At 54.3% G+C, this 136,963-nt stretch overlaps 2 protein-coding genes and 1 non-coding gene across 11 annotated transcripts in view; all 3 read right to left on the bottom strand.

Annotated features, from left to right (window-relative positions):
- Window positions 1–13,221, bottom strand: part of CARS (cysteinyl-tRNA synthetase) — a 56,914-nt gene extending 43,693 nt beyond the window's left edge. For 2 of the 5 annotated variants that reach the window (XM_025355854.1, XM_025355853.1), the window contains exons 1-2: window positions 12,954–13,065; window positions 3,812–4,060 (exon numbers count right to left, since the gene is read on the bottom strand). In XM_025355854.1, coding sequence (XP_025211639.1) covers window positions 3,812–4,060; window positions 12,954–12,978 — 274 coding nt within the window. In that variant the 5' untranslated portion in view covers window positions 12,979–13,065. Of the gene's footprint in view, window positions 1–3,811; window positions 4,061–12,953 lie in introns of all 5 variants that reach the window. The other 3 variants (XM_025355857.1, XM_025355855.1, XM_025355856.1) reach the window with 3 other exon arrangements.
- On the bottom strand, window positions 4,426–4,588 carry LOC112607529. Its single transcript, XR_003115858.1, has one exon. It is a non-coding gene; the product is annotated as a U1 spliceosomal RNA (small nuclear RNA).
- A 25,498-nt stretch (window positions 13,222–38,719) lies between the features above and the next one.
- Window positions 38,720–118,804, bottom strand: OSBPL5 (oxysterol binding protein like 5). 5 transcript variants are annotated; one of them, XM_025357004.1, is made up of 22 exons: window positions 118,696–118,804; window positions 81,114–81,270; window positions 78,612–78,694; window positions 74,357–74,437; window positions 74,021–74,122; window positions 72,462–72,665; window positions 71,561–71,645; window positions 59,539–59,713; window positions 59,039–59,231; window positions 55,979–56,163; window positions 54,902–54,983; window positions 53,852–53,950; window positions 53,352–53,448; window positions 51,925–52,023; window positions 46,008–46,105; window positions 45,518–45,607; window positions 45,299–45,435; window positions 44,645–44,830; window positions 44,210–44,336; window positions 42,303–42,441; window positions 41,564–41,666; window positions 38,720–39,959 (listed from the first exon to the last, which is right to left on the bottom strand). In XM_025357004.1, exons 1-22 carry the CDS (start codon window positions 118,744–118,746, stop codon window positions 39,821–39,823), a joined length of 2,712 nt encoding a protein of 903 aa, XP_025212789.1. In that variant the 5' UTR covers window positions 118,747–118,804; the 3' UTR covers window positions 38,720–39,820. The 5 variants fall into 5 exon arrangements, with proteins under 5 accessions (XP_025212789.1, XP_025212791.1, XP_025212792.1 ...); XM_025357006.1 differs by lacking the exon at window positions 118,696–118,804 and adding an exon at window positions 117,282–117,420; XM_025357005.1 differs by lacking the exon at window positions 118,696–118,804 and adding an exon at window positions 117,282–117,420 and having other exon boundaries at window positions 38,724–39,959; window positions 55,979–56,190.
- Window positions 118,805–136,963: the final 18,159 nt, after the last annotated feature.

Below are 136,963 nucleotides of genomic sequence, written 5' to 3' on the forward strand. Positions count from 1 at the left end.
CTGGAGTGCAGTGGCCTGATCTCAGCTCACTGCAAGCTCCGCCTCCCGGGTTCACGCCATTCTCCTGCCTCAGCCTCCTGAGTAGCTGGGACTACAGGCGCCCGCCACCGCGCCCGGCTCATTTTTTGTATTTTTTAATAGAGACGGGGTTTCACCGTGGTCTCGATCTCCTGACTTTGTGATCCGCCCGCCTCAGCCTCCCAAAGTGCTGGGATTACAGGCGTGAGCCACCGCGCCCGGCTAGTTTTTGTATTTTTAGTAGAGATGGGGTTGCACCATATTGGCCAGGCTGCTCTCGGACTCCTGACTTTGTGATCTGCCTGCCTCGGCCTCCTAAAGTGCTGGGATTACAGGCGTGAGCCACCGCACACGGCCTGTGCTTTTGTTTCTTTGGAAAAAATGAACACACATTCATTGATTCCACAGTCCCACCCTGACCTGAGAGATCCAACAACAGAACAACTATGAACCGCTCATGAGAGACATGCCTTCGAAACAGGGATGTGGGAGGCTGAAGATAAAACGATGGAGAGAGAAGCCAGGAAGTGGCAAGCAGTGTCTGCCAACATCACATCAGATGCAGACAGGACCCACGCGAGGGGTTCACGGAGAGAAATCAGGACCAAGCGAGGGGTTCATGGAGAGAAATCAGGATCAAGCAAGGGGTTCACAGAGAGAAGACAGGACCCAAGCAAGGGTTTCACAGAGAGAAGTCAGGACCCAAGCAAGGGGTTCACAGAGAGAAGTCAGGACCCAAGCGAGGGGTTCACGGAGAGAAATCAGGACCAAGCAACGGGGTTCATGGAGAGAAATCAGGACCAAGCAAGGGGCTCACAGACAGAAATCAGAACCCAAGCAAGGGGTTCAGGGAGAGAAATCAAGACCAAGCAAGGGGCTCACGGAGAGAAATCAGGACCCAAGCAAGGGGCTCACAGAGAGAAATCAGGACCCAAGCAAGGGGGTTCATGGAGAGAAATCCTTCATCAGGAAGTCAAGGGTCCTCCATCCGAGGGGTGAGAACAACACCAAACCTTCACGTTCGTAAAACCACGGCCTCGTCTGACAGACCCACACCTTCCTCAGTGAAGGGTGTGCCTGACACTCTTTCCCGGGGGCAGGCAGAGGCCGGCAGGCTGCAAGGGCTGAGCCTCCACTGTGGGCGAGAAGTGCCCAACAAGTTCAACGTCCTGATATCCAGTGGACCTCCGTGCTGGAGGCCGGCAATCCAGGGAACGGATTCCCCTGGAAGGGGTCTGGCTTCACAGGAATAGGGCCCTGGGGGTTAAGCAGAGCCTTTCCTCTTTTTTTCCCCCCCCTGAGATGGAGTCTCGCTCTGTCGCCCAGGCTGGAGTGCAACAGCACGATCTCGGCTCACTGCAAGCTCCGCCTCCCAGGTTCACGCCATTCTCCTGCCTCAGCTTCCCGAGCAGCTGGGACTACAGGCCCCCACCACCACGCCTGGCTAATTTTTTGTATTTGTAATAGCGATGGGGTTTCACCGAGTTAGCGAGCATGGTCTCAATCTCCTGACCTCATGCTCTGCCCGCCTCGGCCTCCCAAAGTGCTGGGATTATAGGCGTGAGCCACCGCGCCTGGCCAAGCACAGCCTTTCCATGTCTGAGAAGATCCCTCGGGCTGCTGAGGCCCATGGTCTCAGAGAAAGGACACAGAAGGCACATGGGAGGGGCTGGTGACAGGCGGGCATGCTGAGGGCCAGACACGGGCACATTTGATGCTGCTGGGATGGCCAGCAGAGGTGGAAGGGCGAGCAGGAGGAGGGGCACGTGGCCTACCATGCCAGGAGGGAAGGTGCATACTTGGGGAGTATGAGCAATGGAAATGGAGGGCGTTCCCACTCAGTGGGGGCAGCGGCTCTGATTCTCACAGCTACATGGAGGGAGATCCACAGCTACCGTCATCCCAGGGACATGAGCGAGGACACTCCACTGGACTCCATGGCGCCTCGGACCCACTCGAGGTCACTGGATGCTCTAGCAGTCCCAGGCTCCAGTTCCCACCTCCCTCTTCAGCCCCTGCTCAGTGTACACCAAGCTTGAGTGAGGGTCGCCTGACATAATGTCCATCATTCCTGGCATAAGCAGTCCCTGGCAGCCTCTTGGGCAGCCTGGGTGATGAGGGGATTTGGAACCTGGGGAGGGCACAACAACTCCATTAGTGCTATCCACGGTCCATTCCGCTACACAACAACATGGCTCTGCTTCCTCTCTGTAGGTTAAAAGGTGTTTGCAGGAGCAAAACCCTTCCTTCATCTCATAGTGTGGATGGAGGCTTGTGTTTGTACCGCTCTTTCAACAAGTCCCTATGAGGGAAAACTGGACAGGCCACTGCTGAGCTAGAGGTACGAGGCCCACTCCACCCCCTAATCCTGCCCCCTCTGGCTGTGTCTTGGAACAGCACATGGCAGGGGGAACAACCTGACACCCGAGCACTTGGAGAGAAGGCACCTCATAGCACAGGTGTCACCTGGGTGACCACACTGGAGGCTCAGGCAGGAATGGCTACATGGGGAAGGAGATGACCTGCACAGCAATGGCCTCCACCCTATGCTGGGGAAGGAGTGTCTGCTGCAGAGTTATCCAGAAAACATGGCCCCTAGGAGATGTGACATCCCCACCTCCACCCTGGTTCAAACAGTGGTCTAGCAGAGGCCTGACCCATGGCAGAGGCGGGGTGGCATGTTCCAAATCCCAGGCCCCAAATGAGTTTAGACAAGCCCCCAGGAGGCCACCAGGTACAGCCAGGACTACCAGGGCACAAAACCTACCCCCACATGAAGGTGGAGGAGTGCCCACAGCCACAGGAGGAGCTGAGCCACCCAAAGGCATACTTCAGTGATGATGACATGGAGCCCCCTCAGATTTGCCACAGACACTGATAAAGCCATGCAGGCACCCCAGGAGTATCTCCCTCAGATAACCACAGCCACGTTTCCCAGACACAACCAGCAGCCACAGGCTGGAGCTATGGGACAGACATCACCTCAAAGAGAAAAAATGACTTATTTCTGATTTTTTAAAAGTTCAATGCCAATTAATACTTTAGGATTAACTGGGCGCGGTGGGTCACAGCTGTAATCCCAGCACTTCAGGAGGCCGAGGCGGGTGGATCTCGAGGTCAGAAGATCCAGATCATCCTGGCTAACATGGGGAAACCCCGTCTCCACTAAAAATACAAAAAAATTAGCTGGGCGTGGTGGCGGGCGCCTGTAGTCCCAGCTACTTGGGAGGCTGAGGCAGGAGAATGGTATGGACCCATGAGGCGGAGGGTGCAGTGAGCCGAGACCACGCCATTGCACTCCAGCCTGGGTGACAGAGCTAGACTCTGCCTCAAAAAAAAAAAAAAAAAAAAAAACTTTAGGATTCAACGATTTTAAAACTGGAGGATAGACACGCTGCAATCTTATGGAAAAAATAAAGAGAAAGAACTGAGTCAACCAGAGCCAGGCATAGCCTTAGCTAAAAATCACAAGGCTAGGGCCCATGGCCTGGGCATGCTACATGGAACCCCAGAGCCACAGCAGCTCTGCACCCCACCACCTCAGGCAATTCTGCCACAACAGTGATGTGAACATCTTGCTCCTGAATACCCAACTCCACAGGGTATGATTTTATCCCAACTTCCACCCAGCGAGCGCTGGATCTGCCCATCCAGGCCACTTGCTCGAGACACACTTGGGCAAGGCTCCCTCTGAGGTATCCACAGGTGCCAGGTAAGCACCAGGGTGATGCAGAAAGCCCTTGACTTTGAGGGGAGAGGTTCTAATGGCCAGGGAACCCACTCTGTTACTCACTTGCTTGGAGCCTGCAGGGCTGGCCTTTGCCACAGGGGCTACCCAGGAGCGCTTCTATGTGCCTGAACCACCGAGCCACGTGGAAGAGCTGGGGGTCAGCAGGCGGGGTCGAGAGCTGCCTGAACGCGTCCACGTCTGCCTGGGACAGTGAGTACCCCTGGACATAGCTACGCGTGCTGAGGTGCTCGTTCAGGGCTTGTGCCCTGGCTGCCTCGTCACTAATGCTCAGAATGGACCTGTAGTCAGGAGCTGCAAAGACAGAGGGCACATGGCGTCAGGCAGCAGGTAGGCAGCCCAGAGGCCGCCAGGCAGAACTCAGAAAGACAGGGACCAGGGGATGGCGCAGAACCAAGGAAAAAGGTGCTCAAGCCCTTCCCTGGACGCCAAACATCCAGAACAGGCAAAGGGACGGGGCAGCGCGTCGACTGGGGTCGGGGGAGTGACTACCTAACAGGTATGGACGGGTTTCCTCTTGAGTGATGAAATGCTTTGGAACTAGACAGAACTGAAGGCTGCATGACAACATGGTGCACCAAATACCACGGAATTGTGCACTTTTCATTTTATGTCATATAAATTACTTAGTTTTTAAGTTTTTAATTTATTTTTTCTATCAGGGAAAGCACAAACACAGTTCCACACTATCACAAATTGTGCAGTTCAGTTTCTGACATTTGTGGAAATCACCGGGGTCAGCCCATCTGGAGTGTAAAGGATAAGCCTCGCCTTGGGAGAGCTGCCTACACCATCGTGGTATCCCTCCTGCCACGTAAGTATGTTACGTGAACTTTACCTCAATGTTTTAAAACTCACAACAAAAATCTCCCAAACCAAACCAACTTCAAGTCTCTTTGCCGCAGTGGCACCCTCTCCCTCTGGGTGCTGGGGGATGAGGGGTAGGGAGAACCCCACATTGACAATGTGTGCCATTTACACCCCTGTACCAAGAGACAGCTGGACTCTAGCGTGCCTTCTGCAGGTCAAGGCCACAGCCTCAGGAGGACTGAGCCCCCTCAAAGGACCAGCCCAAGAAAGCACAGGGCTGCCAGGATAACGTGGCTGCTCCAGCCAGCCTCACCTGGCCCCTGGCCCCTGGCCCCTGGCCCCTGGCTCCAGGCCCCAGCCTCCTTCCTTAGAGCCTTCAAAGTAGTAAGCATGCACCTCCACCACTCAGGTGTGTCACTTAAGGACCCAAGAGCCACTGTTCCACATGTCACCATTGGGAGGATCAGCAGAACCCTAACTTTCACCACTGCCAGCTGTAGACAAAGCTGCCTTGGCACATGCACACTGACCAGCCCCATGGCATTGAGCACTTGAGCCCCTGCTCACCCTCCTTCTCCTCCTTCATTCTCCATTTTTTATTTTTATTTATTTATTTTTATTTTTTAGAGACTGGGTCTGACTCTACTGCCCAGGCTGGAGTGCAGTGGTGTAATCAAGGCTCATCACATCCTCAAAATGCTGGGCTCAAGTGACCTTCCAGCCTAAGCCTCCCGAGCAGCTGGGACTACAGGCACATGCCACCAGGCCCAGCTAATCATTCTCCCTTTAAATTCAAAAGTCACCTCTGCTGAATCGGCAGGGAACGTAGCTCCTTCCCTTACTGCCAGGAATTAGGGAATAAAATCTGTCTAACCATTCTAAGGAATATCTGCCTGCAATTACCTCCGACACGAGAGTTGGGGACCAGGTGCTGTGTCCACAGCCCGCCTCCCTAAAGTGGGGGCAGAGCAGGCAGATGGTACCAGGTTTCCGGCCAGGGGAGGGAGTGGAGTCTGGTCCCTGAGCCCATGAGCACAAGTGCATCCAAACCTTGAACCAGTGACTGTGCTTGCTGAGAGGACTGCGGGAAAAGGCCCAATGCTTGCTCCTTCCACGCAGACACCCTCCCACCCGAGTTCACTCAGGGTGGGAAAGTACATGTCTGGCCACCCCTTCCTGGGCACAAGCTGCCCGACATCACCGCCATGGGGGTGGATGACCTGCACGTCACAGTCCCCCTCTCTGCCCTCTCCCATTTCCTTTTGTCCCCCATCTCTGTGTTTACTCCCTGGCACAGAGCCAGTCACCCCAACCAGACCCATGCAGCTTCTGAAAACGGAGAGCAGAGTGTGTTGTGGGGGTAACTGCACACAAATGCCTTTCCTGCTTTGCCTAGGGTGGGGAAAACCCTTAGTGTCAGGCCAATAACTGGCATTTCCCACAACGCTGTGGTGTCAGCAAAGATGAGTCAGAACGGACTGCATAGCTGCAGCAGCAAGAATGCCCCCCTGGGTCGAGTTCTTCACCCGCCAGGGAGCCCACGGAGCCACGTGATGCCCCAGGACCCGGCCTCCATGGCCGCCGGAGAGGATATCCTGAAGCCACCTGCAGTAAAGGGGTGGGCACTGTGTGGGAAGCCTTCCTGAAGTCTCAACATGGATGCAGGGCTTAAAATGACTTCCTGGGATGACTCTCGCTGGTGGGATGATGAGTGCAGTGTCCCTCTAACTTGCCCTGCTTCCCTCCCCCTGCACGGAGCCACCGTCCCATCTGACCCCAATAAGATGGCCACCCACTCCAAGCAGCCAGAGGCACCCAGAAGCAGAGCTCTGGGCACGCCCTCTAGCCAAAACTGGAATCACACCCCTTTATGAGTTATCCTTATGAGCACCTATAGCCAACCCATGGGAGGATCCAGGGCCACTAACTCAAGAGGCTTTGGACTTGAGAGCCAGCCTTTGTCACCTGGATTCCTGCAAGCCAGACACCGCCACCTGGAGAGCATGGCTCTCCCCTCACAGCCACAGGGCTCCTGCAGCTTTGCTGAAAAGAGAAAGTTCACATTGCTGTCCCCTAACACCCACCTCGCCAGCAGCACAAGCCCGTCCTCATGCTGGCCATGGGCCCCCACCTGGCTCTCCATACCCTGGTCACGGGGCCCTTCCACCTGCTGCTCCTTTTTTAGGGGGAATGCTCCCCAGACACCAGTAGGTCCCTTAATCCTTCACAGCTCTGCTGGGTGCTGGCTTCCCCACCAGGTCTTCAAGGACTCCTGGTCCATATGGTGCCCGCCTCTAGACCCCGAATCTGGCTGCTGTTTCTCTCCGCAGCACCCCCGTCTAACATATGCACGCATTTCTTTCCTTCACCATCTGCCCCACTGCTCCATCTACCTTAGTCACTGCTCGATCTTCAGCATCTACAACTGAGCGTGTGACATTCCAGATACCAGCGAAAGTTGCTGAGGGAACAGATGAGTGGACAGCAGAATGGCACCACAGAGTGCCTGCCAGCGGTGGTGGGCTGGCGTTCCCCTATGGCACTGGGCCTCACGCACCCTTCTCAGAAGGACACTTGCACAAGGACCAGTGCTGGGAACCGGCCACAGCCTCTGCTGCTTTGAGCCCCCAAGGGCTTGCTTAGCAGGAGCTCTGCTGCCCAAAGATACCAGAGACACAAGAACAAGTCACTTTTCACTTCAGCTCTTCCAACAGTCCAAGGAAAGAGAAACACAGGGGCGGACTCTGGCCCTGCTGAAGATGCCAGGGGGGTGCTGGGAGCCCTTGAGGGCCTGTGAGCTCACCTGCCCCATCCCCACAGTTACAGGCCCGGTGTCAGCACTGGCACCGCCGGGGCTTCCCTCTGAGAAAGGAAGGAGGCTGCTCACACGGAAATGGGCTCTCCTCCCAGCTGGAGATGAGATCAGGGAGGACGGAGGCGGAGGCAGACCCACCATGGCAGCTCCAAGCACCCCAAAGCGAGGTCCTGGAAAACTAACTCTAAATAAATATCAGACTCCTACAAACTCTTTTGCAGAGCAACTTCCAACCGGGAGACTTCTAGTTTAGCTGGACATTTCCCTCCAACAGCTCTGCAGCCGCCAGCAGTGGTCCCATTTCATGATAAAGAAAATGAAGTTCACTAAAGATTAGAGAACCTGCCAGAGGGATGGACAGAGCCGGAAGGTGAGCCTCGTCCCCTCACAGGTCAGGCCACAGTTCGAAAGCTGTTCCCCGATGCTGACCCTCCACACTCCTCTCCTGTCCCCTCGCTGAGCCTTGGTCTTCTGCAACTGCTCATGCCTGGGTTGGGCTAGACAACAGCAGCACCCTGAGAAACAGTGACACAGCGTCGGCTTCCAGCTCAGACAGCGAGCTGACAGGCATGCGCCTCTCACACTCAGAATCGATTCTGATGAAGAGACCACCAGCAACGGCCTGAACACTGACAGTGACGGTGGTTGATGAGAGGGGATTACAGGTGATTTTAATTCCCCCTTTTTCCTCATTGCTCACATTTTCTGCGGTAAGCATCTGCTATTTTTAAAATGAGAAAAACATAAAATGTCCTAACGGCTGCAGTGGCTTTTGAGTGCTGAGGAAGCAGTCTGGGAACTGAAGCTGCTGCAGATCCGCTCTCTGGAGACCCGAGGGGCGGCCCTGACGCCCTCCAGGGCTGAGTGCCTACACTCACACCCACGGCGGCATTTCCTCATGGTAAAACACGCTCAGAACGTCCGCCTTGTAAAGCTGCAGGCCATTAAGTCAAATTACACTTGTAAAATGTTTAAAAGCTGCCTGGCACAGAGTCAGGGGCCCCATTTGCCATCATTATTATCATAATCGCTCTGGTATTATTAGAGTCATGGTAACAGCCGCATGCTACACATAGAGAATTTCCTGGAGTTTTCCTGGGGATCATGCGCTCATTTTTATTTAATTAATTTTATTATTTTAAAAGTTTATTACCAAATCTGCCTTGATCTTGGATCACATCATTCTTAAATGTACCGTCTAGAGCAGCCTAGACTACTCATCAAAAGGGAACCAAGTCCACGCTTGAGAAGGATCCTCTCAGAGCAGAAAGGTGCTGGTGCCCAGGGAAGCAGAGGAGAACAACAGGCTTCCACGAGATGGACGCAGTCAGTCATTTGGGTAATTGTGGTAGCTGCATTTAAGTGTGTCTCGAGGAAACAAATAAAAATAGATTAGCTATCAAGTGGTCATGGGTTTGAGCCAGGCTGTGGTCTATCAGTTTGATGCTGAGATCAGATGAGAACACTTCTGAGCAGATGGAAACCCTCCCAGGGACCTGTTCCTCGACACTGGCCCTCACTGTAGAGCCTGCACACTCCGTGCTGAAACCCCTGCTCTGCCCCCATGGGAAGGAATGTCCACTACCGGGTGACCTTGCAGTTCAGTTCATCAACACATTGAAGGACATGGCAATGTCCCAAAGGGGGAGGGTGGTTATCACTGGCTACAAAGATGGAGTCTCTACAGAACATTTATTGAAATAAAGTGCAAGTACCAAGCAATCACTCAGCACAGATACCAAAACAAATCTACACCAAATGAACCACATCCCAGACACGTCGAACAACCGTGCCAGTACGACCTCCCCCTCTCTCTGGCTCTTTCCTATCAGCATTTATTTATTTATTTTATTTTATTTTATTTTATTTTATTTTATTTTGAGACGGAGTCTTGCTCTTGCCACCCAGGCTGGAGTGCAGTGGCATGATCTCGGCTGACCACAACCTCTGTCTCCTGGGTTCAAGCGATTCTCCTGCCTCAGCCTCCCCAGTAGCTGGGATTACAGGCGCCTGCCACCACACCTAGCTAATTTTTGTATCTTTAGTAGAGACGGGGTTTCACCATATTAGCCAGGCTGGTCTCGAACTCCTGACCTCAGGTGATCCACCCACCTTGGCCTCCCAAAGTGCTGGGATTACAGGTGTGAGCCACCGCGCCTGGCCTCCTATTGGCATTTAAACCTCTCCCGGCTGCCCTGTTTCTCTTCCTGCCTTCCCTTGAGGTTCTCCCAGCTCCACTCCAGGCATGGTCCTGGTCTGCCATCAGTAGCAGAATCTGGGGGCTCCATAGAAGTCACATTCTTGCACCCACCAGAGACCTGCCAAATCAGAATCTCTGGGGTGGGCCCAGCAAGTAAGGTTTAAACTACCTTCCCTATGGGTGGGCAGCTCGCTAAAACGCAGACCCTTTTACAGCAGGTCTAAGCTCCTAAGAAGTGCCTCGGTTTGGTGGGGGTCTGCACCCCACACTCACCCTGACCCTTTGCCCTCTGAATCTGCTACTTCTAAGGTCCCACCAGGGTCCTCATCTTGTGGGTGTCCAGGCAACACCTCACCCTGCAGGTTACTCCCTTTCTGCAAATGTTTCCCTGGTCCCACCCCGCCCCCCACCCTCTACAGTGGCTCCTCTTGGGTCCTTCCCAGTGACCCACTCCCTACCCAAGAAGTGCTCAGAAAGAGGACTGGAAAAAGCCCCAGACATGAATCGTGGGGAGGAGAGAGGGGCATGCACCCCTGCTCTCACCAACTAGGAGCCAACACCACCCACTCCCAGAGACCAGAGCCTCCTCCCACAGGTGAGGGCTCACTCACCTGCCCTGCCTCCATCTCTCCTGATCACCAGCCCCAGAGGTCCAGCTGTCACTCGTTCACAAAGCTGGCCCCCAGGCACCCTCTCTCACCCCCAAGAACGGCACCTCCATCTTCCTCCTTACTGGCAGGAGGTTATTCATTATTAGGGAAATCCAACATCCCTCACAGTGAGCCTGTGGGGCGATCAGACAGCCATGTTGCCATCCAGAGCACCCACACTGGAAATGGCTTGATCTCTATCCCAAGGGTACTGCCTAAGACTCTTCGAATATCTGGAAATATGGTACCTGAGTTCATAGAGGAGCAAACATTTCACGTGGCTCTGGGGAACACATCGAAGGGCATCAGCTTCATTCTCATCTGCCTTAACTCGGTTGAGTTACTCTGAGTCTGAAGAGAATCATCAAAGGCAGCACAGCACAGTAGTTCAGGTCCCTATTGAGTCAGGCTGCCCAGGCTGGGAGCCTGGCTGTGCCTCTGGCTAGTCATGATGGTGGACAGATTGCTTGACTTCTCTGAACCTCAGGGTTCTCATCTGTACAAGATGCCGGCGGGATCTTCCTCAAAGGGGTTCCTCCAAGGGTGGCAGGAGATAACAGATGTAAAGCATTTAGAGCAGTGCCTGGCACAGACTCACGCTGAAAAAATGCTGGCTGTGTTATTATGAAGACCCTTGAATTAAACTGTATAAAAATTAAACTATAAGTCTGACCTAATGAGCAGCCACCCAAGTGGTATCCCAAGTCTGTATGGAAAGGCCCTGAGGTAGGCTCCGTCTACCCCAGAAATCTCAGAAATGAAACTCATCCTTCTGAAATAATCGGGCCCTTGGACAGGCACCAAGCCTATGCACCTTCAAGACTACAAAGAATGAGATCATGAAGAAGAAACAAGACGTTCTGAGTCAACTTAGGGAAGATGGTACAAAAATGAGGGCCTCTTTGAAAAATCTAGGAAGATGATCACTGAAAGCATTTACGATTGGATTTTATTTCCTGTTCTCATCTTTGAGAGTGTGTGTATGATGGGAGGAGCTGATAGTAAAGGGCAGGTGGGCCATGCCCTGGGGCAGAAGAACACCGCCTGGAGATGTTGTGAGCAGGCTGAGGACTGGGCAATCTGCCTGCTGCCCTGAGAGCCGGGAATGGGCAATTCCAAGCTACCTGGCAAGCTCCAAAAAGAAGGCAATTCTTACAAGGCTCTGAAAACCTAAAATTCTGAAGCCATTTTTAAAAACAAGATATAAAACACTACTAATACGTCGTTTATGTTCACAAATGAACAAAAACACATTTTTACTTTGAAAACAAAAAAGCTCTAGTTTTCAGCATGGACACAGCACTTACCGAGTGCCAGGCACTGTTCTAAGTCCTTCCCATCTATTAACTCACTTACGCTCCACGCTCCAAGGTAGGAGCCATTACCCATGGTTTGCTGTGAGGGGGGCGCAGAGCTGAGACCCTGGCCCTGTCAACGTGGTTCCAGAGTTGGTGCTGTTAACCATGATGCTGTTTTACAGGAATCTGGGTGACTTCTGAGGACTGCCTGGCTCTGGGACGGGTGGAGATGGTGCTGGAATCCAGGCACACAGGTAGGGTGGTAGGTGGCGTGCCTGGAAGGTGACTACCTCCTGCCACTAGGCACAAGAGTGTAGCCCTGTCATCTGGGTGTCCCCACGCTGCCAGATTACCCAGGTTGTCAGAACTACCTATCTATAACCCCATAAACCCTCAGGGGCAAAGGGCACCACCGGATGCCAAGGAAATCCTGGTGCGATCTAAACTGACGATGGGGCCTGGAGGTGTCTTAGAAGAACTTGCATCTAATTTTTGCAGCCAAGAGAATTAAAAACTAGACACTGAGAATGTTTCCTTTGGAAAGCCTGCTCCAGATTGTTAGGAATCTGGGCTTTCTGATTCAGTCTCTTGCCTTTCCAGCACCTAAAATTTTGCTGGAGGGACAGTGAGAGAAGACCCACTGGTCTCTCGAGGTCTACCCGCTGGTGACATGAGTGACTGGGGGACCTGACACAGCTGTGTCCCTGGGGAACCTCCCAGGTTGGCAATAAAGTGGGTCAGTAATGCTCTCACAATCAGCTTGCAGTGGACTGCCTGCGGAACTGGAGATGAAAGCCTTCGTAAAGCCCCAAGCCCTTTTACTGTGTGTACGCGTACCCCTGGCGTCCTCTGCCCCATTTCCCTAAGTACCAACCTCAGGTGCCCTCCGCCCACCTCCCGGAAGCTGCCAGGTCTGGGCAGAAAACCAAAACAACCCTTGGGCCTTTGTCTCCCCCCCAAAGTCCAGCTGGGGCAAGAGGGGGCGAGGGCCCGCCCAGGCACCGGCTGGGGAGAGGCTGTTTGATGTAGGGCCACCTCCCGGGGTGAGGATGCAAGGGGACCTCTGCAGGAACCAAGTGAGGAAACTGAGGCTGGGTGGTCTGGGCAGCTCCCCGGCCGGGCTCGGGTCACCGCGGGTCTGTGCTCCAGCCACGGGTCGGGCAGACCCTCACGCAGGGGTCCCAGTGGCCGTCCCTCGGAGCCGGGCACCCGCTGTCATTCGGATCCTAGGATGTGCCACCCCTCGAACCTCAGGACCCGCCGCCCCTCGGACCCGACGACTTGCTGTCCCTCAGACCCCGGGCACTGCCGCCCCTCAGACCCCAGGCACCCAGGCCCCTCAGACATAAGGACTCGCCGCCCTTCGAGCCGAGCACCCCAGCCGCCCTCAGCCCGGCCCGGCCGCGCCGCTCACCCTGCTGCCCGGAGGAACCTGCCATGGCTGGGAATCCCGGACCCACAGCTGCGGCTACAGACACTTCCCAGAATCTGATGCAATCACCGCCCCGGAAGTCCCGCCCCGCGCCGGGCCCGTCTTCCGGGACACGCCCGGTCGCTAGGCAACCACCAGGGCTCAGGATGTCGCTGGCCCGGAGCATGCTGGGAGCTGTAGTTCAACCCCCGGCAACCCGCTCTCTGGAGCATCGCGCGGCAAAGCGTTCGGTGTCCGTGCTGGAAGTAGTTAGCCCAGCCGCGGGGAGACAGGCACTAAAGACTGAGTGTCCTGTAATAGGTGTTTAAGTCACCATTGCACTAAGCGCCGTGAGGACCAGGCCCAGCCTGGAGGTCAGGGGCGGCCTCGGGGCTGGGTGTGAGATGGGATGGTTCCCAGGAGGCTGACCTGGAGCAGGGCCTGGGGATGGACGGGAAGCGTGCTCCAGGCCTAGGGACCGTCCTGCCAGTGACCCTGCGGAAAGCAAGCCATTATGAAGTGTTCCGTGAACAGGCTTCTCCATCTCCTTCTCAGACCCCATTCTGGAGCCATCTCCAACCCCGTTAGGGCTCCTCAGTGTGCATGATGTCATCTCCCAAGGATATCCCACCCAAGGTTCGTGCACCCACCCAAAATGAGAGGAAATGCTATTTGAGAAACAGAATTTTAGTATGTCAAGAAAAATTATTAGCCAGGAGTAGTGGCTCATGCCTGTAATCCCAGCACTTTGGAAGGCCAAAGCAGGAGGATCATTGAGTCCAGGATTTTGAAGCTGCAGTGAGCTATGATTGCCACTGCATTCCAGCCTAGGCGACAGAGTGAGACCCTTTCTCGAAAAATAAAAAAATCAAAAATCTTCTAGTTACTTTTTGGAACCTCATGTCTAATTTCATAATAAATTCTAAGGCCGGGCGCTGTGGCTCACACCTGTAATCCCAGCACTTTGGGAGGCCAAGGTGGGCGGATCACGAGGTCAAGAGATCGAGACCATCCTGGCCAACATGGTGAAACCCCGTCTCTACTAAAAATGCAAAAATTAGCTGGGCATGGTGGCGCTTGCCTGTAGTCCCAGCCACTCAGGAGGCTGAGGCAGGAGAGTCGCTTGAACCCGGGAGGCGGAGGTTGCAGTGAGCCGAGACTGCGCCATTGCACTCCAGCCTGGCAACAGAGCAAGACTCTGTCTCAAAAAAATTAAAAAATAAAAAATAAATAAATAATAAATTAATTCTAAATTCTATTGGTGGCAAAAAACAAACAAACAAACAAAAAAAAAACAAGAGGGAAGAGTTTGTTTACATTTCTGCGAAGCCCCTGTAGCATGTGCCATAACTGTTGCCCAGGATGTGGGAGGCTCTGTGAGATCCCAACTGATCCCAAAGAAGGGGCCAGGTCCAGGACTTAGGGGATGAAGGTCTGGCCAGGTCCTACCATGACTCTCATGGTGCCTGTTGCTCACTCATCACTCTAGGACCATGAATCACCCAACCCCAGCTCGGCCACATGCCTTCCTTGGAGAAGGAACCAGAGGCGCCCAGGAGAGTCAGAAGCCTCTTGGAGGTAAACAGTCGGCTAAGGTTTGCCCCACCCTTCCTTTCTCGCACTGAGAAGGCCTCCTGACATCAGGTCAGGCAAACCAGAGTTTGGCTGTGAGACCTGGGGTGAGTTTAACTTCTCTGAGCTTCCAGATGTCTTGTTTTTAAATCTGCAAAGTGGGGACGGGTGCGGTGGCTCATGCCTGTAATCCCAACACTTTGGGAGACCGAGGCGGCCAGATCATTTGAGGTCAGGAGTGCGAAACCAGCCTGGTCAACATAGTGAAACCCCATCTCTACTGGAAAAAAAAAAAAAAAAAAGGTCTGCAGAGCAGAACTGGAAAATGATCACCTGCTCAGGTGGCCAAGCTGTGTCTAAGAGTGCTGCAGTGTCCAGCAGCAGTGGGTCCCGCCTCCTCGGTCCTGCTGCATCCCAGCCCTACCACCAGGGCGAGGACACTCTGAACCTCAGCATCCCTCTGGTGTCGTAGTTCGTTGGGGCAGCACATTGGGTCACAGGTTCTTATGGGTTGAATTGTGTCTCTCTCAAAAGATGTGGAAGTCCTATAACCACGAGGACCTGTGGATGTGACCTTATATGGAAATAGGGTCTTTGCAGATGATAAAGTCGTAAGATGAGGTCATTAGGGTGGACCTTAATCCAGTATAACTGATACCCTTGTAAAAAGGGAAAATTGGCCGGGCGCGGTGGCTCATGCTTGTAATCCCAGCACTTTGGGAGGCCGAGGTGGGCGGATCACGAGGTCAGGAGATCAAGACCATCCTGGCTAACACGATGAAACCCCGTCTCTACTGAAAACACAAAAAAATTAGCCAGGCGTGGTGGCGGGCGCCTGTAGTCCCAGCTTCTCAGGAGGCTGAGGCAGGAGAATGGCGTGAACCCGGGAGGTGGCGGAGCTTGCAGTGAGCCGAGATCGCGCCACTGCACTCCAGCCTGGGCGACAGACCGAGACTGTCTCTCAAAAAAAAAAAAAAAAAAAAACAGAAAATTTCAGCTGGGCATGGTGGCTCACGCCTGTAATCCCAGCACTCTGGGAGGCTGAAGAGGGAGGATGGCTTGAACCCCGGAGTTTCAAGTTGCAGTGAGCTACGATTGTGCCACTGCACTCCAGCCTGGGTGCAGAGCGAGACCCTGTCTCTAAAATAAATAAATAAATAAATAAATACACATATATAAATTAATTTAAAAAATTTTTTTTGAGATGGAGTTTCACTCTTGTTGCCCAGGCTAGAGTGCAGTGGCACAATCTTGGCTCACCGCCTCCCGGATTCAAGAGATTCTCCCGCCTCAGCCTCCCGAATAGCTGGGATTACAGGCATGTGCCACCACACCCAGCTAATTTTGTGTTTTTAGTAGAGACGGGTTTCTCCTTGTTGGTCAGGCTGGTCTCGAACTCCCAACCTCAGGTGATCTGCCCGCCTCGGCCTCCCAAAGTGCTGGGATTATAAGCGTGAGCCACTGTGCCCGGCCAATTAATTAAAATTTTTAAGTGGAGGAAATTTGGACACTGACAAGCAGGGAGGGTGCCATGTTAAGATAAAGGCAGAAATCAGGGCGATGCTTCTACAAGCCAAAGGGCACCAAGCATTGTCAGCAACTCACCAGAAGTCAGGGGAGAACCTGGGACAGATTCTCCGTCACAGCCCCAGAAGGAGCCCACCCTGCTGATGCCCTGACCTGAGACTTCCAGCCTCCAGAACTATGAGATAATAAATCCTTATTGAAGCCCCCAAGCGTGGCAGCCCCAGCAAACTGATAATGAGGATTTCACAAGAGCACATAGGGTAAGGACGTAACACAGAACCCTGCCTACTAAATATTCCGCAAGTTCAGACCCATCCTGAAGCTTCATTGGCCTGTTCTGAATGGCTGAGGGGCTGATGCCTTGGTCTGACCCTGGGCCACGGGCAGTGGGTGAGTGAACAGCACCTTCCCTGGGCAGCTGGGCTTTTCTCGGCCACCAGTGGCCACCATGCAGGGCTCTCCCTTGAGTCTCCTAAGGGCCAAGGCCAAGTTCTTCTCCAAGAACACTGCTCTTTCCATGCCAGAGGATGGATGGTCCCCCTCAGTGTCTATGGGCAGGAGGATGTCGCTGGGCCCACCGCTTTGAGGTGACTAAAGCAGAGTCATTTCTTTGCTGGCACAGCCAGCAGCTCAGGTCCTACCCAAACCACTTTTAGGGAAAGAAATGCCACATGGCCTGCAAGCCGGGGCAGCACAGGGTTAGAGATGAACACACATGGGTGAGCTCCCAGCTCTGCTACCAACTCCTGAGGGGTCCCAAGACAAGCCTGTTGTGGGTTGAGCTGTGTTCCCCCCAAAATGATTATGCCCATGTTCTAGCCCCTGGTACCTGTGACTGTGACTTGCTTTTTACTTATTTTTATTTATTTATTTATTTATTTATTTATTTATTTATTTATTTATTGAAGCAGGATCTCACTCTGTCACCCTGGCTGGAGTGCAGTGGTGCAATCACAGCTCACTGCTGCCTCAACCTCCCGGGCTCAGGTGATCTTCCCACCTCAGCCTCCTGAGTAGCTGGGACTGCAGATGTGCACCATCATACCTGGCTAATTTTTTATATTTCTTGTAGAGATGGGGTTTCATTATGTTGCTCAGGCTGGTCTTGAACTCCAGGGCTCAAGCGATCCTCCCGCCTTGCCCTCCCAAAGTGAGAGGACTGCAGGCATGAGCCCCTGTACCTGGCTGGCTTTATTTGAAACAGGGGTCCTTGCAGATATAATCAAGTTAAAATGAGGTCATCTGGATTAGAATGAGCCCTAAGCCAATGCCTGGTGTCTTTATGAGAAGAGAGATTCAGAGATACAGAGATAGATGTGAAGGGGGAAGCAGTTGGAGTGATGGAGCCACGAGCCAAGGATGGCCAGTGGCCACCAGAAGCCAGGAGAGAGGCAAGGAAGGACCTCCTGGAGAGGCCCTGAAGGAACCCACCCGCGGACGCCTTGATTTGGAACTTCTGGCCTCTACAGCTGTGAAATAATCAATCCCTGTTGTTTCTGTTTTTGTTTTTACTGTTTAATTGTTGTGGGTATGTGGTAGGCAGGCATGTAAATCCCTATTGGTTTTTTGCTTTTTTTTTTTTTTTTTTTTTTGAGACGGAGTCTCGCTCTGTCACCCAGGCTGGAGTGCAGTGGCCGGATCTCAGCTCACTGCAAGCTCCGCCTCCCGGGTTCACGCCATTCTCCTGCCTCAGCCTCCCAAGTAGCTGGGACTACAGGCTCCCGCTATTATGCCCGGCTAATTTTTTTGTATTTTTAGTAGAGACAGGGTTTCACTGTGTTAGCCAGGATGGTCTCGATCTCCTGACCTTGTGATCCACCCGCCTTGGCCTTCCAAAGTGCTGGGATTACAGGCATGAGCCACCGCACCCGGTCCCCTATTGGTTTTTTAAAATTATTATGATTATTTTTGAGACAGAGTCTCGCTCCCTCACCCAGGCTGGAGTGCAGTGGTGCAATCTCAGCTCACTGCAACCTCTGCCTCCCGGGTGTAAGTGATCCTCCTGCCTCAGCCTCCTGAGTAGCTGGGACTACAGGCGTGCACCACCACACCCAGCCATGTAATAATTTTTATATTTTTAGTAGAGATGGGGTTTCACCATGTTGGCCAGGCTAGTTTTGAACTCCTCACATCAGGTAAATTGCCTGCCTCAGCCTCCCAAAGTGCTGGAATTAGAGGCGTGAGCCACTGCGCCCAGCCAGTTTTTATATTTAATGTTTAATTGTTGTGGGTGCTTGGTGGTTGTGTAAATCCCGATTGTTTCTGTTTTTAGTTTTAATATTTAATTGTTGTGGGGATCTACATGGTTGATGTGTGAATTCCTATTGTTCCTGTTTTTAATGTTTAATTGTTGTGGGTGCATGGTGGGTGTGTAAATCCTGATTGTTTGAACACCCCAGTTTGTTGTCATTTATTACTGCAGCTCTGGGACGCTTGGATGAAGCCCTTTTCCTCTCTGTGGCTCAGTTTCCACTCAGTGGTCTAAACAACCAGAATTTCAGTCTTCCAGCACAGACACCTGGGGCTACAGTAAGGTGAATGCAAACACCATGACACAGGCTAAAACTGGGGGTGCAGGCGGGAAGGCCTGGGGCTGCCCCACACCCACTCCTGGAAGTTTTGGGGACTTTGCTTTGCCCGTGTGAAGGCCTAAACACCCAGCTCTGTGCTGGGGCTCTGAGACACCGTCAGTCATTTCCAGGAGGATGTGCCCAAACACCAGCACGGTCCTTCCAGGGCTGCCGGGCTCATTTGCCTCTTCTGAAAGCAAAAAGAGGAGACGTGAAATGAATTTCTATTAACTGGGACCATGACTTCTGTGAAGGAATGAAAATGCTTTTAATTCATAACCAAGAAATCTACTTATATTTGAAAAACCTGTCAACCCATTGCTGAACATCTGGCAGAACATGGAGTGGATGGGCTTTGTCAGTGCCCAGCCCGGAAGCCCCCAGCTCCCCCGAGGACCTCCCTGGCTCAAGTAGCACCAGTCTCTCCTGGCTTGATACCAAGAACTTGACCATGCACAGCTCACATCCCACGTCAGCCTTCGTCTTCTGTCTATAATTACACCACCCTCTTGAACAGCCCTGGAGCAGACGTGTCAAACAGCACATGCCCATGAGCTGACATCAAGGGGGTCATGCTGTGCATACCGTCCTGTGGCATGCCCTCACCTCTGTGGGACCCCTCATGGTGTGCAGGGACCCCCAGTCCTCTCTCACAGCTATGCAGTGTGCCGCTGTGGAACTCACAGCTGTTCACAGCCCTTTCTCTGTCGTGGACATCTGCTTGGGAGCCTGAGGCAGGAGGATCGCTTGAGCCCAGCAGTCAAGGCTGCAGTGAGTGGAAACACTCAACACCAGCCTGTGAAAGCAGCCAGGAGGGAGGTTGTACCCTGAAAAGCCACAGGGCCAGAGCTGCCCAAGACCATGCGAACCTACCTTTTTCGTCTATGTGACCTGGAGTCAAAAGAGATCATTTTGGAGCTTTGAAATTCCACTCCCCCTCTGGATTTTGGACCTGCATGGACCCTGTAACCCCTTTGTTTTGACCAGTTTCTCCCATTTGAAACAGCTGTATTTACCCAATGCCCATACCCCCGTTGTTTCTGGGAAGTAACTAGCTTGCTTTTGATTTTACAGGCTCACAGGCAGAAGGGACTTGCCTTGTCTCAGATGAGACTTTGGACTGTGGCCTTTTGGGTTAATGCTGAAATTAGCTAAGACTTTGGGAGACTGTAGGAAAGGCATGATTGATTTTGAAATGCGAGGACTTGAGATTTGGAGGGGTCAGGAGTGGAATGATATGGTTTGGCCGTGTCCCCACCCAGATCTCATCTTGAATTGTGCTCTTATAATTCCCACGTGTTGTGGGGGAGACCTGGTGGGAGATAATTTGAATCATGGGGGTGTTTTCCCCCATACGGTTCTTGTGGTAGCGAATAAGTCTCACAAGATCTGATGGTTTTATCAGGGGTTTCCGCTTTTGCATCTTCCTCATTTTCTCTTGCTGCCACCATGTAAGAAGTGCCCCTTTCAGCCATGGCTGGAGCAGCTGGGACGAAGAGCACCAAGTCCCTAGGCTGCACACATTGCAGGACCCTGGGCCCAGCCCACAAAACCATTTTCTCCCAGGCCTCCAGGCCTGTGAAGACCTCTGACATGCCCTGGAGACATTTACCTCATTGTCTTGGGGATTAATATTCAGCTCTCCTCGTTACTCATGCAAATTTCTGCAGCTGGCTTGAATTTCTCCTCAGAAAATGGGTTTTTCTTTTCTATCACATTGTCAGACTGCAAATTTTCCAAACTTTTACGCTCTGCTTCCCTTATAAAACTGAATGTCTTTAACAGTACCCAAGTCACCTCTTCAATGTTTTGCTGCTTAGAAATTTCTTCTGCCAGATACCCTCAATCATCTCTCTCAAATTCAAACTTCCACAAATCTCTAGGACAGGGGCAAAATGCTGCCAGTCTCTTTGCTAAAATATAGCAAGAATCACCTTTGCTCCAGTTCCCAACAAGTTCCTCATCTCCCTCTGAGACCACCTCAGAGGACCTTATTGTCCCATATCGCTATCAGGCTTTTGGTCAAAGCCATTCAACAAGTCTCTAGGAGGTTCCAAACTTTCCCACATTTTCCTGTCTCCTTCTGAGCCCTCCAGACTGTTTCAATCTCTGCCTGTTACCCAGTTCCAAAGCCACTTCCACATTTTCAGGTATCTTTTTAGCAATACCTCACCCTACTGGTACCAATTTCTGTATCAGTCTGTTTCCATGGTGCTGATAAAGACATACCCAAGACTGGGAAGGAAAGGAGGTTTAATTGAACTTACAGTTCCACATGGCTGGGGAAGTCTCAGAAACATGGCGGGAAACAAAAGGCACTTTTTTTTTTGAGATGGAGTTTCACTCTTGCTGCCCAGGCTGGAGTGCAGTGGCTCGATCTCCACTCACTACAACCTCCCAAAAGGCACTTCTTACATGGCGGCGGCAAGAGAAAGTGACGAGAGATGTAAAAGCAGAAACCCCTGATAAAACCATCAGCTCTTGTGAGACTTATTCCTACCACAAGAACAGTATGGGGGAAACTACCCCCATGATTGAAATTATCTCCCACTGGGTCCCTCTCACAACATGTGGGAATTATGAGAGTACAATTCAAGATGATATTTGGGTGGGGACACAGCCAGATCATATCAGATGTTGAGCATTTTTTCATGTTTGTTGGCTGCTTGTGTGTCTTCTTTTGAAAAATGTTTGTTCACGTATTTTGCCCATTTTTTTTTTTTTGAGCCGGAGTCTTGCTGTGTCACCAGGCTGGAGTGCAGTGGCGTGATCTCGGCTCACTGCAACCTCCACCTCCGAGGTTCAAGCAATTCTCCTGCCTCGGCCTCCTGAGTAGCTGGGACTGCAGACACATACCACCATGCCTGGCTAATTTTATATTTTCAGTAGAGATGGGGTTTCACCATGTTGGCCAGGATGGTCTCAATCTCTTGACCTCGTGATCCACCCACCTTGGCCTCTCAAAGTGCTAGGATTAGAGGTGTGAATCACCACACCCAGCCTTTGGACCACTTTTTAGTGGGATTATTTGTTTGTTGCTTGTTGAATTGTTTAAGTTCCTTATGGAGTCTGGATATTAGACCTTTGTCAGACAGATAGTTTGCAAATACTTTTTCCCATTCTGTAGATTTTCTATATACTCTGCTTCTAGTTTCTTTTTCTGTGCAGAAGTTCTTTAGTCTAAGTAGGTCCCACTTGTCAATTTTTGTTTTTGTTGCAATTGCTTTTGAGGACTTAGTCATAAATTCCTTCCCAAGGCTAATGTCCAAAATGGTGTTTCCTAGGATTCTTATAGTTTGAGGTCTTCCATTTAACTCTTTAATCCATCTTGAGTTAATTTTTGTATATGGTGAAAGACAAGGGTCCAGTTTCATTCTTCTGCATATGACTAGCCAGCTATCCCAGTACCATTTATTGACTAGGGAGTCTTTTTCCCACTGCTTATTTTTGTTGACTTTGTCAAGATCAGATGGCTATAGGTGTGTGGCTTTATTTCTGTTTGTTGGTCTATGTGTCTATTTTTGTACCAGTACCATGATGTTTTGGTTACTGTAGCCTTAGAGTATAGTTTGAAGTCAGGTAATGTGATGCCTCTGGCTTTGTTCTTTTTGCTTAGGATTACTTTGGCAATTTGGGCTCTTTTTTGATTACATATGAATTTTAGAATAGTTTTACTCATTCTGTGAAAAATGATATTGGTAATTTGTTTTCTTTATTGTTGTGCTTTTTTTTTTTTTTTAACAGGGTCTGACTCTGTCACCTAGGCTTGAGTGCAGTAGCATGATCACAGCTCACTGCAGCCTTGATCTCCCAGGATCCAGTGATCCTCCCACCTCAGCCTCTTGAGTAGTTGGGATTACAGGTGCATGCCACCACACTGGGCTAATTTTTGTCTTTTTGGGAGAGATGGGGGTTTTGCCATATTGCCCAGGCTGGTCTCAAACTCCTGGGCTCAAGCAATCCACAGGCCTCGGCCTCCCAAAGTATTGGAATTACAGGCGTGAGCCATCATACCTGGGCTCTTTCTCCTTGTTAAACCGTGACAGCAATGTTTCACTTGTTCACTATTACACCTACAAAAGGAGATTACAAAAAAAGCCTTCACAAAACCATGTTGAATGTTCAGCTCTTCCCACCAATACATCAAGTCTTAGGTTTTATTTATTTATTTTTTTAAGATGGAGTCTCGCTCTGTTGCCCAGGCTGGAGTGTAGTGGCCTGATCTCAGTTCACTGCAACCTCTGCCTCCTGGGTTCAAGCAATTCTTCTGCCTGAGACTCCCAAGTAGCTGGGATTACAGGAGTGTGCCACCACACCTGGCTAATTTTTATTTATTTTATTTTATTTATTTTGAGATGGAGTTTTGCTCTTGTTGCCCAGGCTGGAGTGCAAAGGTGCGATCTCGGCTCACTGCAACCTCCACCTCCCAGGTTCAGGCAATTCTCCTGCCTCAGTCTCCCCAATAGCTGGGACTGCAGGCGCCTGCCACCAAGCCTGGCCAATTTTGTATTTTTAGTAGAGTCAAGGTTTCTCCATGTTGGTCAGGCTGGTCTCGAACACTTGACCTTAGTTGATCCGCCTGCCTCAGCCTCCCAAAGTGCTGAGATTACAGGTGTGAGTCACCGCACTCAGCCCTAATTTTTATATTTTTAGTAGAGATGGGGTGTTGCTATGTTGGCCAGGCTGGTCTGGAACTCCTGACCTCAGGTGATCTGCCTTCCTCACCCTCCCAAAGGGCTGATATTACAGGTGTTAGCCACCATGCCTGGCCAACTCTTAGGTTTTAGATAGGACCTGGGACTACTTCAGCAGTCTTAGAATAGAAAATTCTATGGCTACAAAAAATAAAAAATAAATGAGGTCGATAAAGCTTTCCCACTCTGGACTTGCCTGATCTAACTTTGTTGCCTTCATGAACTATTCCGTAAGAAAAGCAAAAATTCTTCATAATTGCTTGGCATAAGTAGCACCAAGGAAATTCAACAACAAAAAAATTAGTATGTTGGCTGGGTGCAGTGGATCTCGCCTGTCATCCCAGCACTATGGGAGGATGAGGCGGGTGGATCACCTGAGGTCAGGAGTTGGAGACCAGCCTGGCCAACATAGTGATACCCCATCTCTACTAAAAACACACACACACACACACACAAATTAGCCAGGCGTGGTGGTGTGTGCCTGTAATCCCAGCTACTAGGGAGGCTGAGGCAGGAGAGTTGCTTGAACCGGGAGGTAGAGGTTGCAGTGAGCCAAGATCCTGCCACTGCACTCCAGTCTGGGCAACAGAGCACTAAACAACAACAACAAAATTAGTATGTGAACCTTGATAGGAAACACGCCCTTCCATGAGTTTCTTCTCAAGAATGAAAACCCAGTTCTTCAATAGAGTAGGCCCTGGCAAACTCAATTAAGTCACCTGAGATTCCCCACTCAGGTGCCCACCTCTTCTAGGGTTCGGGAGGAGGAAGGCGTCTAAGAAGCCTGGGGAGGACATTGCATCTCGGGCTCCAACTAAACTGTATTTAAGTAAGCAGCAGCACACATGTTGACTCCCTAAGGACTAACATAAGTCAATTCGAGGGCATCCTACTTAAGGTTCTGAGGCTGAAGCAATTTTATAATTCTACAACCTTAGTTTTGTTTTGTTTTGTTTTGTTTTATTTATTTATTTATTTTTTGTACATTCAAATAAATAAATAAATAAATAAGGCTGGGCTGCAGTGGCTCACGCCTGTAATCCCAGCACTTTGGGAGGCCAAGCAGGTGGATCACGAGGTCAGGAGTTCAAGACCAGTCTGGACAAGATGGTGAAACCCCGTCTCTACTAAAAGTACAAAAATTAGCCGGGCACAGTGGCAGGCACCTGTAATACCAGCTACTTCGGAGGCTGAGGCACGAGAATCGCTTGAACCCGATGGGCGGAGGTTGCAGTGAGGTGAGATCGCACCATTGCACTCCAGCCTGGGTGACAGAGTGAGACTCCATCTCAAAACAAACAAACAAACAATAAGATGGGGACAGGGTTGGGCATGCAAAACAGGTCCCTAAAGAGATGACAGATATTGGCCCTTTTCCCATGTCCAGTTACCATGGAAGTGGACAGTACCCCTCTCTCCTTAATTAGGCTAAGTAGTTGTGTTTTCCACTGTGATTCAATAAGTTCCTCCGGTTCTACCTTGAAAGCGGTAATCCAGCAAGTACACATTCAGAAGCAAGCAGCCCGGAGAGCTGAGCACACTTCTCAGGAGCTGTTGTGCATGAATGCACTTGAAGTAAAAACACATGAAGGCCAGGAATTTCACACACACACAAACAGATGTTGATACAATACCCATTGTTTAAAAGGACTAAAACAGGAAAGGCACTATTATCAAGAGAGAAAAATATCCATCCTGTGGAAAGTTTGACTCAAAAAAACTCAGCAATGCAGGAGGGGTGGAAAGTCTGAGCCTCTCTGGGAGCACTTACAAGTTGAAAGGACAGAAGTCTGTGCAACAGGTCCCTGGGTGTGAACAATCCTTCTTTGTTTATTTTTCTTTGAGATGGAATTTTGATGTTATCGCCCAGGCTGGAGTGCAATGGCACGATCTTGGTTCACTGCAACCTCTGCCTCCTGGGTTCAAGTGATTCTCCTGCCTCAGCCTCCTGAGTAACTGGGATTACAGATGCCCACCACTACACCCAGCTAATCTTTGTATTTTTAGTAGAGGTGGGGTTTCACCATGTTGGTCAGGCTGGTCTCAAACTCCTGACCTCAGGTGATCCACTCCCGCGTCGGCCTCCCATAGTGCTGGGATTACAGGTGTGAGCCACCATGCCTGGCCGGCGATCCTTCTTTTACACTTTCTTGATTTGAGTTTACCGAGGAGTCAGTCATATAGTAGTCATATTCTCTACTTGCTGCTTTTGGAAACATCCATCATTCATTATGACAATGTAATTTTGAAGAATAATGACCCTTGAAAAAAGACAGGGTGCAGTGGCTCACTCCTATAATTCCAGCACTTTAGGAGGCCGATGCAGGAGGACGGCTTGAGCCCTGGAGTTTGAGACCATCCTGGGCAATAGAGTGAGAGCCCATCTCTACAAAAATTACAAAAAGTGCTGGGCATGGTGGCTCATGCCTGTAATTCCAGCACTTTGGGAGGCCGAATCAGACAGATCACCTGAAGTCAGGAGTTTAAGACCAGCCTGGCCAACATGGTGAAACCCCGTCTCTACTAAACATACAAAAATCAGCCAGGCGTGGTAGCGGGCGCCTGTAAGCCCAGCTACTCGGGAGGCTGAGGCAGGAGAATTGCTTGAACCTGGGAGGTGGAGATTGCAGTGAGTCGAGATTGTGCCACTGCACTCCAGCCTGGGCAACAAGAGTGAAACTCCATCTGAAAAAAAAAAAAAATTACAAAAATTAGGCAGCCATGGTGGTGCATGCCTGTAGTCCCAATTACTCAGAAGACTGAGGTGGGAGGATCCCTTGAACTTGGGAGGTGGGGAGGTTGCAGTGATCTGAGATTGTGCCACTGCACTCCAGCCTGGGCCACAGAGCCTGACCCTGTCTCTCTCAAGAAAACAAAGGTAGTGGGGAGATCTTGAGATGAGAGCATTCTGGATTTAGGGTAGGCCCTAAATGCAGTGACAAGGTGTCCTTATAAGAAGAGTGACACAGGAAGATTGGACACAGAAGGGAGAAGGTCATGTGAAGATGGAGGTAGAGACTGAGTGATGTGGCCCAAGCCACAGAAGGCCACTGAAGCCAGAGTCAGGAAGGATTCTCCCCTAGAACCTTCAGAGTTAGGAGAGAATAGATTCCTGAGGTTTTAAGCCATGTATTTATGGTCTTTTGTTCCAGCAGCCTCAGGGAGTGAAGGTACCAGCCATCCCGGCTTGCCCAGGACACTGCACTTTCAGTGCTAAAACAGAGAAAGTAATGGGTGAAGCCAGACAAGTGGGTCCCTGGTGGGTGCCTGGCCTTAGACTTGCCATTGGCATCCGGTAGGTGAAGAAGCAGACACTGAGGGTCTCTCTGTAGCTGGCTGCCTGTGCCACCAGTGGTGATGTTGGCATTGGTGACAGAGCCCACATAGGGGGTGCAGCCTTTAGGGCCTGGTGTGTGGGTAGCAGGGCTCTGCAGGCATGCCATCCACACCTAACCTGGGCTGTGAACTTGAGCTTTGCCATCCCTGGGAATCACTACACCTGCACCCCCGTCAGCCCGGCCCACTGCCCAGCGGCTCTCTGGTGAGCACCTTCCTGCCTAAGCTGTTTGTGGAAGCTGCTTCTCTAGCAGCCAGACTGAATCGGAGGCCTCTCCCATGGCAGCAGGAGACCATGACCTCAGGGCACAGCCTCAATGGGGTGCCAGGTGCGGGTCTCGGGCAGTGGGAACAGTGCCAGGTCCATCATTGTGTATCTTAACTCACATCAGCCGTGCCTGCCAGGTGGGACTTTTACAGAAGAAACTGGGCTCTGGAGGTGATCATCCCGCCTGAAAGCACAGCTGGCGGGGGCAGGGCGGAGGGGCACTGGAGTGGGTAAGCAGGGTCTCCTTGACCAAAGCTCTCTCCTCAAGCCTAGAAGATACTGTGGTCGTCCAGGATTTCTGAGAAGGAGGAGCTAGAGATTTCTGAATCCTCCTTGTCTGCTCTCCTGGTAGAGAAGGGAGGAGGACAGAAAGTAATCCACCTACTTTTGTAGGGTAACTGTAAACTGATGCAAACAGAATGAGGCCAGTAGCATTTTATTACTGGTCTCATTCTGTTGGCATCAGTTGCATGGCAGCACAAAACCAGAAAATAAATAAAAACAGAGCTTCCAAAGAGGAGGCAAACTCGCTCTTTATAGACCACCTCACTGTCTACCAGGTGCCTATGCACATGAACTGTTAGGACTGAGGCCTAAAGTCTGATTTTTTAAATCTTGCCCAAATTCTTGTCTAAGGAGTCTGGGGAGTCATGCCCTACAAAGCATAAACTGTCATCAGGCTGGGCGCGGTAGCTCACGCCTGTAAGCCCAGCCCTTTGGGAGGCTGAGGCGGGTGGATCACCTGAGGTCAGGAATTCAAGACCAGCCTGGTCAACATGACGAAACCCCGTCTCTACTAAAAATACAAAATTAGCTGGGCATGGTGGTACATGCCTGTAGTCCCAGCTACTCGGGAGGCTGAGGCAGGAGAATCGCTTGAACTCGGGAGGTAGAGGTTGTGGTGAGCCGAGATCACGCCACTGTACTCCAGCCTGGGCGACAAGGGCCAAACTCAGCCTCAAAACCAAAAAAAAAAAACGTTGCTTTGAAATTTGGATCAGAATGTAAGTGTAATTCTTGTTACTTTGTCCCATTCTGAAAATACATTGGAAACAATTTTTTTTTTTCTTTTTTTGGTGACAGAGTTTCAGTCTTGTTGCCCAGGCTGGAGTGCAATGGCACGATCTTGGCTCGCCGCAACCTCCACCTCCCGGGTTCAAGCGATTCTCCTGCCTCAGCCTCCCAAGTAGCTGGGGTTACAGGCATGTGCCACGATGCCCAGCTAATTTTTTTTGTATTTTTAGTGGAGATGGGGTCTTTCCATATTGTTCAGGCTGGTCTTGAACTCCTGACCTCAGGCAATCTGACCGCCTCAGCCTCCCAAAGTGCTGGGATTACAGGCATGAGCCACCGTGCCTGGCTGGGAACAATTTTTTATGCCAATAAAAATCCTGCAGCCACATCTTCCCAGCAACTGCTGAGCGCCAAAACTGTCCTGGCTGATTCCTCTATCCAAATGCTGGATCAATGGCCATTTGCTGGATACCGTTCCTCTCTCCAAATGTTTGATCAATGGGTATTTGGCTTTCTCCTAAGTTTTTTTTTTTTCTTTTTTGTGTGACAGAGTCTTGCTCTGTCCCCCAGTCTGGAGTGCAATGCTGCCATCTTGGCTCACTGCTGCCATCTTGGCTCACTGCAACCTCCACCTCCCAGGTTCAAGTGATTCTCATGCCTCAGCTTCCCAAGTAATTGGGATTACAGGCGTGTGCCACCACGCCTGGCTAATTTTTATATTTTTAGTAGAAATTGGGTTTCTCCATGTTGGCCAAGCTGGTCTTGAACTCCTAACCTCAGGTGATCTGCCCGCCTCAGCCTCCCAAAGTGCTGGGATTATAGGCGTGAGCCACCACGCCTGGCCTCTCCTAAATTTTCATAGCTAAACAGCAAACATGCTCATGACTAAATATTAGGTTCAGTCTTATTGACTTCTTTAGGGCACATTCCCAGCCTGGCCACTGCTGGACCGAGAGGCTGCAGGTTTTGAGGTCACAGAGGATGCCTCCCATGCACCCACCCTCACAGCAGGTGGAACATGGTGGCAGGAGTCCAGACCACTGGGGAAGGCTGGAAGTGTCACCTGGTCACACTTCATACACTTTCCTTGGGCGTGGGGGTTCCCACAGGGTTCACCAACACACTCACCTGGGCAAAAGGTTGGGCAGAGGTCAGATCCTGCACCAGGGCACTCTGGCATCCTGGGCTGTGCTGTCTGCCCATCCAGGCCCAGGAGGCTCACACCTGGAATGAGAAAATATAAATACTTATGTCTTGGAGTTCAGGATCAAAATAATCTCTGGGTTGTCACAATTTCCTATAAATGATTGACAGACTGCTTTGGTGGCCTCCCAGGGCTCTGGTTATCTGTGTTGGGTTGCTTCTCCCAACAGCTGTGCTGTGAGCCATGATAGGAACCCCAGGCTCCCTCCGACCTCAGAATCTGAGGCTACTGAGGGTGAGCTAGTGGTCAGCAGGAGGACGGCTCTTCCGCCTCCCCGGACAGAGCTCACCGCCCAACTGCCCGTGTTGCAAATGAGAGCAGGTGAGGGCTCCATGGGGTCAGAGGCTCTGCTGCGTCCGTATGAATCATTATGCTGGTTTCCACCGAAGGACCTGAGACCTGGCAGAAAAGGAGGCATGCTCCGTTTGACATCCTGTTAAATCAAGTTTAGCCTAAAGCTGCCTCCTTCCATGTTTTAAGTTCAGCCTAAAGGTTTCTCTGTACATCATGAACTAAAACCTAAATGAAGTTGTAAACAGACTGTAGTCGACTCTTGTGGCAGTCACTGAGTTTTGGCCAATCAGAGGTGGCCAGCTGTTCAAACCGTGTTCAAATAAGGCAAACGCTGAGCTGCAGCCAATCCAGCCGTCTCTGTACCTCACTTCCATTTTCCGTACATCACCTTCCTTTCTTTTTCTGTCCATAGATCTGCTTCCGCCACGTGGCTGTGCTGGAATCTCTGAACTTACTCTGGCTTGGGAGGCTGCCCCATTCCTAATTATTCTTTGTTCAATTAAACTCTTAAATTTAGGCCAGGCGTGGTGGCTCATGCCTGTTATCCCAGCGCTTTGGGAGGCTGAGGTAGGCGGGTCACCTGCGGTCAGGAGTTTGAGACCACACTGGCCAACATGGTGAAACCCCGTCTTGACTAAAAAATTACAAAAAATTAGCCAGGCGTGGTGGCAGGTGCCTGTAATCCCAGCTACTCGGGAGGCTGAGGCAGGAGAATCGCTTGAACCTGGGAGGTGGAGGTTGCAGTGAGCCACGGCACTCCAGCCTGGGTGACAAGAGCAAGACTCTGTATGAAAAATAAAATAAAAATAAATAAATTTAATTTGGCTAAGGTTTTTCTTTTAGCAATCTCATTAACATTTCACTTGGACAGTGCGGGCCCCCTTAGGTATATTTCCTAAGGGCAAGCCAGTTCTTTATTCTAGAAGGTTTTCACTAGTTCTCACCTCGGCAGCCCTCCACCAGCCTGCCTGGTATGAGGCTTTCTGCTGCGATGTTAGAAGAGTGGACCTGGCTCTAGGAACTTCCTTTCTTTTCTTTCTTTCTTTTTTTTTTTTTTTTGTTTTTGAGATGGAGTCTTGCTCTGTTGCCCAGGCTGGAGTGCAATGGTATGATCTAGGCTCACTGCAACCTCCGCCTCCTGGGTTCAAGTGATTCTCCTGCCTCAGCCTCCTGAGTAGCTGGGATTATAGGTGCCTGCCAACACACCTGGCTCATTTTTGTAGTTTTAGTAGAGACAGGGTTTCTCCACATTGGTCAGGCTGGTCTCCAACTCCTGATATCAAGTGATCCACCCGCCTCGGCCTCCCAAAGTGCTGGGATTACAGACGTGAGCCACTGCACCCGGCCAAGTCTACCAAACATTCAAAGAAGAACTAACACCAGCCAGGTGCGGTGGCTAATACATGTAATCCCAGCACTTTGGGAGGCCGAGGCAGGAGGATCACTTGAACCCAGGAGTTCAAGACCAGCCTGGGGAACATAGGGAGACCCTGTTTCTACACAAAATAAAAAATAATCAACTGGGTGTTGTGACGTGCACCTGTGGTCCCAGCTACTTGGGAGGCTGAGGGAGGATTGCTTGAGCTAGAGATTGAGGCTGCAGTAAGCTGTGATCATGCCACTGCACCCCAGTCTGGGCAACCGAGTGGGACCCTGTCTAAAAAAAAAAAAGTCAAAGGACTTGAACAGACATTTCTTCAAAGAAGATATAGGAATGGCTAAAAAGCAGATGAAAAGATGCTTGGCTGAACGCAATGGATCATGCCTGTAATCCCAGCACTTTAGGAGGCTGAGACTGGAGGATCACTTGAGCCCAGTAGTTCAAGACCAGCTTGGGCAATATGGAGAGACTCCGTGTCCATTAAAAAAGAGAGAAAAAAAAGAAAAGAAAAGAAAACATGCTCAACATTACTAATCGTTAGGAAAATGCAAATCAAACCCACAATGATATACCATTCCAGATCCAGTAGGAGGACTATTATCAAAAAACAAAACAAAGCAAAACAACAGAAAAGAGAGTGTTAATGAAGAAATTAGAACCCTTGTGTACTGCTCCTGGGGATGCAAAGTGATGTCACTGTTGTGGAAACCAGTTCCTTGAAAAATTAAAAATAAGTCAACAAAAGCAGAAATAGACAAATGTGATTACATCAAGCCAAAAAGCTTCTGCATAGCAAATGCAACAGTCAACCGAGTGAACAGACAGCCTGCAGAATGGGAGAAAATATTTGCAAACCGTACAACTGATAAGGGGTTTATATCCAGAATATATAGCAACTCAATAGCAAGAAATCAGCCTAATTAAAACATAAGCAAAGGACTAAATAAACATATCTCAAAAGAAGATATGCAAGTGGCTAACAGGTATATGAAAAAATGCTCAATATCTTGATCATCAGGGAAATGCAAATTAGTACCACAGTGCGATACCACCTCGCACCTATCAGAATGGGTATTATCAAAAAGACCAAAGATAACAACTGTTGGTGAGGCTGTGGATAAAAGGGAACCCTTGCTCATTCTTGGTGGGAGTGCAAATTATTGCAGCCATTATGGAAAACAGTACAGAGGTTCCTAAAACAAAATTTTAAATAGTACTACTATATAATCCAGCAATCCCATTGCTAGGTAGATGCTCCAAACAAGTGAAGTCAGTATATCAAAGAAATATCTGCACTTCCTGGTTGATTGAAGCACTAGTCACAACAGCCAAGATAGAGAATCAACCTGTGTCCATAGACAGATAAATGGATAAAGAAAATGTGCTATGTATATACAACGAAATACTATACAGCAAGAAAAAAGAAGGAAATCCTGTCATTTGTAACAACATAGATAAGTCTGGAGGACATTACGTTAGGTGAAATGAGCTAGCCCAAAGGCCAAATGCTGCATGATCCCACTCACATGCAAAGTCTAAAAAAGTTGAACCCACAGAAGTGAAAAGTAAAATGGTGGTTACCAGGAGCTGGAGAGGTGAGGAGGTGGCTGGGGAAATGTTGGTCAAAGGTTCCAAAACTTCTGGTAGACAGGAGGAGTAACTTCCATGTATAACATGGTGACTACCATTAACAACGATATATTGACCGGCCTGGTGGTTTACGCCTGTAATCCCAGCATTTGGGGAGGCCGAGGTGGGTGGATCACCTGAGGTCAGGAGTTCAAGACCAGCCTGGCCAACGTGGTGAAACCCTGTCTCGACTAGAGAGACAAAATTAGTTGGGCATGGTGGCATGCGCCTGTAATCCCAGCTACTCAGGAGGCTGAGGCAGAAGAATTGCTTGAACCCAGGAGGCAGAGGCCGCAGTGAGCCGAGATCACACCGCTGCACTCCAGCCTGGGCGACAGAGCCATACTCCCTCTCAAACAAACAAAAAAACCCATGAAAAACCAACAATATATTATATTCTTGAAAAATGCTGACAGAGTAGATTTTAAGTCTTCTTATCACAAGAACAACTATGTGAGGTGTGCTTATGTCACTTAGCTTGATTTAGCCATTCCACAATTTATACATATTGTAGAAGATCATGGTGTACATTGTAATATATTCAACTTTATCTGTCACTTTTTTTTTCTTTTTCTTTCCTTTTTTTTTTTTTTGAGACGGAGTTTCACTCTTGTTGCCCAGCTGGAATGCAATGGCACAATCTCGGCTCACGGCAACCTCCGCCTCCTGGGTTCAAGTGATTCTCCTGAGCCACTGTGCCTGGCCCTGTCACTTTTGAAGAACAAAGTAAAATAAGTAAAAATAGAATTACTGCATGATTCAGAGATTCTACTTTTGGGTATATGTCCATTAGACTGGAGGAGTAACTGCCATGTATAACATGGTGGCTACCGTTAACAACAATATATTGACCAGGCATGGTGGCTCATGCCTGTAATCCCAGCACTTTGAGAGGCCGAGACGAGTGGATCACCTGAGGTCAGGAGTTCAAGACCAGCCTGGCCAACATGGTGAAACCCCGTCTCCACTAAAACGACAAAATTAGCCAGGTGTGGTGGCGGGCGAGAAGAGAAAAGGGGGCTCTTCGCTGGCCTGCCCTTCCCGAGCCCCTCCAAGGCAAGCACCACTTCTAGCCTTGTTCTCCCCACAAGATGTCTTGGGGGGTCCCTTCCAGCTCTGATGCCCAACCAGCATCCCCCGCATCTGTCCCTCCTCGTTTTGGATATTATATACCCCAAAACAAGTGCTCAAACAGATACGTGTATACCCATGTCCATAGCAGCATTATTTATTTATTTATTATTCATTGTTTTCATTGCCGTTGTTCTTTTTTTTAATCTTTTTTTTTTTTTTGCAACAGAGTCTTGCTCTGTCGCCCAGGCTGGAGTGCAGTGGCTGCATCTCAGCTCACTGCAAGCTCTGCCTCCCGGGTTTACGCCATTCTCCTGCCTCAGCCTCCCGAGTAGCTGGGACTACAGGCGCCCTGCTAGTTTTTTTTTTTTTTTTTTTTTTTTTTAGTGGAGACAGGGTTTCACCGTGTTAGCCAGGATGGTCTCGATCTCCTGACCTCGTGATCCGCCCGTCTCGGCCTCCCAAAGTGCTGGGATTACAGGCTTGAGCCACTGCGCCCGGCTCTTTTTTTTTAACTTTCCTGTTAGGTTTGGGGATACAGGTGCAGGTTTGTTATGTAGGTAAACTCGTGTCATGGGGTTTGTTGTACAGGTTATTTTGTCACCTAGTACCCAAGAGTTATTTTTTCTGATCCTCTCTCTCCTCCCACTCTCTACTCTCAAGTAGGCCCTATTGTGTGTTGTTCCCCTCTCTGTGTCCATGTGTTCTCATTATTTAGCTCCCACTTGTGAGAACATGTGGCATTTGTTTTTCTGTTCCTACATTAGTTTGCTAAGAATAATGGACTCCAGCTCCATGATCTCCTTCTTTTTTTATGGCTGCATAGTATTCCATGGTGTATATGTACCACATTTTCTTTATCTGGTCTACCATTGATGGGCATTTATTGATTCCACGTCTTTGCTATTGTGAACAGTGAGCAACATTACTTATTTCTTTATTTTTTTATTTTTTGAGATGGAGTTTTGCTCTGTCACCCAGGCTGGAGTGCAATGGCCTAATCTCGGCTCACTGCAACCTCCGCCCCCTGGGTTCATTCGATTCTCGTGCCTCACCCTCCCGAGTAGCTGGGATTTCAGGCACCCAACACCATGCCCGGCTAATTTTTGTATTTTTAGTACAGACGGGGTTTCACCACGTTGGCCAGGCTGGTCTCAAACTCCTGACCTCAGGTGATCCGCCCATCTCGGCCTCTCAAAGTGCTGGGATGACAGGCATGAGCCACCGCACCCGGCCGCAGCATTACTTATAATAGCCAAAAGGTAGAAGGAAAAAAACTGAGGATCCATGAACAGATGAATGGTTTAACAAAATGTGGTCTATTCATACAAGAAAATACTAATTCAGCCAAAAACAGGAAGGACATTCTGGCACATGTAACAATGTGAATATACCTTGAAGACATCTGAAGTGTTGACTCTTTGTAGTTTTGATTTGTATTTCCTTACAATTTGTCAAAGACCGAAATATAAGAGCTAAAACTGTAAAGCCACTGATTGGGCTTCAGAATTCGGCATCCACCAGGACAGGCCCTCCCCATCCCTTCCCCAGTACCCCCGTCCCCCGGCCCAGCCCAAGAGGTTCTCCTTGCTGCCTGGTCACTTCCTAGGGAGGGGAAGAGGTATCTTGACTTTCACCCCCGACCATGCACTCCAAGAGGGTCCAGGCTCCACCAGCCCTGCTCAGCGGAAGAGAAAAGGGGGCTCCTCATTGGCCTCCCCTTCCCCAGCCCCTCCAGAGCAAGCACCACCTCTAGCCTTGTTCTCCCCACAAGATGTCTTGGGGGTCCCTTCCAGCTCTGGTACCCAGTCAGCAGCCCCCCGTGTCTGTCCCTCCTCCTTCCCTCATTCCCACAATATTTTCTGAGCAGAGTTGGGGGCAGGGGCAGGTTGCAGAAAGGCTGCAGTTGCTCCTGCACTTTCCTGTCCAGTCCGGGATGTGGAACAGAAGCCCAGGTGGTCTAGCCAGGCATAGCCCCTCAAATGGTGTGGCTCAGGGCAGGGGAGGGCCGGGGACTGAGACCAGGTGCTCTGCTGCAGTGGGGCTGGAGGCACAGCTCTGGACACCGCCATCGTCAGCAAATATCACCACCCACCGTTTCATCTCCAGCATCCGCATACAAAACTCACCTGGGCCATCCTTCACTGCTGGATCCAAAAACCATGTTCGGGGTTTTATTATTTTATTTATTTGTTTTCATAGATTAATTTTATTCTACAGTTGTCTTTAAACCAAAATGACACTATTTTCTTCGTGCCAATCCCTGTACTTTCTGGAGAACGAGTGTACAGGCCCCTTGAGGGAGAGGCCTCCATGGTACGGTTTTGGTGAGGCTGCTTGGAAAAAACTCACGTCTGGACTGATTCCTAAAGCGCACCGACCCACCGCGCCGCAGCTTTTGGCTCTAAGTATCGATCATTGTCATCACTGCCTGCTCCTCACTCTGTGTGTTTGGTGATGCACATATATCCTGGTTTCTCAGGATGTTCCCCAGGTCACCAGTCTTCTCTGCAGGTGCATCGGCAGGTGCAGTGCGCCGTGCTTTCCTCTGTGACCTTTCTCCAGGACATTCCAGGAACGGAGACACAGCATCATCATCACAGATGCTAAGCCCCATATCTTTGCCAGCAATTGCAGCAGAAACATTTGGTGTAAAGTCCTGCCTTTCAGAAATGTCTCTCTTAAGGCATGCAGACCACTTGAAGCAGCTCACTCGAATCATACTCCATAAACGCACACAAGTCTCTCCACATAAATAATAGCGGACTGACAATGGGCTTTAGTGGACATAGCTCTGCAGTCAAAATCCCAGATGGACAGATTTGGAAAATATGGGAGGCTTGGCCGGGGGTGGTGGCTCATGCCTGTAATCCCAGCACTTTAGAAGGCCGAGGCTGGTGAATCACTTGAATTCAGGAGTTTAAGACCAGCCAGGCCAACATGGTGAACACCCGTGTCTACTAAAAATACAAAAATTAGCTGGGCGTGGTGGCGTGTGCCAGTAATCCTGGCTACTGGGGAGGCTGAGGCGTGAGAACTGCTTGAATCTGGGAGGTGGAAGTTGCAGGGAGCTGAGATTGTGCCACTGCACTCTAGCTTGGGTGACAGCAAGACTGTCTCAAAAAAAAAAAAAAAAAAAAAGAAAAGAAAATATGGAGGCCGCTGTCATCACAACCAGCAATAAGCACCATAAAGTGTCTGGCCAGCCTGTTGTGCTGGTTTCTGTCTTGCTTCCAATTAGAGATACAACGGGACACACAGGAAGAGTGTCAAACACGCATCTGGAATCAAACGCTCCTGGCGCACGAAATCCGTCACAGTCTGGCATCCGCAGTAAGCCCTGCAACTGAGACACCAGCACGGTTGGAGGCATGGAGGATTTTCTTCTGATGAGCTGGAAGCTCTCACTGCGCCCTCTTCAATACAATCAGTGCAGCCTGGGCTTTCGATTTCAGACCAGTTGATTTCCCCTGAACCTTGACAGCCTCTATGGCATATTCATTTGACGAATCCTGCCCCAAGAGCTGCAGAGTGACAACTGGAGCTCTCCAAATACTGACACTGGCTACAATGAACTTTGCTGAACATTTGAAATGCTGGTCAGGTGCCCTCCCTTCCACCTCCTGCAAAGTTCCAAACCAAGGCCAGGTGATTACTGTTCTAAAGTGCTCCCTGAACACCTGTGTAGGCACCTCTTTGGGCATCTATTCCCTTAGGATTTTGGGCAATTATTCCCTTAGGATTATGCTCACCCTGGACACGTTGGGGTCTGGACTCTGTTTTTTTCCTCCTGGGATAGTTGCTTTCTCTTCCTTGTTGATTTAAAACAGTTCTTAGCAAGAGGCTGGGAGCCATGGCTCACACCTGTAATCCCAGCACTTTGAGAGGCCAAGGCAGGAGGACTGCTTCAGGCCAGGAGTTTCAGATGAGCCTGGGAAACATAGTGAGACCTCCTGTCTCTAAAAAAAAAAATGAGCTAGACATGGTAGTGTGTGTCTGTAGTCCCAGCTATTCTGGAGGCTGAGGCAGGAGGATCACTTGAGCCTGGGAGGTCGAGGCTGCAGTGAGCTTCGATCAGACTACTGCACTCCAGCCTGGGTGGCAGAGTGAGATCTTGTCTCAAAAACACATTAAAAAATAAACAGCTCTTAGTAAGATAGAGGGAGAATTCTGGAGGGGATTCCAGTCTTGCCCCTGGGTGTGTGAAGCTGCTGAGGTGTGGGGGGAGGGCCTGCCCTGTGGTGAGCTGGAGCTGGTGGGAGGAGGACCCCTGGGTAGGCTGCCTCTGGGAAGGGCCATCTGGCTGAGCATGTTTGCTCTGCATGGGCCCGGGGTGCAGGAGGCAAGATAGGGGTCCCAGGTGGGGTGTCTGGAACAGCCTGCCCCAGCATCAAGATGCAGAAGGCCGTCACCCCCAGGGTTCACACTCTGAGCTCGTTTGCTTCATGGCGTGTGGCCTCCACACAGGGGTGCTGGAGCCGGGCAGGGACCCTGCCCCTCCTCCAGGTGGTCTGGGGGGTCTTGGGAGTCCTGGCTGTCTGAGGTGAACATGAGGCTCCCCAGAGGAGCTGGGGGCAGGACCCCCTGCCTCTCCCTCCACCCCAGCCACAGCCCCTCCTCTCCTGGGGCCTTGGGGGTCGAGGCAGGGAGGTGCCGAGGGAGGTGGTGACCCGAGGCCCTTTGCGTTCTCCTCTCCTGGGCACTGCCTGGCTGCCCTCATCTTCTGGTTGCTGTGAGGGGTGGGCTGCAGTCTCCCTTTGCTGTCACATGGGGCCTGTGGTCAGGTGCCCCCACCCCTCCTTCAGGGGCACCCTGGGCAGGCCCACTCACTGGCCTTGGTGTCTGAGTAGCAGGGGCGGTGGCCACAGTGGAACTGAAACAAGGGGCAGCAGGTCAGGTGGTCCAGCCTGGGGGTCCCCTTCAGTGACTGGCAGCATTGGCCTCAGGGACTGTGCCAATGCCCCCCAGCAGCCTCTGAGGTGCCTGGAGCGCCTGTGGGAAGTGTCGCTCCGTGTCCCCCGCTGGCTCATTGGGCGGTGATGGGACCCCAGCCTCCCAGCATTTGCTCCACAGGGCGGGCCAGCTGCCCATGGCTCCCTGCGAACTCTGCACCCTCCTCCCTCCCAGGTCCCTCCAGCCAGCCCCACACAGCTCCACGCTGGCCTTGAGTCTTCCTGGGAAGCCCCCATCTCGTTTCCAGAAGTCCCGCAAGAGAACACACATGTGTCTGTTTACTTCAAGGTGTGGAGCACAGACACATCCCCAGATGGGGGAGGAAGGGAGACAAGGACATGGGTACAAAAACTGGAAACAAAACCATCCGCTACAGCTCAGACGGCACCGCCACGATGTAGTTTAAGGCTCTGTATGTATATACATATGTGTAGAGGCTCACACACACGCACACACACACGCACACGCAGAGCGGCACTGACACGGGGACTGAGGCCAGACGCGGAGGCTGACTGCGGCTCGCAGCCTGCCTAAAATATTGCAATTATGTTTATTAAAAAAGTGTAAAATGGGAAGACTGTGCATCGGTCTGAGTAAAGTGGCAAACTTGAGCCTCTCCGGCCCAGGTGCGGGGCCAGCTAGGCCACACCCCTGTGCCCCCCACACCCCTGCACCCACAACCACCTCCACCTGTGCGTGCCCCCACCAGAGCGAGCGTCTAGGTGTAGGGGTGGGTGGTTCCAGGACCTGCCTCTGTGGGGCTCCCATCCAAACTGCACATGGTAGAATAAAAAACCAAAATGCCCTCCCCAGTGTGGCCCTAACCTGTCCCTGGCACCCACCAGTGGCCCCACCAGGGTGGCCCCGGCAACGTGGACAGGGTCTCAGGAAGGCAGGCCTATGCGTCCATGTGTGTGGGGGGACTCCTGGGCCACTCGGGGCTCCCTGGCTGCTCCTCCAAACCTGCCCACTCACTGCTGCTGGGGTGTGACTGTCCAGGGCCCTGGCAGGCCCTCCCACCCTAAATCCATCCATCCCCCATGGCAAGTGGAGGCTGGACAGGGGGTGACACAGCAAGATGGCCGGGAGTGTGTTGCACAGCAGAAGCTGCATTTGGCTTTAGCATTAAGGCCGGCGCTGGGCAGAAGGCCCTGCAGAGAGGCCAGTGTCCCCCGACAGGGGCCTAGCACACCTGGGCCCGCAGCGCCCTTGTGGCCCCGGGTCCCTCCTGCGCCTGGACTCCCCGTCACAGTGGCTGTGCTTGCCAGGCCTCTCTGCCTCCACGGAGCAGGCTTAAAGTGCTGGGTGCCTGGGAGGGAGGGCTTGGGGCTGGCCAGGAGCTCTGCCCTCAGGGCTCCTATTTGAGGATGTGGTTAATGAACAGCTGACATGCCAGGAACACACAGAGCAGGAACCAGGATCGGGGGCTCTGCAGGAGGCCTGGGGTCGGTGCCTGTGCCGCCCGTGCCGTGGAGCTCAGCATGGTGGAAAGGTGCCTGCAAGGACAGGGGACAGGTCATGGGGACTGTGACAATGCCAGCAAGTCCCCCTCCCACAGGCCAGGATGGTGCCCTGGGTGCTTGACCAGGTGCTGGACCCAGGGCCGAGGTGGAGACAGGATGGCCCTCCAGGGGCATCGGAGCAGGTGGGGGTGGTAAGCGTGTTAGTGGGAGGGCCCCAGGGCACCATGGCTACACTCGGATTCCCTGGGCACATCCAGGGCAGAGGAGGGTCAGGGATCAGGGAGCCAGCCTTTTACATCCTCCCTCCCACCTCTGCGATTATGGCTGAGTCATGCCTCTGCCACCTTCATATGTTGGAGTCCTAACCCCTTCCACCTCAGATAAGACTGTATTTGGAGATGGGGTCCTTAAAGAGGTATTTATTTAAATGGAGACCATTAGGGTGGGCCCTGGTCCCATAGGATTGGCATCCTTATACGACGAGGAGATGAAGACACAGACACAGTGAGAAGGTGGCGTCTGCCAGGCAGGAGAGAGGTCTCGGGATAAACCAGCCCTGCGGCACCGAGATCTCGGACTCCAGCCTCCAGGACCATGAGGGAGCAGACGCTGCTGTCCGAGCCTCTTGCTGGCAGTACTCTGCCGTGGAGACCCTGGCCCCCGAGCTGGAGTACTCTGCCGTGGAGTTCCTGACCCCTGAGCTGAAGTACTTTGCCATGGGGACCCTGGCCCCCAAGCTGGAGTACTCTGCCGTGGAGACCCTGGCCCCCGAGCTGGAGTACTTTGCTGTGGAGGACCTGGCCTCTGACATGGTATCTGGTTTGCTGCAGAAGCTTCTGGCTGAGCCCTGGCCACCTGCCTGACAGCTGACCTGCTTCTGGGGAGCCAGGCCTCCCTGTTTCTTTGCCCACACAGCCTCACCAGGGAGCACCTTCTGGAAATGCTCACACAGGGACAGTGACAGCTCTCGAAGGCTCTTGAGCCTCCCAGAGCCCAGGCCTGTGCCCTGGCTGCATTTCACCCTGGGATATCAAGCCCACTTTACAGAGGGGAGGCTGAGGTATGACAGCCAAGGTCCCACAGCCAGTGAGAGCCTCAGCCTGGCTCAGAGGCAGGAGCTTTGGACCCGAGATGGACCCTGTGCTCTGCTCCCCATCGGTGGCATCTGCTGACAGGAAGGGGCCATGTGGCCCTGGTGGCCTGCAACCGCCGGCTCTCGGCCACTCCCATTTGCTCCTTCCCCAGCCATTCCTGAGAAGCCACCGTGTGCAGGTGCGGGGCCACCGCAGTGAGCCCAGGCTGCGACCTCGCTCCACACACCTCAGGGTCTCTCCTGGGGCTACCCCAGGCCATGCTGGGCTGGCACCTTCCTCTGGGCTCCAGGACATCTCCGGCTCAGTATCTGCCAGGCATGGCCAACTTGGCTGGTTGGTCACACCGCACCGCCTGCCACTCCCACACCCTCTCCTGCCCTCGGCGGTTTTCCTCCTTTCATCACCCTGCAGGTCTTTTGCTTTCCAGCTCCAATGACAAGCCCGGCCCCGGCCTCCTGGCCTCCCCGCCTCCTGCCCTAGCTCTACCAGGTCTCCCGCACTCTCTGACCCAGAGCCTGGATGCACACAATGAGTGTGGCCCACCTGTGCAGCTCCTGCTGGGCCTCTCGGATGGAGAGGATGGCCTCGTGCAGGGCCTGCAGCCGCCGCGCCTCCTTCCTGCACCGAGGGCATGGGCTCTCACCGCCTGGGATGGCCCCGAGGGAGACACAGGAGGGGAAGGGAGAAGCGAGGATGAGTTGGAGGTCCAGGGGCGCTGGCATGTGGGTCCTGGGGTCACATCCAGCTCGGGCCTCCGCCCCACCTCATGGGAAATCTGCAGGGTCAAGCTGGAGACACGGAGATGAGGGAGGGGCGCTAAGGATGTTTCTGGAGGGAACTCCCTGGCTGGACCAGCCTCTAACAGGCCTGGGAGGCAGAAGTGGCCAAGGCAAGGCCCATCCATTACAGAGGCAGGGGCAAAGTCGGGGAGACACAGCTCCTGGTGACAGGAAAGGAGCAGAGGGCAGGGGCAGAGGGCACTAGACCTGCCCCTTATGCCACCCTCGCCGCTGGGGAGCCCCTGGCCTGGGCCCGCTCCTTTTCTTCCCTGCCCCCACCATGCCCCACTTCGGCCCTTGGGCTGCCTCCCAGACTCTGAGAGGGCAGAGCCTGCTGGGGGCCCCTCAGGGCAGCAGAGGAGCTTTTGCTGGGAGGCTGCCCTACATCTACATCTAGATGCCCTACATCTGGGCAGGTGCTTCTCTGGCTTCCCCACCAGCCAGGTCAGCATCTGAGGCGCGAACCAGACAGAGGCCTTGGGGCTGGGCCCAAGGGGGCTCACCAGGGATAAAGCCACCATCCTGCTCCTCGTCCGAGAGCTCTGGGCAGGACTCAGGCGTGGATCCGCTGCTCTCCGTGGCCTGGCTATGGCCAGAGGGCTGGTCGCTGGCCTTCCGAAGCCGCTGCTCTGGGCCAGACCTCTGCGGAGAAACAGAGCTGCTGCAGCTGAGAGCCACCCACGCCCCCTGCCCAGGCCCCAGGGACATGGTGGCATGCTTATGCCAGGACAGTATTAGAGGCGGCTGGCAGGGAGGGCAGCTGCTGGACTGTGGAGCTGGCTGGAGGGGTCTGTCTCAGCCCCGGCATGGCCTGGAGTAGCCACGGCCCCTTTGGGCCTGTTTCCTCATGGGTGAGACAGAGCTGCTGACCCCTCACAGTGAGCAAGGGCCTGCAAGGTGGTGCAGATGCACCTGCCCTGGGCCCACCATGGGGTGGCATCCAATAAATGCAGAGATGAAGGCATGGGGGGCCGAGGGTGGTTCTGACCCCTGAACCACGAGGACAGATGAAAGCCAAGGCCACTGTGGGAGCTGGCGGGTCCATAGGAACCCCAGATGGCTAGGGTTCCCCATGTCAAGGGGCATCTCCGGGGGGAACCCCCAGACTCAGCTGGTTGCTCACAACCCCAGGAGTGCAGGCAGGGCTCATCCATTCAGCCCTTACTTGAGCTCACAAGGAACCCAGGACAGGAACCGATGCTCAGGGGTGGGGAAAGAGCAGAACCTGGCTGTGGAACCACCACGTAACAAGCCTTTTGGGCCAGAGAGGTGCCAGGGATGCTCTGCATTGGGTGTGGTCAGCGATGGTGCAGTTGGGTCAGAGCCAGGACAGGTGGGGTCAGAGGTGGGGCAGGTGGGTTTGGCCACAAGGTACTCCATGGGACGGTTTTTGAGGCATGGCGGAGCCCAGGCTGACTGCAGAGGCTGAGGGGTGGGAGGCTGCAGAGGGCATTGGGGATGGACATCTGCTGGAGATCGGTGGGGAGGGGCTGAGGAGTGGGACTGGGAGGGGCTGGGGCCAAGGGAAGGCGGGAGCTAGCTGTCTGGCCTGAGCTCGGGGGGATGGAAACTGTACTGCAGACAGGGGGTGCAGGGGTGCATCTGTCTGCCTTCCTGAGGCTTCTTCCCTGGTCCCTTGGCAGGCAGAGCATGGGATATGAGGCCAAGAAGATACCGTGGTCCCCAGCTTTCTCGGGAAGTTAGGACCATCAGGCAAGCATGGCCTCTCATCTGAGTCTGGCCCAGACGGCATCAGCTGGGGAACATGCCCCATCCTGCCTGCCGCGGGTGAGCACTGGCCGTACTCTGCATGCTCTGCATGCAGTAGGTGCACGGCTGGTGTGGCTCAGCACACCTGGAACGGGGGCGTGTGGGTTTGGCACCACCTGGTGGCCGCCCAAGGCATGGCACCAATACACACCCAAGGCAGCTTCCTCGGGTTCCTCTGTGGAGCCTCCCTGCTGTCCTGCTTCCCCTTTCCAGACCCAAGATCTGTGCAAGTGCTGGCTCCTCCTCCTCCTACCTGGGCAGGGCCCTGGGCTGCCCTGACCTTCTGTTTCCTCATCAGTGGAATGGGATAATGTGGCTGCTAACTTGGCAGAGGGAGACTTTGGGGGCAGTGGACTGAGAGACAGTAGACACAGGGTCCCACACGCCAAGGTGCCCCTAGAACTAAGCATCCTGCAAATTCTGGTTTCCTGAGTCCCATGCTGGGCAGAGAGGGAAAGGGGACGAGGGGGCTGGGGGATAAGGATGTGAGGGCCTACGCTTGTGTCCCAGGTCCACTGGGAGACAAGGGCTAAGACTTAACAGAGCGAGGGGAAGGGAGGAGCGAGGTGAGGAGCGAAGGGTGGAGGTGGCCACACGTGCAGCTAAGAGCAGCCCTGGGTGGGGCCTCTGGGGTGCTGACCTCATGCCTGGGCCCTGGGCTGCCCAGGAAGGTGGTCTGGCGGGCCACAGCCTCCTGCTGCAGGGTCCGCAGGATCCCGTCTTGCTCAAACTGGGCGATGTCCTTCAGGGGGTCCCAGGGGCTGTGGCTGGAGGGTCCAGAGGGTGTCCGTCAGCACAGGCAGTGGCCTTCAGGTGAGGGGGCGGTCCTGGCCCAGCCTTCAGCCCCCCAACAGTGGCCAGAGACCTCCAGGAGAATGACCACTGCCCATACCCCATGGGCAGGGCCTGCAGTAAGGACTGGCGGTGGGGGGTGTCACTATCTGACCCTCCTCCACTGGCTCCTCCAGGGGACAGGCTGAAGGTCAGAGGGAAGCTGGGAGCCCCTGGGCCCTTCTCAGCCCATCTGCTAGGCCCAGCCCCACCCTGTGGCCCCCAGGGCTTTGCCGGCACTCACTCCTCATATTGGTAGTGCCACTCCTGGGTGGTGGGGTCCAGGTGGAACAGCTGCGGCTTCCAGGGCGTGAGGCTCTCCTGGCGCTCTCGGGCCCGCCGCCGCTGTGCCTCCTCCAGTGCAAACTTCTCCTGTGTGGCTCTGTGCTGGTCACCCTTGCCGATGGCCCTGGTGACGTGCTGCCAGAGCCTGCGGGCCAGGGACCCGCCCGGAGTCAGTGGCCCGGGAAGCCTGACTCCTAAGCAGCTGGGAATCAGGGCCCCTTGGCACCAGAAGGAAGGCACAGAGCAACCTCTGCCTGATTACCTCCAGTGACAGGGAGCTCACTACTTTGAAGGGAGCTTTTCTTTTGTCCATGAGATGGGTTTTTCCAAAACTAAGCTCCCACCTCCTGCCCTGCAGGGACCTCCCCTGTTGGTCACCCACCGGCAGTGAGGCAGTGAGAGGTCAGGGGGAGCCAGCTCCACTCCAGGCCACACCCCCTCCCTCCATCTGTCCTTTCCAGGACACGTGATCTGCCACCAGGGATGCACCAGGCCTGCCCTCCCTGCCAGGGACATCCTGGGGCCATGCTCACGCACTGTAGCCCTGCTGACCTGCCTGACCGGCCATGCCAGGCTGTGGTCAGCAGGGTCCCTGGGCGCCGAAGGGCCTCACCTCTCGGACTCCAGCTCCGTCTGCTCCTCCAGCGGCACCGTGTGCTGCCTCAGCCTCTGTCTGCGGACCTCCTCGCTTGGGGTCCAGAAAAGCGCAGTGCTTCCACTCCCTTCCTCCTTGATAAACACGTCCCTGTCCTGCCCCAGATGGCCAGTGGCGTCAGAGGCTGGCCTGGCGATGACCGCCCGGCCGTGCCTGCCCTGAGGGACGGCCCCTTACCCAGTGGCCACTGAGGCTCGCCAGGACTTCCTCTCCCGACGTGATCTTTCCCGAGATCTGGTTGATGCTGGTGCTACCCCCGAAGAAGGGCTGCAGGGCCACACCCAGAACACAGCCCCGTGAGAGGGGGCCGGGGCCTTCAGAGTCACATCCTCATGGGGGCACGGAACATTTATTCTCTTGGGGTACCTGGGAGCCCAGGAGGACGGACCCAACACTAGCCAACAAGGCCTTGGGGACCCTCACGCCTCTGCCCAAGGATGCAGGGTCCCTGCCACAGAGACAGGGCCTGGGCTGGCTCCGCTGTGTGGCTGCAGGCAGCAGCCTCCTCTCTCTGGGCCCTGTCTGTGTTCTGGGATGTCAAGAGCTGTTCCCTTCAAGTGCACTGCCTTGGGGAACCTTCCTTGGGGCCTGGAGAGGGTGTGAGGGGCATCGCCAAGGCCTCGTTCTTTCCCTGGCCTCGTCTCCCCCAGGCTGCAGCCAGCGCTACCTTGAGTTTGAATTCCAGCTCGGCCTGGAAGTTGCTCTTCGCACACTCAATGGTGACCTTCCCACCCAGCTCCATGGTCATCGTGCCATACAGGATTCCTGAAATGCAGCCAGTGTCAGGGGCCAGGCAGCCCCAGCCCTGCTGAGCCCCAGGCCCTGCTGAGTCCCAACCCAGCAGCACCAACCCCTGGGAGGGTGAGAAGGACAGGAGGCACCGGGAGCAGAGCCCACAGGGAGAGGCTGGTGAGGGTGTGGAGCCTGGGAGGCGTGGAGCCTGGGAGGCACGCCTGGTCCCTCAGGGGCCGTCTCCCCGACTAAGGGGGCTCTATCCTCGCCAGGGCCTTTGCTCATGCCATGTGTCGCCTCCTGTTCCAGGCTTCCGGGAGGCCACCAGCGCCGTGAGGCATGCATCGTGCTTCACTTCACTCCCCAGTTCCCGCTCCGACGTCAGGCTCCTGAGAGCAGGCATCTTCTCACTCACTGCTGCGTCCCAGAATGGCACCCGGAACACAGTGGGCACCAGCACCCACGAAGGCATCCCGTATGTTTAAAAAAATTAATACTTTTTTTTTTTTCAATTAATGAAGGAAAGGACAACTCTTCCATTTCCGGCATATGGAGGAGTTAATCTAATTAAAGAAGCACCGCCGCCGCCATCAAAACCCAAACATTCGCACTCTGAAAACCACTTAGAAATGTGCGGCAAAATATGTCTCTTAAAAAGGAAGAAAAGAAACAACAAGCTACTTGTCGCAACAAAGGCTTGAAATACCGCCAAATCCCTCCAGAGGGCGCTGTGTGAGTGCACCCTGGTCCATGCACACGATGGAAAGCTATGCGGCCTAGAAAGGCAAAGGGGCATCTCTGTGCAGCTCTGGCGGGGGGTCTCCAGGCTCCAAGGAGAGGAAGAAGGCCCAGGAGGCGGAGGTTGCAGTGAGCCGAGATCACACCACTGCACTCCAGCCTGGGCAACAGAGTGAGATTCTGTCTCAAAAAAAAAAAAAAAAAAAGAAAAAAATAAAACAGATTTGACCTCCAGATTGTGATCACTAAATATTATTTCCTACTGAAAGGAACCTGGAGCTTCCTGGAGAAATGGTCGATTAGAGGTCTAGTGTAGGAAATGTCCTGGGTCCACACGTGGTCAGGGCAGAAGGAAGGATGCCAGCCAAGCTACTGGGGTGTGCAGGGGGCCCCAGAGCCAACTATGGCCCCCACTGGCCAAAGATGGGGCAATATCAGTATCAATAAAGTTAACAACTGAAAGGTTCTGAAATCACCAAATATGTTCCTATCAAATAATACATGGCAATAATGACCTTTGCCAATCACCTTTGGAAGACAGCAGGGGAAAAAAGTCATTATTTTGAAAAGATAAAAAACCTGGGATTTATCCTAAAACAAACCAATCCTGTTGGGCAACCGCGTAGTAGACAAGGGGGTTTCTCTTTCTTTTTTTTTTTTTTTGAGACGGAGTCTGGCTCTGTCGCCCAGGCTGGAGTGCAGTGGCCGGATCTCAGCTCACTGCAAGCTCCGCCTCCCAGGTTCACGCCATTCTCCTGCCTCAGCCTCCCAAGTAGCTGGGACTACAGGCGCCCGCCACGTCGCCCGGCTAGTTTTTTGTATTTTTTTTAGTAGAGACGGGGTTTCACCGTGTTAGCCAGGATGGTCTCGATCTCCTGACCTCGTGATCCGCCCGTCTCAGCCTCCCAAAGTGCTGGGATTACAGGCTTGAGCCACCGCGCCCGGCCGGGGGTTTCTCTTTCAAGAAGCCTTCCGGTGATTTAGTGAAAGAGGATGGAACGTCACCATCTAGCAATGCCTGATACATGAACGGATCCAGACGTTGCGAATCAATGTTCGCTAATGTCACAAAGAACAACAGGCCCTGTGCACTCTGCTGTGGAAAGACACGAAACCCCCAATTAAGCGTCGTGTTGAAAAAATTGTGCTGAACGTGATCAGGCGACTAGAGATCAAATCAATTGGTGGTTTTTATAGGAAATCCCCAGGGCAGAGGAATGCAGCCAGGAAAATCCATGCTGGAGGGGACTAGGAGGAAATGACTAATATACTGCAAGGGAAAAACAGGAGGGAGGGACACGAAGGAGATGTAAACACAGGGCAGTCATGCACAGAGCATGATGCAGAGACTTAGCCAAACGGCCAGCTGTCATGTGTGTGGGGGATCAAGACACAGGCACATGGCAGCTGGGGATCTGAACCTAGACTGCAGATTTGATGATAACAAAGAGTTTGTTTGTTTGTTTGTTTTTGGTCGGATGACAGTACTGTGGCTATGGTTAAGGGAAATCCTGGCCTGGCGTGGGGGCTCAAGCCCATACTCCCAGCACTTTGGGAGGCTGAGGCAGGCTGATCACTTGAGGTCAGGAGTTTGTGACAAGCCTGGCCAACATAGTGAAACCCTATCTCTACTGAAATACAAAAATTAGCTGGGTGTGGTGGCACATGCCTGTAATCCCAGCTACACGAGAGGCTGCGGTAGGAGAATCGCTTGAACCCGGGAGGTGGAGGTTGCAGTGAGCTGAGATCACACCACTGCACTCCATCCTGGGTGACACAGCAAGACTCTGTCAAAAAAAAAAAAAAAAAAAGAAAGAAAGAAGGGAAATCCTTATCTTTAGTGATATAAAATAAAATACACAAATGACATGATATGACATCTGGGATTTACTTCCAATTAACTCGGGGGGAGAGCATGAAGGTGGGCGGCTTGCTGTGCTGAGGGTACGTGGGGTGAACTGTGCTTCTATATATGTTTGAACTTTGCCATAATAAAAAGTTGAAAAAAATCTATGAAGTACGGAGGCGTCAATGAGCAAGCAAGAAAATATGGGAACTCCCCTACAAGAAAAAATAAAGAGGGAGAAGACGGGAGGAGGAGAGGAGGAGAAGAGGAAAGACGGGGAAGAGAAGGAGCGGCATTTGTTGATCTGAGATCTTGGTTTCCGAGGTTCCCGTGGGAAGCGGTAGACAGGTCCTTGGGTCAGAGTAACCAAGAGAGATTTTTTCCAAGACATTTCCACAGAGCAGGCGCTCGCACATGGCTACACACTCAACAAAAGGAACAGCCGCAGAAAGCCCGTTCATCCCAGAAGGAGAGTCAAGGAAACATTCGTTTTGGGCCTGTGCTCTAGAGGTTAAAAAGAAACCCCAGAACTCTCCACGAATGTGTAGGGTGAGTTTGGGATTCAAATCTCTACTTCCTCTGTGCCCCATAAACAACCTACTAAGAAAATGTGAGAGCCAACAAAACAAGTTGAGCCAACAAAACGAAAACAAAGAAAAAACTAGCAAATTAGAATCCCGAGGTTTTACGAAATACAGCCATTCTTCGAATAATTATTGAGCACCTTCGAGGGTATCACTATGGACAGTGAGGATACAGCAGCAAACAAATTATAATATCAGAATGACCAGCTAGAGATGACAAAACACTATGTTTATTACAATGCTCAAAGATTTATCAGAAAGGATTGCAAACATGACCGAGGAACAACGTACGAGTATAAAAGAACAGGCAAGGCCGAGCGCAGTGGTTCACGCCTGTAATCCCAGCACTTTGGGAGGCCGAGGCGGGCAGATCACCTGAGGTCAGGAGTTTGAGACCAACCTGGCCAACATGGAGAAACCCCGTCTCTATTAAAAATACAAAAAATTAGCCAGGTGTGGTGGCGCATGCCTGTAGTCCCAGCTACTCAGGAGGCTGAGGCAGGAGAATTGCTTGAACCCAGGAGGCGGAGGTTGCAGTGAGCTGAGATGGCACCATTGCGCTCCAGCCTGGGCAACAAGAATGAAACTCCAACTTCGTCTCAAAACAAAACAAAACAAAACCCCAAAAACAAACAAACAAAAAAACCAGGCAGGTTTGATATGAAACCAAGTAGAACTTCTTGGGAAACAATATATCAAAATGGAAAACTCAGTGGATGAGTTATACATCAAGTTAATTAAAGATACATCTAAATAAATAATCTAGGATGCAAAGAGATAAGAGATATGATGGAAACATTAAGAGAGACAAAGCAAAATGGTTTAAATTCTGTCTCATTGGAGTTCTAGGAAAAATGGGGAAATCAGGAGTGAGGCACTTAAAAAAAAATGGCTAAAAATTTCCGGACTTCATCAAAGCCACGAAACCTCAGTTTCAAAGAGTTCAAACAAACAAAAATCCTCAATCAGCAAAAATTAAAAAGAAATCCAGAGCTATCAAGCCATAAAAAGACATGAAGGATTTTTTTTTTTTTTTTTGAAATGGAGTTTCTCTCTTGTTGCCCAGGCTGGAGTACAATGACATGATCTCAGTTCACCGTATCCTTCACCTCCCGGGTTCAAGCGATTCTCCTGCTTCAGCCTCCCAAGTAGCTGGGATTACAGGCATGCGCCACCACACCTGGCTAGTTTTGTATATTTAGTAGAGATGGGGTTTCTTCATGTTGGTCAGGCTGGTCTTAAACTCCCGACCTTAGGTGATCCACCCGCCTCGACCTCCCAAAGTGCTGGGATTACAGGTGTGAGCCACTGCACCAGGCAAGGATTTTTTTTTTTTTTTTTTGAGATGGGGTCTCACTCTGCTGCCCAGGCTGGAGTGCACTGGTACCATGATGGCTCCCAGGATAACCTGGGCTCAGGTTGTCCTCCCACTTCAACCTCCCAAGGCTGGGACCACAGGTGCACCACCATGCCTGGTTAATTTTTTGGTACTTTTTGTAGAGACAGGGTTTTGCCATGTTGCCCAGGCTGGTCTTGAACTCTTGGGCTCAAGTGATCCCCCCACCTCTACCTCCCAAAGCACGGGGATTTATAGGCATGAGCCACCACGCCTAGTAGAGGAATCTTTAAGGGCATATTGCTGAGTGAAAGAAGCCAATCTGAAAAGGCTCCACACCATACGATTCCAACTACACGACATTCTGGAAAAGGCAAAACTATTATTTTGCCAGGGCCTGGGGGGACTGAGGAATATGTGGATCCATCTATTCATGTCTAATCATAAGAGATTTTTAGGGTGGTGCAACTATTCTGTGAGATATGGTAATGGCAGATACATGTCCTTCTGTATTTATCAAAACCCACAGAATGAGCAACACAAGGAGTGAAAGGGAAGAACTGTGTACTCAGTTAGTAACAGTGTATCAGTATTGGCTCATCGATGGTACCAAATGTAGCACCTCAGTGTGAGATGTTAGTAACAGGGGAAACTGTGTAGGGGATACACAGGAACTCTCTGTACTTCCTGCTCAATTTTTCTGTAAACACAACACTACTGTAAAAAGGAAAGTCTATTAATGAAAAAACAAAAAAGAAATCCGAACATTGAAGCACTATAGCAAGACTACAGGGTACCAAGGCAAGGAGAGTATCTTCAAAGCAGCTACAGGGAAAAGCAGATTATGTAACAAATAAGCTGACAGCTAATCATCCCCCACAGCAGTGGAAGCCACAAGGCAAAAAAGCACAACGCACATATTCAAAGGGCAGTAAAACAGCCTCCACCTGGAATTACCCACCTTCAAAAGTCATGGGCAAGGCTGGGCACAGTGGCTCATGCCTGTAATCCCAGCACTTTGGGAGGCCGAGGCGGGCGGATCACCTGAGGTCGTGAGTTCGAGACCAGCCCGACCAACATGGTGAAACCCTACTAAAATACAAAATTAGCTAGGCGTGGTGGTGCATGCCTGTCATCCCAGCTACTTGGAGCCGAGATTGTGCCATTGCGCTCCAGCCTGGGCAACAAGAGTGAAACTCCTTCTCAAAAAAAAGAAAAAAAAGTCACGGGTGAGTGAAGGTGAAGTAAAGATTTCTTCAAGCAACAACCAAAGGGTTTTAGCACCTAGCCGCTCTCACTGAGGGAGGAGCCTCGCTGTGCCCTCGGGGTGGGTGGCTGAGCCTCTCACCTTTGCAGTGGGCGTAGGGCATGGTGAGGGTGTAATCCTCAGCTCGGTTCAGGAAGGTGAGCGTGGCTTTGCCGTCCAGCAGTGCCGACAGCGAGTTCCCTGCAGAGACAAGAGGCAGCAGGACCAGTGAGTGGGGACAGCCCCTTCGCACCTGAGGCCACCCCTAAATCACAGGGTCTGAGCCCCTTCCAACAGGTGAACACGCTCCTGGCACCTCCAGTGGTGTGCGTGAGTCACTTAACCTCTCTGGGCCTCAGATTCTGTAAAATCCCTGTCCAGTGTGCACAGGACATCTGTGCTGAGAAGTTATTTCACCTTTGACGTGTTAGTGGTTTATTGCAGTCACAAAACTGAAGATTCGCAGGGTGGAGTCTGCAAACTTTTTCAAACCCGCCTGAGCCCTGCTCAGATTTTAAACGTCCATGTGGAGGGAGCGTGCCCTGCTCGGGGCCAAGAGTCACAGGCACTGCTGGTGAGGAGAGGACAGAGGTGGAAAAGGTGGGCTGAACCTGAGGGTCGCACCTGGGACCCTCTCCCAGACTTCCACACACCCAGCAGAGAGCCGGGCACACAGAGGCAACAGGCGCACACCTGCCCATGGATGAAACTGATGAAAAAGGTACAACGGATGGGATGAAATGCAAATGGACACTTTCTGAGCACCGGAGGCTGCCAGGCCCCAGAGCAGCGCAGTCCAGTGGGGCTGTCTGTGAAGGCCAGAGCTTCCCTCCTGCCTGTCCCACTCCAGGCCCAACACTGAGCCTGTGTGATGTGGCAACAGAGGGACTGTGGTTTCATTTCTTTTTTTTTTTTGAGACAGAGTCTCACCCTGTCACCCAGGCTGGAGTACAGTAGCACCATCTTGGCTCACTGCAACCCTCACCTCCCGGGTTCAAGCGATTCCCCTGCCTCAGCCTCCCAAGTAGCTGGGATTATAGGCGCGTGCCACCACGCCCGGCTAATTTTTGTATTTTTAGTAGAGACGGGGTTTCACCATGTTGGCCAGGCTGGTCTCAAACTCCTGACCTCAGGTGATCCACCCATCTCAGCCTCCCAAAGTGCTGGGATTACAGGCGTGAGCGACCGTGCCCGACCTTAACTTTCATTTCATTTTAGCCAATTCAAATAGTCATGCAGTGCTGTGGGGCTGCTCAGCCCCAGTCCGCACCTTTCCATGTAGGTGCCCTCTCTCAGTCCTCACCACGTCCCTACAAAAGGTGCCCACTCTCAGCTCAGGGGAGCTACGGGCCAGCTCTGCCTGATGCCTGGGTCTGAGCACTTGACCACCACATGGTCTCTGACTACGAGGGGTTGGGAGGGACAGGCACATGGCCCCCACCTGAGATCTTGGTCCACTGGCTCCTGGAGCCCCCATGACCATCGCATTTCCCTGAGGCCCCAGGCGGCGCCCGGGGTGACCCCCTCACCATAGAACCTGGACTTGGCTGTGATGCTGCCACTGATGCAGAAGCCGTCCTTCCGGTTGCTGACGTGGAAGGCAGACACGGGAGGGTGGTGGGACACCTGTAGGCAGGGAGGCGGCTCTGTAAACGGCCTCAGAAACAGGTAATCCCAGCTTCCCCCCCAAAAACCCCTCCCTGTCCCTGACGTCACATCCCCTCCCCTGGTCCCAGGATTCGGGTAGAGGCCTTCCTGGCTCTCTCTCACGACGCCCAGAGCAGGTAGGCCTCAGCTGCGGGGCTTGGGAGCCCTGAGTTGCCCTAGAAGGCCTCCTTGGGAGATGGGACACAACGTCCTCCCTCTAGGGGGGACACTGTCTGCTGTCACAGCCATGGTGGGGTCTGCACCTTCTGCAAGAATCCCTATTGGCAGCGGCTGGGTCCACAGCCCTTCTGCTGCGTAGGACGTGGGGCCCCGCCCCCACAGAGCCCCGCGCCCTGGCCGGGTGCAGCGGAGGTGCTCTCACCTGCTCTGCTATGTAGAATGTACGGCTGTCAGTGTGGGGGTGGAACCAGCAGCAGCGGAAGGTCTCCCCCAGGATGGGGTTGTACGGCTTCTTGATTCCCTGCAGACAACAGAGACTCGTGTGAGGAACCAGGTGGGAAGAGGCCCGCTGTGCAGAGCAGGTGAGGGATGTGCACTGAGGGGCAGCGTGGGTGGGCTCCCCGCTGTCTGCTGGCCTGGTTTGCTGCTGGCATCTGGGAACACCACCTCACCGCTGCTTTGGTGGGACGATGCTTTGCCTGTGGTTTACATTCTTGGGGGACAGCCTCAGGAGAGCCCTGTCTACTTCTTAGTTCGGAGAGGGGACACAAGACCCTGACCTTGTCACACTCTCCCTGGACCTTGGGTGTAACCTGCACACAGCCTGCTGAAAGCCACGAAGGCACCAGGCCGTCAGGAGTCCTGCCTCCACCCCAAACCTGCTGTGCAACTCGGGCCATCCTTTCTCCTCTCTGAGCCTCAGTTTCCCCATCTGCACAACGAAGACGTGGAACTAGGGTCGTGGTTTTCAAACTTGCTTCCCATGGAACCCCAGGGCTCCGTGGTGGGTCAGGGGAGCTGCAGGCCTTCTCCCTCACTACAACCAGAGCAGCCCTGCTGTCACTGGAGTCCTGGGTTTGGGGTTCTAAAAGGGGGTTCCATAGCTAAAAATTTGTGAAAACCACAGATCCCAAAGGTACCTTGAGGTTTAGGGTTGAAAGCCCCTTTCTTTTGGCACCATCTCTAGCACGGCCTGAGGCCTGAGGCTGTTTTCTTGCAGGGTGGGGAAGGGGTCCAGCTTGGGGCCTTGAGGGATCAGACTACACTTGGGGGCCTGGCCTGAGCCATCCAGGGCCCCCACCCTGTCCCCTGTCATCAAGGACCAGGGCCCTCTGTGGCGGTGACCAGGATCCTTCAAGGCCATGTGGGGTAGGGGGTGGCCTGGGGACTCGGGAAAGTGCCAAAGGGACGAGGGCTGAGCAGACAGACCCCTGGGCCGCAGCCCCGCCCTCCCTGGCTGGCAGGGGCTCACCTTGGGCTTCTTGTAGAAGCCAGACAGGTACCACCGCAGCACCAGCTTCATGCGGCTGTAGGCATCCTCCTCCACCGCAGCCCTGCCATGGGCGGAAGAACGCTGACCCCAGCTCCGGGGCTGTGGCCACCTCCCTTTCCTGACCCTCCCTCCTACCATCCCAACCTCCACCCACTCAGCTGGAAACAGGCCGCTTGGCCCAGGCGCTCTGGTCACCCCCAAGCAGGAGAATTTTCTCCGGGGAAGTGGGTTCTTCTAATCAGAAAGTGCCAGGGCTGCTCCCACGCTGGGGCAGAGAGGACACTGCTGACCTGGGCTGCCAGGGTGCCCCTGTCTCCAGGAAGCCTCCCTGCCCATGCTCTTGTTCCCACCCTGCTCCCTCTGCCTGGCTCCCGAGCCTGCAGCCCCCTTCCTGCCTCTGTTGCCCCCTTCCAGTCTCTGCAGTCCCCTTCCAGCCTGTGCATCCCCTTCCTGCCTCTGCAGCCCCCTTCCAGCCTCTGCAGCCCCCTTCCTGCCTCTGTTGCCCCCTTCCAGTCTCTGCAGCCCCCTTCCAGCCTCTGCAGCCCCCTTCCAGCCTCTGCTGCCCCTTTCCAGCCTCTGCAGCCCCCCTTCCAGCCTCTGCTGGCCCTTTCCAGCCTCTGCAGCCCCTTTCCTACCTCTGCAGCCCCCCTTCCAGCCTCTGCTGCCCCCTTCCTGCCTCTGCAGCCCCCCCTCCAGCCTCTGCTGCCCCTTTCCAGCCTCTGCAGCCCCTTTCCAGCCTCTGCAGCCCCCCTTCCAGCCTCTGCTACCCCTTTCCAGCCTCTGCAGCCCATCCCATCCAGCTCGAGGGTGCAGGGCTCAGGGTGCATGGCAAGTGCTGGTGACTGACCCCCCTCTCACCACGGATGACCCTGGCTCCTCCCAGGCCCATCTTGGAGACAGGGCCCCCAGGAGGCTAGAGCTGCAGGAACAGTGGGCTGGGATCAGCCAGGGGATTCTCTGGAAGCCCCAACAGGGCAGGCAGGTGCCCAGGGGGCTGTGGGGTCTCATGCAGATGCAGGACGAGGTGTGGGGTGCCCCTCCCGGCGTGGCGCCCACCTGGAGAGCAGGTCTGCGTGGTAGTAGTAGTCGGAGAGCTTGTTCAGGAAGGAGCGCGGCTCCAGTACGAACGTGGGCAGCACCACGCGGGACAGGTCCATGCCTGGCCGCAACTGCTTCAGCAGGGTCCACATCAGACTCTTGTTCTCCTCTGACACCGTCTCCACCTGGGACGCCTCGCCCAGCTGCGGCAGACAGGCTGCAGTCAGGCCCTGCCCAGAAGAGCCGGGAGGAAGGGGTGGCAGGACAGTGGCAGCTCTGGCTGGAGGAGGCTGTACCTGCCACCCCTTTGGGTGTAAACCCCTGGCTCGGCTCCCATAGCCTCATGAGGCTGACTCAGCCCCATCAGATGTGAACTCTTCCCAATGCGTCTCCACCCCGCCCCGGGGCACCTGCAGCCCGGGTCCAGGCCCGCTCCTGTCTCTGCACCTGGTGCAGGGACCCCATGCCCTGCCCCTTCAAAGTCCAGGCTGCAGCCTCCCAGCACCTGCAGTTGAAACCCGTCTGTGCATCGTGGGACCCTGGGCTCAGGGAACAGAGAGGCTGCAGCCCACCCTGTCTTCACGGCTGCCTGGGGAGGCAGGGATTTGGCCTGCTCTTCCATTTTTTAAAAAAGGTTATTGTAACATTTCTTTTTCTGTTTTTGAACCACTTTTTTGAGGTATGACTGGTATACAGAAGCCTTCAGATATTGAATGGGGACAAATGGGTGAGTTTGGAGGTGAGCCTACACCGCGAAACCGACACGGGCACCGTGAACTCACCCCTCACTTCCGAAGCCTGTGTGCCACTCACGAAGGCCCCCTCATCTCCTCCTTTTCTGAGACACCTAACCCTCACCACAGCTCCCGAATAAGTGACTTCACTCCAGATTTGTACCTCACCGCAGCCCCAGGGTACCGGGACACTGGTCCTCCCCCTCCACAGAGGGGACAAGTGACTTGCCCAAGGTCACACAGCTGCTATGTGGCAGAGGTGAGATCTGAACTCTGCGCTCTCTGCATTTTTAGCCCGACAGCAGCTGCCCCAGGGAGGGGGCAAGATGGAGCGTGGCCTGTTGAGTCCTGCTCAGGATCTCATCCCCGCTGCTGGGACTCAGGCAAACGGCTTCACCTCTCTGCGCATGCAGGGCCACGGACAGATCCTCATGGCACTGGCCTAGTGGATAGTGTGTGTGGGCACCCAGGAGCCATGTCTGACCCCATGAGGGGTCACGGGGAGCCCAGTGCTATAGCTTTGATTTCCAAGCCAGCTCTGGGGCTTGGACATCATGGGTAGCTTTGGTGTCAGGAATCTTCCTGCTCTGTCCACGTGCTCCCGTCCTCCTTAACCCTCTCCACCAGGCTTCTGCCTTCTTCTCTACTGAGACTGTCTTGCTGTAAGTTCCCATCGCCTCTCACTGCTCCAGCAGCCATCCCTGCTTCTCATCCTGCCCCACCTCTCGGCCCAGCTGGCTCTGAGACACCTGGGCTCCTGGCTCCTGCCACCTCCCTGCCCTACCTCTGTGAAGCCTTATCTGTGCTCGGCCTCTGAAGGTTGGGTGCCCGGTCCCCTGGGCTGCCCGCTCCATGCCCTCTGCCCGGAGCCCCAGGCTCGCACCCGCAGCAGCCCGCCCTGCCTGGCTCACAGCAGCGTTGCTCATCACCATCTGGCTGAGATCTGCCCAAACCACCTTCTGAAATACCCTAAGTCTGCCCACTTCTGTCTTCTCCATCACAGCTGGGTCCAGGGCGCCCTCAGCTTTCTCCTAACAATGGCTCTTCCCTACGAGTGGCCCGGTGTCCACCCCCGCCCCTCGGCTATCCCGAGGCCCTTGCCTAACCCGCTGGTGGCTTCCCCAATACTCTCAGCCCAAGGCCCCCGGGGCCCTCGGTCCACTCCCCACAGGCCCATCCTAACCTTCCCATCGGTGCACGGAAGTCTGAGCTCTGTGGGAACGGCAGCCCACCGGGAGGCCATGGTGTTCCACTGAACACAAGGATTTCACAGACCACGGAGGAGCCCGCTCTGGGCCTGTGCAGAGCCAGATGTGAACACGATGCTGTCCAAACAGCAGCAAGGACCTAATTCCCCTTTCCTGCAGAAACCAGGACTGCCCCTTGCCCTCAGTGACAGCCACGGACTGCCCCTTGCCCTCAGTGACAGCCACGGCCTTGCTCTTGTCTCGCCTCCCGGATGAGAATGACAAGATCCCAGACCACAGAATCCTCTGTTCCTGACAGCATCCACCCCAGAGGCCGGCTTCCTCAGCCTGCACCCAAGTTGCCCAGTGGAAGCTTAGATCCTGTGATTCCTTCCGGACTCCCCTTCCTGAGGCGCCCACGGTGCCCAGGGCCACACGAGTTCTCTCCAGCTGCGGGGAGTCAGCCGCCCTGGCTGTTCAGCCTCAGGCATGCTCTGGGGACACTGCCGCCTGCCCCCTGCCTTGGGCTCGTGCACCGGCTGTCCCTCTTTTTGGAACGCCATCCTCCCTCCCGTCACTCACATCTTCAGAAAGAGCCCATGGCCCGGCTTGCCTCCCTCACCCACTCCCCAGCCTCGTCTTGTGTTTGTGGGTTTATCGTCTGTGTTTCCTGCTGCCCATACACTGGAGGCCCAGGCCCAGGGCCCAGGTCTGTCTCGTTCACGGCTCTCCCAGGGCCCCAGGGGAGCACCAGCTGTGCAGGGGCCTGTGAGCATAGGACTCAGGTCTTGTATGCCTTCCTCTGTGCTCCCCCAGGAAGTGGGGCCACCCACCAGATGGGGTCAAGGGCCCCTCCTGAGCCTCCTGTTCTCCCATCAGCGCATTCCAGCCCGAGGAGGGAGTTGCCTGTTTGCAGGAACCCCTGCCCCATCCCCGCATCTGCACCCCAGCAGCCAGCAGGGCAGCCTCTTTGGAAGAGGGGAGGAGCCTATTCACCTAAAAGACAGCTCCTGAGCTCACTGCCAAGTGATGGGGACAAAAGCCGCCTCCTGGGCTCTGCGTGCTTCCCTGAGGATGAGGCATGGCTACCTCTGCTTCCAGAATGAGGGGCCGAGGCCGGGGAGATGCGTGGGGCTCCTGGCTGGGGGGACTCTCACCTCCCCCAGCTCCTCCTGGACCTGCTCCACATACGTGGTCCCTCTCCGCGCCGGGACCCCAGGGGTCTCTGACTGGTCGCTGCCACTCTCCGTCTTCCGGCTACGTTCCTGGGTCTCGGTATCTGACTCCTCAGGGTTCTCTCTCTCCGACTTGTCTGAGAACGCGTCGTTCTCCAGGGAAGACCCGTTCAGCCTGGAAGGTGGATGGTGCCAGTGGGTCCGTCACAGGTGAGACCCCAGCACACGCCTCCGGGCCGCCCACCCCTCGCTGCTTGGTGCTTCACATACGTTCCTGCCTGTCATCACCTCCACAACCCACATTTGACACGATTAGCCCCATTTTATAGAGGAAGAAACCGAGGCTCCCAGGGCACACGGCAGTGAACACGTCCCTGCCTGCAGCCCGTCAGAGCAGAGGCTGGGGCCGTCCTCTCCCCCTCTTCCTTGCCTACAGGGAGATCCCATGAGTCAGCACGACCTCGTGCCCTCGCCGCACTCACGGGAACAGGTCTTGGTCTGGGTGGACGGTGGCCGAGGTTGGCAGCCCGCAGAGCGATGAGGGTGATGCGTCTGGCGAGGTCCCTGGCTCCCCGTCTCGGCCCGGCTTGCAGGTGCCCAGTCTCAGCAGGCTAGAGCAGCGCAGGGCCAGCTCCAAGGCATCCAGCCAGCAGCGACCTGTGGGGGACACGGGGTGAGCAGGCCCCACCCCCACCTCTCTATATCCCCCATCCCCCAAGGAGCCACCAGGAGGTTCCCCTCACTCTGACTCTTCAGGGACCCACCCCCTCCATCCCAGACCCACCCCTGCCCCTGCCCCAGCAGGGACACGCCCTCTCTTCCCGCCCCGACATCCAGCTGCAGATTGTGTGGGGACAGACATCGGGAACCCCTGAAGATTGAGGACTTCCCAAGCAGGCAAGCCCGGCCTGGGGACAGGTGTGCCAGGGGAGGCAGCCCTACAGAGGTGCCTGGGGATGCTCACAGCACGTCCCCACCCATCTCCACCACCCACATTGCTGACAAGAGGTCGGCGTAAGTGACCCCTCCAGGTCACAAACCCAGGGTAGGAGCCAGCCTCCTACCCTGACAGCCACCCACAGGTTTCTGCAGGTGGAGTCAGGAACGAGGGTCCTCCCTCACTGGGAAGCACTGGTGGGGGTCCCACCTGGAGTCCAGGGAGGAGGGTGGGGAAGTCTGAGGAGGGGTTTGCACACCAGGGAGGAGCCCTGCTGGAGGCCACCCAGAGGCTCTGTGGGTAGTGGCGGAGCAGAGGCTGGTCAACAGCTGGGCACCTCCAAGCCCTGCTCTGGGCCCTGTGCCCTGCTGTCTTCCTAAGCAGGGTGACAGCACCACCTGAGGCTCCTCCTGTGGGGCATGTGTCCATCTGGGTGACACCGGTGTCCCGGTGTGATTACTAACAGCGGCCCTTGCACTCAGAAGAGCATCTTGTGGTGGCCTATGACAGGTCACACTATTAATAAGTTTTTTTTTTTTTTTGGTTTGTTTTTTTGAGATGGGGTTTCACTCTTGTTGTCCAGGTTGGAGTACAATGGCACGATCTCTGCTCACCGCAACCTCTGCCTCCTGGGTTCAAGCAATTCTCCTGACTCAGTCTCCTGAGTAGCTGGGATTACAGGGGTGCGCCACCACACCCAGCTAATTTTGTATTTTTAGTAGAGATGGGGTTTCTCCATGTTGGTCAGGCTGGTCTCAAACTCCAGACCTCAGGTGATCTGCCTGCCTCAGCCTCCCAAAGTGCTGGGATTACAGGCGTGAGCCACTGCGCTGGGTCAGTAAGTGTGTTTTTTGTTTTTGTTGTGGTTTTGAGATGGGTGTCGCTCTGTCACCCAGGCTGGAGTGCAGTGGGGTGATCTCAGCTCGCTGCAACCTCTGGCTCCAGGGTTCAAGTGATTCTCCTGCCTCAGTCTCCCAAGTATCTGGGATTACAGGTGCCTGCCTGTAATTTTTTTTTGTTTTTAGTAGAGATGGGGTTTCACCATGTTGGCCAGGTTGGTCTCAACCTCCGGGCCTCAAGTGACCTGCCCACCTCGGCCTCCCAAAGTGCTGGGATTACAGGCGTGAGTCACCGTGCCTGGGCTATTAATTAATGTTATTCAAAGAAAGGCTTCTGGGGTCACACCAGGTGGGAAGATGGGGCTGAAGAGCATTGAAGGCGGTTCTGTGCCTCTCTGAGCCTCTGCCTTTTGGAGCTCCTGGAGACAGTGAGTTTCTCTCCCTCACTTTCAGATCCACGAAATCCTGCTCTTGTGGAGCATCCCAGGGTCCAGGGTAGGGAGGGGTCTGCCTAGACAGTGGCTCCTGGGTCTCTAGAGCTGCCCTTCTCATTGGGTTGGAGGGATAGCTAAGATCGTGCTGGTTCCATTGCAGGCTTGGTTGGTGCCAGAGCAGCCAAGCCTGGGCTGAACACCAGGGTTGGGGGAGGGATGGCAGTGGCTGGTGGTGGGGAGCTGGAGGGGTCACAACTGCCGAGTTGGCCCCAGGGCCTGAACATCTGTGCTTTGTAGCTGCCACAAAGGACTAGACATCCTGAATATTACGCATCCTTTGAAGCTCATTCCGAGACCTCTTCCTCCTCTTCCTGGAAGCCCACCCTGATACCCACAGGGGCTGGGGACATCCCTCATCCCGGATGGTGGCCCCCACCCTATCAGGGGCTCAGCTCATGCCTCAGCCCAACCTGCCTTATCAGATGGTTGGTTATCTACCTCACCCAGGAGCACAGAGGCTGTGGGCTACCCTGTCCATCCCAGGGCCTGCATGGGACCTGGCACAGAGTCGGGGACTCAGGATGGCCCAGGAGGAAGCACGGATCTGGCACCTGACCACCAGGGGTGATGTGGCACCAAGACTCCAACCTGACAGGCACCAGAGCCCTGTGGTCAAGGCCAGGCTGCTTTAGGTCTGCACCACTGGTGGGATGGGAGCCCCTCACCCTGCTGCTCTGGGAGGCACCAGCTGGGGTTAGAGGAGGTGGAGCAACCACATTTACCCAGAGCAGCCACTGGAGGGTGCGGTGGGGCAAGGCCCCAACCTCAGGTTAGAGGGAGGCACTGCCAAGAGGGAATCCCTCCAGGTGCAGGATCACCACAGTCACAGCTGCCTGAGCGGCCACTCAGGGCACACCAACAGCGTGCAATGCACTTGGCAGTCAGGGAAATTCACATTCATGTCCAGGCTCTAGCACTTTCTTGCTGGCAGTTTGCCTGTGCCTCAGTTTCCTGATCTGTCTAATGTGGATGATAACAGTAGAACCTGTTGGTTCAATGGTGCCTGGTGTGAAAGAAAAATCTTGGGCCCCTCAAATCCCTAAGCTAAAGGGAAAAACTCAAGCTGGGAACTGCTTAGGGCCAACTTGCCTCCCATTCTATTGGAAGTCACCCCTCTGCTCACTGAGATAAATGCATATCTGATTGTCTCCTTTGGAGAAGCTCATCGGAAACTCAAAGAAATGCAATCATCTGTCTCTTATCTACCTATGACCCGGGAGCCCCCTCCCTGCTTGAAGTTGTCCTGCCTTTCCAGACCCAACCAATGTTCATCTTACATATGTTGGTTAATGTCTCATGTCTCCCTAAAACCAAACTGTGCTCTGACCACCGTGGGCACGTCATCGGGACCTCCTGAGGCTGTGTCATGGGTGGGCGTCCTCAACCTTGGCAAAATAAACTTTCTAAATTAACCGAGACCTGTCTCAGATTTTCGGGGTTCACGTTTTGGTATCCACTGAGGGATTCTGAGTGGAGATGCCCCTGACTTTTCACAAGTCTCCTACTGGTGCTTGGTACTAGCTTGAGCTAACTTTATGGCTCAAACCAGTAAGACAATTTGCTGAGTCCCGGAAGCACCCACCCCAGAGAATCCCTGATCTCTCAAAATGTGGCCGAGATCCAAAGTTTACTTTGCTGTACAACTTCTCTTTTTGGAGTTTTACTTGCTTCCAACACAACGAAGGCAAGTTTTTCCTGCTTCTATGACAACGGAAGGCAGGTAACTCCTTTATGGAGTTTGAGCTCGCTTCCAATAGGGAAGATGAGATTTGTTTGTTTTGTTTTCCTGCTTCTAGGACAGTGGAGAGCAGTTTTCAGCCTGAGACCCATCCCTAGGTAAGTAACTGAATTGTGGTTTGTCTTGGCTAAAGTTAAGATTAACAACCAGCTGGTCTTAACTTCTCCTCACTATTAGAGCGCTCAGTAATCACAGAAGTTGTGCGATGGTTTGTTTCGCTTAACTGTTTTTTTGTTGTTGATTGTTTCTGTTTTTGTTGTTTTGATCTTTATCCCATTGAACTCTATCTGGCTTGATCAAATCCCAAGGAAGTTCCAAATTATGGGGAACAAGGCCTCTGAAGTGGCTAAATTACCCTCCCCGCCACACACACAATGGTGGTGTGATGGGGGGAGAAAAATGGCCAGCAAAAGGAAAAAAAAAAAGAGGAAAGATTTTGATTTTTGACTACTAAGGGGCTTTATTGATATAATAATGCCACATTTTCACTAGCCAGGCCAAACTGAAAGAGTAATGACTGTACTTCTGTGTCCTCATTAAAATTGGTCAGTTGAAATATGGAATGAGATTTAAGCCGGGTGCGGTGGCTCAAGCCTGTAATCCCAGCACTTTGGGAGGCTGAGACGGGCGGATCACAAGGTCAGGAGATCGAGACCATCCTGGCTAACACGGTGAAACCCTGTCTCTACTAAAAAATACAAAAAAGAACTAGCCGGGCGAGGTGGCGGGCACCTGTGGTCCCAGCTACTCGGGAGGCTGAGGCAGGAGAATGGCGTAAACCCGGGAGGCGGAGCTTGCAGTGAGCTGAGATCCGGCCACTGCACTCCAGCCTGGGCGACAGAGCCAGACTCAGTCTCAAAAAAAAAAAAAAAAAGAGATTTAAAAAGATTTTTTTAAAGAAGCTCAATGGTTAAAAGTCAGTTTAATGAAAAGCTAACATCCAAGATGTGTGTGTGTGCATGTGTGTGTGTTTGTGTGCAGGTGTGTGTGTGCGTGTTTGTGTGCGTGTGTGCATATGTGTGTGTTTGTGTGCAGGTGTGTGTGTGCGTGTGTGTGTGCAGGTGTGTGCGTGCATGCGTGTGTGTGTGCATATGTGTGTGTTTGTGTGCAGGTGTGTGCGTGTTTGTGTGCAGGTGTGTGTGTGCTTGCGTGTGTGTGTGTGCATTTGTGTGTGTTTGTATTTAAGAGATCTTCATGTTTTTGTTTTTGTTTTTCTCCTAGGACCTTGTCTTTTTTTAGGCAAAAGGTTTTTTTCTTCTCAGTTGACTGAATTCTGTTTTCTTGATTTACTTCTGCTGTCTCTCCTTTCTCTTGCACCCTCTGCTGCGTGGGGGACCTAAAATAGTTTACAGTAGCCTGGGGTTCCTTAAAGAAAATGGAGAAGGCGCCAGACTCCCTCTGGGGGAGAAACTTGCTTTTTCTTATGAAACCCCAAGAATGTAAACAGACAAGTTTGTCTCAGCTCTTAAACTGCTTACTTTTGTATTGTGTAAGCTCTTTTGTGTTTTCTTTTTGACTAAAATAGTTATTGCAACAGAGGCTACTCTTGGGTTTTTAAGGAAGAGTGTGGTTTAGACACTTAGAAATGTCTTTGTTTAAAAACTTTTTTTTAAGTGCACTATAAAAGCATTACGTAGTCTAACCTCATAATAATTCTCCCTTTTTGGAGACCCAGGATTCAGTGTGGGCTCTTCCCAGAGCTCAGAGATCCAGTTAAATGATAGGTAGTCCCTACTAAATAAAATTGGTCTCCTAATGCAATACTATGATAGACTTCTATAATTTTGTTTGATTTGGCATCCATCTTTAGTCTCACTCTAGCACCACCAGACTTTTTCTCTCTGTACCTTATGATGCAAATTTTGCTATTTGACTTTCACCTGAGTTGTTTCCTTTAATATGCAAATTAAGGCTATTTAGCTGACAATTGCCTAGGGTTGTGAAACAGGTTCTCAAGAATCTGAAAGTCTAAGATAGGAAAAAAAAGTTTTTATAAACCTATAAAATGTACTTCTATTGGCATGCCTAATATGTCTATGTATTTCTGTGTTGTGTACACAATGTTTCACTACTGAAAATATATAAAAGGGCTCTAATTGGCTTAAGAAAATAAATGCACTTGAATCAAATACTTGATCAGGAAAAAAGAAAAGATGAGTCCAGTGCTTTTTCAAGTTTATGTAGCTTAAGTAAAATCTTTAATGAGTAAGCTAGCTTTAAAATTATTGGTAAAGTAATATTAGAAATGTCTTAAGAATTGCCAGCATACATTTTTGTTTGCATTTATTAATCAAGCAATTTCATACTTATCCCTGCCAAACACCATAGGTGTCAAAATTTGGCATAAGAGTTATGAAACTACAAACCCAGCCCAAGACAGAATGATCTTTGCTTGTGTAATCTTTAATAAATAAGACATTGGTGGCTGGGCACGGTGGCTCATGCCTGTAACCTCAGCACTTTGGGAGGCTGAGGTGGGTGGATCACGAAGTCAGGAGCTCAAGACCAGCCTGGCCAATATAGTGAAACCCCGTCTCTACTAAAAATACAAAAATCAGCCAGGCATGGTGGCAGGCACCTGTAATCCCAGCTACTCGCGAGGCTGAGGCAGGAGAATCGCTTGACCTGGGAGGCAGAGGTAACAGTGAGCCGAGATGGCGCCACTGCACTCTGGCCTGGGAGACAGAGCAAGACTCTGTCTCAAAAAAAAAAAAAAAAACAACAAACATTGATATTGGTTTAATAAAAATAGCTACATCTTAAATTTAGTAAGATTACCATAACTTCTAATCTGGTGGCTTTAGGTAGTCTAGTCCACAGGCAGTAAGGTTTATTTTGAGAAAGACTGTTATAGTCTTTGTTTCAGCTAAACTATAAACTAAGTTCCTCCCAAAGTTAGTTCAACCGATGCCCAGGAATGAACAAGGACAGCTTGGAGGTTAGAAGCAAGATGGAGTCAGCTAGGTCAAATCTCTTTCACTGTCTCAGTTATAATTTTGCAATGGTGGTTCCATAATTTAAATAATGACAATTGCAGTTTTTATAAATAATCTAGGTAAATGATTAAAATAATTAGATGAGGCCAGGCGCGGTGGCTCACGCCTGTGATCCCAGCACTTTAGGAGGCCGAGGCTGGTGGATCACAAGGTCAGGAGATCGAGACCATGGTGAAACCCCGTCTCTACTAAAAATACAAAAAGTTAGCCTGGCGCGGTGGCGGGCACCTGTAGTCCCAGCTACTCAGGAGGCTGAGGCAGGAGAATGGCGTGAACCCAGGAGGCAGAGCTTGCAGTGAGCCGAGATCGCGCCACTACACTCCAGCCTAGGGGACAGAGCAAGACTCCGTCTCAAAAAAATAATAATAATAATAATAATTAGATGAATGTAATAAGACAAATACTTGCAGACAAACTCATCATAATTTAGAATTTAAAGTTAGATTAAATAATAGATAATTCACTATTTGGATATTTTCCAATAAAAATATATTTGTAGGAAAACATACTTTCTAAGAAAAAGTGTGTCCTTTTTAAAACGATGAACAATTTTTGCCTAATTCAAAGCTTATTTAAAGGTCACGTATAAAACAAAGTAAAAGGAACCAGGAAATAAAATAGTAAAAGAGATGTAAAGAAAGTTACAAAGAAGTTTTTTTGGTGGGGGGTAAGAAAGTTTAAACAGAAATAATTTCATATGAGAAAGAATCTTGTGTGGTAAATTTAGTCCTAGAGTAAAATGACTGGTTGTTTAAGAAAGAGGGATGTTCAGGACAAACAAGAAAGTCCAAGTATGTCATGAATGATCTATGTAAGTCACAATAAGAGGATCTATTAAAAAAACAAAACCTTTTATACGATCAAGTTGTCTATGACTAAAGGGAAATTATAATGGTCTTCCTAGATATTGGGTTTGATGTAAAAAAACAGTTATAGACTAAATAATTGGTTAGAACAATGACATTTTCTTAAGGGGTTGATTTACTCTTAATCAATTACAAGAAATTTTAATTTTTAAATTTTAATCCAAAGTTCAACTTTTATTGTATCTTGCCAGTTTCAGTTTTCTCTTCCCTTTTAAAAGGTACAAAATAGTAACCCTTCCCTTCAACTCATTTTCAGCTCATATAAGTTTTGTTTTCCTCCTCAGGTTCTGGTTTTTTTTTTGTGTATGTGGCCTGATGCTAACAATGTTTTCTTAAAGAAAATGTTTTCTTCTAACATAATATTCTATACACTGTAGAAGGTATTTTCTTCTGCCTTTTGGTAAGTGGCCTAACAGATTTTATGTTTTATCAAAATAATTCCTATGCCATTATTATTAAGTTTGGTTTGCTTAGGAAAACCTGAGATTAAAAAATTTGTTTTAATCAAGGTTATTACATCCTTGTATCTTCTTGTATGTGCTTTTAAAATCCCTGTGACATCAAGTTACAGGGATTTGACTCGTGGGTCTAAAAAGAACACCAAGTCCTCCTAAGTTTTAAACACTGACAGCAATTAAAGCTTCATCTTCAGGCCTGGTAGAAGATGCCAATCAAAATAAACCACATTCCTGAGACACGGAAATTAAAACTCTTCAACTCCTCAAGACCCAGAGACTACCCCAGAAGAGGTAGGCATGTGAGACTGTAAGGGCTGACTTTGAGAGATAAAATAAGTTCAGTTTCTTGGCCGGGTGCGGTGGCTCACGCCTGTAATCTGTGGATGGCATGAACCCAGGAGGTGGAGCTTGCAGTGAGCTGAGATTGTGCCACTGCACTCCAGCCTGGGTGACAGAGCGAGACTCCATCTTAAAGAAAAAAATAATAAGTTCAGTTTCTCTATAAATTAATCATTAATGTCAAAGACACACTGATGCAAGACTGGCATATGGGCCCCTGTGTCAGATAAACAAAGTTTTCATGAAACAATAACTGACTCCTTAATAAAGGTTATAAAGGCTTATGGAAGTTATATCTTATGATCAAGATGAAAGTTTTATAGACTGTAATTTTGGAAAATAATTTAATTGGCTTCATGATGTTATTAGGGCTTATTGTTTGGAAAACTAAGTCTCCTGTCTCAAAGAATGAAGGTTTTTGCCTTTCTAAAAAAATCCTTGAGTTATCACTTTGTTCAAATGAATGATTCTACAATGACTTGTAATCCTATTTTGTAATATCAAGTGTTTTAAACTTTTAATATTTGACAAACTTTCCAAAATCAAATTATAAATTATATCTTTTTCTAACCTAATCCTTTAAGATATTATTAATAGGTTCCCTAAAGTCCAAAAATGACATGTTTGGCTTTTATTTGGTATAAAAATTATACACGAAGCATTGTCAAAAATAAAATGGTGTTTGGTTTTCTTTGGGCTGTATTTATATAAATATGTTATTGGTATGTGTTCCAAAATTATGGGAAACTCCTATAATTCTGATATGACCTAATGTACATTATCAGTGATAATTATAATTGTTACGTTAAATTACCTTGTGCCACAGAGGTAACAAATTTCCTTGTCAATTATGTCTTTGACTATGGCTGCCCTAAAACTTTTTGTCATCCACAGACAATCGTTGTCTTGTTTTGGTCCTCTTTAGAAGGTGGTTTTATAATGGTTTTATAATCAGCTATAAAACTTCAGCTAACATGGTGAAAGCCCATCTCTACTAAAAATACAAAAATTAAATGGGCATTGTGGCGGATGCCTGTAACCCCAACTACTCGGGAGGCTGAGGCAGGAGAATCGCTTGAACCTGGGAGGAGGAGGTTGCAGTGAGCCAAGATGGTGCCACTGTACTCCAGCCTGGGGAACAGAGCGAGACTTCATCACAACAACAATAAAGAAGTGTGAAGTAATCTTTTTGACTTTTTGCTTAAAACATTGCTGATCCTTTGTTTTGTTTTTCAGAGTCAAGAAAACTTGAAGCTATTTATGGCTTTTAACAATTGAGTAAAGTATACTCCTATGAACAAAATTTGGAGCATATTTGTTTCTCTCTACCTGATTTTTACAGAATTTGGAAACTATCTGTGAGTATTCGTAACTTATGACAATGTAATTATTTGCATAAGTGCAATAAGAATCTGTTTTCATTTGTAACAGGACACAATTGGAGAAATGGGTTCTTTTACCAAGGCTTTGCCTGGAATGATGTGCTTTCCTTTAAGGACTCAAACTTGACTTATGGAGCCAATGAAAGCCCCTTGGAAAAACTGGCCTCTTACCTCGTCCACACAGTCCCTGACCTGTGGTAAGTAAAGAATGTCACTTTCTGACAGGCCCAGGAGCTCCAAATTTATCTTGGAACCTCAAGAAGATGATAATTCACCCAACTTATAGGCATTTCATGGCACAAATCCATGACTGGGCTCAGTTTTTAAAAAGTCTTATCTGAGATTCCTTCTATGGAACAGAGTTCTATCAAAGACAATTTAAAAGCCTATGGAAAAAATAATTACTCTTGCTGCAATGTATAGAAATAATTAGTCCAAGTATAATAAAGCAAACCAGTCCTACCATGATTCGTCCTTAGTTAAAATGGGAAACTGGAGAGAAAAAAATGTGTTTCAAAATCTATAGTACAGCTGTTGTTAGATTCTATTCTTTCCTAATGTTTTTCAATTTTTGTTATTTTCTACAGTTTGGACGAAATTCTAACTTTTCTTGGCTACAAGTCTTCAAAATAATGTTTTCAAATTTTTTCCTTCTTTTTTTTCCCCATTTTTCCAAATTTGGAGTCACTGAAGACTAAGCTGCGCTTTCTTAAAGCCCTGCAAACTGAAGCTAGGCAACTTAAACTTCAGAAGAAAATAACAGCAACCTATTACATACATAAGCCACTTTCATACCTGCCTCCTGATGTATGGACTTCAGAGTAACGTGGCCTATACCAATTTCCCAGGATTGTTCTTTTGTTTGTTGTTGTTTTTCTCCCTTCCTCCCCCTATTTTCTCTTCATAGGACACAAGACTTCACAACCTTCTAAAAATGAGCTTTCCTAATAACTTGGGACCTCCGTGTGTAAGAATAAACCATCTTAGCCATGAGAGATCAGGTGGAACCTGAGACCAGAGACTCGTTTTCTTCTAAAATGCTTTCTCCAAAAGATTTTTAAAAAGAAAAAGGGGGGAAATGTGAAATGAAAATATCCTGGGCTCCCAAAATCACGAAGCTAAAGGGAAAAGTCAAACTGGGCACTGTTTGGGGCCAACCTGCCTCCCATTCTACTCAGTCACCCCTCTGCTCACTGAGATAAATGCATATCTGATGGCCTCCTTTGGAGAAGCTCATCAGAAACTCAAAGGAATGCAACCATTTGTCTCTAATCTACCTATGACCTGGAAGCCCCTCCCTGCTTTGATTGTCCTGCCTTTCCAGACCGAACCAATGTTCATCTTGCATGTGCCGATTGATGTCTCATGTCTCCCTAAAATGTATAAAACCAAACTGTGCTCTGACCACCTTGGGCACATCGTCAGGACTTCCTGAGGCTGTGTCACAGGCGTGGCCTCAACCTTGGTAAAATAAACTTTTTTTTTTTTTTTTTTGAGATGGAATCTCCCTCTGTTGCCCAGGCTGGAGTGCAGTGGCCTGATCTTGGCTCACTGCAACCTCCACCTCCCGGGTTCAAGCAATTCTCCTGCCTCAGCCTCCCGAGTAGTTGGGATCACAGGCACCCACCACCATGCCCAGCTAATTTTGTATTTTTAATAGAGACAGGGTTTCGCCATGTTGATCAGGCTGATCAAACTCCTGACCTCAGGTGATCCACCTGCCTCGGCCTCCCAAAGTGCTGGGATTACAGGTGTGAGCCACTGCATCCAGCCTGGCAAAATAAACTTTCTAAATTATCTGAGACCTGTCTCAGATGTTTGGGGTTCACACTGGCATGTGGTTGCAGCTCAGTAATTGTTATATGAGTGCTTTTATAACGTCACTGGGTTCTCATACCATTGAGGCAACAGGTGTTTTTATTTATTTATTTGTTTTAAGATGGACTTGCATTCTTGTTGCCCAGGCTGGAGTGCAATGGCATGATCTTGGATCGCTGCAACTTCCACCTCCCGGGTTCAAGCAATTCTCCTGTCTCAGCCTCCTGAGTAGCTGGGATTACAGTCGTCTGCCACCATGCCTGGCTAAGTTTTGTATTTTTCAGTAGAGTTGGGGTTTCACCATGTTGGCCAGGCTGGTCCTGAACTCCTGACCTCAAGTGATCTACCTGCCTCGGCCTCCCAAAGTGCTGGGATTACAGGTGTGAGCCACCATGCCTGGCCTTTGACAGGTGGTATTTTAATGTCATGTTTTACTCATGGGGAACTGAGGCTAGGAATGGGGGCTCTGCGAGTGCAGGCCTGGCTCTGAGCCAGACTCATCCTGGCCAGACTTCAGGCTGCCCCCAGGCAGTGGAAGGGACTGAACTGGGGCCACCTGTACCTGGGCTACAACCTCAAAAGGGGGCCCACTTCAGGTGGGGGCATTGGAGAGAGGCGCAAGCTGTCAGGCACTTACCATCTGACTCGGAGGCGGCCCTGAAGATCAGGTAGCTGCTGGGCAGGGGCTGTGTGATGGAGCCCACGCTCTCGCCTTTGGGGCCCTGGAGAGAGAGGATCTGGGTGTCACCCAAGGCAACACCCAGGGCCAGCTACACAGACAGGTCAGGCAGAACCATGCGGACCCACACCTGGGACCACCTGGATACCCCCAGGGCCATAGGGCCACCAGATGGGACCAGGCACCTGGCCAGGTAGACACATGGCTGCAGAGAGACGGGTAGGTGAGGGAGCTCTGTCCCTTTTCTTAGCTGGCAGCTCTGCCCTCAGCTTTCCAGCTCTAAGCCTCCCAACTCGGGGTGGCCAGAATCAGCAAATGCACATCCAGGATGCCCAGTGATGTCTGAATCCCAGAAAAACCATGAGTAGCTTTTTGGTCTAAGTATTTCCCATGCACGACTGGGGTCAGACTTGTATGAAAGAACCCTGATGTTTCGCTGAAATCCAAATGTAACCAGGTGTTCTGGGTTTCTCTGGTTTCCTACCCATTAGACCTGGCAGGGCAGCCCCGGGTTAGGAGGGGTGAGGGCCGGGAGCTGTTCCTCAGCCACCCCTGGGAAGTGGCTACTATTCTCCCTCCTGGACAGCAGCTGGGTGAGAGGCTGGGGTGACCTTGCTGCCAGCCAGCCACCTCCTTGCAGCCTACTGTTTGCTTCACTTGGAGGACCAGTGACCACATCTGATCATCATCCCCCCCCACCCCACCCCCCACCGCATGTGGGGCTCAGAGAAGGTGAGAGACCTGCCCAACGCCCCCAGGGGGCCATTTAGCTGGCTGGCTCCACCCTCCACTGAGGCCCCAGGAATGAGCCCCTTGGCCCTACGGGGCCTCTATCTTCAACCCCGTCCCTCTGCAGCACCTTCACGGCCCAGACGGACTGATCCAGCGGGTGGAAGAGCTTGAAGCAGAAGCCGTCCTTCTTGGAGGGCCGCTCGATGAGCTCGCAGCAGTGCAGCAGCACCGTGCCCACCCACTGGCCCACCTTGGGCGTCTTGTAGATGAGCAGTACCCCCGGCTTCAGCACACACCACAGCTTGGTCCAGCTCTTCAGGGTGCCACGGATCTGCAGGGAGGGTGCCGGCGTCAATGCCCACCCTCCGGGGCCACCACCCCGGGGGGCATCTTGAGGGCTTGGCGGGGAGCCGGGCACAGACCAGAGTGGGCTGCTGAGGTGTGCTTCTCTTCCCTCACTCCCCCACACCAGCTCAGAACTCACCCTTTCCTTGCCCCCACTCCCTGGGGTGGTGTCCTGTGTCTGTCGCATGCCCGAGCAGGGGCCAGGCCACGGTGAGCAGGGCCCCAGGACTCAGAGTGGAACTCGGGGCAGGGTCCTCATTTAGTTTTTAAAAGGAACCCATGTGTTATGGTGAATGCAAAGAAATATGTGGCAGCAAGGACAAATTTACTTGTGAAGGTCATGTTCAAGGTCAAGGCCCTTAGGGAGGAACCAGCAATGAGTGGCGTGACTATTGTAACTGGCAGTTTTGTAAACTCTTTTTTTTTGAGACAGTCTCTGTTGCCCAGGCCAGAGTGCAGTGGCACAATCTCGGCTCACTGCAACCTCCGCTTCCCAGGTTCAAGCGATTCTCCTGCCTCAGTCACCCGAGTAGCTGGGATTACAGGCACCCACCACCATGCCGGGCTAATTTTTGTATTTTTAGTAGAGATGGGGTTTCACCATTTTAGACAGACTGGTCTCAAACTCCTGACCTTAGGTGATCCACCCACCTTGGCCTCCCAAAGTGTTGGGATTACAGGCAGGAGCCACCGCGCCTGGCCTGGCAGCTCTGTAAATTCTGAAAGTAGTTGTCACTTCTTTTCTCATTCTGAATACTCACTTTTGCACCTAACTTTTGATTCATAATTTTGGTATGTGGGTAGAAGGAGCCCACATGGGCCAGGGCTCTGCAGACACCAGGGCCGGGCACAGTTATCTGGTATGCGCTGCCCAGCAGCCTTCGAGTTGGGTAGTTTTACCTCCACTGTGCGCAAGGGGAAATGGAGGCTCAGAGGCTGAGTGAATGGCCATGGTCTCCGTGAGGTCTGAGCACAGGACACCCCGCCCCGATGTGGGGTCCTCCCCCGGAAGCCGCAGCAATGCCTCCCTCCCCAGTGCCCTCCACCCACTGGCCAGGCCCTACCGTATTCAGAAATGGGGCCTTTGCAGACATAATCAGGTGAAGATGGGGCTACCCTGGAGTAAGGTGGTCCTAATTCCTACCACCGGTGTCCTTATAGAAAGGGGGAGACAGGTGGATAAGGAAAGGCCGCATGAGGATGGAGCAGAGGCTGCAGTGATGCGGCTGGATGCAGGGAAGTGAATTTCCATGGTTTCAGGCCACCCCACTTGTGGTCCTTTGCTATGGCAGCAGCATGCTGACCCGTGTCCTGGGTGGCCAGAGGCCGGGTGTCACCTACCTTCAGGCTGTCGGCCATGATGACCACGCTGGGGTCTGTCAGAGCGCTGAGCAGCTGCCGTGTGGCACGCTTCTTCTCCTGCCGGTAGTTCTCCTTCTGCGCCTGGGCCCAGGGCACCCGCGGTGGGTCATGGGAGAAGGCACCGAGCTGCCCCAGGTCCTCCCACCGTCCGGCCCAGTGGGGGATCCAGGGGCAGGGGAGGAAGCGGGGGGCGTGGAGGCGACCAGGTGTGGTTTGTCCCCCTCCTTTTGACAGGTGGGGAGGGTGATTTCCCTGGCTCAGGTGGCCATCGGTCTGACAATGACACGGCTGCACCCTCCCCGGGCCTGGACTCACCTTGAGAGTCTCCTTCTTGGTGACCCTGGCAGTGGGGGACACACATTCCTTGTCTGACCCGTTGCACAGCCTGTACTCGGCCTACAAGAGAGAGGTGGGTATGGCGGACCGGGCACAGGGGCCGGCCCAGGGCTAGGAGCCCAGGTTGGCCTGATGCCAAGGATATGAGGGGCAGAGGTCAGAGAAGGGTGCTCTGCTCCCCTCCCACCTGGCACCCTCTGTCCCCCCGACCAGAACTTCCAGGGCTGCCATGGGGGATGGAAGAACAAGGGTGGCTGACAAGAGCCCCTCCATGGGCGCATACCAGTGACCGGGGGAGACCCATCTTCCTCGGGGCACATGCTGGGATGCGGCAGGGCGGTCAGGAAGGAGGGACATGTGGGGACATCAGGGTCCAGGGCTGACTTTCCATGGGTCTGACTGAGCCCTGAGGGACGGTCCTCTTTGAGGGGACACCTGGGAGGCCTCTGAGGAAGGCAGTCAGGGAGCCAGAGGGTGGAGTTGGCAGAAGGGGAGCTCGGCGGTAGCCACGAGATGGTGGTAACAAGCACTCAGGCTGGGTCTCTGGGGACCAGCCTTGCATCCACCGAAAAGAACAGCTTCCCTGCCTTGTCTTCCCTGCACGGTACCCAGCATGGCTGCTCCTTGGCCACTGCATGTGCCCAGCTCTGGGCAGGGCCAATGTGCTGGGGGGGGTGTGTAGTGTAGGTGCCCACCCCATCCCTTGGGAGCCAAGGCGTCACTGTCCAGGCCCGAACCTGAGTCCAACACGTGGCTGACTGCACGGGCCCAGGGCAGCAGTCCCAAGATCTTGGAGGCAGAAGGGGCCATGGTTCTTCTATAGATGGGGAACCTGAGGCCAGGTAGGGGGGTAGTTGGGACACAGAACCAGGTCTAAAGGCTGTAGGCTGGGGACAACAAGCTACGACCTGAATCCTGCCTGCTGCTTCCTTCCATGTGGTCTGCAAGCTAAGAACAGCTTCCACAGTTTTAATCAGTTGAAAAAAAAATCACAAGAATATTTTGTGAGATGTGAAAATTATATGAAATTCAAATGAGGAGTCCATAAATAAGGTTTTCTTGGCACACCGCCAGGCGATCTGGCACGCATTGTCTGTAGCTGTTCTCGCGCTTGGATGGCTGCACCGAGAACCTGGAACGGAGCCTGCGCCATGGCAGGGCCTAAATGCTGTCTGGCCTTTTCCAGAGAAAGCGTGCCCGCCCTGCCCTGCTCTGGCTGGGCATCTGTGGGTGCTCAGCACTTTCCAGGGGAGCCTCCAGTGCAAGGAAAGCCTCCCTCAGGCCTCCTCGTGGCTGGAAGCCCAGGACGCTGGGGACTGCCCACCACCCCAATCATGATGGTGCTAAGTACAGAGCTAAAGCCTTGTCTGCTGGGGCACCAGGTCCTGTTCGGGTGCTGCCTGTATTCATCCCCTTCATTCTGCAGCCAAGCATGAGGTGGGGCCGGTTATGGTCCCTATTTTATTTCTGTGCCTGGGAAATCAAGGCACAGAGAAGTGAAGAGCTAGCAAGGGGCAGGGCATGGAACCATTCCAAGGACTGGCAGTCCTGGCAGCACTGGGAGCCAGGCTTGGCCTTAGGCACTGAGGTTAGAAAGTAAAGATGCCAGTGTCCTGCTCTTTCAGGGAGAGACAGACCAGCCACCAGCACGCAGAGGCGGGAGGAGCCAGGGGTCAGGTGAGTGCTGCGGTTCTGCAGTCCTGTGCGTGGATGTAAGCACATTAGATCCCACAGCTCAGATCATCATTGTTACTATCAGCATTGTGCAGAGGAAGAGCCTACACACAGAGAGGTTCAGAAACCTGCCCAAGGACACACAGCTAATAAGGAGCTGAGCTGGGACTGAACCCAGGCAGTGTCACTCCAGTGTGGCACTTTCTTAACCAAGTCAGAGCATTCAGGATCACAAGAAAAGGGCACAAGACGGGGCGCCTGGAGGGCTCTGACTTGGAAGCAGTCTTTGGGCTGATGATGAGTAATAAGGAGGAGGCAGATCTGAGTGACGAGGCATGTGCCAGACCCTGGCCAGGTGACAGGTCTCCAGGGACCCAGGCTGGCAGAGAAGGTGTCCTAAGTTGCCCTCCTGGGAGTCCCCTGAGCTACAGTCTTGTTCACGATGCCCTTAGTTACCTTGGCACATGCTGTTCCCAGCCTGGAATGCTTTTCCCTGTGGCTGGGTAGCCCCTGCTCCTTTCTTTCTCCCTGAGCTGCTTCCCCAGAAGTAGGACAGCTCATATCCCTGCTGGCACAGGTCCTGGTGACACATACCACCCTTGGCCCGCCCAGGACTTTTGCAATACAGTCACACAGCCGTTTCTGTGGTGAACTGATGATTGTGTATGGCTCCTACCAGTGGAGGGTTCTACCCTACTGCCCATTCACACTGGCAGCTGGGGGCTTAGCAAGCATCTCGAATGAATGGATGGATGGATGGATGCATGGATGCACGAACCTGCTGCCAATTCCCCTCTGCCCAGTCTCCCACTAGATGCAGCTGAATGGAGCTGTGCTTGTTTGAGGTAACAGGGGAAAATAGAGGCAAGACTGTGGGGCATGGGATGGAGCACTTGCAACCCCTGCTCCCCAAATGGGCAGGACCCTTGGGGTCTGGTCACTGCAGCCCCTGCAGCCCCAGCATTGCAGAGAGTGCCTGCCCACTCCTCCTTCCTGCAGACCAGGTGGGTACCAGGCACGCCAGGTCCTCTGCTCACTCCTCAGTGCTACTGTGCATCAGTGCACGGTGCCACAAGGAGGCACCTGAGAGATGAGAAGTGCTGCTCAGAACCGTGAACTTCAGTCTGACCAGAACTTTGCAACCTATGAAAATTCCTTAAAAATATAATTTAGAGGCCAGGCGTGGTGGCTCACACCTGTAATCCCAGCACTTTGGGAGGCCGAGGCGGGCGGATCACGAGGTCAGGAGATCGAGACCATCCTGGCTAACACGGTGAAACCCCGTCTCTACTAAAAATACAAAAAACTAGCCGGGCGTGGTGGCGGGCGCCTGTAGTCCCAGCTACTCAGGAGGCTGAGGCAGGAGAATGGCGTGAACCCGGGAAGCAGAGCTTGCAGTGAGCTGAGATCATGCCACTGCACTCCAGCCTGGGCAACAGAGTGAGACTCCGTCTCAAAAAAAAAAAAAAAAGAAAAAAAAAAAATATATATATATATATATATATATAATTTAGAACAACCTACAAAATGGGAGGAAGTAGTCGCAAACCATGTATCAGATAAGGACCTCGTATCCAGAGCGTGTAAAGAACTCTTGCAGCTCAGCAACGAAAAGGCAAACATCCCATTCCCAAAACGGACAAAGAACTGGAATAGACATTTCTCCAAACAGGACATACAAATGGCCGACAGGTGCATGAAGATGTTCAATGTTACCAGTCATTAGAGATGCCAACTGAAGCCGCAGTGAGATGCCACTTCATACCCACTGGGAGAGCTATACAAATAATGCCAAAAAGAACAAACCACGCCTGTAATCCCAGCACTTTGGGAGGCTGAGGTGAGTGGATCATGAGGTCAGGAGATCGAGACCATCCTGGCTAATATGGTGAAACCCGTCTCTACTAAAAATACAAAACATTGGCCGGGCGTGGTGGCGAGCCCCTATAGCCCCAGCTACTCGGGAGGCTTAGGCAGGAGAATGGTGTGAACCCGGGAGGCGGAGCTTGAAGTGAGCCAAGATCGTGCCACTGCACTCCAGCCTGGGTGACAGAGGGCGACTCCGCCTCAAAAAAAAAAAAAAAAAGAAAAGAACAAATCAGAAAATAGCAAGTGTTGGTGAGGATGTGAGGAACTGGAGCCCTTGTGCACTGTGTGGGTGGCCATGTAAGATGGTGCAGCCGCTGGGAAAGGAGTTTGGCAGTTCCTCCCAAAGTTAAACCAGAGAATTTTGAGAATTCTATATTATCACGGAATTACCATGTGACCTAGCAATTCCACTCTAGGTTTATACCCGAGAGAACTGAAAACTGATACTCAAATACACGTGCACACATGTTCACAGAAGCATTTTTCATGACAGCTATACGGTGAAAACAGCCCAAATATCCATCAGCAGCCCTCCCGGAGCAGCACAGTCTGGGATTGCGAGCTGTTTCCCCAGAACAGGCTGGAATGGTAGGCTCAGCTGGACGCCCTGCTGTCCTTTTTCCCCAGCCATTTCTTGCTGTTCCCAGGGCCAGGCTCTGGCTCATGGATCCCCCCATACCCAGGCTCTTACCGGTGGCACCTTCGTGGCAGAGCTTGGGGTCGGTGGCCCTTCATCCCTGGGCAGCGGCGGGCCATTGGGCTCCATGTCCTTCCCTGCAAGAGAGCAGTGGGAGTGAGGACCCAGGCATGGTGGGCGGGCCGGGCTTCTCAGGCTGGTTGCCTGGTGTGCTGCAGGCGAGGGGTGGGTGTGGACGGCCTGGGAGGGGCAGGAAGCCAGCCGGAGGTGGTAGCAGGAACAGGACACTGCCTGAGAGGTGTAATAAACGCCAGCAAGCGTCACTGTGGGAGGGACCCAGGAGATCTGGCAGGGCCTCCAGGACCTACAGGGAGGAAGCTGGGACAGAAGCTGGTAGGAACCGGTGCCCTGGGCCTGCTGTGGTGTGCAATTTGCGTTCTGTTAAGGCCAGAGTCCCCAGTTTTCAGACAAAGAACGTGACATCCAGTCTCAAAGGCACACGGCAGGTTTGGGGCCCCTGGACTGTGCATCCCTCTGGCCGGGGCTCTTGCTGGGAGCTCTTGCTGGCAGGTGGTCAGTCCTATCTGTCATCCCACCCTGGCAGGCTGGGTAAGGAGGGAGAGGCGAGGGAGGGAGACCTGAGGTGTCTGCGTTTGCTCCTGGGGGAAATGGCCTCCCCTTTCCTGGCTCTGTTTGCTTTAGCGCCAGGTTCCCAAGGTACGATTTATGGACAGGAGGAAGGAGGGCATGGCTGCAGGAGAGGCCTGAGGCCTGAGGCCTGCCCAGTAGGGCCACTTCCGCTGCTTTCTGTGGCTGGTGGGTGAGGGTTGACTGCCCCGGTCCCTGGCACTGAGACTTGGAGGGGCTGAGGGCTGCAGTGAGCCCCATCCTGCCTAGGCCACAGGCGACAGGCCAGCAATAGGCTGGGTGTACGGACAGACGCCACAGACCAGCTGGAAGGCCTGGGGTCTACAGCCGTCCTTCCCTGACAGCCCTGGGCAGGGACTGGGTGGGGACGAAGAACGGAAAAGCCAGAACAGTGACCTGAGGAAGTGGTTCTGTCCAAAGGTCCTGGACTGTGGCCACTCACAGTCACAGGACATCGCTGCCCCTGGCTGGCGGTGGCTGCTCCCCCACCCGGGGCAGCCTCTGCTTCCCCATCTGCAGGGTGCCACGCGCCTGACCCGGAGTGCTGGAGGGAGGCCAGCAGGGGCACTGTTTCCTCTGGTGCTTTCTCATAGGGTTCTGGGGCCTTGGCCTGTGGCCGCTAGCAAACTACTTCCCATGTGGATGCTGCCTCCTGGCCGGGAGGACTCAAAGACGGGGGCCCTAGGAGCATTCAAAGGGACAGGGTGCAGGTGCCCTGGGCAGGGGGAGGCCAGCACTGGTCCTTCTCTTCGCAGCCTGTCCACACCCACCCCACTCCCCTGGCCCGGGACCTGCTGCCTCTGTTCCTCGGAGAAGGCCCTTCCCAGCCCACGTTCTGCACCGCCTGGGCCAGCTGCTCTGCAGTCCGAGTCCCTCGGAAACTGACCAGCAGCTGGGACCGGGCCCTTCCTCCCCACCCCCGACTCTGCAAGTGCTTCTAAGGCTCCGGCCAGGGTGAACGTGACAGCAGAGAATAAAAGGTGTGGGATTTACCTCGTCGGGTGTCGAGTGCCCCTGCCTGCCACAGGACCTTCAGCAAGGCCACCTCTACGCTGGGACTCGGTTTTTCCATCTATTGGATGGGACTTTGGCTGTGACCATCCACACGCCCCTTGAGCCTGGATGGTGGGTCTGCCCAATGCTCTCCCACTCCCCCCAGGGCAGAACAGATGACCATGGCCAGGCAGGGCTGGGGCTCCCACTTCCTCCGCCCCAAAGCAGGCAGTGGGAGGAGCAAGGGCGGAGCTGGGGAGAGGACCTCCAGGGAGGTGCCAGCCCCTACCTCCTACTCTCAGGGGAACAGGGGAGGAAGGGCTGGGTTTTCTGGGGGACAGCAGTCACAGCCCAAGGGGCAGGGGTTGTGAATAGTTAGGTGCCAGGGAGGGGCCTGGAGCGTGGCAGCATTGGCGGGCAGAGGTTCTGAGTCTGTGTGCTGGGTGCTTTATCCACAATTGCATGAAGGCAGACCTGGTTCCAATGGTTCCCTCCCAGAACCCAGGACCCGTGTGTAGCTGGGAGTCGGTACTAATATTGTCCCGTTTTACAGATCAGTCAACTGAGGCCGAGAGAGGTCAAGTTGCTGGCCTGGGGTTACCCTGCCAGGACTGGGGCTCAGGCCACCTGTCCCTGGAGCCTGTTTTGGGATGACTGCACTACATAATTCCCAAAGCCTGGGCTGTGGGAGTCCCCTCCTCAACCAGATGGGCTTCACCTGGCCCCACAGGTCAAGCCAAGAAGCCGTATTACCTGGCCCTCTACCAAGCTATCAACCCTTTGATCATGAAACCTGCACAGTCCCCAGCATGGAGGCTGTGGACCTCGAGGGGCACGGAGGGGTTGGGCCACCTGGGGTCACCCCACCGGGCCCAAGCTGGGGGCCAGGATGCCCTGCCCGCGGCCGGCACTGACCTGGGCTGAGTGGGTAGAGCTCATTGTCTCCGCAGAGGAGCAGGTTCCGGGTGAGCTTCCGGGGGTCGACTTTCTGAGGGGTGGAGGAAGGCGGACACAGGGAGAAGCGGCGCCGGAGGAAGGCCTCCTCCTTCATGCTGTGGGCACTCGGGGGCTTCTGGAAGGAAGCAAGGAGGGGCAGCAGGAGGTCACCGCCTGGGAAGGGGCTTCAGAGCCACGTGGTGGGGGTGCCCCTGGCTGAGAAGTCCCGGTCTCAGGGGACTTCTGAGGCAGGGTGAGGAAGGCCTGGGCCCTGGGAGCCTGGTCGTGGGTGGTCGGCCAGGGCAGCCCAGCTCAGGAGAATGGCTTTGGCTGGTGCCAGCGCTTTCCAGGCCTGGCAGGAGGGCTGGACGGAGCCCTGGTCAGAGAGGCTCATCAGCACCCTCAGAAGACGTCCTTCTCAGAACCCCCACCCCAGGTTCTGTGAGACCCTGGCCGCAGCCAAGCAGACCCACCTGGGGACACAGGTTTTTCCTCCCGCATTTCCCTCCCACGTGACAGCGCTCTGTGGTGGGGAGGGGTCTAGAGCTTGTCTGCCCATGGAGAAGACGCAGCGGGGTGAGACCAGGTGGCCCCTGAGCACCAGGGAGTGGCTGGCATGGCGCTGGGCAGTCCGGGAGCCTGGCCTGTCGTCCACCTAAGGGTCCCAGGAGTGCCTCTGGTCAAGCCCGCCTGATGCTTGGGTACCCCAATGGTTTCAGTTGCACCCACATGCACCCCAGCAAGAGAGGGAGCTCTGGGCGCTCACAGCCAGGCACATCTGCGTCCACGCCCAGCCCAAGACGTTGCATTCCCAGTGGGAGCTTCCTCCCTGCTTCACAAAAGAGGGAGGCCCCACAGCCGGACCCTGACACCCACCTGCCTCACTCTCCCAGCCCCATCCACTGGCAGACCTGCCTTTCCCCTGTGGGTTCAGAAGCGGGTTTCTCGTCTCCTCCCCTGGAAGGAGGTTGGTTGTGGACAACAGGCGGTCCCCTCTGTCCTGCTCCCCCACACTTCTACCCCTAGCAGTGCTGGGCCAAGCAGAGGATAACTGATTGCAGTCATGCCTTTGCAGGCACTTGAAGTTGACGGCGCCAAATCCACCGAGGTCTCAGCCCATTTTACAGATGAGAAAATCATGGCTCAGGGAATGGAAGACCCCACCCTGTAATCGTGACCTGATAGGGGTTGGCAGAGCATCCTCTCCAGCTCCTAATCTTGTGTCCACTTCCTAAGGACGAGCTCCTTAAAAACTACTGGTCGATTTTCCTCCTTTCCCAATTTTCTGGGGCTGCTTCCTGCCGCCTCTGGGCAGGCCAGTAGCATCCTGCCAAGCCCGGGACAAAGGCCTCGATTTCTCTCATGGCCCTGGGCTTTGCTGGGCGGGGTCTCAGACACACAGAGCCTTTCCTGCTGTGCCTTCAGGAGTGGGCTGGGTGGTTCAGGGTGTCTGTAGTCCTGGGGGCTTCTGTCCACCACCCCAGAGCCCCCTCTTTGCCCCCAGTCCCGAAGTCAGAGGTGGGAGGGGCTCCAAGGCTGCAGCCAGGCTGGGCCAGCCCCTCCCTCACCCGACACCTGGCTCGGCTCGTGACCTTGGCCATCTTACACACAAGGAAGCTGGTTTCAGAGAGGCTGGAGTTTTGGCCCAGGTCACAGAGCTAACCCGTCCTTGAGCCAGGTGCAACCGATCCTAAAACCCGGCTGCTGAGCATCTGCCCACTCAGTGTCTCAGCTCGGCTCAGCGAACCTGCGAACCTGCCGCAGGGAAGTGGGCGGGTGAGAAGTCCTGCCCCTACTTGTCAATCACAACAAACATGTCCTACCTGCCCAGGTGCGGCTCAGGCTGGGAACCAGCAGCTGAGCGGAGGCCGGGCTTACTCACTCAGCCAGCTGAGATTTTCCGAGCACCCAGGCTGGGCTGGGCACTGGGCAGCCAATGTGTCAGCAGCGATTCTGCTCTCAGGACCCACAGAGAGCCCCGGGATGTCCCAGGCAGTGTGGTGACAGTGATGCCCAGGTAGGTCTCCCTCACTCAGAACCTCCTGAGGCAGGGAGAGGGGCTCACAACCTAGCCTCAGCTGCCCTGTCTGGCTGGCTGCTCCAGCTCCACCTGGGCCAAGGTGCAGAGGGCATAGGGATCTTGGTGCCTTTCTGCTCAGACACCCCACATGCCTTCTCCCAGCACCAGTGACAGCCGGTGGGACTTCTTAGTCTGTGAGCACCATCATCCACTCATCTACACACCACACTCTCCCACTCCCTTGTATCCCTCCATCTATACACACATGTCTTCCCTTCCAGGCATCCATCCATCCATCCATCCATCCACCCACCCACACATCCATCCACCCACTCATCCATTCATCCTCCCAGGCATCCATCCATCCATCCACCATCTTCCCATCCATCCATCCATCCATCCACCCATTCATCCATCCATCCGTCCATCCACCCACCCACTCATCCATCCATCCTCCCATCCATCCACCCACCAAACCATCCATCCATCCATCCATCCTCCCAGGCATCCATCCTCCCATCCATCCACCCACCCACATACCCTCCCTCCCTTTCAGGCATCCATCCATCCTCCTGTCCAACTGTCTGTCCATCCATCCATCCACCCACCCACCTGCCACCCCTTTCTCCCTCCACGAAGCTTTCCAGCCAGTCAGTTGACCAGCCTGATTCCGCCTTCCTTTCCATTTACCTCACACTCAGACACATCTGAGGTGGTATTCAAATAATGACTGAAACACTGATACGGAGCACTCACCAATCCAGACGTACCAGGGACTATCACTCTGTGTGCCAACAACCCCAGACCAGTGTCCAGTGCCCTGTGCTCTGCAGACCACCTCTGACCCACTCAGACAGGGTGGGCAGCAGCTCGTATCACAAGGCATCCTGGTCTGTGGAGCCCTTCTGGAGTCCCCCATTCATTGGACCTCCTGATGCCCTACAGCTGAGAGGTGCCAGCTCAGTGCCCCCATATGGTCACCTGATGGGGAGGTGTTTTGTTCATGTTAAAGGCCACATCTCCCCAGTGGCTTCACATGGCATTTAGAACAAATCCAGTCTCATCTCCTCCCTGTTCCCCAAGCCCTCCCTGCCACCCTATTCCCCAGCCCACTCTGGCGCCCACTCTGCTCCAGCCACACTGGCCCCTTTATGCTCCCGTTCCTGCTGAATGTGCCCGCCCACCGTCTCCACACGGCCAGGTCCTCCTCAAATTCCACTCTCAGCTTCCATGTCACTTCCCAGAGGCTTGGCCACTCTGGGAGTCAATTCGGATTCTCCACGTAACACTGGGAGTCCTTGGAGGGCTCCACATTGCACTTCTTTGTTCTTTGCACACTCTCTTCTCCCAACAGATGCAGCGCAGGTGAGGGGTGGCAGGGTCTGATCATGGCTCTGTCCCAGCAGCCAGGGCAGGGATATGCGGCAGGTGCTTCCCGTGTTTGGATTCACACAGGCTGCCTGTCACGTGTCACACGGCTCCGGGGTGGAGACCCTGGGTGGTGTGTGGCAGGCCCTCCCCAGTGGAGGTGCCTGGGGCGCCCGTCTGCCTCCCCACTGTTCCTGACATCTCCAGATCAGGGCAGAGTCCTCAGAGAGGTGAGCAGGGTTAGTTTCAGGGCTGATTTCCACTGGAACCCTAGTGAGGTTCCCATCCCCCTGCCACCTGCCACACCAGGTGTTGCCTAAGGAATAACGGACAGTTGGCATCTGCAGGGTGTGAGCTGCTGAGGCCCTCTCGGCGCTGGCAGGACTTTCATCCACGGCAGTGAAAGCTGAAGGCTGGGAGCCCCAGGGAGCACAGCCCCCCATGGGAACCCCCCGTGAAGGGAGGGAGAGAGGGAAAGGATGGGTGGACAAGGAAACAGACATGCTGGCTGAGGCAGCAGCAACCTGGGATCCCACTCAAGCTGGGAAACACAAAACGCCTGCAATCGCCACTGGCCTGCACTGCCTGCGGGGAAGCCCCGGGCCAGGCTCCAGCGACCAAGGACTCCAGGTGGACCCTCTGGGCCCAGCCCTCAGGATTCTGCCTGCCTGAGGCCACCCAGGGTTGATGTGGGGGTCTCTCTCAGCGGCCTCCATTCCCTGGGGGGCTGGCCCGTCCCTGATGCCAGCAGCACCTTCACCCCTAGAGCCCCCAGTGACTATCTGCTCATCTGTACACAGCTGGGCCTCAGCCTGCAGTTGTCAAACCCTTTTCCACCACTGTGCACGGTGCTGTGTCCACCTCCAGCTGTGGTCTCACCCTGCCCCCACAGTCCTGAAGTCCAAGTGCAGGAGGGACGCTGTGAGTCCTGGGAGGAAGGAGCCCAGGAGTGCCCCTCCCACGGCGAGACTGTCCCTGGGGCCAGAGAAGAAGTGTGGGCAATTCCAGTCTGAAAGGTCATGTTTCTGCCTGGTGGGGTCCCAGCCCCAAGACCCCAAGGTCCACTAAGGAGGCTTACTCTGGAGGCCAGGCCAGGAGGCCAGGGAACAGGGAGTGGCTGGGGAAGAAGGCAGGGCTTGGTGGGTGGGGGGGTCACTAAATGTATGTGGTCCCCAGTGCCCAGCTCTGGCCAAGCCTGGGAGGATGGAAGGGTGCAGGCCTGGAGCTCAGCAGGAAACAGGCAGGTGACAGGTGGGCCTGGAAGCCACCACCTGACCCCAAGTCCACATCAGCCACGACCCTCCTCTGCAGCTTCCATTCCTGGGGGGCCTGAGGAAATTTCCTCTTCCAACGTCATGTCAGGTGCTGAGTCGCCTTGTGGGCCTCCTGCTGGTCACCAGACAGGACAGGAAGGGCCTCCTTCTCTCCTCCAGGGGCCCTGTGTTTGCCACTGTAGCCATCCGCTGGCCACCCAGCAGGCACGACTCCCAGCGTGGGGGGTCGCGTGTGCCCCCAGGAAGCAATTCTCCAAGTGCCCCTTGCCTGGGGCAGTGCCAGGTTTTGTTCAGCTGTTGGGCAGACCTAGTGACCAGGGTGGGGGCCACTCTTCCTAGTCCAGAGTGAGCCAGGCCCACTCCCCAGCCTGTGAAGTCTCACGGTGAGGCAGGGCTGGCCTCCCAGCCCCTCCTCCTGCTGGCCCCTGGCCCATCCCAGGTGGCTGCCCTGCCCAGCCGCTCTTCTCAGTCACAACTTTGTGCCACTTTGTGCCTCTTTGGGCCTTTTGGAAAGGAGGGAGGGGGGCACCAAAAGGGAACACTTTGGATTTGGGTTGGGCTGGAGACCCGCTGTCCACTGAAAGAACGGGCTCTGAGCAGAGCCTCCTCTGCCATATAGCGGGATGGGCTGGGGAGCCCACAGGGGCTGCCTGAGTGGGTCTCCTCAGAGGTCTGCTGGGACTTGGGGGTGGGGTAAGGGTGATCCTGTGACCCAGAGAGGGGCTGAGGCTGAGGGTCGGGGAGGGGTGAGTGTGGGTGCCAGATGCAGGTCAGTGGGCAGAGCCAACCACCAGCCTCCCGCTCATGGTCCCACTAGGCTGGAGAGGGAACGCGGGAGAAGGTTGGCCCACAGAAGGCCCCCCTTTCTCTGCACCCCAGCCCCCGAGCTGGGCTTTTGCTTCTGCCTGGCCCTCTGCAGGGGACTCCTCCTTCTTCCTTGGAGACCCAGCCCCTTTGTCCAGGAACCTTTCCCCTGCTGTCGGTCCTCAGGAGCAGCAGACTGCCCCCGCCCATCTCTTTGGACCTGAAGTGCACCGTGGCAGTGCTTCCCTTTGGCCCAGGTGGGTTCCCCTTAGCTGAGCCTGGCTGGGCTGGGCAGGGCTGTGCTTCCGCTGAGGGGACACAGGCCCAGCTCTGGACTCAGTCGGGTGGGGTACACACAGGGGCCAATGCTGCATCTCTAGAATGAATTCGCTCATAGCTGGAAGGGGGCTTGAGAGACGTTGGAGCTGCTAAGGGCCAGGGAACGTTCTGGAGGGCCAGGGAGTAAGTGGGACAGAGAGCCAGAACCGTGGCAGCCAGGCAGAGGCCACTCCTGAGGCCCTCCTCAGGGCCTCCTCAGGGTAGGCAGGGATGGGTGGCCCTTCCAGGTCCTCTCCTGAGACCCCAGCATCCTCCTCCAGGCCAGCCCCAGACTCCCACCCCTGCCTGTGCCCAGGGCTGCAGAATGCCCAGGCCAGGCGGACATGTGGGGCTCTTGGGGACTGCAGGTGGCCGTGATGGTGTTGTGCAGCTGCTGCACTCCTGAGACCACAGCGAAGACACCACCTCGTGGTGGCAGCGCCTGGGGGCCGCCCTGCCCGCGGCAGGGTCCCACCCATGCCCAGAGCCACTGCTTGACCGCCCTTCCTGTTAACCACAGGCACCTTCTGGTCCCCTCCTCATGGCTCCCACTTCCTCCTGCCCTGCTGAGTTTCCTGGGCCACCTAGGAGTTGCGGAGGGGACAGAGGCGAGGGCACAGGAAGGAAGTGAGCTCTGACACTGGGCTGACCACCCCTCCACAACCCCCACTGCGTAGGCTGCAGCACGCTCTTCCTTCCGTTTCTCATGCGGGGCACGAAAGACCCCTCCCATCACTGGGGGACAAGAGGTCCCATGTGGTGCCAGCCCAGAGCAGGTGGGGAGGGACAGGTCAGGTTGCCTCCACCTGGCCAGCCCTGTGTCCCAGAGGATGCTCGCCTCCGGACACCCGGGGAGGGGCCATGCTCTCTGACCCCACGCCACGGCCAGCTGTTTGGCAGCATGGGGCCCAGGCCCCTCGGGGTCCCCACCCAGAGCCAGTGCACATGGCCCCCCTGCCTCCCCTAGCTGCCTTCCCAGCAGTTATCTGGCCTCCAAAGTGCTCCCCACCCCCTGCCTCCCAGACGCTCGCCTTCAGGCTGGGATAAAGGGATTTTTGTAAAGAAAGGTCACTGGCGCCTTGTCGGGCCACACAGAGCCGTCAGCTGGGACCACACTCAGCTGAACCTCGGCCGGGGCAGACACTGCCTCTGCTCTGGGAAAGGCTGAAGCTCTGAGAAGGAATCCAACTGAGTCCTGGACTCACTCTGCATCCTCCGTGTGCCCAATTCCTCCCCTGTCCTCCTGCAGAGGCCCAGGGACCAAAGAGCTGGGGAAAAGGGCTCAGCCCTGCCTCCAATGGCTGTGTGGCCTCAGCTGGCCACATTCATCTCTCGGGCCCTGTTTGTAAATCAGGGCCTGCTCTGAGTCAGGGAGATGATGTCCCAAGCCCACAGGAGGCCCTGGGGAAGGCGCCTGCAGAGGTGAGTGTGAGCCCAGACCCAGCCCCCTCCATGCCTGCGTGGCCTCCTCACCCACGGCCCAGAGTGACAGGGCTGGGCTGAGCTGCACGGGGGCAGAGAGGAGGCTCAGCCGCTGGGGTGCTCCATCAGTTGGCAGGGGCCAGAAAAGCAGGAGCTCGCAGTCAGCCTTCAGCAGCAGCATCTGGCACAGATACTTCTGCCTAAACCAGATAGATTCTCATTCAAGACTGCGGGGGGTGGAAATGCTCTGAAATCACAAGGATAAAGGAATGTAAGCCCACATGCTTGGTTCTTCACACATGGGATGGAGAGGTCAGTGGGTCCCAAGGAAGGATAGCAGCCATCAGTTAAAGGACAGCAGCCATCATGTCAACACCACACAGTTGCATTCCAGAAACTTACTAAGGTCCCAGTGCAAGTGACCATGAAGATCCTGCTGTGAGCAAACCACCCAGGCCTCCTGAGTCACCCCATGGAGACCACCACAGCAGCAGATGCCCTCCCTGAGAGCAGACAGCAGCACAAGGGACCAGGCTGCTGTGTCTGGGTGGACCGAATGCCTAGTGCTAATGTGGGCAGCCTGCCCACCCCTGCAGGAGCAGCAGCCTCTTCGGAGAGCCGTGGCATGCACTTCAGCTGTGGCAGCTGGGCCCTGGGGGGCTTGGGACAGGGGCTTTCCCAGTACATCTGCTGCACTGATGGACCTTAAAGCCCCCAGGCCCTCCTGGATGTTCTATCCCATCTGATATGATTCTCAGAACGCTCGCAAGGTACGGGGAGCAGGGGTCATCATCACATTTTAAAGACGCAGTGGGCCGGGTGTGGTGGCTCACACCTGTAATTCCAACACTTTGGGAGGCTGAGGCGGGGAGATCGCTTGAGCCCAGAAGATCGAGATCGCCTGGGCAACATAGCGAGATCCTGTCTCTACAAAAATAAAAAAATTAGCTGGTTGTGGTGGCACATGCCTGTGGTCCCAGCTACTAGAGAGGCTGAGGTGGGAGGATGGGTGGAGCCTGGGAGGTCGAGGCTGCTGTGAGCTGTGGTCAAGTCACTGCACTCAGCCTGGGTTTCAAAGTGAGACCCCCATCACACACACACACATATGAAGAAGAAACTGGGGCCCCAAGAGGAGAAACGGCCCATCCAAGGTCTCGTGGGCCACACCGTGCCTGGGATCCCCTCAAAGGAGCACAGCTCAAGCCCCAAATGCACTTTGGAGATAGCAGAGGAGGTGACGGGGGAGGGCAGGCCTCCTTCTGGGAAACATTTCTCAGAGGCAGCCATGGAGTGGTTGGACCTCAAGAGGGGCGTATGAAGTGGCCTGCCCTGCTGAGGATGCTGCTTCGAGCCATGCCTGCGTGTTCTCCGGGCTGCCTCAGCCAAGTCCTGTGCCTGTGGGCCCGGCCAGGCCAGCCCGTCCCCGGCCCTGTCCACCTGTCCTCCTGATTGACACCAGGCCACTGAAGGCTCAGAGCAGCTACCGGGTCAGCTGGTGTTAGTACCCCGACCCCACACCCCCGTAGCCGATCACTCCACCAGCCCTAGGAAGCCCTGGCCATGGGGGCCGGGCTGGGCGTGGTCCCTGAGGCAGGCCTGGCCCCACCAGGTCCCAGCCAGACCCAGCACCCCTGTCCCAACTGAAAAGAGACTGATTTTCAGTTGCAAGCTGCAGCCAGGTGGCAGCAGGGGTCCGCCGGGGAGCGGGTAAGGGGGTGGGGGCCGTCACTTGGAGGCAGTGCAGCTGGAGGCAGGGGCCTGCTGGGGTTGTGGACACAATCTCAAACCCGCCATGCTGAGCCTCAGCATTTACACTGGAAATAGGACATGAACCTGGGCCCCCAGGGGAGCCTAGATACCCACTTCCAGAAGAGACGCTTGCCCGCTGTGCTGTGGGGCTGGCCTCTGTCCTGAGTGCCCTCAGGCATACCTGGGGCCTCTTCTGGGTGGTGCCAGTGCCCCCTCGCCTGGCCCTCCTGGTGAGGCTCCTGGGCTCGGTGTGCCACCCCTGGTGGACTGCCTTGCCGGCCACTGACTACCCAGGTTGGGGGACAGAGGGAGAAGCGGCTGGGCTGTGGCCACCTAGGGACACGCAGCTGAGAAGCTGGCATATGGCTGTGTCTCCTCATCTGGCCCCAGCCTGCTCATCGTCCTAATTCCAGCGCAGCCTGGATCCAGGCGTGTGGGTAAAAACTCCAACAAGAAGACCAGAGCGAAACAAAGAGGATGCGGCTGCTGTGGGCTAAGACTGAGGTCTCTCTCCTCCCTCCAGGGGCACCTGAGCTCCAAAGGCAGGGACTGGGTGACAGGTCATCGCTGACACCGAGTGGGGAGCCTGGGGTGCAAGCAGGCCCACACTCTCCCCCAAAACCCTCCAGCCTCAGTCTCCCCCACTGCCCACCCACACGCCACCTCCATGGGGACCTTCCGCGGCTGTTCCTGTTCAGGGGACCCTGGGGTGACCATGAGGCAGCGGGCCTGAGAGCCAGACAGGAGGAAGCCTCCAGCCCTGGAGGAGCACGTGGCCACCGGCCAGCTGAGTGAGCAGAGACCAGGAGGCCGTGCAGGAGGGGCGGCCCCAGGGTTCGGGGCCATGGCCAAGCCTGCTGGTCTGCCAGGGGCATCAGCTCTGAAGGTGCCGGCTGTGCTACTGCCAGCATTCTGTGGGGCCACGTGCAACCTGCCGGGGTGATGGGGGAAGGAGGAGCCACCAGGCTGGGGCAGAGGTGGAGACAGACCCCAGTGATGCAGTTGAGCCCATTCTGGGACAGGCAGGGAGGAGTGGCCTCCAGTGAGCTGGGGAAAGCCAGTGAGCAGGGGGCTTTAATCACCAGCCCAGGCACCCAGCCCTGCCCGCAGGTGTTTGGCGGCAGGATGGAGGTAGCAGCCCTTCCCCGGCCTCCGGACAAGCCCCCGCCCCAGGGAGGCCTTGCTGTCTTGCTCCGTGGTGAGGAGCCACTTCCAGAGGCCTCCTGAGGGCATATCCAGCCTCCCCTCCTCTCTCTCTGTCCCTCGGCTCCCCTCTCTGGGCTCCTGGACCCTGGATCCAAGCACTGCTTCCCCCCGGCCTCTCTTCCTTCAGGCAGCCAGCCTTCCCTGCTGGAGGCCCCGTGGCCCAGCCACGCACCCGAAGGAACACAAGCTCCTAGGGTGCGTTCACTTGCAGAGGCGGAAGGTGGTGGCGGGGGTGGGGCGCTCACGGCCTGGCCTGTGGTTGGTCCTTCTGTCCTTGTGGCCAAGGACACCAACAGGAGCTCTTCCCTGCAGCTCCTGGCAGGACTGCAGAGGTGGCCCCCCTGCTCTGAGGAGCCAGACTCGCACGAACATTCATCACAAGCCCCAGGCCCACCGCTTGTCAGTGCAGCATGAGAGTGGGGTCTGCAGCGGTCTGCCAAGGAGCTCCCTCTGCAGAGGAGAACCTGGCCAAGGTCTCCCAAATTGCAGCCACCATCTCGGGCTGTATTAACAGAGATTGAGTCCTCAGAAGGAGGGAGGGGATAATTGCAGTGGAATCTCCCTGGCCAGGCTGCTGGGTTCAGCTCTGGGTGCCTCAGGAAGGGGCAGCCCACAGCAGTGCTCTCTGTGAAGGGCCAGCGTGGTGCCACCCAGGTGTGACACACACAGCCAAGCTCTCCCCTGTATCCCTCAGGTGCTGGACAGGCAGGGTGGGGCTCACAGCCGAGCCAGGACACCCTTCCCAGGGCCAAGGCAGCCCAGGAGAGGCCAGCACAGCATGTCTTCCTGAGAGGCCTATGAGGACACTCAGGGGTCCCAGTCTGAGGGGGAACACAAGGCCCTGACCTGGTAGCCCACTTTCAACACTCTGTGAGTGCGCAGGGCCTCCCCCAGCAGAGAGGGGCACCGAGGGAAGTCAGGACCCCGGGCAGTGCCCTCTGCCCACCAGGTACATGGTACCCCGCCAGTACCATCGTCATCCCGGACAGGCATCGTCATCCCGGCTCCCCTCTGTCCCCCGGCTCACATTACCCAGGACTGGCTGTAGGAGCCTTTTTTCCAAGACTAGAGAGGTCATAAGGTCACCTGCTGCCCACACGTCCCACCCTAGCTCTCCTTGGGGTATGCAGGTACCTGGGGCGGCCCCTCATGTCCAGGAGCTGAGGCTGCCCCTGGGTGTATCAAGGTGAGGTGGCTACCCCACTCCCACCCGCCAATGCAGGGCTGCAGTTGGTGCTCTGGTCAGCCCATGGGTGTGACAGCCCAGGGGGCCCCAGGGCCAGGTGGCCACCTCAGAGCCACTCCTTCCCCGATGCCATCTGTCAAGGGTCAGGGGTCACACACTGCAGATAAAACACAAAGCCTGGCAGGTAGGACCCTGGGGGCACCAACTTGGGTGGGGGAGGTCAGCCCAATGTCTTGTACGGAGAGACCCCCAAAACAGGAATAAAAATCACCTAACAACAGAAACAACAAAGTCAACCCGTAAAGCCTCATTGCAGGCTGTTTCGAGCGCTTCGATTCTGTTAGCCACCCAATCCTCCCCCTGCCCAGCAGACAGTATTGTCATCATGCGTGACGCAGGGAGGGCACAGGGGATGCCAGCAGGTCGTGACCGCTCCTGGACATGTGTGTGTCCCTTGACGAAGCACCTCCTGCTCACCTGGGAACAGACCCTCGGGTCCACCTTCCTCCCTGTGACTCTGCACAGTGGGGAGGACACAGACTCTAGAAACCCCTCCTGCCCCAGCAGGCAGGTCCAGCCCCGAGGCCTCCTTGGTTCCCCTCAGAACAGAGCTTCCAGAAGGGCCCCCAATCTGTCTCACAGAGGAAATGGGGGGGTCTCCAACAGAAGGACCCCCAATCTGTCTTCCGCTGTGGTGGAGGGCTTGCCAAGGTGTTCAGGAAAAGGGATTAATGGGGTCCATTATGGCCCGAGTTGCACAGAGAGGACAGGGAGGGGCTGGATTTTGCTGACCTCCAAGGGGAACCCTTCTATGAACGGAAAGCTTGCGCCTTGCTCAATGCGTTGCCAAGTTGCGATTCCCATGCGTCCCAGTGCTTTGCCAAGGTGTCCACGCAACCTTTGCATGTGCATCCTCCCCTGGGCACAGGATGCTAAATGGGGTGGCAGTAGGAACACCCACCTCCCACCCAGTGCAGGGACTGGGAGGTTTCTACGCCCTGGAAGGAGAAAAACCCCAAGAGAGCAAAGGCGCCATTTCCCCACTTTCTCTCCATGTTACAGCTGCAGTTTCTTTTCTTTCTTTCTTTTTTTTTTTGTTTTGAGACGGAGTCTCACTCTGTTGCCTAGACTGGAGTGCAATGGCACGATCTTGGATCACTGCAACCTCTGCCTCCTGGGTTCAAGCGATTATCCTGTCTCAGCCTCCCGTGTCGCCGGGACTACAGGCACTTGCCACCAAGACTGGCTAAATTTTTTTGTATTTTTTTCAGTAGAGATGGGGTTTCACCATGTTGGCCAGGCTGGTCTCGAACTCCCAACCTCAAGTGATCCACCCATCTTGGCCTCCCAAAGTGCTGGGATTACAGGCGTGAGCCACCGCGCGTTGCCGACAGCTGCAGTTTCTGAGGCCAAGAGAAGAAGCTGACTCACCCAGGGCCACACAGCAGGTTGGTGCCGGAGGTGCTGGGCCCTGGCGTGACCCCAAAGTCCACGGGGCTGCCCACAGCTGGGGGAGTGCAATGCTCAGATGATCCAAGAGAACACTTTCTGGGCTGCTGGTCTGTACAACTGGGAAGCCCCTGCCTCTCCACCATGACCCCTCCACGCCCTGCTGCCACAGGGCCCAGGATTCCTCCCCACTCACCGTTCCGTGTCCCAGGAGGTCAGATTTCACCCGGATGTTTAGCTCCCCTCCAATTTTACAGATGAGGAAACTGAGACCCAGAGAAATGAAATGAATGACTCCATCCTACAGGCCTGAGAGTTACTGTCTCGCGGGCGGAGAGCCTGGGTGGTGCGTTTATCAACAGGGCTGCTGGTTTCATGTCTCTGCCTCTCCACATAGACCCACTCAGGTGGAGACCTGTCCCTCTGTCTCCATGTCCATGGGGCCTGGCAGGAAGTCGTGTGCAGGGGTGGAGGCTGGAAGACCAGCAGGTCTCCCTTCACCTGGGGATCCCTGATCCCCATGCAGCCTTGAGGGTAGAAGAGCAGTGACTGCCCATCCCCTGCACACACAGAAACAGTGAGGCCAGAGGAAAAGGACAAAACCGGTCACCCAAGACAGCAGACAGCACGCGGGGTGGGGGTGTGTGAGCAGAGACCCTAGGGACCCCGCATCTAGGTGTGGACGGTACTGGTGCCTGCAGAGCAGGGCAGAGGAGGCAGGTACAGCCCAGTGCATGGACCAGTGACTGACTCCAGGGGCCCACGGGGGGCTGCACTGTGGGTAAAAACGCACGGACGCAACACACCCAAGAGAAACAAGCACACGCACCCAAGAGAAATGAGCATACGCCCAAGAGAAAGGAGCACACACACCCAAGAGAAACGAGCACACGCCCAAGAGAAACCAGTGCACGCCCCCAGGTGGTACGCGCACGCACGCTCCCAGCAGCATGGCTCAGGCCCATCAGAAAGTGGACACGGCCAGACGTCCACACGGGTGAACGGATAAACATGGGTCACATCTGCGCGACGGACGTAAGAACATTTGACCTTCAAGAGGAAGGAAGCACAGCACTCACACATGCGACAACAAGTGACAACATGCGACGACACAGATGAGCCCCAGAGATGAGCCAAGTAAAAGAAGCCAGATACCAAAGGCCACACATCTTGTCTGCTTCCACGCCCACGCAGTATCCAGGACAGGCAGGTCCAGACACGGAATGCAAACCGGTGCTTGCCAGGGCCCGGCCCAGTTCTTTCCCGGTTTCCTAGGGCTCTTTGGGAAAAGAACACGGGCTTTGGAGTTCACTATGACTGGAGGGTGACCAGATGATTCTGGAGCCCTGAGCCCTTGGTTTGCTTTACCGCAGCCCGGGGGGTCCTCCTAGCTCCTGGCTGTGGTCAGAGCTGGGCAGGGCCCGAGGAAGGCACCCGGGCTGCGGTGCACAGCAGATGCTGTGAAATCGGCAACTCTTTTTTTGTTTTGTTTTTTGAGACAGAGTCATGCACTGTTGCCCAGGCTGGAGTGCAGTGGCGCGATCTCGGCTCATTGCAAGCTCCGCCTCCTGGGTTTATGCCATTCTCCTGCCGCAGCCTCCTGAGTAGCTGGGACTACAGGTGCCCGCCACCTTGCCTGGCTATTTATTTATTTATTTATTTTTTGTACTTTTAGTAGAGACGGGGTTTCACCATGTTAGCCAGGATGGTCTCGATCTCCTGACCTCATGATCCGCCCGCCTCGGCTTCCCAAAGTGCTGGGATTACAGGCATGAGCCACCGTGTCTGGCTGGAATCAGCAGTTCTTGGGATCATCCTGTACCATGGGAGCTCTGGGGTGGGCACTGGGTTTGGGCAGCAGGACGGAGGGTCGATGGCCTCAAGCCACACTGAGTCAGGCCTGGCGGGGGGCAGCTGCTCCAACACCCACTGAGCCTGGCAAGCCTCGATGGCTCCGCCATCCTCAGGGCGTCCCACAGCCCTGGGACCAAACACGGGTTTATTGTTTGGGAGGTGGTTCAAGCAGGCTGCATCAAGACAGAAATACACAAAAAACCCATCGCGGGTAGAAGTGACAGGCAGGTGGGGACAGAAAGTGCCCCCTCGTCTGCAGCTCACACCCTGGGGGATACAATGAAACCACTGACAATGACAGCCCCAGGGAAGTTGGGTGCCACGGTGCCGAGGAACAGGGTGAGGTGCCCTCGACATGGTAAAGCCCCCGTGATGGGGAGCTGGAGTGTGCAGAAACGCTGGCGGCGGCGGACTTTGGGTGACCGATGCTGTTTCTTTAAAAAACAAAGTGGAATTTCCACAGCTCTTCACATTCCCGTCAATGCATTGATCGTGATCACAGCCAGCAGCGAACCTGCCAGGCTCCGTGGCCGGGACCAGCTGACCTCTGCAGGGGAGCGCGGGCTGGGCCCGGCCTGACCCCGTTCCACCGACATTGAGACAGCAGATGCCGGCCCCAAATTAAACCACCTGCATCTGGCCAAGCAGCCACACACGTGTGGGTCCTCTGACTTTGGGGATACCCCATGTTATGTTGCCTCTTGGGGATCATTTTATAATGGGAAAAACACACCCCCCTTACAAATCTTGCAAGTCCGGAGTCTGCTAGAGCCAACCCCCAGTGCCCCAAGGGCGTCCCCACGCTCCGGCAGCCACCCTGGCGGGAGGTCGGGCCTGGGGCCAGGCTGTAGCCCATTCCCCAGGCCCTGTGAGAATCACCCCCCTGACACCCGGATCCTCCAGGAGGGTCTCATATCAAGATCTTCAGTTACATCTGCAGAGACCCGGATTCCAAGCAAGGCCACGTCCACAAGTACCTGGGGTTAGGACCTGGACACACTTTTGGGGGACACTGTTCACCCCATTACAGGCAGCTTCAGTAGCATCTAGCCCAGTGGAGGCCTCTGGGGGGCAGCCTGGCTCTTTGCAACTCCCCACGGAAGGGGCATTGTGCGCCCCTCAGCCACAGAAGCCCATCCCTCCCTGCTCTGCCTGGCCCTCACATTCTCCGCGTGCAGCTGTGCCGGCCCCGTGCCCACCTGGATTAGGCAAAGCCTAATCAACTTGCCCCACTGCCTCTCATCGCCTGTGGCAGAGCCACCTTTTCAACCCTATCTGCCCCTTGATGAACCTCCCCCAGGGCTCCAGCCTCCAGATGAAGCCTCAGGCCCTGCTCCTCCCTCCACCACCGGCTGTGCCAGCTCAGTGCTCACCGCAGCAGGGCCCACAATTCTGTCACACTGGCAGCCCCTGCAACCAGTCCCACAGGCCAGGCCGCTTCACCAGCCCCAATCCCTTGGTCACATCCCCTCCTCCCGGGCCAGCAGTGTCTCCCACTACCCCACAGCCTCCACTGAACCTTCTGGAAGCCAACCCTGCCCAGCGAGTTGGCACTCTCTTGCCTGCTGTCCTGGCCATGATGTTCTTGGGGTGGGAGTTTGGCCTCCTGAGGGCTGGGAACATCGGCCGTGGCTGCAGTCCCCGCGCAGGCTGAGACCCACACACCACGGGAATGGGGGTCTGTGCTGGGGGCTACTTCCTGGGGGACACTCACAGACTCGCACCCTCAGACCCCAGACCGGCAGGGCCAACGTGGCATTTAGAGCCCCTGTGCAGTCTACAGATGAGAAGGGAGGCCCTGGTGGGAAGCGGGGCCTGGCCGACCAAGACCGGACCAGAACCCCAGCCTGTCGACCTCAGTGGTTGGCAACGGGCACCTGGTAGCCCATCCTGCATTCACTTAACTTGGTTACGTGGAGGAAGGTCACGACTCCACGACACTCCCAGATGACTCTGGGTGGGCTGAGAGTTACAGGGACGCTGGTAAATGCTCCCGGGGTCACAGTCGGCAAACGTGCTCTGAACACCACCCTCAGCTGCTGTTCCCCCTGCGGAAGGGAGGATTCACCTGGGGCCCCTCCGCCCTGCCGGGACCACGCCAGACCCAGTGGCCTTGGCCCCAGGAGCCCACGGAGGCCGCACGTTATTTCTAGTCCAGGCCCTTCCATCTCACCAGATGCTAGGGGTACACAGAAAAATAAGCCAGGTCCAGCGGCCCCGCCGGAGCTCTCAGACCAGGGCGGGCAGACCAGCGAGACTGACACACTGCCCTTAGGAGCCGCGCCCCCGGCACAGCCACCTCTGGGGAAGACTGTTCTTTCCTGCAGGAAACTCCCAGGGCATGTGGGACTCTGAGGAGCCAGAGCTCACTCTGGCGGAGTGTGGGGGGAGATGAGGGCAGATGAGGAGGGGAACTCACGGGAAGGTAGGAAAGGGGTCTCTTTTGTGGATTCCTCTACAGGATTTGGTGGGAACTCTGAGAGTTGGGGACAGAGAGAATGCAGGTGGAGATTCTGGCCTGAGGAGAGGCTGGGTGGGACATGGTGGTCAGAAGCCCCCCGCCCGTGGGCACGGTTGTTGGACCCTGTCACAGCATGGCTGGGACAAGGGACCTGGTGTATTTCTGGCACCCGGTTTCCATCGCACCCGGTTTCGGGCACTCCATCGCTTGCCTTCTGCAGAGCTGCTAAGCCACTGGGCACATAGCTGCGCCTGAGTGCCTGGGGAGAGGCCAGCTCCAGGCTGCAGGCTTCTCTCTGGGGAGGGGGACAATCCTGGGGCCCCTCTGGGGTTTGGGAGATGACTGAGTTGGCCTTTGTACAGCCTGTTCTGAAACGGTCTGGCATAGGGCAGCACAGGGCAGCAAAGACTGTGGGGTCCCTGGCAGCCAGGAGCCCCTTCGCTGTGGCTGGAGCTGGCATTTCTATTTATGATTCGCCTCTCATGCCCCTTCCCAGCACACCCACCTCTGGTCTTGACAAGGGGCTGGGATTTTCGAGGTGGCTCAGCTGAGGGCACAGGGGTCTTGGCAGCTGTCACAACTCTCCTGGGCTAAATGCACAGCCTGTACCTTGTTACCTCTGGGCGGGCTGAGGCTCCAGCTCTGTCCTGGGCTTCAGTTTTCCCCAAGGCAGAACCACAGCCGTGTGACTCACCCTGTCTCAAGCGGGCCGCGTGGGTGGGAGGCTGCAAGGCCTCTATGAGGCCTGAGCGCTGGACTTAGGACTCTTGCTCCAGAGTCAGGGGCTAGGGCTGGGCCGGGCCCACCCAGGAGGATGCTGGCAGAGGCCCTGGGAGGAGGGGGAGCAGGGGCCGGCTCCAGTACTGGATGTGTCTGACACTCTGTGTCCCATAGGGCTGGGCACGGCTCCTGCCTCTGCAGGTCAACCTGGCTTGACCTCAAGCTGCCTGGGCCGGGACAGCCGCAGCCGAGGCCAGCCCACGGTGACAAGGTCTGCTTCCAGCCTCTCCCTCGTGTCCCAGGCTGTGGGTCAGCCCAGTCAGCCCTGCTATGGGCACACAGCCCCATGCAGGCCCAGCTGGGACGGCAGCGATGCAGGCAGAGCTGCACTGACCTCTCCAGAGGACCGTTTGTGAACTCGAATCAAGGCGCCAAGTGCTCATGTGTCCTTTAAGCCGGGGATGGACTTGCAGAAATTTACCCTTGGGACTAAAACGCTCTGTAATCAATATCTGCCTGAAGAGAGACGGATGGCTGGCAGTGGCTTTTATGGGAGTGAGCGTGTCCAGGGACACGCAGGTGCGTTGGGGCCGGGTGCGGCCCTAGACGGGGCACAGGGGCGTGCAAGGTGCGGGGAGGAACGGGACCAGCCTCAGTGAGTGGGAGTTGATGCGCACGACCCAGGCCCTTCCATCTTGTCTGGGTCTCCACCACCAGGAGCCTGTTCTTGCGACTCAACGCCCACCATGGCCCCGGCCTCACCGAGCTGCCCTTGCTTCCCAGGACCTCTGGGGCCACTAGCTGGGCTCCTGCCTGGTCACTCTCCTGTTCTTCATCCTCCCCACGCCCCCGGCACCCAGCACTTGGCACACTCACTGCAGAGGCTCCCATTCCACGGAGCAGACAGCTCTCCCTGCACCCCCAGTGCCTGAGCATGGAGTAGGTGCCAATGAATGCCTTCTGGGTGAGTCTGACCATGATGTGTATACAGTACAGCGGGGACTCCCTGGGGAGCAGGTCGGAAACCGCACCTGCTGACTTCCTTAGGTGTCTTTTGGGAGGCTGGGCTGGACTCCACCACATACTCCCCAAGGTCATGAGGGGCATCGGGGTGGGACCTTCCAGAACCTTCCCCATTCCTTCTGCTATCCGATGCTGACATGTGGGCCCCCACCCCTGACCTGGGGAGGCAAGGGCTGAGGGGCCAGGGAGGGTGGAGAGGAAGTGCCCCTCCCATGACATGTGCTTTGCCCCCTACACCTTCCTGCTGGCTGCCCTGAAGGTGGGTAACAAGATGGAAGAACAGAGGTCACAGAAGAGAGAGGACCGGAGGTGCGCACGGAGTCTCTTTCCAGTGGCTGTCCGGGTGGAGGAGACGGGGCGCTGTCGGGGACCCACTTCCATGACGGCGGGGCGGGGGCACTGCCCTCTGCACTTTTGTACGTCTTTGACGTTTTCTATCATACGAAGCCAAATAGGAGAAGCCATAGATTTCTCTTGAAGGCACAACGTGAAGGGAAATCCACTACCCGGATGGGGTTTTAAGAGGAGAATTTTGGAAGAGCCTCAAAGCAGGAGAGGACACTGGGTGTAATAGCAGAATCCCATCCCCCGAGGGAGGCTAAGGGTTTTTAAGAAGGCAAAGGTGACAACCAGCTAGATATGAGGCTTCAAACAGGTGAAAAATCAAGTAACTGGCACAAGATAAAAGAGGTTATTAAGATAAAGGGATTAAGACTCAGGATGAGCTGGAGAATTAGCAGAGAAGGAGCTGAGTAGCCTCTGCTGTGGGTTGGCAGGGACCGGCCAGGTCTCCTCCGTGGGCTACAGCCTCCAGAGAGCCTGGACCCCCACAGGCTCAGAACCTGCCCCAGCCCTGACCTCCCCGCTGGGCCCACCGCAGAGCCACCTTTATATATCAGCTGCCAAAGCCACCTCCTGGGCCCCCCAGCCCTGTGTCTTAGCAACCGCCCTTTCCAGAGGCTTCCGGCCTTATCAGAATGGCTCTCCCACTGTCCAGGGAGTATCAGACTTGAAACAGGCCCCCTGAGCATCCACACCACCGTGCTGGAAGCCCCCAAGTCCAGAATGCAGCAGAGGCCCCAAGTCAGGCCCCCCAGAGCAGTCTTCTGTTCCCACAGGCGTGGGCTGGTGGCGGGGCAGTCGCCCTTTGGGAGACCTCCCAGCCCCCCTACCCTATCTGGTGGCCGGGAAAGCGGCAAGATCTTGCGGTGTGCCGGGCTCTGATGAGGGAGGCAGTGCGCGCTGTGACCGTGGCTGACCCTCTTGCCAGCATCCTCCCTGTCCCCATCAACATCACCTAGTGCTTGCCGCTCCATGAGCTTCCCCTGCCCACGTGTGCCTGTGGCAGGGGTGCCGCCTACGCAGGCCGTGGGGACAGTTGGTGCATCAGGCAAGCAGCAGGTGCCTGCTGCAGCCTTGTCCGGGCTCCTTTGATCTGATTTGGTCCTCACAGTCATCCTGGGAGGCAGGTCCTATCAGGACGTGTGGTTTCCAGCACACAATGGTGCTCCCCGAGGCCCCTGCTCCCTGTCCCTTCTTCCTCTTTGATCATCAAATGACCCCACCCTCACTGACCAGTCAACAGGTGGTCACTGCCCTGGCAGGCACCACATAGCCCGGGGCACAAGGGCCAACTGTGGCTGCTGGTGAGTGTTCCCTGTGTGCCAGGTGCTGACACACAGGAGTGCGATGGTGGCCTTGCATTCCTCTTTTATCCTGACTGCTCACCGCCCCATCCCAGGCACACACACAGATGCATGGACACACACAACCACAGGCACGGCACACACACATACACATGTGCACAGATGCATGCCTGCACACACATGCATAAGCACACAGATATGCATGCGCACACACAGACACACACATAGCAAATCAGGATGCAGAAGCCAACCAGCGGCTGTTTCCCCTGTTGGCATAGCTGCTGCCTCCCAAGAGGGCACTGTGGCCCAGAGGCCCAGGCGGGAGGCTCCAGGCTGAGCCAGTACAAAAAGACAAGTCGCCCTCGGGAGCCAGGATCCCAAGTCCCCGGGGGAAGCAGACAGTACTTTTCTCCCCCTCACTTTTTAAAGACAGCTTTGTTTAAAAAACGTTTTCTGGTTCCCAGGTAAACATGTCTGATGCAACCACAGTCCTGTCCCAGGTTGTCTTCCGGGGTCCTGGGACAAGGCTGCAGCCTTGGGGAGGAACCCAGCAGCTCCTCCTCCTCCTTAGGGAGGAGCCCAGCAGCCCCCAGGTGGGCATCCCCTCCTGTCCAAGCTGGGCCGCCATGTCCGTAGCATGTAGGAACTATCTCAGGGGCAAGCCACGGGTCAGGAGGCCAGGGGATCAAGGTGTCCCACCTCACAGACACAGAGGCCAGCGGCCTGTGGTGTTGTGAGAGCTGGACAAACATGCCTCCAGCGGGAGCAGAACTCTTCCCTTCCCTGGGGTGGGGCTCCCTGGTGGCCACCCCCAACTTTCATTCCCAGCTCACTGCTGACAGCCTGGGTGCCCCAGGCAGCTCCTGGTTTCTTGAAAGGCCTCATTATTCTCATCTGTGAAATACGGCAACCCCCTGCTCCCTAGAACTAAACACGGCTGTGATCACGCACGCCTGCCTCTGCGATGTCAGCCCCACGCCCCAGAATGCCACCCCTGGTCTCTCTACAGGTTCCGATCCTAGTCCATCTTCCCAGGAGTCACGGCAGGCTGCCCACTGTGGCCACCCTCTCCCGGCGGTGGAGGGCTGCACTGTGTCTTCACGAAAGATGCGTCCAAGTCCTAACCTCAGTACCTGTGACCCCGACCTTGGAAAGAGGGTCACTGCCTGGGGTCCTCGTCCAATGACTGGGGTCCACGTGTGACAAGACGGGGAGGAGACGCAGACAGAGGAGAATGTGCTGTGAAGACAGAGGCGGAGATCGGAGCGATGCAGCCACAAGCCAAGGAACACCTGGAGTCCCCGAGAGCTGGAAGAGGCAGGAAGAATCCTCCCCCAGCGCCTTTGGAGGGAGTGCAGGCCGGCCAGCACTGGGATTTCAGACTTCTGGGCCCCACCACTGTGAATGAATGAATCTGTGTTGTTCTAAGCCACCCAGTTTGTGGTCATTTGTTATGGCAGCCCCAGAGCACCCATGCCCTCGGTACAGAGCTGGGAGCAGGGAAGAGCCTGGCCAAAGGTGCGAACGCCTCTTCCTCAGCCCCTCTGCCACCGGCATGGAAGAAACCACAGAAAAGCGCACCCCCCTCCCCACACACACACAGCAGGCGACCAGACAGACCCGGCACCAGCCTGACCTGGCCCAGCCTGACCTGGCCACTTCCTGTCAGCCCAGCTGTCTTCCCCACTCCCCATGTGCTGGGGACGCGACCAAACCGTCCTCCTGCCCTTTCCCCCATGAAAAGCCAAGGTGGGCCGGGCGCAGTGGCTCACGCCTGTAATCCCAGCACTTTGGGAGGCCGAGGCAGGCGAATCACGAGGTCAGGAGATCGAGATCATCCTGGCTAACACGATGAAACCCCGTCTCTACTAAAAATACAAAAAATTGGTCGGGCGCGGTGGCAGCGCCTGTAGTCCCAGCTACTCGGGAGGCTGAGGCAGGAGAATGGCGTGAACTCGGGAGGTGGAGCTTGCGGTGAGCTGAGATCGTGCCACTGCACTCCAGCCTGGGCGACAGAGCGAGACTCCCTCGCAAAAAAAAAAAAAAAAAAAAGAAAAAGAAAAGTCAAGGGGTTGAAGATGAAGCCTCATGTACCTTTATTTCCCCCACGGCGCAAAAAACGGTTCTTACACCCCTCTGGAATCTCTGCTGAACACGCTGTCCTGACACTAATCCAAAAAGAAAACCGGTGACTCCTTGGAGAATGGTCCGTGACTCGGCAGATGCCAGTCGGCCCCGTGGGAAGGGGTCTCCAGGCAACACAGCCGCACTGTGCTGGGAACCTGGATGGGCCCCATCACTGGGGTCACCTTCTCCCGCCTCCCCGGGGCAGGCTTTGCAGCCCCGACAGCTGCCTGTTCCTCAGGCTGCTCCTGGAGAGGGGCCCATTCTGAAATTCCCTGGAATTGGCCACTGAAACGCCCCCTCTTCCTCTCGAGCCAGCTTGGAAGTGTGCACGTCACTGATGCCCCCGGTGACACCAGCAGTACAGGCGGCCTTCACCATTAGGTCACAGTGAGAAAGCGAGGCCTTCTCCATTCTCTTCCCAGCCTCCTGATTACATCAAGGGACAAGAGAATGGGTCTTTATGGTGGCTCTGCCCCTGCTCATCTCTCTATTTAAGGAAGGCAGGGTGGCCCTGGGCGCAAAGCTCACAGCAAACAATGTGAGTCCCTGTGGCCAGAGCACCCAAAAGCTAACATGTAGTCAGTGGTTCGTGTTCATTGTGCATGTTTTCATAGTTACCTGCAATTTATCACAGGTGATGTTGATTTTTTAACCGCAGCAATGATTAACACGTCTTCTAGGTTATAAATAGACTTCAAAAAGAAGTGAGTTGATTTATTAAAGCGCTAGGTCTTAAATAACAGTATAGGTGACATTGGATTGCCAAGGTGGTCTGTGCACACTGAAAGCTGTTCTAAAAACGCCAGAAACCGCTCAAAGTGTGGGGCTCCTTCCTGACCAAGAGACCCCTATGTTCCCTTCTCCTGCGGGCAGGGACCAGGCCTTGGTTTTCACCAGGCCCCCTTCCAGGGATCCCACCCGGAACACCAGTGGGGGCCTGCAGGATTATCGGAGTAGCCTGCAGGGTGCGATGGGCTCGGGCTCGGGCGAGGCACGCAGCGTCCCTAACCCTGGTTCTATCCTGAAAGGGCACTTAAGTGTGAACAGAACCAGTGCCTGCAAAGCCTCCAGGAAGAGCTGGGCACAAGCAGGCGTTTGATACACACCGCTGGCTGTCAATACCGTGTGATCCACACTGGATGCTGAGCGAGAATCAGAAGAATGAGGAACACAGAAAAGACCCCCCTAAACAGCCCAATCAAGCATCATGAAACACCACGTGCCAGGTCTCATTCACGCCTCGCTGGCACTTCCTGGGTCCTCCTGCCACGTCCGTCCGCTCCTGATTTGCTCACTTTTCTAACAATCTTACTCATCTGGTTTCCTAGACAGCAGTGGGCGGGAATGATCACTGACAGCCCTTCCGACAAGGAGAAGAGGAGGAGTCTGGGGCCATTGAGTACAGCGAGAAACAGCCCACAGAGTGCAACATCCCCCGGGCGCCAGGGAGTCCCGGCTACGAGGTGAGCTGCTTCCAATCCCAGGCCTGTCACGTAGGGGTGGGTGACTCCAGGCAGGTTTCTTCACCTCTCTGAGCCCCCGTGTCCCCATCTGTAAGATGGGGACAATAATAGAACTTACGGCATAGGGTTGTTTCAAGGGTTAAAAGAGATAAGTCATTCCAAAAGCCTCAATAAAATACATGTTAATCATTATCAAAATTAACTGTTATAGTGACACAAGTCAGCAGGAAGAAGGTTCCAGTGTCTCTCATGTAGACCTCAAGGTTGCACGTAATGCATTTTGGGATATGCACGGAACAGCGCAAATGTGTGTAAAGATCTGAGCCTCCGTGGGATAAGCTGCTCTTGTGTGGGAAAGCTCGCTCTAGCCTGAAGATGTGGCTCACTGAGGTCACAAATTCCCGGGGCTATTCCTGTTCCAGCAAGCTGCGGGGGGCTGATGACGCCAGCACCATCGCTAGGGCTGAGACCCAGGAATAATGAATGGCCACAGCCAGGAGAACAGGCGCCCACCAGAGACAAACAGCATGTTCCTTGCACATTCAAAGCAGACACAGTTTAAAAATAATGAACAGGGCGGGAGGACAGTTATTCGCCTGCGGTCATTCGTTAAACCTCAGTTTAAAAACTGACCACAGGCTCAAGCTGCCGGGAAGCAGCGGCCCACGTTGGCACGACTCCCGAGCGGCCCACCAGGCCCGGCTGTGAGTGACGGGTGGGTGTCCGCAACGGCTGCTCGGGAGAAGTCTTTCGTTTTCGTTTTCTTTTTTGCTGCATGTGGAGTTCTCGTCGGAGCTCTGGACAGCAGAAGCTCCATATAGGTGAAGCCCAGATAAGGTGGCTGCAGCTGGGAGCCCCGGGGTTACCGGCTCCCCGACAGTGCTGCCGACACTGCGCACACAGCAGGGAGCCCCAGGGCAGGCCCGCAGCCCCTGAGGAAGGTCTGTGCCCGGGAAATACACGGCATTCACACCGCCGCTGGTGTGTGGCCCCTTATCCGCCCACCCTGGGAGGAAAGGCCCCGTGTGGTGTCCAGAGGGCTGCTGCAGGAGGTGTTTGCTGAACTGGAGGGCAACGGCGAAGGGGCGGCTGACACACTCCAGCCCGCAGATGCTGGCCCAGGATGCTGGGACCTGGAGAGCACGGCCCTGCGTGCAGCACCTGCCAGTGAGTGGCAGGATGCGTCGTAGAGGGCTTGCTGACCCCACACACACCGAGAGACCCGCATCCCGGCCTCCCCGCCCACTCTGCCGGTGGGACAGAGTGGCTGACGGCGTGTGGCCCAGGAGGGGTGAGCCTGGAAGAGTGAGCGTGTTCCTGCTGACGCTTCGTTCACCAAGCAGGGGTCTCTACAGCTCCCCCAGGTTCCAGCTGAGCTGGGGCTCTTGGGAGGGCATAAAACAGTCAAGATTCAAGCAGGTGAAATCTGAGAACACTGCACACACTCAAGGGTGTGGAAAGCCTCTGATCACATCAAAATCTCACTCCCAGCAAACGCTGGGTCCTCACAGGAAATAAAAACAGAACCCACTGACAAGACGCCTGGGGTTAGTCTGGCTGCTCCACTACCCACGGTCACGGGCTAAATTGTGTCCCCCCAATTCATGTGCTGATGTCTTAGTCCCTAGGACCTGAGAAAGTGGCTGTACTTGGAGATGGGGTCTTTAAGGAGCATATTAAATTAAAACAGGTCATGAGGGTGGGCCCTAGTCCAATCTCACTGGTGTCCTTATAAAAAGAGGAGATGGCCGGGCGCGGTGGCTCAAGCCTGTAATCCCAGCACTTTGGGAGGCCGAGGCGGGCGGATCACGAGGTCAGGAGATCGAGACCATCCTGGCTAACATGGTGAAACCCCGTCTCTACTAAAAATACAAAAAACTAGCTGGGCGAGGTGGCGGGCGCCTGTAGTCCCAGCTACTCGGAGGCTGAGGCAGGAGAATGGCCTGAACCTGGGAGGCGGAGCTTGCAGTGAGCCGAGATCGCGCCACTGCACTCCAGCCTGGGTGACACAGCGCGAGACTCCGTCTCAAAAAAAAAAAAAAAAAAAAGAGGAGATGAGGACACAGGCACACAGAGGGATGACCCTGCAAGGACACAGGGAGAAGGTGGTTGCCTGCACGATCAGAGGCGAGGCCTCAGGAGAAACCAGCCCTGCAAGGCCTTGATCTTGGACTTCAGCCTCCAGAACTGAGAGAGAATCAACGTCTGGGCTGCTTAGTGGTGGAAACCCCTGCAAACTCACACACCCGCCCAGGAGGGCCTTCCTAGGACAGACGGACTACAGCACCAGCTTCCTTGGGAAAAGGGGAGTTCTCCCTGGCCACATCGGGAGGTGCCACAGGGCCCCTCCCCAGGAATAATGCCTGGCACAGCCTGGCAGACTCGGGCTCAAATCCTGCCTGGGCCGCTTGCCAGCTGGAGACCTGGGGTGATCCCAAGCACCGAGGGGAGATGGGTACCCTAGCTCTGCCACTCACTCACCTCAGCTCTGCCACTCACTCATCCCAGCTCTGCCACTCACCCCAGCTCTGCCACTCATGTCCCAAGCGGCCGGATGGCTAGGGCAGCAGCCACTATGCCGACAGTTCGCTTCCATTTAACCCAGCTTTGTGGAGGCGCTGCGGGTCTGGGGCTTGGCGGGTATTCCCAAGCCCCGTCTCCCCATCTTTGGCAAGGCCATACACGTGTGGTTTCAGCAAGGAGTTGCAGTGCTGGAACAGGCTGTGAGCAGACCTGCAGAGTCTCGGCCAGACCCCGCCCTTCCTGGACCCTCAGTCTCAGGCTCAAGCCTGTGTTTCTGGTTTTAACTAACAAAATGTGTTGGTCACTGAGAGGCCCCTGGGGGGCCCTGGCAAACATCTTTGTAAGGTGTGTTCCTTGGGGGCCAGGATGCCTCCCGCTGCCCTATGCTGAGGCAGAGTAAGGGGGGGCAGTAGGGATGATTCCCTCTGGGACAAGGGGGCAGGGAAGGCAGCACTGAGCACAGGAGGGACTGGGCCACATCCCGCCGGGCTGCCGACCCCACCCCAGGTCAGTCCCCTAGGGGAGTGCCCTCAGCCGTGCCCAAGGAAACCGGAACGCAGACCTTGCTCCAGGGACAGAATGGAACTACCAGAAAGTCCTTCCAAAGGATGGAAATCCATGTGATTTATGTAGATAAAGCAAGGAAAATGTACAAGGCATATAGAACCACACAGACAAGAAGAGCTTGCAGAGGGCGGTGAACTACTGTTTTTGCGACTTCTCTGTGACTCTAAAACGATCAGAAAGAAGGATGTGAGCAGAACATCCATGGTCACGTGACCTCTGTCTATGTGTGTTTACGGATCCATCCATATATAGTAAAGCCCAAAACTCGCCTGGAAGCGTGAGCCTGGAAACCCAGGATGGCGGCTCTGGGGAAAGAAGGGAGCTCTGGGGCCCTCCCTACACACAACTTGTAGCTGTTGAAAGACGCCTAAAGCAAATACAGCCAGGTGCCAGGACCTTGACAAGGCTGGGGTTGGTTCTGTTATTCTGTATGGTTCCTGTGTTTAGATCTTTCACAGTGAAAGTTTTCATTAATGATAGGCATGATACGAGGTGGCCCCTCCCTGCTCTGAGAGCCCGTGCCACTTCCACACAGGCCTAGGGCCGGCGCTCACGATGAGCTGGCTCATGCTCCCACCACGTCCCGAGGCACCTCCAGGAGGCTGTCCCTGCAATGGCCCATTTCACAGACAAGGAAACCAAGGTCTGGGGCTTTAGGACTTGCCCATGGCCCCACAGGGTGGGGATTCCCACCTGCTTTGCCAACTGCTAGCCCATGTTCTAAGCACTGTGCTCCTGTCCACAAGGTCAGACGGGTCACTCCTCGGGGCCCCCAAGGGCAGCAAACTCCCAGCTCGCACACGTCAGAAAGTGAAGGGCACCTTTACAGGGCGGTGCTTACGGCCCAGGGCACCTGGCTTCACGCACTAATGATCAGAGAGCTGCGTGCCTCTGTGCAAATCACACAGGCCAAACACACAGGACCAGGCTCACAGCCCACGAGGGAGGAAAGCAAGCGGCGCTTCCTGAGCACGTGGGAAAAAGTGGGCCTTGCAGGGCCCAGATCTAAGGGAGTCAGGGCCAGCAGCAGAGAGACCCTGACCAGTAAAAGGATGGCAAGGGGCAGATAAGGAATGAGGCTGGACTTTTGAGAGGTCACCCTGATGAGACAGGGTTCCAGGAGAAGGTGATGTCCCCAAGAGACCCAGGGAGGCCAAGAGGGGTCCTGGGTACCAAGTTAGCTAGCCTAGATGTCATGTGTGCTGCGGGTACTGAGGCAGTGCCCCGATGGAAGCAGGCTTTGCAGGCCTGGGAAGGGCCTGTGCCAAGACAGACGGGGGCAGGAGAGACCCAGCCAGCTTGGCTCCATGACTAGGGTGGCTCCACAGGCCAGCCCTGTGCCCAGCAGGTGGGCGCCACAAGGCCACTTCCTGCCACCCACATCACTTTAGAGTGTGAGCACCCAGCAGCCACAGAGCAGAGACGAAGGCGGCCCCGCCCCCGGCCGGCTGGGGACTGAGTAACTCGTTCTCCTCTGCTCACAGCAACCAGATGAAGGAGAAACTGGTCCAGCCTGCTGGGCTTGCAGCAGCCGGAAGGTTCTTCTGGCTGTTGGTGGGCACCTGCGAGCAGGGAGGGTCTGGGCAGGAAAGAGCCACACAGCTGCACTCGGTGCAGGGCACGAGGGTGGGGATTCCTGATGGCCTCGACCACGGCGGCCACGTGTGTTCAGCAGCACACAAGGGCCAAGCACCCTTGGGTGCTAGTCACCAACAGAGAGCACCTCTGTCCCCCTCTCTCTGGGAGCCTTCGTGGTGCCAGGCTGGGGAGGATGACCCACTGTGGCACTGTAATGGGACAAGAAACCAGGCCCTGTCCTGAAGCGGCCTCAGCCTCAGGTTTCCAGATGGGGCCCACATTCTGACATTTCTAGGTGTTCTTCATGCTCCAAACTCTCCCAGCCTCCTGTGGCCAAGCTGCCTGCCCCGGCCTGCCCTTTGGGGACAGCTGTGCCGTTCCAAGGCAGAATCTAGGTCTCGGAGCGAGAGAGATCTGTGCGTTCCTGCAGGAGCTGGGCCCAAAGTAGAAACCCAGCATGGGCGCTGGAGTGGGCGAGGGTTCCCTTCAAAGCTGGCTGCTCTTTTCCTCTGCCCTAAGGAGATCAGAGGGTGCCATGTGGCAGCACGCGATCCTACAAAGCACAAAGGGCTCTTGGTGCCCACAATGGCACCTGCTTTTCCAATCCGCAGGGCGCTCTTCCTGTCCTGGCCCCAGGATGTGCAAGACAGCAGGGTGGAGCTTTGTGGGAAAGTGGGGCAATCTTGGCAGCATCAGGCCAGTCCACCGCCCCAGGACCAGCCACAGGGACACTCCACATGCAGAAGTTAGACTCATGGAGTGTCAGTGACACATGAGGCCTCTTCCCGGCTGCACACTGGTGCGTGGTCAGTGACACATGAGGCCTCTTCCGAGCTGTGCACTGGTGCATGGTCAGTGACACATGAGGCCTCTTCCGAGCTGTGCACTGGTGCATGGTCAGTGACACATGAGGCCTCTTCTGGGCTGCACACTGGTACAGGAGAGAGGGAGGAGGAAGGACGAGAAAGATTTCCAATCACTCAGTCTCAAACCTTTAAAAATTAGTGGACGCTTCTTTCTGCATAAAACCTGGGGTGCATCCTCAAGATATAAAACAGCTCAAGGCGTAGGAGCAGATGGACAGAAGCCTTTGGAGAAGTTGAGGCCTCGGGAGTGGAGAGGGAGCTCTGGATGTCCAGGTTTCCGTCTCAGTTCCTGCTGGGGTGTTGCTTGTGTGCGGGTGCCTTAGCCCTGCAGGTGTGGGGGTTGGGAGCAAATGTCAGGGATGGGGGTGGCTTAAGACGGAGAAACTGAGGCCCAGCGAGGAGTAGCACCATGACCCTGCCATTCTTGGGGCCCCATTTCCTCCGTCTCAGAGGGGAGCCTGTCAGATGCTGTGAGCCCTTGGACCAGCCACACTCTGAACACAAGGGACAGCAGGGTGAGGGCCCAGGCAAGAGTGCACGGTGTGTGCACCTCGTTAGCCTGAGGCCACAGAGAATGCAACATGAGGGTCGGTTTTTGCCCAGGTATGTTCTTGAGGCTGGCGTGGGGAAGACGTAGAACTCTCAGGTGTCCCTGGGGCTGGGAGATCTCACTACCTCTGGAGCTCATCTTTGAGCATTAACGCTAAGTCCCAGCACCTTGTCCACAGCACCCCAGCCTCAGGCTAACGAGGTCTGGTACCTAACCCACAAAGTGCTCGCTGGTAGGGAGTGTGTGGGCCAGAGACTAAGGCATCCCAGTTCTCCCTGGCCCTGTGCCAGGCCACTCATTGGATCCGCTGCACTCAGGAGCACCATATGCGGTGGTCCCTGCTCTACAGGTAAGGACAACAGCCTCGAAGAGCCCAGGCCAACTGCCTCCCGTGGACTCGCTGCCCCTTCACAGGTCAGGAGTCCCCTGAGACAGCTCAGGGCAGCCTGGGACCAATGCCAAGTTCAGGAGCAGAGGAGAGAGCTAGAGAGGTGGAGGGTCTGCCGGCAGGGACAGGGTCCACCTGGGGAGGGCCAGGGCCACCCAGGACTATCTGAGCCAGGGAGATGGTGGCTGGAGGGTGGAAACCTTTGACTGGCAGCCTATAGGGGTGGGGTAGTGGGTCATGCCAGTCACCCACACAATAGCCGATGCTCACCCAGCACTTGTGTACAAAGACCATCTCGGGACTTCTCACGGGCCAGCCATGAGCCTCACTTTACAGACGGGTAACCAAGGTTTAGGAGGCAAATAAAATCTGCTGACCCTGGCACCTGGGGTGAAGAATTCCAGCTGCATCTTCCTCGGCTAGGCCTTCTGATCAGATCCCAGGCGGTGCCTGCCACCATCACCACCATCAGTCTCTTAGGCCCGGGCCCCTCCCTGGCCTGGCCCCGCCAGCCCTCCAGAACAGGGTCACATGTCCCGCCCTGGTGCCTGCTGGCTGTGGCTTGAATTTTGCTAAATTTGGGTGACTTCCTAAGGCAGCAGGGGGTGGGGTGGGGGTAAGGCTCACTCATCCTGTAAGAAGGGCACCTAGCCTTCCTGCCCGACGGGCCAGCGTCTCCCTCTGGCCAATGTGGGGAGCCTCCCTAGAGTGCTCCCCTCCCGCCCAGGACCAGGAGCTGCCCCAAAGCAGCACAGTCCAGCAAGCAGGACACCAGGACCCTTTAAGCGACCCGACTACTGCACCGTATTCACCGCAATAGGCGGGCATGAGCGGGACGCACTGCTGCCAGAGTCCCAGCCCTTTAAGCGACTCACACTCCCTGCGTCACATTCACCCTAATAGGCAGGCATACAAATGCCTTTGCCTGGAGCCGCAGCCCAGCGAATAGGACCTACAGTGGCGCGCCCTTTAGTTGACTCTCTGTCTTATTCGCTGCAATAGCTAGACATGAGAAATTCCGCTGGCTGCCAGGAACGGGCGCGGAGATGCGGACGCCCCGCCCCAACACCACGCCTTCTTCTGCTGACTATCCCCAAAGGCCCCTTTAAATGACAACCCTCCCGCCCCCACACCCACACCGAGCGCCGTATTCACCCCAATAGCACATCAATACCTCCGCAGCGCCGGGCCACTGAGTGCTCCCTCCCCTGGCCAAGGAAGGCCCTTCCCCAAGAGGAAGCAGCTGAGAATGGGCCAGCGAGAGAAGGGACAAAGGAACGGGCGACAGAGCGCCCTCTGTGCTGTCCCCGAGCGCCTGGAGGCCCGTTCCCTCCTTGCTCAGAAGCACAGGGCACTTCCCAAGGGGCCATCCATAGCCGGCAGTCAGGGGCCAGCTGTCTCCAAGCCGGGGTGGTGCTTCTGCTCTGCCAGGTACAGCAGGGCTTACTATAGGTTTGCAAACTCCCCTGGCCTTGGATGAAGGGAAGGCGACCCCAGGCTGGTCACAACGGCAGCCTGACCAGCTGCCTGCCGAGGTGGGGTATCCCCCACATCTCCTCCCTATTTCCCACTTAAACTCCCGAAGAATGTACATAGTCAGAGGGAATACTGTTCAGGTGTTGAGCCTCATCTTTCCCCTTCATCCTTCTCTTCGTGTCACCAGGGTCACAGGGGATCCACGGGCCAGTTAAGTCCATCTGCATTCACCAAATAAAATATTAGGCACCCCGAGGAGGTGAGACACCCTAAGGGCTCCATTCCTAAATCAGAGATGATGGGACCCTGGGAAGAGTCAAACACACACTCTTGTCCTCGCCATCCTAGGGCATGGAGGAAATGAGCTGGGCACGTCCCACACCAGTCGATGCTGCTGAAACCAGGACATGGTGGGTGGGACTTGCTAGATGGGGGCAGCCAGTCTCAACCTACTGACCTCCCTGGGATGAGACAGTATGCTGGCTTTCCACATGTGCCTCACTTAACCATAGAGCACCTACTGTGTGCCAGCCCCTGGGAAGAGAGCCCGGAGCAGACTTGCAGGCAACCGTGCACGGGGACAGATGCCACGCAGCAGCGGCGCCCACCATGGACCTGGCTTGGCTCAATCGCTTTCTCCATAGGAAGCCATTCAATTAAACAAACAAGATCATTTCAGTATAAATAAAGAGAAAACAACACACACAGCTGAGAACTGCTTTGGAATGGATATCGTGTCAGGAACAGAGACTCTCTCAGGGGAGGCGGCGTCCGAGCTGGGACCTGAATTAGATGGAGCCCACCAAGTGTAGATCCAAGGAGGGGCCAAAAACAGAGGCACAGCCAGTGCGAAGGCCCTGAAGTAAGAAGCCAGGGCTGAGGCTGGACCCCTGGGAGCAAGGAGGAGAGAGGGAGGGGAGGGAAGGGGGAGAGGAGGACATGGGAAGGGAGGCGGAGTGGAGGGGTGTCCAGGGCCTGTGGGGTCTGGAAAGGGGTCAGGACTTACTGAGTGAGACCCATGGCAAATCTCATGGGTAAGAGGCAAACTACATGAAGTGGTTTATCTTTTTAAACACCGTGCTGGCTGCTGGCTGGAGAAGGGCTAGGAAGGCCATGAAAGGGGAACCTTGCAGGTAGCTGATGTGGAGCTCCAGGCAAGAGCTGGTAGGGCCAGGAGGGGAGTGGAGGCCAGCCCTGGAGGGAGCAGCCGGATGTGAGGCGGGCTGGGAGGCCAAGCAAAGCATTTGCTTTCAGCCTGGGTGGCTCTGAGATTTGCAACAAAGGTCCTCTAGGAATTCTAGATCCCTCTAAGCCGGCCAAAAAGGCTCATGTCCCATCCCCTCCCCATCTCCCACCTCAAGCCCTGGTCCTGAGGACACAGCTGGTGCCCAGGGCTCCATTTAGTGTAGATGCCAGCACAAGGCAACCTCACACCCTCGTGGACATGATCCCAGAGGCCCTGGCTCAGAACAACTGTGATGCTAAGAGAATGACGCGGTCCTCAGTCCAAGTCCTTTGTACTCGACCGCCAACCCTACCACCCTCTGCAGCAGCTTCTCTATCTGCCCATACATCTCCACGGGAAAGGTGACCCAGCCGTGGCCAAGACCCAGCCACCAAGGCCCCAAAACCCTTAAAAATCTTGACCAGCCCAGGAGCCCCATCCTCAGGCTGTCAGTTGCCTCCTCAAGCTGCAGGCTCGGTAGGTAAGTCATCAAGCAAAGCTGGCATCAAGAACAATATTCTTTTCCTTTGTGCCGGTCACAAACAGCACGAGGACATCCAGGGCAGCACGTCTGTCCCTGTTGGGAGGCCAGTGGCCCTCATCTGCACCACCCAACATCTACTCCCCAGCACACCAGTGTGCTCCCTGGGCTGCCCTGCCAACCCTGCAAGCAGTGAGCACTTCTACCCACCTGGCCCTTGGGCTCCACAAGGGGAGCTGCACCTGACGGCTCCCTCCCTGACAGCTCCCTTCCTATCAAAATGACCGGGATCCTTTTGGCACGATGCACCCCTGGGCCTCGGCCCCTCTACAACCCCCTGTCCAGGAGGTCAGAGCTTCCAGCTCCCCAGGCCTCTCTGGGAGAACCCTGAGCTGGGTCCACAACATTTCTTAGCTGCGGTCACAGACTCAGATTCACCTGTCCCTTGAACAATAAATGGGAACGGGGTGGGATGCACCTTCTGTCATCTTAGGTAAGTTCTCCACCTGCATGCTGTGCCTGTATGTGTGCAAACGCGTGAGGGCTTAATCACAGAATCAGCAGAGAGCACCAGTCCCCAAAACACAGCTGTCAGAGACACACACAGCCCTTCCACCCGCCGGCTTGTCACGGAGTGTTTCTCCCTCCCCCAAGCGTTACATGTCAGATTGCTATCAGAGCTCAGAGCAAGGCCAAGATTTCAGGAGAGAAACTGATACCAGGCATTCTCAGCACAGTAAATACAACCCTGGGCGGGGGCGGGGCAGGGGTTCCTGCATTCGCATTCTGTGAAGAGCTGAAAGCAGTCCTTTGAAGAACTTGGCCTATTCATGGCCCAATCTGGACCCAGAAAGGAGCCTCCACTGGACATGCAGGGTGGCTGTCCAGGGATCAACATCTGCAGGGCAGCCTCTCCAAGACCAGGCCCAGGACTGCGGGTCAGAGGCTCCTCATCCGGCCCATCTGCTGTGTCACCTTTCCTAAACACCGCCTGGCAAGACAGACACACGCAGTGCCTGCCTCCTGGGCACCCCGGGCCAGCCCCACACGCGTGCAGGCAGACAATAGGATCTGCAGTTCTGGAGCCTGAGGCCTGAAGGGAACAGCCGGGCACCTGACGGCACCCCAGGTTGCCCCAGACCTGCCTGATGCCTGCAAAGCCCCCTCTCACCTGGCAGGTTCAAGGAACAGCAAGGCCCCTGTGTAACAAGGAGGTGGGATAAAAACGTGCAGAGGGGCCTTACTCTTGGGGGTGGGGGGCAGGGTTTCTGTTCAGTCCGGGATCTGGATCAGCCCTGGTGCAGGCAGACCTAAAAGCACCTACCTAGGATCCCAAAGGCTGGCCCACTTCTCTAGAGTTTGGGAGGCTGTATCAGGTGGGGTGGGACCCTTACAGAAGTCTGCCTGTAAAAGGCACCTTGAAGAGACTGGGGCAGACACACAGAGGGGAGCAAGTTACCAAATAGCAAGACACGAAATCCACCCAGCAGGGCAGACCCGCTCAGCCCTAGGATGAGGGGAGGGGCAGTGGGCTCAGCCCAGGGATGAGAGAGGGGCAGGTAAGCCCACCCTCCATACCCCCAGGAGTCACCCCAAACCCTAACTCCAGCTGGCTTCTGACAGCAGGCGGCCCAGAGGTCTGGGTGGGGGTCGGGGCGGTGCCTGGGAAGCCCAGGACAGGCCTGTTGCCCGGGGGGCTGCTGACTCCAGCCTCCTTCCTGCCTGCCCCACCCTCCCGCACCCCGCTCCCCGGGAGGAATCTTCAAGTGCACCAGACCCTCTCGAGGACTCAGGCACCTCAACAATCCCCGAGGCTCCATATCTTCAGGGGGTCAGTGCCCCAGAGATGGGGACTGTGGGCAAGGGTCCTTCCCTAGCCTTGTAATCCAGGCAGCCCTTGACTCTGCGGACTCAGACACAGCCGCCCTCCCAAGCCCGCAGCTGGGACGCCAGACTCAGATCCCAGACCCCACGCAGGCTCCTTGGAGCCCGCGTCGGCCGAGCTGGGGACACAGACCCCCGCACTGGCCAGGGTCTGGGCGGTCAGACCCAGCCACCCTCCCTGGCGGTCCCGTCTCCTTTAAGCCCCACCAAGTGGGGAGAGCTGTGCTGGGCGCGCCGCTTCCCATTCGCGGGCCCCACCCGCCCCAACCCACCAGGCGCCGACCCGCCCTGACCCGGGGCGCCCCCAGGCTCCCCCGCGCACGACCGGCCCCGGCGCGGCTCCCCGCACTGGCCACTGCCACGGTCCGCGGGGCTGCGGCGCGGGCTCCCGGATCCCTTCGGCCGGCCCCCCGCGGCCCCCGGTTCGCTCCGGCCCTGCCCGGCCGGGCCCTCCGGGTCCTTCCCAGTCCGCCATCCCCCCGCCGTCCCCCGCTGCCCCCCGGGCCGCCGCGCTCCTACCTCCTACCGTGCCGCGAGCTCGGTGCTCCGGGACGGCCGGGCGCGCGGGGGCTCCGCTGGCGGCGCGGGCCCGGCTGCAGGAAATGCCAGCAGATGGTCCCTCCGCGCGAGGCGGAGCGAGGGCGCGGCGGAGGGAGGAGGCCCAGGGAGCCCGGAGGCGGGAGGAGGAGGCGCGGCGGCCGCAAAACCCGGGCCGAATCGCCGCGCGGAGCGGGCGCCGCCCAGGGGCTCCCCCACCACCGGCTGCCGCTTCTCCTCGCCCCCCAACCCCGCGCGCTCTCCGGGGCTCACACTCACCTGGGCGGCCAGAGGTCGGGACACTCCGCTGAAAATGGCCAGAAGGCTTGGCGGGGTGGGCAGTGGTGAGTGGGGTCAGCTTAGTGGGGTTCTCCAATTTAGGGGTGCAGGCCCCCAGCCCACCCTAGCCAGAGTGTGAGGCGCCTCCTCTCCCTCTCTGAACCCAAGAAACTGTCGCCGTTTCTCCCCATCTCAGGAACCATCAGAACACAAGAGGAGCCCCAGACATCTAAGACTATTGTCCTTGCCCCTTACGTGCTAAGAAGGACCCTCAGTCACACTCTGTTTCTAACTGTACGTCTTTCTCAGGACCCTTTTGACAAGAACCTACCCTCATGTGCATTTCTTCCTGTGTTTCCTCCTCACTTTTTTCTACCCCCCAGAGACCCTTTTAGACCCCTCAGTTCTCTTATATATAAAATACATTCTAATTCCCCTAAACAGCATCCCGAGTGAGAGCTGAGAAGCCCTCCCCTGGCCCCCGGCTCTCTGCCTGTAGACCCTGAATTGGGTGTGAGCCCAGGGTTGGCCCCAAGGTTTGCAGCCGTAGTATACAAGCCTAAGGTGCCCTGCAGATCCTTCCTATGGTATGCCCCCAAATATCAGAAAAACTGGGAGCTGGGCTCTGGCATCCCCAGATGTAGGTAGACCCAAGAAGGCGCCTAGCCTTTTCCACGCAGAACCTTAAAAGGGACAGAACTGACCCTCCGCAGAGAGCCCCGGGCTCCTCCCCGCGCGGAACTGCCACTGACACGCGTGTTTCCACGGTTTCACGCTGCAGGTGCATTCGGGAGGCCCTAAGCCTGGCTATCATGGGCGTGTGCAAGACCTCCCAGCAGGGCTGCGGAGGGCGAGCCGCCCAGGAAGGCTCCTTCCAGCACCTGAAGGGGGAGTAGCACAGCATGCAGGTGCTCTGCTCACAACAAGCCAGACCCCTTCTCCTCTCAGCCCTGGCCTCGCCCACCCCATTAGACAAGTTGGTGGGTATCCTCCTGTGGATAGCAGCACCAGCCCCTTGTGCGCCGATCACAGGAACCCACGGCTTATGGAGGTGAGTTGGTTACTCGGACTTGCCCTAAACTTACCCCCAGGGCTAGCCTTGCCATTCCATAGTCACCTTGTGAGGTCTTGGGATGCAGAACTGCTCAGTCAAGATGCTCAGGGCCATGGTGGGTCCCTGCCCCGCGTGGCCTGTGGCAGGTGGCCTCTGCCTCTCCAGGAGAGGGTCTGTGCAGCCGGGATCCACAGACACCTGCTGGGTTTGCTCTTTGAAGACTCCGCCCAAAGCTGGGGTGCTGCTGCCTGGTAAATTGCTGGTTGCTGGGGCCAATCCAAAGGGAATTAGGGAAGAAAACAAAGCCCCTATCCCTAGGGCAGAGGTCTCGGGGCGAAGCATGGAAGGTTGCCAGGTGCTTGATGCTGGCTGTCTGGGGCCTGGGTTTCATGAAATGACACTGCTGAGGGCAGAGGTCAAAAGTCAAAGAGGCACCTGACGGGGTGGGGAAAGGGGCCATAGATGACAGCAGGGTGGGGCTGGGGCGGAGCAGGACGAGGGTTGAGCCTCTCACTGGGTTGAGTGTGACAGCCAGATGACCACACAAGAAATGAAGAACACGCCACCTGCCAGGCTGAGCGACAGGTGTCAGGTGTCTGCCCTGCTTCCCAGCAGGGTCTGCATTTTTCCAGAAAGCCCCATTTCCAGCCTCTTGCCTGGTTTTGGAGAGGCAGTGAGCCGAAGAGGTTGCCCCCAACAAGAGGTAGGTCTGAATCCTGCTGCTGCCAGAAAGAAGTTCTATCACCAGGCAGTGGCTTGTTCCTCCCGGGCCCCCGCTTCCTCTCCTGTCAGATGGACACAGCATCTGTGCCTGGTGGTCAGCGCAGGAAATGAGGGCATGAGAATTCTCAGAGATGGGCAGAGCCAGGTGCCAACGGCACCAGCTTTAGGGGGGCACGCCCAATAGGCCCCACCATCCAGGAGCCCTTAAGCAAGTTTGTGCAACTGGCTGTGCCTCAGTTTCCTCATCTGCAAATGGCAATGATGACCAGAGCAGTTTCCGCTGCATGAGCTTCCATGAGTCCCCCGTGGGCCAACAGACTTTGCAAGTGCTGGCTGTTGGTGGGCATTGGGGACCATGAGTGAACTATGGGAAGGAACGGCTTGCAGCGCCCAGCTGGTTAGTTTGGAATTTATGGTAATTCAGACAAATATGTCTGTGATAAGTAAGAATTTTTAAAATACTTTGCAAGCAGAGTGCAATTTAAAATCAGGGCAGTTCCAATCCAAGTCTCCAGAATGGCAGTTCTCTGCTAGGGGTGGTTTTGCCTCTAGTTTCCAGGTGGCATTTGGCACTGCCTGGAGATAGTTGTCATTGGAGGTTGCTACTGGTGTCTAGTGGGTAGAGGCCAAGGATGCTGCTAAACACGTTGTCATGCACAGGACAGCCTCCACCACAAAAAGTGACCCGGCCCCAAATGCTGGTCATGCAGTGGTCAAGAATCCCTCCCCAGAAGTGAATACATGTCCACCTGCTGGCATCACTCCTTGGTTTCAGGTGGTTGGTCTAAGCCCCCAAGGCCTCCTGCTGATGGAGCCCCTACCCTGTCCCAGGTTCTTTGCATCTCATCTACTCCTCCTGACACCAACTGAGGGGTGAATAAGATGGCTGTGGGCACCTTTCTTCTGTCAGACCCTTTTCTGAGGGCTTTAGACACTTGGTGCATTTCATCTGTCTCACAAACTTATGAGCTAGTTCTGTCGTGATTGACTCCATTTTACAGATGGGGAAGCTGAGGCACAGCAGGCGAGGCAGTCACCAACCTCTCTGGCTCCAGAACTGTTCTCTGATCCGCTGTGTTCTGCCACCTGGTTCATGATGAAGACCCACCGGCTCAGAGGAGACCCCCCAAAGCCCCTGCCCCTTCTGCTACATCTGGCTGCCCCCCTGGAAAGGGCCGGGGTGGCCAGGACACGTGGGAACAGGGCTGGGCCCAATCCAGAGAAAGTGCCACCAACCAGGAAAGCCTTGCTCAGGGCTGCAGCCACTGCAGGAGCCCGCGGGGCTGGGTGTGGCCCTCTGGGGAGAGACCTTCAGCAGGTGTGGGCCTGTAAACTGTTGTCGGTTATCTCCTTTAGTCCTTCTCAGCCTGCTTTTTTTTTTTTTTTTTTTTTCTGAGATGGAGTCTCACACTCTGTCTCCCATGCTGGAATGCAGTGGCGCAATCTCGGCACATTGCAACCTCCGCCCTCTGGGTTCAAGCAGTTCTCCTGCCTGAGCCTCCTGAGTAGCTGAGATTACAGGTGCCTGCCACCGCGCCCAGCTAATTTTGGTATTTTTTGTAGAGGCGGCGTTTCACCATCTTGGCCAGGATGGTCTTGAACTCCTGACCTCGTGATCCATCTGCCTCGGCCTCCCAAAGTGCTGGGATTCCAGGCGTGACCCACCATGCCCGGTCCTTTTCAGTCTTCTGAGGCAGCGATAACCACTTCTCTCTCTTGGACAGATGAGGAAACTGAGGTCCCAGTAGTAAGGGGTTAACCTGGACTTAGGTGGGTCTCCGACTCCTAGCGGGGCACCTGCCCGGTTTCCCCGGGCTGCAGTGGGGAGATCCAGGGGTGAGCCTGGGCTCTGCTGCCCTCCCTGCTACCCTGAGGGCACATCCACCCCCTGGTGTGGTCTTCTGTGGGAGCCTTTGCTGCTAATTCTGTTTCCTCCCCTGTGCAGGGGGATGAGATGACATCTCCCGTAGGCAGTGGGGCGTCAGTGAAACTCAAAGCGTCCAGGTAGTCTCCATGGCACAAAGCTAATCACAAGAACATTGCAGCACGTATGGACCATTTGCTGTGCACCTGACACTATGTCCTCAACTTCACGTGACCGGGATTGCATCCCCCCGCACTGCCGGCAAGCCTGTGGTTATTAGCATCCCCAGCTTACAGATGCCGAAGTGGAAAGTCAGGGAGGTGATGCCACCAGCTCCAGGCTGGCCACTGAGGAGCGTCCCAGGCAGGACTGGAAGCCAAGCTGGCATTCAGGTTACAGGAGGCAGGATTTCCCCGCTGTTCTCTCCTTCAGGGCTGGACATGGCTGCCTCTTTGGGCCACCAGCCATGGGAGGGAGCCAAGTCCTTTCCTCTCCTGGATCCCACAAGGGTGCAGGGCCTGGGGGCCTGAGGAGGAGCAGGGACGTACTGGGTCCCCACATGCGTTCCTCCTCCTCTTCCTAGGGAGACTGTGGTGGCGTCTCCCGGGCTGAGTCACAAAGCCAGGTGTGGGGAGCGGGACGGAGCAGTGGCTGTTTTCTGTTCTTTTTTTTTTTTTTTTTAAATTCTTTTTTTTGAGACGGAGTCTCACTCTGTCACCCAGGCTGGAGTACAGTGGCCGGATCTCGGCTCACAGCAAGCTCCGCCTCCCGGGTTCACGCCATTCTCCTGCCTTAGCCTCCCGAGTAGCTGGGACTACAGGCGCCCGCCACCTCGCCCGGCTAGTTTTTTGTATTTTTTAGTAGAGACGGGGTTTCACCGTGTTAGCCAGGATGGTCTCGATCTCCTGACCTCGTGATCCACCCGTCTCGGCCTCCCAAAGTGCTGGGATTACAGGCTTGAGCCACCGCGCCCGGCCTGTTTTCTGTTCTTTTGGTTTTTTCCTGGGGCAGCCTGCAGGACTCCCTTCCCAGCTTTGGGCCGCACTGTCCACAATGTGTCCTTAGCAGGCCTGCTGCCTGAAGGCTCGCCCCAGCTCTCTGGCTCTGTCTGCCTGTCTGTCTCTGACTCTGTTACTCTGTGTCTCTGTCTGTCTGTCTCTCTCTCTGATGCACACGTGTGCACACACACACACGCACACTCACACACACCCCTGTCTTCCAGAAAGCCATATCTAAACCTGTGATTCAGGCATTGTAATATGATCATAATAAAAACGGAGTTTCCCACCTCTCTTGGTGACAGTATTTGGACTCCTGCCTGAAAGGAAAAGAAGATGCTATTTATAGGGTCAAAACCTCCGCAGGACTCGGTGGGAAGCTGAGGTGGCTCCAGGGGGCTGTGGGTGCTGCTGAATGGCATTGGATATGTGGGATAAGCTCGTGCTCAGACCTCCCCACGAGTGTGGAGCCAGTTCTCAGAGCTGACTCCCAGGGCGACGGGCTCTGCCTATGGCCCTGCTATGTGCAGCCAGCCCTATGCCATCCTCCACCGCACCTGGTCAGGAGGAGGAGCAGGGCCTCGTGGGCACTGCAGGGAGGTTGGTGATACACCACAGAAACCTCACGGGGTAAAGAAAGACATGCCCAGAGGTTCCCAAAGCTGGCTGGTGCCCAGGTTGAGTGGGGGCAGCTGCTCCGGGGAGCTGCTGGCTGGGGGCACTGCCTTGGGCTCCAGCCGGGCCTCTTCTCAGGGATCAGGGGCACACCCAGCTCAGGACCTGGATTTAGGAGCCCCTTGCCTGTCACCCTTGGCCATGGGCTGCATCTGCCACAGTCGTGGGCGTCTGCCTGCCCCATGGTGCTGCTGGAGGCAGGGAGGGAGGCTGGGAGGGGGCAGTTCACGGGGGCCCCAGGCTCCTGCTTGGGGCTCAGGGGAAGCTTCTGTCCCAGCTCTGAGGAGGGAGGCAGTGATCCTCCCTGCCCAAGGAGCAGGCACAGCATGTCGGTCAGCTGTGGGTGTGGAGAGAGCCCTGGGTAAGGCCGCAGGGAGCTGGGGGCAGGGTCTCCTCGGTGCTGGTACCTGAAGGAGCAGATCAAGGGGCACCCGGAGCAGACACTTTCTAAGGGAGGCACATTGTGTCCAAGTTCTCACCCAGGAGGTCCGGTGTGTCCACTTGGGAGGCTGCAGACCCTGCAGGGATATGGCTATCTGAGGGGCAGCCTCCTGGAGCCTGCTTACTCAGGCGGTGCTCCCTGGCACTGACTGCTGAGATCAGAGCTGGGTCCTGAACCTCCGCGTTGGCTTGGGGCTGAGGGCCTGCTGCAGGAAAGCAGGGCCCTCCTGGGACACAGACAAGGAGGAGAGGGCTGAGGGCCTGAGAGGCTAAGGCCTGCCCCCTGCATTCTGGGTGCGTGTGCCCCTCAGGAAGAACTAACAGCACCTGCCGTAAGCCAGAAGTACGCAGGGTCACCTCACCCAGATCTGGTTCCAAGTTAATGAGACCTGGAGCCTTCCTAAAAAGTCTCTGACACCCCATGAGGATGACCCCATCTGTGACTTCAGAATGCTGGTGCTCGAAGACACGCAGTGACCCTAGTGGATGTGATGACCAAATAAAACCCCGGTGATTCTCCTCAACCCACAGACCAACTGTAAACAGGTGTGCTCACTTCCCGGAACCACCAGAACAAACAGCTGCCACACGCCAGGGGGCTTGAAACAACAGGAATTGCTTCCCCCACAGTTCTGGGGGCTGGAAGCCTGAAATCAAGGTGTCAGCAGCTGGGTTCCTTCTGGAGGCTCCGAGGGAGGGTCCTTCCCTGCTTCTCCCCAGTTTCTGGTGGCCGGCAATCCTAGGCACTCCTTGGCTTGGAGATGTGTCCCTCCAATCTCTGCCTCCATCCTCAGCCATGACGTCCTTCCCTTTCTGTGTCTATGTCTCAAATCTCCATCTCCTTTCTCTTATAAGGGCACCAGTCGTAGGATTTAGGGCCCACTGGGGTAATCCAGGATGATTTCATCTGAAAATCCTTCCTTTGATTACATCTGTAAAGACCCTATTTCCAAATAGTGTCACATTCACAGGGGTTTGGCCCTGCGCAAGGTAACCTTGGCAGTGTTGTGTTGATTTTCCCATTGAATGCCGTTGGTTTTGGTGAGCCGGTTGAACTTCTTTCCTGTCCTAAATGCTTGTGTTCTGGGTCTCTGTTGAGTGCACAGCCTCGGGGTCTGGAAGCCTCGATGGAGCAGATCCCGGCTCTGTGCCTCAAGCTGGAGGCCGTTCCTGGCCCCTACTAATGGAGAGGGTTGAATGGGGCGGTCAGCACCTCCTGGGAGCAGTGGAGGGTCTATGCTTTTGCTAGAAGCTGCCCTTTTGGCTTGCTGATTTCTAGCCAGGAACAACTGGGTACCCCGAGGAGCAGGATTTTGGCAAGTGCACATTGGGGTGGAAGGCTGGCTTCCCTCCAGGGATCTTCAAACAGCCCTCGGGAGGATCATAGGGAATCTGGCACGTTCTGTCTTCCACCTGTTGGGGAAGGCCTGGGGCTGCTTCCTGGTGACACACAGTGAATGGGTGGGGAAAGAAAACGACTGCCCCAAGGCAGGATCTGACCAGAGAATCTGCAGTCTTAGTGGCCACCCTGTGATGCCCAGGAGAGATGCCACTTTTTCCTCTCGGGATACAGAAACCCAAGACTGCAGAATCGCATGGCCAGGTCTGTGGGGTGGGAGGGGAGTCCCAGATGCTGCAGACCCTGCTTGTACTCACAGGGCCACCACTGAGAAGTCACTTTCTTACGGAATTGGGGTTGGTTGGCAGGTGTAACTTGTGCACTGAGAGGCAGATGGAAAGACCCTAAAGATGACCAAGACCTGGAGGGAGAGTCACCCAGGACTCAGGGCAAGTCAGTATTGGGGCATGCATGACCTGCAGCTCTCCTGTCACCCCTGCAGGAACAACGAGACAACCCACAGCTGGAGATGGCTACTCATTTTTTTTTTTTTTGAGACAGAGTTTCTTTCTGTCACACACGCTGCAGTGCAGTGGCATGATCTCGGCTCACTGCAACCTCTGCCTCCCGGGTTCAAACGATTCTCCTGCCTCAGCCTCCCGAGTAGTTGGGACTACAGGCATCCACCACCACGCCTGGCTAATTTTTGTATTTTTAGTAGAGACGGGGTTTCACCATATTGACCAGTCTGGTCTCGAACTCCTGACCTCAGGTGATCCACCTGCCTCGTCCTCCCTAAGTGCTGAGATTACAGGCATGAGCCACCATGCCTGGCTGATGGCTACTCATTTAAGAGGAGCTAGAGCAGTGATTTTGAGTGTGTGCCTGGAGTCTCCCAAGTGGACAGACTCAGCCTCTTGGGGTCCTTGAGACACTTTCAGGAGTCCAAGAGGTCAAATTTATTTTCATTGTAATACTAGGATGCTATTTGCCCTTTCCACCCTTGTTCTCTTACAACGTACAGTGGAGTTTTCTGGAGGCAGCCTATGTGTGATATTGCAATGGAGAGAATACAGAAGCAGATGCAAGGATCCAGCTAGTGTCTGTTAAGCCAGGCATTAAGGAGACTCACAAAAATGGACAACAATGCCACTCTTTTCTTTTCTTTTTTTTTTTTTTTTTGAGACGGAGTCTCGCTCTGTCACCCAGGCTGGAGTGCAGTGGCCGGATCTCAGCTCACTGCAAGCTCCGCCTCCCGGGTTCACGCCATTCTCCTGCCTCAGCCTCCCGAGTAGCTGGGACTACAGGCGCCCGCCACCTCGCCCGGCTAAGTTTTTGTATTTTTAGTAGAGACGGGGTTTCACCGTATTAACCAGGATGGTCTCGATCTCCTGACCTCGTGATCCGCCCGTCTTGGCCTCCCAAAGTGCTGGGATTACAGGCTTGAGCCACCGCGCCCGGCCAATGCCACTCTTTTCATAAAATATTTTTGTTTTGTAGAATATGGTTGGTTCTCATAAATAATGTGTTATTTACATTAACAATGTAATAGATTTATAATAGTTACTTTTTAAATGAATAATTAAATGCAGATTTAAAAACATTTAGTGAATACTGATAGACATAACCTACAGAAACAAATGTTCTTTGTGGTTCTCAGTAATTTTTTAAGACTATAAAGGACCCTAAGACCAAAAGGCTTGCAAACCATGGATGTAGAGGATGCTGGAAGGCAGGGTAGGGATTCCAGTATGATGTGCTGAAGAGGGGTTGGGCTTTGGGGTCAGAGCTGGGTGTGAATCTAGGCTTTGCCATCCTCACCTATTCCTCTACTACCATTGTTACCTCAACCTCCACCATCATTATCACCACCAGCACCGTCATTACCGCATCAACCATCATAGCTTTCATCATCATAATCATGGTCACCACCACCACCATCATCATCATTATCACTATCCTCACCATCACCATCACCACCACCATCATCAACCATCATTGCTTTCATCACCATCACCATCATGATCACCATCACCATCTTCATCATCATCACCATCATTACCATCATCATTATAATCACCATCACCATCACCATCATCAACCATCATTGCTTTCAATCATCATAATCACCATCACCACCACCATCATCATCATCACCATCATCAATCATCATTGCTTTCATCATCATCATAAACACCATCACCACCATCACCATCATCACCACCATCATCATCACCATCATCATCACCATCATCATCACCATCATCATCATCATCACTATCATCATCATCATAATCATCTCTATCATCACCATCATCACCTCCTTCATCAGTATTACCATCACCATCACCAGCATTACCACAATGCCACCACCATTTCCATCATTACCACCACCATTATCATGACTATTCTCACGATTACTGCCTCCCTTTGGCTGAGCATGAACTGTGTGCCAGACACTGTGTCAGGTCTTTATAAGTCATTTTCTCTAATCACCATAGAATTCTACCAGGCAGGTAGTATTATCCATTTTTACAGGTGAGGAGACTGAAGCTTATAAAAGTTAAATTGCTTGGTGGAGCATGCTCTGAATAGCAATCTGTTTGTCTCTGTTCTCTCTGATCCTGGGAAGTTACTCAAGCTTGGTTTGTCTCTATTTGTTGCTTGTTAGTTGGGAATATTGCTAATGTTAATAGTTTATCTGAATATCTACTAAGGACCAGGCACTGGCTATGTGGATGTCAACGTTAACATAATCCTCTTGATCATGTAAAACAGGTATTAAAATTACACCCATCTTGGGGTGGGAGAGTCCCATGTGAAAAGCATCATCCCCCAGGCGTGGCACACTGTGGCACTGGGTGAATGCTCACCCCTGTTGTCACAGCTGCCCCAGCTGTAAGACTTGCATGGGGGAGGTGGCCAGGCCTATGGAAGACAGCAGAGTGGGGTGTGGCAGGGTGAGGTGCAGGCTAGTGATAGTGAGGCGTCCTCCCACCTCTCAGCTCTGCTCTGTTCTTTGGGCCAGGGATACTTGCAGCAGGCCCATGATGCTCCCTCTCCCTAATCACTTATTTTTAGAGTACCTATTGGGTGCTAGATAGTGTCTAGGCATGGGGACATGGCTGTGAAGGGGACAAACAGGACTCCCGCCTGCATGTTGCTCAAACTTTTGTGAGAAAGACAGAAAATGAGTGCATGAACACAGCCCCAGCGACACTGGAAGGAAGGAAAGCCAATCCAGGGCAGGAGGTAGGAGGAGGCATGCAGTGTTGAGTGGGCTTGGAGAGGGGGGCCAGTGAGGACTTTTTCTGGGGAGAGAACATTTGAGCAGAAACCCTCATGAAGCAAGGGAGTGGGTGAGCCACAGCACCTCAGGGTTAAGTGTGTCCCAGGCAGAGGAAACAGCAGGTACCCAGGCACCAGGAAGCCATGAGCTTGGTGTGTTCACATAATGGCCAGAGGCCAGGGTGGCCAGGGGGAGGGAGAAGGGCAGGAAGTAGGTCAGGGAGGTTGCAGGGGCCGTCACACCTGGCTTCCTGTGCCCCACGTGGAGTGTGATTTTATTCTGATTGTGATGGAAGCCATTTAGGGAGTTCTGAGGAGGGAATGTGATGGTCTTTGTTTTTGCTGTACAGACAGAATGGAGACAGGAAGTCTTGTAAACAGAGTCAGCGTTGTTTCGGGTTGTTTTGGGGTGCTTGAATGGGAGGTCAGGAGAAGTGGACATATTCAGGTACATTTTGAAGTAACATAATTTATGCCTCCAGTGTTGGAAATGATATGAAGATGAGATACAGCATGGCAAATTGGCGCTACGTGTGAAGGGGCGGAAACTGCACATGATGGAATAATTTGGTGGAAAAGACTTCCTAAATGTTTCACCTGCATTTTCACTTCTTCTGTGATCTTTGAAACATTTGCTGCACTTGGAGAGTGGTTGTGGCCTACGAATTGTGTCTTTGCTGTCCATTTGCAAGTCTAGTCTTGGTCAGCAGTTGCAGTTAAGCGATATCTGCTTTCACAGCCTTAATAATAATTAGCTTTAAATCTTTAATATTCCATCATTCAGTACACTTATCACAGCATTTTTGCAAGGGATCACTTTCACAGCTCCGTATCATTACGTTGTGAGAAACACAGTAAGAAGGAATATTTGACTTCCCCAGTACCAGATCTATACTAAGCTTCTCCAGCGAGACAGAACTGATAAGATAGGTATACAGATATAAGAGCGGGCATTACCCTGGGGAATGGACTCATGCGATTATGGTGGCTGGAAAGTCCCATGACAGGCAAGCTGGAGACTCTGTAATGCCAGGGGCAAGGCTCAGTCCAAGTCCAAAGGCCTCAGAACCAGGGACGCCAGTGGTCCAGGGGTCTCTAACTCTGAGTCCACACAAGCCTCAGGACCCCAGGGGGCTACTGATGTAAGTCCTGGGGTCTGAAGCTGGCAACCCTGGATTTCTCATGTCCAAGGCAGCAGCAGAAGAGTCTGTCCCAGCTCTCAGAGAAAGACTGATTTCCATGTCTGTATTTACTCTTTCTAGGCCCTGGTTGACTGGATGGTGCCTGCCAACACCGAGGGCTGATCTTCCCCTGAGTCCACTCAGACTCACGCGTGAGTGAGTGAAGTATTATCAACTCTGAAATAGGGGCGATAACTAATAACAGGATGGAAATGCACTTGTACGATGCCAGCACAGAAGGTTTGTCAGGGCGGACATTCATTCTTGCTATTCTCAAGTTTTGTGATGAAGCAAGTGCATTTAGATGCTGCTTAGCTGAGAATGTTTCCATCTCCTCTGGAAACACCCTCATGGATACAACTGAACTACTGTTTTACCAGGTTTCTGGTAGCTCTTAGCCCAGTCAAGTTGACACCTAAAATTAGGTCCACAGGTCTACCTCGTAGTTCTCCAACACAGTGCAACTGTCCTGTGTACAGACAGACAGGCACCAATCCTCTCCCCAGGACTCAGCTTTCAGGATTTCGGCATTCAGGATTTTAATCTGACATGAGGGATTTTCGACTTAGGGATTTCAGCATTGCGGATTACGCAGTTCAGGATTGTGTCTTTGGGGATTATGATTGACACCGAATACAACTATACCTCAAAAAAGGCATAAGAAGGGAATGCTGAGAAAAAGATCCGGGCCCCCTCAAAAAAGGCGTATGAATGGAATGGTGAAAAAAGGATCCAGGCCCAAGAGCAGCCCGTGCTCAAATCCTGTCTAATGCACAAACCACATTTGCTTGCTTTCAAATCGTTGCTTATTACTTATATGTGATTAAAAAAAAAAAAAGCAGTAGGCGTCGAAAACACTCCCGAGGTGGCCCTTTCCAGAGACACTTTCTTCCGGTGCTGGCATGCTGGAGTCTGGTCGCCAGGGCTCTGCTGGGGGCCCCAAACTCTCTGAAGACGCGCTTTCTGGCTCATGAGGTGGGGGGCCCACAGATGTTGGTCAGCTGTGGAGGGTAGCAGAACAGCCCCAGGGCCAGCTCAGAACCGGGGAGCCATCGATTCTGGCAGGTGAGGACTGCCCGAGGGCCTCTACAGGCCGGGCCAGGGGCTGGATGGGTGCAGCCACTTCAAAATCCCTGAAAGCAAATGTGGAACCTCGAGTGAGTGTCCTGCTGGGAAATGACCACAGCCTTGTCCTGAGCTGGGTGAGGGTGGGTCTGTCACCGCAGGGCTGAGGGGCACCTCTGTGTGCTCCTTGCCAGAGGAGCTTGGCAGCAAGTGTGGGGTGGCCCTCCTAGACAACCAACTTGAGTCTGGCCCATCCCCAGACACAAGTGCATGCAGGCAAAGGCCAGGGGTCAGGTCCTGCCCAGTCATTGGTCTCCTGAGCTGTTGGGTGCCAGGTGTGCCCTGTGATAGGACAGCGGCAGAGCTCAGCTGCTCCACCTCGTACTCTGGCCAAAGATGAAGGGGCACACAGTGGCCCTGCGGGGCTGGGGGACAGTGCTGCAAGCCTTGGCTATGGCGGGGCAGGGGCCAGTCACCCTCTGTCTTAGTGCTTTCTGTGTTGCTATTACAGAATACCTTAGGCTGGGTAATGTATAGAGAAAAGAGATTGGTTCATGGTTCTGGTGGCTGGAATGATCAAGATTGGGCAACTGTGTCTGGTGAGGGCCTCAGCAGCTTCCACTCACAGTACAAAGTGGAAAGGGGCAGGCACGGGCAAGGAGACCACATGGCAAGAGAAAGCAACAGTGCCAGATTCTCTTTTTTTTTGACTTTTAAATTATTATTTTTAGAAATAGGATCTCACTCTGTTGCCCAGGTGGGAGTACAGTGGCACTATCATAGCTCACTGCAGCCTTGACTTCCTGGGCTCAAATGGTCCTCCTGCCTCAGCCTCCCCAGTCACTGGGAACACAGGTGTGGCCACCACACCTGGCTAATTTAAAAAAAGTGTTTTTGTTTTTGTTTTTTTGAGATGGGGTCTTGCTATGTTGCTTACACTGGTCTGGAACTCCTGGCATCAAGTGATCTTCCCAACTCAGCCTCCCGAAATCCTAGGATTACAACTAGACTCTTTAACAACCTACTCTCCAGGGATTGAATCATTTCTTGAAGGACTCACTCCCATGGGAGGGGTTGATCCATTCATGAGGGATCTGCCCCCATGACCCAAACACTTTCCACTAGGCCCTTCTCCTGTCACTGCCACACTGGGGACCCAATTTCAAGACAAGTTTTGGTGGAGACAGACCACATCCAAACCACCCTCTCTGACCCTCTCCTGGTGCCAGGCTCTCTGGCCAGGGAGGAAAGGGGTCCTCACTCTTGCATTTGCTGAGGGTGGAGATAAGGGTGGGCTGGCAAGAGCAGTTTAGTGAGGACAGAGTGAGGGAAGGGGTAATTATGTCCTACCTTGAAAACTCTGTGTCCAACCCATGCTGCACCACGGCCGGGCCAGGCCGGGCCTGCAGCTTCTGGTCCTTGCCTTGACCTCCTCAGGATGGGACTCCAGAGAAGGCTTTGCCCAGTGCCCATCCGCCTCCTTCTTCCTTCCTAGTAGGCACCGTGTCCTCTTCAAAGTGCACACTCTCTGCGAGACAGAATTGTAACTCCACCTCCCAACAACTCACCATGGCTCTCTTTGTTTCTATTCGAGGACCTATTTTGTGGAAACGATCTCAGCCCATTCAGAGCCTGTAAGCATTTGGGATCACTTTTCCAATTCTGGCCTCTTGCAACCCAAAAAAGGTCAAGAATGGCTCCACCCAGTAGAACTTTCTGAAGCGATGACAGTGTCCCACAAGCTGCCTGGCTTGCTGTAGGAGGAACTAGCTGCACACAGTTCTTTAGCTCTTAAAATGGGGCTGGTGCCACCATGGAACTGAGTTTTAATTAATATTGTTGGCTTAAGTAACCCTGTGTGGCCAGTGGCTACACTATGGACAGTGCAGATCTAGACTCTTAAAAGTGGTTTATCTGGCCAGGCAAGGTGGCTCACACCTGTTATCCCAGCATTTTGGGAGGCCGAGGTGGGTGAATTGCTTGAGGCAGGGAGTTTGAGACCAGCCTGGTCAACATGGTAAAACCCTGTCTCTACTAAAAATACAAAAATTAGCTGGGCGTGGTGGTGCATGCTTGTAATTCCAGCTACTCAGGAGGCTGAGGCATGAGAATCATTTGAACCCAGGAGGCAGAGGTTGCAGTGAGCCAAGACTGCGCCACTGCACTCCAGCTTGGGCAACAGAACGAGACTCCATCTCAAAAAAAAGTGGTTTATCTGGGGTTGGGACTGGTGGCTCACACCTGTAGTTCCTGCAACTAGAGACCAGCCTGGGCAACATAGTGAGACCCCATCTGTACAATAAAATAAAAAAATTAGCTGGATGTACTGGTGCATGCCTCTAGTCCCAGGTACTTTGGAGGCATTGACAGGAGAATTGCTTGAGTCCAGGAATGTGAGGCTGCAGTGAGCTATGATTGCACCACTGCACTCCAGCCTGGGTGACAGAGGGAGACCTATTTCTTAGATTTAAAATAAAGTGGTTGATGTGCTCTTTTTTGAGTGACTTCAACAACAAGTATTTGTCTTTCACAATTCTGGAGGCTGGAAAGTCTAAGACTAAGGTGTGTACTTGTCTGTTCTCACATTGCTGTAAAGAACTACCTGAGACTGGGTAATTTATAAAGAAAATAGGTTTGATTGACTCACCGTTCCACAGGCTGTACAGGAAGCATAGCTGGGAGGTCTCAGGAAACTTAAAATCATGGCGGAAGGCAAAGGGGAAGGAGGCATGTCTTACATGGCTGGAGCAGGAGGAAGAGAGGCCAGGGGGAGGAGCCGCACACTTCAAAGCAACCAGATCTCATGAGTACTCATCCCTATCACAAGAACAGCAAGGGGTAAGTCCACCCCCATGGTCCAATCACCTCCCCCTGAGCCTCCTCCTCCAACATTGGGGATTACAGTTCCACATGAGATTTGGGTGGGGCCACAAATCCAAACCATGTCAAGGTGCAAGCAGGCTTGGTGTCTGATGAGAGCGTGGTTGCTGGTTTGCAGATGGTCACCATTTTGCTGTATCCTCACCTGGCAGAGGCAGACAGAAAGCTGGCTCTCTGGTGTCCTTTCTCATAAGGACACTTACGAGGAAGGACCCCTCCCTCATGCCTTCACCTAGATCTAATTCACTCCCATAGGCCTCACTTCCAAATATCGTCACATTCCGGGGGAGGGTTCCAACCTACAAATGTTTCAGGGACACACACATTCAACCCATAGCAGTAATGATGCTGTATCAATTTGGAGCTGATAGTAAACTAGCCCAAAGTGATTCTCCAGTCTCTCTCTTCCCCTACCATAGTGACAGAGAAGGCCACATGGTCTAAATAACACGGCTAGAAGTTAGTTGGTAGAACCTTCCTCAGCATGGCCTCTGGGTGACTAGCAGAGTCTTCCAAAAACCTCAGTAGACACGCAGTGTGAGTTAGAAATAAACTTTTGGGTTCAATCACTGAGATTTGGGGATAGTCGTTCTCTTTTCCTTTCTTTCATTTTTTAAAATACTTCCAACTGTATTTATAGTGAAAGAGAGGGTTCTTATTTTTTTGGGAAACACATTCTGATATTATTTTATTTTGTTTTTATTTTACTTTAAGTTCTGGGATACATGTGCTGAACGTGCAGGTTTGTTACATACATATACAGTGCCATGGTGGTTTGCTGCCCCTATCAACCCTTCATCTAGGCTTTATGCCCCTGCATGCATTAGGTATTTGTCCTAATGCTCTCCCCTCCCCTTTTCCTCCAACCCCCTTTCCTTGTCTTTTTAAAACAAGTTTCCATTTTTCTTTTAGATTTAGGGGAAACATGTGCAGGTTTGTTACCAGGGAATATTGTGTGGTGCTGAGGTTTTGGTCTTCTACTGATCCCGTCACCCAGGTAGTGAACGTAGCACCCAACAGGAATGTTTTTGGCCCTTGCCCCCTCCCAGCCTCCCTCCTTTTGGAGTTGCCAGTATCTGTGGTTCCTATCTTTATGTCCATGTGAACCCAGGATTTAGCTCCCATGGGTAAGTGAGAACATGTGGTATTTGGCTTTCTGTTTCCATATTAGTTTGCTTAGGATAATGGCCTCCAGCTGCATCCATGTGGCTGCAACAGATATCATTTCATTTTTCATGGCTGCATAATATTCTATGGTGTATGCATACCGCGTTTTCTTTGCATCCACCCTGCTGGACACCTGGGTTGCTTCCACGTCTTTGCTCTTGTGAACAGTTGCTGTGACGAGCAGGCAGGTGCAGGTGTGTTTTGGTCGAATGTTTATTTTTCTTTGGATATGTACCCAGTGATGAGTGGGACTGCTGGGTTGAATGGTAGTTCTGTTTCAGGTTCTTAGAGATATCTCCAAACTGCTTTCCACAGTGGCCGAACGAACTTACACTCCCACCAATAGTGCATAACATAAGCATTCCCTTTTCTCTGCAGCCTTGCCAGCATCTGTCGTTTTTTGACTTTTTAATAATTGTTTATCTGCTTTTCTGCTGAGACCTCTCTCCCTTTAGACATGCGTGGGTGATTAGCAGGTGGAAAGGGTCTGGGGTAAAAAGAAATTGCCCATTAAGATGTTGAGACAACCCAAACTGAGTTTTTTTTGTTGTTGTTTTGTTTTTTTTTGCAGAAATAGAAAAGCCCATCCTAGAATTTTTATGGAATCTCATGGGACCTAAATGGCCAAAACAATCTTGAAAAAGGACAAAGCTGGAGGACTCACATGCCCTGATTTTGAAAGCTTTTGCAAAGCTACAGTAATCAAGACACTGGCACTGGCATAAAGACAGACACCAAGACCAGCTAGGAGCCCAGAAAGAAACTCTTGAATATGTGGGCAAATGATTTTTAATAAGGGTGCCAAGACCCTTCAATGTGGAAAGAACAGTCTTTTCAACAAACGGTGCTGGAAAAACTGAAAATCCACACGGAAAAGCACCAAGCTGGACCCTTCTCCTAAACCGCATACAAAAATTAACTCGAAATGGATCCAAGTCCTAAACATAAGAGCTGAAAACATAAAACTTTTAGAAGAAAACGTAGGGGAAAGGCTTCGTGACATTGGATTTGGCAATGATTTCTTGGATATGACACCAAGGCCCAGGCAACAAAAGAAAAAACAGACAAATTGGACATCATCAGAATTAAAAACTTTTGTGTATCAAAGTCACCATCAAGAGTGAAAAGGCAACCCGAGGAATGGAGAAAACGTCTGCAAATCACGTATCTGAGAAGGGATTAGTGTGAGAAGATGTCAAGAACTCCTACAATTCAGCCACCACCCGACAGAAACCAAACAACAGATTCAAAAGCGGGCAAAGGACCAGAATAGAGATTGCTGCAAAGATGATACACAAATGGACAACCAACACGAAAAGGTGCCGGACGTCGCTAATCATCAGGAAAATGTGAATCAAAACCCCACTGAGGGGCCACCTCTCCCTGTCAGGATGACTGCGCTCAAAACACGGCACCTCACTGTGTGCTCTCAGCACCTCACTGCAGCTCAGAGACTCCCCCAGGAGTCCCCTGCACCCCCAGGGGCGTCTCCAGGGTGCAGGAACGCATTTAACTGTTGTTGCCACATCTCGACGCTCATGGATCCATCCATGCATTAGTGCCTGTGCTCATCATTCCATGTACACGGGAGGAGACCCAGCTTGGGCCCCAAGGTGCTCTTCAGCTGGGGCAGCGGGGAAGGAAAAATCTCTCACAAGGCCGGGCGCGGTGGCTCATGCTGTAATCCCAGCACCTTGGGAGGCCGGAGTGGGTGGATCACTTGAGGTCAGGTGTTGGAAATCAGCCTGGTCAACATGGTGAAACCCCATCTATACTAAAAATAAAAAAATTAGCCAGGCATGGTGGTATGCGCCTACAATCCCAGCTACTTGGGAGGCTGAGGCAAGAGAATTGCTTGAACCCCGGAGGCAGAGGTTGCAGTGAGCCGACATCGAGCCACTGCACTCCTGCCTGGGTGACACAGCGAGACTCTGTCTCAAAAAAAAAAAAAAAAAAAAAACTCTCACAAAAGCTCATAACAGAGTGAGGGCGTGAATGCGTGGGATGGGGGCTGGCAGGGTGCTGACTGGTTTTGTGTTGCTGAGAAGGAATGTGGAAAGGCATCTCAGGAGGTGGCATTTGGGCTGAGTGTGGTCACCCAAAGCAATTGGCCTCTGTCCTCGGCTCTCAGCCCTAGGAGGAGAGGTTTGGCAGGGATGGTCCTTGGCAAGTTCCTTCGGGGAGCTGCAGGGGACCCTGAGCCTGGTTAGCCAATCGCATGCCTCCCAGTTGCTGGACCTGACAGGTAGAGAAGGCTGCCACAGTGTCCCTGGAAGGGCTGCGGTCTTCTTTGTGTGTGTTTGTTTATTTCAGTCAGGGTCTCACTCTGTCATCCAGGCTGGAGTCCAGTGGCATGATCATGGCTCACTGCAGCCTTAACCTCCTGGGCTTAGGCAATCCTCCCACCTCAGCCTTCCAGGTAGCTGAAATGATTTGCAGGCATGTGTCACCACACCCAGGACATTTTATTTTTATTTTTTTGTAGAGATGGGGTTTTGCCGTGTTGCCCAGGAGGGCCTCAACTCCTGGGCTCAAGCGATCCGCTCCCCCCACACCACTGCCTTGGCCTCCCAAAGTGCTGGGATGACAGGTAGGGGCCACCGTGCCAGCCTCCTTTGTTTTTTTTTTTTTTTTTTTTTTTTTTTTTTTTTTTATAGATTGGACCGCTTTCTTTCCGGGGACACTGTGGCAGCCTTCTCTACCTGCTCGT

Source organism: Theropithecus gelada, chromosome 14, assembly GCF_003255815.1.
Source record: "Theropithecus gelada isolate Dixy chromosome 14, Tgel_1.0, whole genome shotgun sequence".
Classification (NCBI taxonomy): domain Eukaryota; kingdom Metazoa; phylum Chordata; class Mammalia; order Primates; family Cercopithecidae; genus Theropithecus; species Theropithecus gelada.

What these genes read in the sequence shown, in the direction of transcription:
- OSBPL5 (XM_025357004.1), bottom strand. Translation starts at nt 118,746, where the DNA reads ATGGCCCTGAGCATCTTGACTGAGCAGTTCTGCATCCCAAGACCTCAC. An exon ending in CCAAGAAGGAGACTCTCAAG is followed by an intron (nt 74,123 to 74,356) that starts GTGAGTCCAGGC and finishes CCCTGGGCCCAG; the next exon opens with GCGCAGAAGGAGAACTACCG. An exon ending in TCATGGCCGACAGCCTGAAG is followed by an intron (nt 72,666 to 74,020) that starts GTAGGTGACACC and finishes CCCTCCCTGCAG; the next exon opens with ATCCGTGGCACCCTGAAGAG.